The 144,179-nt window shown below is 39.5% G+C and overlaps 2 protein-coding genes across 12 annotated transcripts; one reads left to right on the top strand and one right to left on the bottom strand.

Annotated features, from left to right (window-relative positions):
* The first annotated feature begins 43,786 nt into the window (after positions 1-43,786).
* On the top strand, positions 43,787-98,952 carry LOC131251222 (F-box protein At3g54460). 2 transcript variants are annotated; one of them, XR_009173670.1, is made up of 10 exons: positions 43,787-44,425; positions 47,737-50,358; positions 50,441-50,654; positions 50,769-51,059; positions 51,159-51,218; positions 51,288-51,418; positions 66,516-66,630; positions 90,177-90,326; positions 96,977-97,096; positions 98,657-98,952. XR_009173670.1 is itself a non-coding variant. In XM_058251820.1 (9 exons), the coding sequence occupies exons 1-8, from the start codon at positions 43,893-43,895 to the stop codon at positions 90,315-90,317; spliced, it is 4,107 nt and encodes a 1,368-aa protein (XP_058107803.1). In that variant the 5' UTR covers positions 43,787-43,892; the 3' UTR covers positions 90,318-90,326; positions 98,657-98,952. The 2 variants fall into 2 exon arrangements, 1 of the variants encoding a protein (XP_058107803.1); XM_058251820.1 differs by lacking the exon at positions 96,977-97,096.
* A 2,293-nt stretch (positions 98,953-101,245) lies between these two features.
* Positions 101,246-130,750, bottom strand: LOC131251223 (uncharacterized). Of its 10 annotated transcripts, none has more exons than XR_009173671.1 (9): positions 130,510-130,747; positions 127,930-128,187; positions 126,515-126,620; positions 117,470-117,652; positions 115,729-116,184; positions 115,559-115,630; positions 115,408-115,488; positions 113,656-113,731; positions 101,246-101,654 (listed from the first exon to the last, which is right to left on the bottom strand). XR_009173671.1 is itself a non-coding variant. In XM_058251823.1 (8 exons), the coding sequence occupies exons 1-7, from the start codon at positions 130,537-130,539 to the stop codon at positions 115,424-115,426; spliced, it is 1,170 nt and encodes a 389-aa protein (XP_058107806.1). In that variant the 5' UTR covers positions 130,540-130,747; the 3' UTR covers positions 101,246-101,654; positions 115,378-115,423. The 10 variants fall into 10 exon arrangements, 7 of the variants coding, with proteins under 7 accessions (XP_058107806.1, XP_058107805.1, XP_058107804.1 ...); XR_009173672.1 differs by having other exon boundaries at positions 101,246-101,644; XR_009173673.1 differs by having other exon boundaries at positions 115,408-115,485; positions 130,510-130,746.
* Between the last annotated feature and the right edge of the window lie 13,429 nt (positions 130,751-144,179).

The raw sequence follows: 144,179 nt of genomic DNA, 5'->3' as shown, positions 1-144,179 counted from the left end.
GGCAAGGCCCAACTCATGGGGCCCACATTGATGTATGTGTATAATCCACGCCGCCCATCCTTTTTGCCTTGTCATTTTAAGGCTAGAGCCCAAATATCAGCTTGATCCAGAGCTCGTGTGGGCCACATAATAGAAAACAATGGTGACAATGACACCCATTGTTGAAACTTTTCAGGCTCACTGTGATGTTTGTTAGAAGTGGACATTGCCCAAGTCAGGACTTTTTGGACCCACGATGAGTTGGACGACAAGGTGGATAGAACAGTTCGCCCCCATTGTTGGCTTTATGCTATGATACCAATGGCTCGCCTTTCATTTTGTAGTAAAGGAAATGATCATATGACAATTCCGACCCTTAACACATAACAACCCCGACCCAACAAAAAATAGATCAAAGATGGATTAAATCTGTAGTGAAAGAATGTTTTAGTCAGTAGCCATTGGTACCATGGTTGTAATGTGATAAGTGTCGAGGTTGTCATGTTATATGGGTCGAGGTCATCAAGTTATACAGGTCGAGGTCACGGTGGTATGTTATAAGGGTCGAGGTCGTAGTTGTAATGTTGTAAGGTTCGAGGTTGTCATGTTATAAGGGTCGAGGTCATGACTATCATGTTATATGGGTCATGGTTGTGATGTAGTAAGGGTCGAGGTTATCATGTTATATGGGTCGTGGTCGTCATGTTATATGAGTCGTGGTTTTCATGTTATATGGGTCATGGTTGTCGTGGGTCAAGGTCGTCATGTTATATGAGTCATAGTTGTCATGGGTCATGGTTGTGATGTTAGATGGGTCGTGGTTGTCATGTTAGATGGGTCGATGTTGTCATGTGATTTGTCGAGGTCATGGTTAATTGTAACGTTGTAATGGTCGAGGTTAAGAGTTGTAGGTTCTGTCGTGATTTATGTGTCAAATCCAATCCGCCTATTGGATTTAGAATTTAATTTAACGTTATGGGCTAAAAAATGAGTTACATCCAAAAAAAATTTATGGCCCCCGAAAGGTTTTTAATGGTAAGTTTTCGATTTCACTGCTTTATATGGTGTGGTCCATATGAGCCTTTGATATGCCTCATTTTTGGGTTTATTCCCTAAAATGATATTTCAAAATGAATGGATAGCGATGATAAAATATATACATCACAGTGGGCCCAATAAGACCAACCATCTCTACATAGGTCCAGTTACCCTACCCACGTCACATCACATTACATTGACGTTGTTTGAGGGGAAAAGATTTTTCTAGGTGGTTTATACCACCATAAGCTATGTTGGGCCCACCGTGATATTTGTGGAAAATCCATTCAATCCATTCATTTTGGAAGATAATTTTCAGACATGAGACAAAAAAGTCGACAGATTTGAAACTCAGGTGGACCACATGACTAGAAATAGTTGAAAGAAATTGCCTACCATTTAAACTTTTCAAGGCTCCACTGTGATGTTTATATGCAATCTAAACTATTCATAAAGTGGCCCAAATGCTCATAAACTCATTACCATGAGGATGAACTAGTTGTAACGTGGTAAGGGTCGTAGTTATAACGCGGTAAGGGTTGTGGTTGTAATGTGGTAAGGGTCATGGTTATAATGTAGTAAGGGTCATGGTTGTCATGTTCATGTAATTAATAAATTGATTATTTTTAAATAATAGAAGCTGAGGCCCACAATGGGGTGGTCCGTTTCGTCCACCTTGTTGGCCAACTCGTCGTGGGATCAAAAAGTCCTAACTTGGGCAGTGTCCACTTTTAACATACATCACAGTGAGCTTGAAAAGTTTCAACAGTGGGTGCCATTGTCGCCATTATTTTCCATTATGTGACCCACACAAGGTCTAGATCAGGCTGATATTTGGGCCCTAGCCCTAAAATGGCACGACAAAAAGGATGGTCGATGTGGATTATACACATATATCAATGTGGTCCCCACGATTGGACCTTGCCCCTACCCAAAAAAGGCTTCCGTCCAGATCACTTTCTCAGCATGAAATACGACGTAACTTCTTATTCAGTCAAAAATGTACAACTATTGAACCAAGGACAAGGGAAATTTGGTATAAAAAACTTCTCAAGACCTGTCAGGAGGCCACCCTTGGAATATTTGGAAGGTGGAATCTCTTTCGAGAATTTGACCATACAACGATGCCAGTACGGTCAAAATCCCATTTTTATACTCTAAATAGTAAAAAGTCAAACATACTCGGGAATAAATTTTGAGAAACTCATCCAATATATTCCACTTGACTAACTTCACTTGATGTCATTGGAATCAAGATTGTAAGAATTTAACTTATGGCATACGTGGACATGACAAACATGGACAAAGGTTGATTAATCCAAGAAAAGCTTCTCCAAACAAACTCCAAATCTCATAAAACTGACCTTAAATTAAGAAACCTAGGAATGTAAGAAGTATGAGCCACACGTGATATTATCAATGTAGGCATATTTAAATTGGGATTTAGGTGAATCCCACAGGCATGGTGCACACAGCCTAGGATTACACCGTAGGTAATTAAGTGTTTAAGCTACTCTCTCTCTCTCTCTCTCTCTCTCTCTCTCTCTCTCTCTCACTCACTCTCTCAATCCCCGATTGTACTCATATGAATAGTTTTCCTATTAAAGAACGAGTATGCAATCCTTCATTCTAACAAGCACCACTACACGCGTTAATGGCATATACCTAGGTATGCTTCCTAGTTTTCCTTTGTGATTTAGAGCACAACAGTTTGATAAATAACTTGTAGTATTATGGTGGGATTATGCACCAATCATAAAGAAGATTGAGTTGGGTTTTCTGTGATTAATATTTATAAATGATCTCAAAATGAATAACTTGGGATAGCACAACAATGGCAGATAACGTGACACTATCGACAATGGTGACAATGAAAGTCACTGCTTAGAATAGAATAAAAGAGAGAGAGAGAGAGTGTGTGTGTGTGCGCGCGCGCTCGCGCATTTATGATAGATGGTGCTTCAAGCCTCATCCATGGTGGCCAATGGTGGTGATATTCGGTTCGAGATGAAGACCCTTTAAATGCGCCTAATTACTAGTAGAGCTAGACACGAACCTAGCTAGCTTGGTTAACTCGCTTAATTCAGCTCGGAAAAGCTCGACTTGGCTCGGCTCGAAACTAGGTTTGGGTCGAGTCAAACTGTTTTATTGAGCTCGAAAAAATTTCAAGCCGAGTCTGAGATGGCCGGAGCTTAACTTGACTCAGCTCGAAGCTTGGCTTGAATCAACGCAGTTCAGTTTAGCTCGACTCAACTCAAAATATAACTTAATTATATTTATTTATATTATATATGATATAAAAAATGCCCAACCCCCTTTAGTTTATTTTTTCCCTAATCGACCTGAGCACTCCCATCTCGAGCCCCCTTTTTGCCCTAATCGACCCGAGCAGTCCCGAGCCCCCTTCTCTCCATCCAACAATCCTTGTCCAAGTAACGGAGCAACCGAGCTGTAACAACGCTCTAAAATTTTGCCAACTTGGGAATTTGATGTCATTGGGCATTACTTTTGATTTCTCGATTCGATTGTAGGTTTTGTGCATGTATTCGCACGTGTTTAGTACCCAAAGTAGTGATATTGGGTCCACTAAAACTATCCAACTAAGTGGAAGTTTGAATTTTGCAAAGAGTGGATAGCATTTCATGGTGTCATTGTGTATTCTATAATGGCACCGTAAGAAAAAAAAAAAGAGGAAGTTTTTGGACAGACCCAGAAGGTGCCACTATTAGCCCGATGATGCCACCGTTAAAATCTGAATAGTAGTCAATGGTGCCATCGTTGCATCCATGGTGCCACCGTCACCGCTTTTCAAAAGTGAACAATGATGTTCAACAATTGACAGTTTTAGTACCCTAAATTTAACAATATATATATATATATATATATATATATATATATATATATATATATCTCCTTCAATGCAACTCTAATTTAGATGATTTAAAAGCCAACTTGAATCGTGAGGAGTGTAGTTTTATAAAATAAAATAAAAACAAAAATTAAAATAAAATTAAAATGAGGTTTATTTAGGATATTTTGAAAAATATATAGAAAATCATTGATTTTAGGCAGTTGGTATTTCTAAAAATTTAAGAATTTTTTTCGAATGAGAAATGGAATGAAATTTGGTGGGGATAAAGTAGACTTGATGATGAATAACTTTAAAAATTATAAAAATAATTCAGTAACTAAAAGTGTCCAAAAAAATTACAAGAAAAGCTTATTGAAACTTAAAATTATTGCAATTGTATGTCACCGATGGGTCGTGCATATAATTTTCATCTTAGAGTTTTTGTATTCGATGTCTTCTTAAGAATTGCTTCTAATAATTTTAGGAATCATCATATATGATTAAATTATAATTTTCTATTTTTAGCATATTTTACTAATTCAGTTAGTTTCAATTATAGTCAAATTATGGTTCTTAATTAGCATGATTAGAGAGCCAAATCATCATTTCTGCTAATTAAAAATAGGTTTTGTTATGAAATTAACTAATCCAAACTCGAATCACCTAATATGAGAAATCTTGTTGCTTAAACTATTCCAAAAATGCCCAAATTAATCAAACTAGCTCTAAACTGCTCGTTAATGGTCCATTAAACCTGAAACTCTAAAAAGAAATTTATCTAGAATGACGTCTATTATGGATATTTGGCTGAGACAGCATGCAGAATTGCACAATTTAGAGTCAAATGGTAGCATGTGTTGTGTGATGCTGGTCTGAAATTAATAGAAACTTAAGTTAATTGTTCACAATTGATCTTTACCAAAGTTGTGGCTTTTTTAGGCCATTAGATCGTAACCAAACTTAGGAAGCTAACCAAGAGTAATATTCTATACATATTCGTATAGTTGTGGCCCCGATCGACGATCAGCAACTGTCAAACTGACTTTTGATCATAACCATTGATCGGTGTATTTGATTTGTAGAGCGATCAAAGACTGACTTACATTACCACTTAGAGCAACTATCCCACAGCTTAAATTGACTCACACATCTCTTAGTGGACCTAAACAATTAGAAATAACCTCCCATATAGTTAGTATACCTAACCCTTGGCCATTAGGGCCATTTACACCACTTTTGTGATACAAAAGGGCCAAGAGGGGTAGCCCCTTGCCCCCATTAAAATTTATACCTTAAGCAGAGATATAAGAGATGAGAGAGAGAGAGAGAGATAATAAGAGTGAATGTGGGTGTGGATTGTGAGGGTTTGTGTACCCTTTATTTTTTTCCCCTTGATTGATGTCTTAGCCACTCCCAGATCTTTTCATAGATCCCTTGTGTCAGTTATTGGAGGTAAGAGTTAGATCTCACTGCCTAATATTGGTCTTTCTAGGTTCAATTTTATGAATCTCACAATAATTTTAATGTTTCTATAGGAATTTGTGATTTTCTATAAAACCCTAACCCTTGAGTTTGTTCATGCTAGGACTTGGGGTCCTGACGATCGGTTACGAGTGGCTCACACTATTGTAGAAGCTGTATTTAGGCATGGCTTTCTATCGATGTCGTTATAAGCCAATTCTTGGCCCCTACTCCTTGAATTGAATTGGGGTTTGCTCAAATTAAGTTAGTAAAATCTTTAACCCTTGATTAAAGTCTAATTATATTAAAATTTAAGTTACTAATAATAAGATTGCCAATGAATTAGGGTTTAGTGCATTTTTCTCAAAATTTTGACACTCGGGCCACATCCGAATCTAAAACTTTCAACTCTAACGTGAAAATCTACCCTCAAGCTTCTACTTAACATTTTAGATGATTAAATGTGTCCATTTTCTATTTAGTTAATAACATTCTTGATGAAATGCTTGAGTGATATAAAATTCATAATATTACAACTCTTCGATGTTGAATGTTAAGAAATGTTAATATAATTGAATTGTGTCGATGTAAATTAAATTATACTGAATTGTATATGTGTTCAATTGTTAGGTGTTAATATAGGTCAGATTGTGTTGGTGTTGGTTAGATTACACTAATTCATATATGTGTTCAATTACCATACCTTGGCATGGTATTGAATTTTCTTGTAATGATGCTTACATGGGTTGTTAAATCTGAATTGTTATGGTGGTTGATCGAGCTTCATAAATTATTTAAATAAGCAAATGACCTGCTTTGCGATGGTTATTCCAGATTTATACGACTGATTGAAGTTGAACACGAACGATCGACAGTAGTTGGAACTATACTGGATGTCTTACACCCAATGCATGTTTGCTTGTGGTCCTTCGTAGTCGATCGCATCAGTTTAATATAAGGTTCGATTATTCCTATGCTTGGTGATTGTATTACATACATTCGATAGAATTCGAGATACCACTACTACTATTTATTTAAGTCTACTCATAACCATTAATACATTACAATCGTACAAATATTCATAAGTCGGGCATGATAATATGAACACCGTGTTCGAGATGTCAATCTATGCAGGGGTGATGAGCCTTCCTATAGTGACCAGTGAGCATTAATAGAGGTAAGAGATTTTTGTTCGAATGGTCCCTATTAAAGACACGGTCGATGATTTCATGTCAGATTACCGTTCAAACGATCCGGCCATGAATGGAATTGGGTGACAAGCTCTTTTCTCTATATTGATTTAGTTTTGAGTGATAAGCCTATACCTCTGAATTGATTATTCATACTCGGCACTTTGGTGACGACCCTTACCATGTTGATTTGCATACTATTGGCATCATGTCGTACCTTTGGAATTATTGATTTATGATATATAATGGGTGATGGCTTAATTTATCAAGGAAAGTTGGTGAGGAGCCTTTACGTGCTATAACGAGTGACCTAATGCAGATAATGACTCGTGATATAATGACGATATTCTAGCTTCACCAACATGTTGTATGAACTGGGATTAATAATCACTTAGTTAATCATACATATCCTAGGATAAGTAGTTGTGAAAGGTATTGGAGTCGCTTGTTAATGGAGTGTTGACATTTTGCTAAATAGTGAAGTTGCTTATTGAGGGAGTATTAGATTATGAGCATCATGCATCATCCCATCGTAGCATTAATGCACTTAACAACTAGATTAGGAAATTGGTTGTTTGTTATGCTATCATTTCACACTCTTGATTTTGTTGATAACATGTGTAACTTGTTTAGTATCTTGCACTAAAGGTAACATTCTTAAGAGTATTACATGTAGGAATATATATTTATCATGAATATGTTTATCACTAAAATGTTCCAAGTATAATATTGTACATATTTCTTCACTATGTTGGCGTTTGATGCCTTTTATTTAATATATAAAGATGACTCAGGAATGGACTAGTTGGTAGCGTGCTTGTGGCGCCCTAGTAAATTTTCTAACTTCTTTTTGCTTGGTAGTTATATTTTTCATTCATGTTACTTTTATTGTGATTTGTATAATTTCATATTGGTGGACATCACACTTATAATTGTATCTTTGTATATTAACCCTATATTTTTTAGTTTCATAATCTCTACATTGCTTTGGATCTACTAAGTTGAAATGCATTACTCTGATTATTTGTGTATGGAATGAATGTGAACCTGAATGAGAACACACATACATTTCTTTTAAGCTCATACCCAAGAACTTAGGACCAGAGTCTTCGTACTCAAGTGTCAAATTTTGAGGCATGACACGAGCACCCTCGTCTAGTTGACCCAAGCCTCTTCCTCTCTCCCTCTCGGATGTAGACACGCTAAGCACCCCATCTGGGCGACTTGAGTCTCTTTCTCTCTCTCTCTCTCTCTCTCTCTCATAAGACACTGGGTAACCCTCTATATCTCTCTCTGCCTCTCTCTCTCATCTTGGGTAAACAACCACTGTCCATGGCAGCCCAGCTGCTGTTAATGGCTGCACAGCCAGTAGTCGCTGACCATGAGAGCCCGGTCGCCCCTGTCCTCCATCATATTCTCTTCAGGGCCCTTTTTGGATCTTGGATTTAGAATGCAATGGAATCTAAATCACAATTACATTGGAGTCAAGATGATTTTTTAAATCCTCATTTGTGTTTGGTTGAAATGCGTTGAATCCTCATTTGTGTTTGGTTAAAATGCATTGGAATCCAAATCTTTTATTTGGGAGCTCGAACTTGAACTCTGCTCGAGCTAGCTTGAGCTGCTGATTGAACCGAGACAAGTTGTGTCAAGCTCCAATCAATTCGGCTCGGTGTCCAGCTCTAATTACTGGGCTTGTAGGAACAATTATCGACTTTAAAAATCCTTAACATTGTCTTATTTATTTATTTATTTATTTTGCAAATAGTCACAATGGCGGCGATTCTGAGAGCCACTGTTACAAACATAGTAGCAACATTGAAATCTACTATTACCACAACCGATAACCATGGTGGAGGACAATGTGCTTTTGGTTTTCTGAAAATCCTCATCATTTTAGGCTCCTTCAACTACTGGTCGTTAGAACCATAAGAATAACGTGTCTCATGATGATGATGGTGTATGATGGAGTTTAAAGAGAGGTATTAGAACTAATTAACCCTTTTGGGCTCTACTGGGGGCCTGTGTTAGATAGATGGACTTTATAATTCATGGCCAGTTTGTGGGCCTAGCCCATTTTCTTATGACGAGTTGTTCATCATAACAAACATGTTAAATGAGCCAATAATATATGATAGTTGGTGGCCACCATTGATTTAAAGTCATAATTTGTAACTTAGCCCAGATTTTGAATGTGAAGCCCAATAACTACATTCAACATGTATGATTTCAGCTAGATTTTTTTACTTTAATCATGGTCAAATTATAAATTCAAGTAGACAACGAAGATGGGGGCCCAAAATCATGGCTAAATAGTCTATACGTTGGAATAATAAATATTACATTTATAAGTGACAATCACCCATTGACATGATTCAACAAATACCCACAATAGAGAAACATGCTCCACTCCATTAATAAATGTTGTGACATTATTATAAACCTACATAACAATGATGTCTTTTGTTATGTGTCTTAATTTGTCATCTTAACATGTGCCCTATACATGAGACACTACAGCAATACTACAATATTAATCAACAATGACTTGATAAGTGGCCATTTGTTTACAGAGTTGTGACATTTTGATAGGAGAAGGGCATTAGAAAGGTTAATTCAGTCAAGTCTCATGGGATATTAAAAAAAAAAAAAAAAAAACACCCTTACTCATGGGTTGGGAATTAGGCCTACGTGATCCTCCTTAAGCCTCAAAACTTTGAATTGGACTAGAACAATTTATTGTTGTGGATAGAACACTTACTAGTGACCCATACATTGTAAACCTTTCACAGCAATAATAATTGCCCTACGAAGGTTACAAATAAGAATAGGCCCCTGGATTTTGATGTCAAGCCATCTGATAGTATTCACATGGCTTTCTCTAAGGACTCATCATGCACATGGCCTGCCTATGCGATACTTCTCTATATGCTTTATATTCTTTGATGCTACTTAATGATGACTATAAATGCACACAGTGTTTTGTTGGTTGTATGAGTGTTTTCTATAAATGTGTATATTATTGGTTATCAAGTATGCATCATGCACTTCTCTAGTTGAGGCATATAGGAATCATAATACTTATAATGATAGTGGACCAAACTGAGTCCATAACCAGTGGGCTTCTTTATGATCCGCAAAAGTTGTATTTGGCATACCTTTAAATCATGTGTATCATGGAGGCCATGTATAGTTCACCTAGGCCTAAGTACGCATTGTAGCCATAAGTAATGGACAAACTTATGGGTTTCATGCCTATTTGGATATTAAAGGTCCATGGCCAAATAAAGTGGTTAAACAAATTACAATACAATGACTTTGTAACACCTTAGCCCTCTGATACTCAGGTATCGGATGTCCTTGGGTGTTTCCTAGAAAATTTTTAAATAATCACATGTAAGACCCATACCCTAAACCGTACTATTCCGTAGACTTTCGCGGTCCTCCCAGTCGAATTCCATCAACCCATGACCTATAATCAGCGTTTGCGCACGACCCTAAATCGCATTCTGTATATTTATGTTGACTCGAATAGAAACTTATACCCTAGTGACCGCGCCGTCGCCGCGGTTCCAACACCGCGTATCGCGCGCCAATGCGACACCCTCGCCAGGAGTTGTGGGCTCACATTTTTTTCAAGGAAAACGCCGCGCAAGAGAATCTCTACCAAATATCAAATCAATCAATCAAATCATGTTAAGTACACATCTCATCTCAACCCATCACTCTATCCCATCCCCAAGTACACAACCCATCCCTAAAGTCAAATCTCTCTCTCTCTCTCCACCTATCCCTTCCTTAAACCCATCACCCATCACTCTCTCTCTCATTTTCTCTCTTCGCTCCCAAGCAAATAAGAGAGCAGTCGTCCAAGGGAGAGGAGAAGCTAGGTGTGGCTCACTTTCTACCCCTCTCATCTCTCATTCTAGCCCTTCAATCTCTATCATCCTCCATCAAAGTTAAAGCTTAGGAGCTAAGGAAGCCAAGAGACCAAGAAGAAGGCCAATCAGTGGGTGATCTTGGGATTTCTATCGTTGATTTCCATTTGTGGGCCCACTTGTGGTGGGACCCACTCAATATGTGCATCGTATAGGGAGGGCCCATAGTGGCAGGGTCCCTCCCCTTCACACCTTTCTTTCTCTCTCTCTCTCTATCTCTCTTTCCCATCTTGTGGCCCACCTCTGATGTATATGCCATCCTCACTGTCCGTGGATAGTGGGACCCACGTGAGGTATGTGTTGTATTCCACACTATCCATCTAGAGATGAGGCAGATGTAAATCTCTGGTGGAGCTCTTGACGGTGGGACTGCACTTGATGTATATGTTCTATCCCCACCGTCCATTGCTTGGACGTGAGGCCACCTTGAAGTGTGTACCGGGTCCACACCGTCCATGGAAACCTACCGTGGTATATGTGTTGCATGCACACCTTACATCCAGGGAGCCCATGTGATGTATATATTTTATATATTCACACTGTCCACACACATGAACCCTACCTTGATGTGTGTATCCGATTCACACCGTCCATTCAATCTCCCAGCTCATTTTAGGCGTTGAGCCGAAAAATGAAGCTCATATAAACCTCTAGTGGGCCACATCACAGAAAATAGTGACATGTAATGTTTAAATTGTTAGGGCCCACTGTGATGTTCCTATAGTCAAAACATATCAAATATTGGGCTTGTTAGACCTGTCACGAGCCCAAGAACCCAATGGGCGGAGTAGATTCTCTGGATGTGGGCCCCACCCATGAAAAACTTAAGAAAAACAAAAAAGGGGGGGGGGGGGGGCGCTGGACGCTACTTGCTGACAACGTCCAAAGGACGTTGCAGCAAGTATCGTCTTACTGCTTGAACGCTGGCAGGAAGGTGGGCCCCACCTCAGGCCCTACTATGATGTATGTTGCACATCAATACCGTGCATTTGATGGGTCCCCTCTTAAAGATGGGGTACGCTAAAAATTAGCCGTACATGGAACTCAGGTGGTCCACACTATAAGAAGTAGCGAGAGATTGAACGTCTACCATTGAACCCTCTTTGGGTCACAGAAGTTTTGGATTTATATGAAATTTATTTTTTTTATCTTAATTCAGGTCTTGTGACCTTATGAACTGATGGGATGGAAGATAAACATTATGGCGGGCCCCACGTGGGACCCTCCTGTGATGATGATTGGCTGGTGTACGCATACACCAGCTATATATATAGTTGTTGTATTGACATCCCAAGTTCTGTGGGTCCCTCCATGATGTATACGTTGATCCACACCATCCCTGTGTGGGGCCCACCTTATGATGTATGTGTTATACATTCGCACCATCCATTCACGTGGCCCCCACATGATATATGTGTCTTATCTATACCATCCAACCACCTATAGAGATCATTATATGACATTACAAAGGGAAGGAGATAGATCTAAACTTCAAGTAGGACCCACCAGTATGTATGTTATCCACGTTGTCCAGCAGTCGTTGGTGCCAACATGATGTATGTGTTATAGATCCGCACTGATGGTGGGACTTACCATGATGCATGTGTTTCATATCCACATCATCCATCCATTTTGATGGTCCTAGGGCTCACCTGTTGTGCAAGCCCCACCTGCCGTATGTACAAGGCCCGTTGTGTTGTATAAGGCCCACTTGATGTATATTAGGCCCATGAGATATGGCCCATTTGATGTATATGAAGCCCATGTATTGCGGCCCATTATGGTGTATTCGGGGCCTATTGTTGTGGCCCATCTTGATGTATATGAGGCCCATTGGTGCGGCCCATTGTTGTGGTCCATCTTGATGTATATGAGGCCCATTGTTGCGGCCTATCTTAATATATATGAGGCCCATTGGTGCGGCCCGATGTGGCCCACTTGATGTATATGAGGCCCAATGTGATGTATGTGCGGCCCATGAGTGAGGTCTGATGTGATGTATTTATAGCCCATGTGCCGAGGCCCACTATGATTCATCTGAGGCCCATTGTTGTGGCCCATTGTGATGTATATGAGGCCTTGAGATGTGGCCCATTGTGATATATATGCGGCCCACGAGTGAAGCCCGATGTGATGTAATTATGGCCCATATGCCGAGGCCCACTATGATTCATTTGAGGCTCATTGTTGTGGCCCATTACGATATATATGAGGCCCTGAGATGTGGCCCATTGTGATGTATATGCGGCCCACGAGTGAGGCCCCGATGTGATGTAATTATGGCCCATGTGACGAGGCTCATTGTGATGTATATGCAGCCCATGAGTGAGGCCCATAGTGATGTGTATTAGGTCCTTGTGTGAGGTCATGGGCCTAAGATACATTTGACTCTATATGGGCCACTCCTTGGGAGCAATGATGGTTAAATGTCCACATTGATGGGCAATGATAGTTAAATGTCCACATTGTGACCTTCCCTTAGGCCCTTTGTTAAGGTAATTGCCGATTCTGATTATCGACGCTGATTTCGATTGTCGATGCCGATTCCGATTGCTGAGACCGATTGTCGAGGTCAATTATAAGGCCGATTATCGGTGTCGATTGTCGATACGGATTACAAGTATGTGATAGCATAGCATCTTGATACATGCCCATACGCATCATCTGCATGTTTATTATGAGATGTGGTTGACCATCGCATATGTCATTAGGTAGGTTGTTATGAGACTCCCTGATAGGCGGAGATTGTCTCACATGAGCGCACGGTATGCGCATGATTGATGCATGACTGGATTGTATAACTCATACATCTTATATTGTGTGTTGTGATTACTGTACGCCCTAGCGATATCAGTGTCGTAGCCTCCACAGGCATGTTGTGAAGGCTAGATGAGACACCGAAAATGTTTGGTTCGAGCATCTGGGTACTTTGGATGTCCGTGAGTGAAAGTCACTAAACCTCCGTGGCCAAGAGACGCCCCAACGTCTAAACCGAGTGGATATATGAGCGCCCAAGTGCCGAATACCAGTAGGCCGCATCTCCCACTGTGTCGTGGTCGGTTGGGAGGGGGTGTAGCCTTATCCACCTGAGTGAGGGGGCTGTAAGCTAGGCTGAGTTTGACCAGCTTCTAAATGGGTCCGTTATCGATGAGCCGGGTAGGCATTGGTATACTGCTGGCAGGCGGGTAATGAGGTCTTTTCCACTCGCTGGGCTGCACGGCTGGTCGGGGCGGTAGCCAGCTTGGAGTGTACTAGACCCCGGTAATGATCCTAGAGATGTATAGTATTAATATGTGGACTTATTGAGCAGGAGTTGTATACTTAGCATTTTAACCATTCATTCATTCATTCACTATCCACTCGAGCTAGTGGTGCACAACTAATTGTTATGTGTACCATCGCAATGGTCAGGATTTCGGTTGGGGCGCGTGACTAACCTAAGATAAGGAGTTTACCACATTGAGTCTGACTATCCAAATTTAGGTATGAGACTAGTTTGGATAGAAGTCTCTTGTGATGGACCTCATAGCTTGCGATACTATATACTATCATTATGACTTCACACTCCAACTTGGTCATTTCATTCTCACCACATATTGCATTACATCCGCGGCATATGGTATTTTGGGTTGCTATATTTATGCATTTATATGGCCTATATGAGGCTGATGGTATTCGCAGCTCTTTAGAATTAAATATTGTATTGTATCCTCGGTATCTGATTTTGGCTCATTATGTCTCCATATTGCATAGTCAACCTACATTACTTTCTCAGTATATGTCATTGACTTATTATGTCTTTGCATCGCATATCCCGAATAAGGTTGATGATATTTTATGGACTTGTTAGTATTTTCACTTGCTTTGATACATTGTGTGCTTGGCACTTATCTTACGTACACACTTACACCACCCTTTAAGCTCTCTAGAAGCTTATACACTATAGATATGTGCGGGTGGCGTTAGGTTGCAGCAGCGTTGAGCTTGGAGCGCAGCGCAGCGGTCTTCTGGAGCTTTGATTTTTGATACATGTATTTCCTTTTCAGCACTGTATTCAAATGTTTATATTAGTGAATATGTGATGATGATGTTGCCTTTGTGATTTGGGTAAACTTGTGGTTATGCTTATTACGAATTAAACGTACATTGGAAAATCCTCCTTGTAGGATCCCAGGATCGAAATCTGGCATATGGACGCTGGGAGCCGAGAATGGGGTACTACGGAGGCTGTCGGCACCGGATTCGGCGATCGAAAATTTTGTGAGCCTGGTTTCTGAGTTTAGGGCTTGACATCATGCATCCGCACATGCACACACACGTGTGAAACTTAAAACTTATAAACCATTAGTGAACCCTATGTCTAGAAACTAGAGGCTTAATAAACTTCACGCACAAAAGGATCACAATGTACAACATTGATTGTGGGACCCAGATCATTGGATCTGCAGTATATTAGATCATTAATGTGTGGTCAAATAAAATTCTCACTAAAATGCACCAAACTAAATGTTCAATTCAAAGGTCAAATAATAGAGTCTATAAATCAATCCTCAGCACCGAAGAATAGTGAAAATGAGCCTTTGTATGACAAATTTTTCCTGTGTTGGTTTGACCTATAGACTTGTCAATCCAACTGACTGTGGATAAGTAAGAAATTTGTAAGATCTGTGCTCTATCGGTCCGACCGATAGAGCTGTCGATTCCTATTGGTTCTACCAACGACAACTGTCGGTCCAACCAATAGACCACCTAAAGTTACAGAATGTTATTTTAAGATTATATTAAAATTTCATCAACGAAAAAATTACTTAAATTAAATATAGAAAATAAATGGACATGAATTAAAGTACCAAAATTGTAAAGATGTTATGAATGCAATATTTTTCATGAATTCTTATAATAATAAATTAAACAAATATCGTCTCTTACAACACCATACATAGTCAATGGTTACGTTGGATTAATGCCCACACATCAGTGATTCATGGTAAGGGACCCATTCATACGTTAGCTAGTTAGATTATTGCTCCAGCTATACCTCTAGCGCGTGTCCACATGTATGCTTGCACTTATACGTCATATACAAAGGAGACGCCAAAGGATCTAACGGTTCTACGATATTTCACCCAAAGGACATAATTGTCCTATTTGCTTGAATATTTTAAGGACATAACAGGGCAATGTTCACATATAAGTATTCATAGGACATTCCCAGGGCAGTGTGTTTGTATAAACATTTTAGGAATTTTCCCAGAGCAGCATGCCCATATAAACATTTTAAAGGCATTCCCTAGGCAGTGTGCCCGTGAGCTTTTAGGAACAATACAAGACAACGCACCTAGGAGCTTTTAACAACAATCGATAGCACGCCCATGAGCTTTTAAGAATAAACCAAGGCGTCGCTTGTGAGCTTTTAGGAATAATTTAAGGTAAAGCACCTGCATAAGTACCACAATCCTATAAATAACTTAAGATACATGCATGTAATGAATTATTATTTCATAATTATCAACTCTAATTAGAAATATAAAACGTACACTAAGTTAAATTATAAACTACACAGGGCATTATTAGTACACTTTTATTACTTTTAAAATTATTAACAATTGATGAATAACCTTAAATCAATAATAGTTATAATTAAATAAGTAATTAACATAAAACTCTATTTTCAATGGTATTATATAATAATACTATAATTGTTCCTCATTAAAAAAATATAATTAAATTGAGATTTAGCTATAGGACTAATTTTATATTTTAGTTTGGAAGTTAATAGTGATCCAAAATTAATATTTATTTATTTTTAACTAATAGTTTTGGAGATAATTCAAATTAAATTACTATATTAAAATCACAATTAAACTAAATTTTGAATTACGATAGAAATTAAGAGATTTAGTATTGAATTTGATCATGTTTAGGGACACCTAAAGTATTTAAGAATTTATGTTAGAATTTAAATTTAATGAGTTAGATAAATATCTAAATTTACAATAAACAAGTTTAATTCAAATAATTATAATTTTTAATGCTAAGAAATAAATTCAAAGGATAAAAATAAAAATAAATTAAATTAAATAAAAAATTTCAAATCGAGTAAGGATTTACCACATAATAATTTCAGAGGTTAAATAACTTCTAAATTTTATAAATTTTAAATTTTAATTTGGCCTAAATTCGAATTAAGGAATTTAATAGAAGAATTTTAATTTAATAATATACAAAAATGCTTAAAATAATTCAGAAATAATCTAAATTACAAAACTAATTTAACAATTAAAATCTACTCTAAAGTATATTACAATATTTTAAAATTTTTAAAAATTAATCTAATCAATTAATTTCAAAGTTAAAAAACAAAATAAAACAATAACCAAAATATTTCAACTTGGGTTAAGATCACCCGCCTGAGAATTTTCAAAGGGAATTTCTTCTTCTTCTTCTTCTTCTTCTTCTTCTTCTCTCTCTCTCTCTCTCTCTCTCTCTCTCTAATACGTTCCAATTCTCACAATAAACTCATGTGGATTCTAAATTACCCTTCTTACAATAAACTCATGTGGATTCTAAATTACCCTACATTATCTCATTTACTAAGACTCACGCTTTTATACAAGAGAACCTAATGCACACCCTATCTAGATGACATCACCAGATATTTCCCTCTCTCATGTCTCACCCTAACACATCCCATCTATGATTTTCACAACAGCTCATATCCTTATAAATAAAAGAGGTTCCATTGCCCAATGCCTCACATGAGTGAGTGCGTGCGTATAGGGCTAGTCCTCACATTAGCATACCCTCGTGTGAAGAGCTCTCGCCACAACACCCAACCTACACCTAAGTGATGTAATTAAAGAGGGAAACATCACTCATGGTCTCTATCTTCTCTTGCTTACGTTCTATTATTATATCCAATGAAATGCTCACCTATGCACCAGTTCTCACGGATAACTTGTGAGAACTTTCTGAGAACTCATCTCACGTGATATGAGCACAAAATCTGAAACGTCCATGTAATGCAACACCCCATAAAACCCCTAGGGCCTGTTTGGCCCGTCAAATCCCGTGGGAATTGAAGGGATGGGATTACAAATTGCATTTATTATTGTTTGTCAAAGACTTGTCTGAGAGTGGTATAAACGAGCAAATTCACCAATGGAGTTTGGAATGAACCAATGTTCCACCTGACATCCTTGGTAATACCGGCAATAATGTTTGGATTGCATTGTAGATGAAAGAATCCCATGGAATTTAGGCAACTCACGTTTGGCATGTGATGTATTGAATGGTTTGTGGGTTTGTGGATAAGTAATACGTATGATAAAACGTGTATAGACCAGCAAGTCCACCTGCAACAAGCCTGGTGGTGGTGGTCGGTGCACTGTGGGCCCCACCATGATATATGTGTTTCATCCATTCCGTTCAGATCATTTTAATATATCAATTTAGGGTATGAGACCGCAAATGAGAGGTATATAAATCGCAGGTGCAGCCAAATTACAGGAAAACTTTATAGATTAGAGATCCATCATTAAAATTGTCCAAAGGCCCACTGTCCTGTTTATTTGACATCCAAATCCAATCCGTTGATTAGGTCTTACTGATTTAGATAAAAGGAAAAAACAAAGGCAATATTAAAACGAATGTGGACAGCACCACAGATGTATAGGTGACTATCTTAAGTATATCCATAGAAATTTTCACTCTATGTATATAAAGAAAATGATAATAAACAGGTAGAGAGATTACGAAACAACAAGGACATGATGAACAACCATTGCTTTGCGGTCTGTACACATGCAAAGTACATGTGACTAATCAACCAAATATGAAAGAGCCATCTACATATAGTGAATAACATGAAAAATAGGTCATCAATTGAAATATGAAATGTAAGTCTTCCTAAACCAGCTTCTTTTTCTACCAAACATACACTCCATATTTCATGAAAAAGAGGGGATCAACTTTGAGGAAATCGTAACCCTACATTAAACGTAAACAATAACAACATTAGACATGTAAGCTGAGCACACTTGAAAAGAGGGGATCGCGGGTGTTTTGTTTCAATGTCGAACGAGGATTGTATAGAAAGCACACTTGAGAAGGATCCCAACATGAAAAATCAGCTGCCAAGCTCTACATGCAGTTACGATCAACCTAACTGTGAGACCCATATCTTAGCCTGTACCGTTCCGTAAGCTTCTGCGGTCCTCCCGGTCGAATTACGGCGACCCGTGATCTGTTATCGATGTTTGCGTGTGATCCTGCGTCGTGTCCCGCATATTAGAATCGGCTCGATTCGAAACTTGTATTCTTGTGACCGCACCATCGCCGTGGTTTTGACGCCGCGTCTCATGAGCAAGGCGATACTCGGGCCAGGAGATGTGGGCCCGCGTTCAGTTCAAGAAAAAACATCACGCATTGCAAATTCCAAGAGAATGTCCCATCAATCACATCTCATGTCAAGTACACATCATCTCACACCCCATCCCTAAGTACAACCACCCCTCTCCTAAAGTCAACTCTCTCTTACAACCAAGTACACCTATCCATCACTCACCATCCCTCTCTCCCATCACTTCTCTCCCATCATCTCTCTCTTTCTCATTCTCTCTCTCATTCTCCCAAGCAACCCCAAGGAGAAGAATCGTCCATGGCTTCCCAAAGAGAGGAGAAGCTAGTGTGGCCCACCTTCGTACCACCCAATCCCACCATCCAAGCTTCATCTCCACCGTTAAAACTCTTTCCTTGGAACTCTAGATCACATTGGCGGAAGAAGGAAGAAGAGATTAAAAGTGGGTGATTTATTATTTGATTTGTGATTTAAGGGCCCACATAGGTGGGACCCATCTTGATGTATGTGTTGTATCAAGAGGGACCCATAGTGGCGGGGTCCCTCCGCTACTCCGATCTCCATCTCTCTCTCCCTCTCTCCCTCTCTCTATATCTCTCTCTTTTGTGATGGCCTGTGGCCCACCTAATATTTGATCCAGACCATCTACCTGTGGATCCCACCTTGCTGGTATCCAGTGGTTGGTTGGATGGTCCAGCACTGCTGGTACCGTCCAGCAGCCCTGGACGAAAGGAAAACACAAATTGCAGCTTGATCCAACGTGGGGCCCACCATCTTGGCGTGTTGCATTAACATGTGGGACCCACTAGCCTGGAAGTGGATTGGCTAGTGCACCACACGCAGCTACAGCTACTGACGCTATGACATCAGCAAGTTTTGTGAAGCCCACCGATGTATGCTTTGTCCACACTGCCCACACATGGACAGTGTGGCCCACATGAGGATGAGTTGTATCCAACAGTCCAACAAGCTAGACGTGGCCCCACCCATCGTATGCATTGCATATCCACCACCATCCATTTAGATGGTGGGACCCACATGACGTCAGCAAGGGTTGGGTCAGATCACCAACCGTCCATTGGTTTTGGATGGTGGGCCCACCTTACGATGTTTGTATATTTGAGCCGTCCAGTAGCTCATGCTGGCTCATGCTGTTGTTGATGTCAGCAGATGTGGGCTGACCTTGATGCATGTGTACTATCTGGATCAACCATCTGCTGGACGGTCAGCAGCCTCAGCTGCTATATCATGTCAGCAATTCCATGGGTCATCTAGACTATCCAGGTCATGGTCCCACATGATATGCGTATTGTACCCATCCCTGTCCGTCCATCTCTGTGGGGCCTACCATGTGGATGTGTTGTATCCACCGTCCAATCACTGGACGGTGGTAAGCAGCTTGGTTGGAGTACCTCACACCAACTAGGTAGTTCTATATCAATGTCAGCAGGTCCGTGGGACCCACCTTAGAGTATGTATTGTATATCCACTCTGTCCATCTGTCCAGTTGGGACGTGGATGCCCCACAGTAATGTATGGGTTGTATCCCACCATCCAAAGGCAAGGACGGTGGGTAGCTGTGATGTATGTGTTTTATTCATGCTGCGTAGCAGCTGTTGGACCCACGCACGTGTGGAATCCACATGATGCATGTGTTTATCAATGTCATCCACCTGTTTTGCATCCACCGTCCAGATGACTGGATGGTGGTGCATACCGTGATGTATGTGCTTTATTCCAACCATCCAGATGCCTGGACGGTGGACATCACCCTGATGTATTTATTCCATCCATACCGTCCAGATGGTGCTGGACGGTGTTGGACAGTGTTTGGACGGTACTGTCCAATGTTTAGATGGTGCTGATTTACATGGAAAGTGTTTAGATGGTGCTAATTTACCTGGACAATGTTTAGGCGGTGCTGTTCATCATTAGGGTGTCATGTGCCCCATAGAATGATGTGTACAGTGATACACATGTTACACCTGCAACTATTGAAATGATTTTAGATGTAATTCAAGCCCCCATCTGTGAGGCCCACCTTGATGTATTTGGGGCCCATTAGTGCGGCCCATTGATGCAGCCTACTTAATGCATATGAAGCCCATTATTGAGGCCCATGGGATGCGGCCCACTTAATGAATTTGTGGCCCATTTGTGCGAGGCTTGTTGGTGCAACCCATGTAATGCGGCCCATTTGATGTATATGAGGCCCATGTTTGAGGCCCAATATGATTATACCCGGCCCATGTGTTGGGGCCCGATGTGATTTATTTATGGCCTATGTGCCGAGGCCCATTGTGATGTATATGTAGTCTATGAGTAAGGCTCATGGTGTTGTATATTAGGCCCTTGTGGGAGCTTATGGGCCCACTATATATTTGGCTCGATGTGGGCCACTCCTTAGGAGCAATGATGGTTAAATGTCCACATTGATGGGCAATAATGGTTAAATGTCCACATCGTGATCTGCCCTTAAGTCCTTTATTAGGCCGATTTCAATTATCGAGGCCGAGTCCGATTGTTGAGGCCGATTTCGATTGTCGAGGCCGATTGTATAGGCTAATTCGATTGTCAAATCCGATTGTTGAGGCTGATTTTGATTATCAAGGCTGATTCTAATTGTCGAGGCCGATTATATAGGTAGACTCCGATTGTCGAGGCCGATTCCGATTGTCGAGGTTAATTTCGATTGTCGAGGCCGATTTCAATTGTCAAGGCCGATTTCGATTGTCAAGGCCGATTCTGATTGTCGAGACTAATTCCGATTGTCGAGGCCGATTTCGATTGTTAAGGTCGATTCCGATTGTTGAGGCTGATTGTATAGGCTGTGTAACGCCCTGAAATTCGGGGGTCGAGCATAACTCAGCTCCCGAGTTCCAAAACATCACTTATGCAACATATTTAATGAAGGATGTATGTTGACTGTATTAGTGCATAAAACATGGAATAGATTAAGCCAAAACACAGATATGATTCAGGGATAAGTGAATAAAGCAAGCGGAAGACTTATAGTAAAATATGTGTACAAGTGTAAACCCCTGAATTACATATACAAGCTAGATCGTATGAAAGTGTTATTTAACAAAATTATAAGTATCAAGTCACATCATTTAAGTTTCCAAAAATAATCCCAGAGATCCCGCACATCAGACCGAGGCTCGCTAGAACCCGTCTGAAAACTGCATATAAGAGAAGGCAGCCTCATCATCATCCAGCTCCCGCTCTGCCTCAGAAGTCGCATCCACATCTGCAACATCAGATCCTAAGACAGAGTCTGGTGGGTGTTTAACACCGCCCCAGAAACGTGGGAGTGAGTGATCAACTCAGTGGAATAATAAGGCACTGGTTAACATGTTATCAGTTCAATCAAACAGTAATGATAAAGCAGGACAATTAAATAAATCCTAAGTACTCTTGTTAATGCAAAGATGTATGCAAAATGATACGTGCCCTCACGCGTACACCCTCAGCGTCTTCATCTTACGTTACGCATGACATCGTCTCAAAGTGTGCCACATCTACAAAGCACATGCAAATGTGGTGCATGGATATGATTACCAAGTTGTTATTAGTCCATTTCATACAGTAGGATTGGGAAGCTAAGATACCTTCCTCATATCACCATCCAAACAGTGATCCATACTAGGGTCGTCAATCCTAGACATCTCATACGATCATATGTTTGAGGTCGTAACAAAGGGCTCGTCACCAATCAATGCACGCCTTTCATGCCCTTACTACCACAGTTCGGCTCGTCACCTCCTTGCGGTATCCAGGTATGCTCGAGGTCACTACAAAGGGCTCGTCACCAATCAATGTAGGCCAACAACACGAATATAGTGTCCCATACCACCATAATCGGCTCACGAGTTTAGTTGCTCACTGGTCACTATGGGGAGGCTCGTCACCCCAGCGTAGGCCGACAGCTCGACCACGGTTTCCCATACCACCATGTCCGGCTCATGAGTCTTAGCGGATCAAGTACCACAGTTAATAGGATTTCACTGGTAAGTTCGGTACCCTAGATTCAAGCAATAGCGTCCATACACGGTGAACACACATCAGACAATCGGGTTACTTGACGAATTCGACTAGCACGAGCGCACGTTGAATTGAACGACATAGAGTGCGCAAACACTCCGCGTGGCCAAACCACTGCCGACAACTCTAATACGGCTCGGGTTCGTCTCATACGTTCTACGTGGCGAAAGCAATCTCAGCCACGAACATAGGGTCAATTACCGATTTCCTGGACTAATGCATAGTCCCACACATATTACACTACTACAGGTATTCATATGGAATGTAAAACAGTAATGGAACAACAACTCAAATCATGGTACATAAGCACTTGAGGAATATCAACTCAACATAAATGTAAGCATAAGAGATGCTTGAATTTAAAGAACTTGGAATGTAACTTAAATAAAAGAAATCATGCGCATCAATAGGAGTGTTGAGAATCACTTCTCAACGCCCGCAATTAGTGTAATAAGTTACACTTTAGATCATTCATGCATTTCTACAAACATTTAGCATACATGGAACAACATACATGACGTATGTTGGAATACATGCATTTAGACAATTCCTTTTACCAAGGAGTCGTCATACATGCATCTATCATACATACATGACAAATAATCATGGCAAACATAAGTGCATATTTTATACGTATACGGTACTTTATAAATACACATAGAATACACAAATCTCAATATAGCACATGCATATCAGGAAAGCAATGTAAACGCAACATTTGGCATGCTGAATCTCATCCATAACAAGAATAAATCATTCACTGGCGTTGAAAGCCTTGAAAACCATAACCTATACACTTAAAGTCCGCACCTTAAGCAAAGAAAGAACCACCGAACTGATTTAGACAAGTTGTCTTTGTCAACGGCGATAGAATACCCTAAAACAAGGATAGGAATGAGATACAACAACATCAAAACTAATCTAAGCTCTAACACAGGTTAGGGTTAGATTAACTTACCCCAAAAGAACTCAGAACCGTCAGAAGAACGATTCAAAGTGAAGGTTCAAAGATGAAGAAGAACAAAGAAGAATCCAAGATGATTCTCCAACTTATCTCTCTCACTTTCTCTCTCTTTTCCACTCTTTCCAAGCTAGGGTTAGAGAAAAATCGTATGGAAAAGAGAGCTAGGGTTTAAGGACTATAAATAGGCCTATTCTTGATGAAAATAACCCCAGGGTCAAGGTATACTTAGGTTATAACCAAAGTAAGCCTTTCTCGATCCAACGAAGCACTTCTGGTGGGCCTATAACCACGAAAGGTCGGACTTAAGCTCCTTGACCATGGATCTAGGTCAAGCTAAGTTTTCATACCGACCGGCTCTTCAGATCAGCCGTGGCGGACCACACTCAATTCAACGGTCATGGAATCTCGATCAGGTCCATAAGCACTAAGATATGCCTGGGCCAAATACCTTGATCAGAGGGTGAAATTGGGTCAGAATCCAACGGTCAGATAGTTTAAAATCGTCGTGCAAGCGACACGACTCAGATTTCATAAAAACTTATTAAATTCCAACCGTTCTCACACTCTTCACTCCGAGCTCAAGCAAATCGACCCAGAACATTAGATGGACTTGATTTTCGAGGTGATGGTCAAGCCCAACTCGGTGACCGCAACAACCTAAGATCATCGCTATTGGACTTTCGACGCGCGGTCCAGGTCCGATCCAGATCTTCCAAAAATTCCCCAGAACAACTGGATTTAGCGATGGATCTCAGGTTTCAGAGTAACGTAGCGCTAACTAATCTACAAGTTTAGAGCCATGCAGATACAATTTAAAGTGATTGATGCGAATTTCACAAGCAATCGAGTATAGCGCTAATTACCCCAAAAACAACTACTTAAAGAAAGATTATCACAAAATTTCCAAGGTCGTTACAATCTACCCCCCTTAAAGAAAATTTCGTCCTCGAAATTCATACCTTCATATAAGCCTCAAGGATCAGAGGGTAGGTCTTCCTGACCTCAGCTTCAGATTCCCAAGTAGCCTCTTCCACACCATGATGCGTCCATAGCACCTTCACAAGAGGGATAACCTTGTTACGCAATACCTGCTCCTTCCTGTCGAGAATACGCGTCGGTCGCAGTACATAAGTGGCATCCTCACTCAACTGCACTTGCTCCCAACTGATAATATGCGAAGGATCAGGAACGTACTTCTTCAGCATAGAAACATGAAATACGTTATGCATGCCCGCAAGAGGTGTGGGCAAAGCAAGGCGGTATGCTACCGCTCCCACTCGATCCAGAACTTGAAATGGACCAATAAATCTCGGTGTTAGCTTCCCCTTCTTACCGAACCGCAGAACTCCCTTCATAGGAGAGACCTTTAGAAAAACATGGTCTCCCACCTCAAACTCAAGCGGTCGACGCCTCGTATCAGCATAACTCTTCTGCCTGCTCTGCGCTGTCAGAAGTCGACGTCGAATGATGTCAACCTTCTCTGAAGTCACCTGCACCAACTCCGGGCCAAGCAAACTACGCTCACCAATTTCTGCCCAACAATGTGGTGCTCTGCACGGGCGACCATACAACGCCTCATAGGGAGCCATGCCGATACTCGCCTGGAAACTATTATTATACGCGAACTCTGCATACTGAAGACAATCATCCCAACTGTCTTTGAAATCCAAAACACAAGCTCGCAACATATCTTCCAGGACTTGATTCACGCGCTCCGTCTGCCCATCTGTTTGCGGATGAAATGCGGTGCTGAACTTCAGTTTCACACCCATTGCTTCTTGGAAACGAGTCCAGAAGATAGATGTAAAACGCGTGTCTCTATCAGACACAATCTCCAGGGGAACTCCATGCAGACGCACTATCTCCTTGATATACAACCTAGCCAACTCGTCTGCAGAGTAAGTGACTCTGATCGGTAAGAAATGCGCCAACTTCGTTAATCGATCGACGATCACCCAAATAGAGTCAAATCCCTTTCTCGTCCTCGGCAACCCATAAATAAAATTCATAGAGATGAAATCCCACTTCCATTCAGCTATGGGCATGGACTGCAACAACCCAGGAGGTCGGCGATGCTCTGCTTTGACCTGCTGGCACGTGAGACAATGAGAAACAAATTCAGCAATCTGGACCTTCATATTGTCCCACCAATAAGACCTCTTCATATCCTGATACATCTTCATGCTACCTGAATGCATCGCAAGTTTAGAACTATGGGCTAACTTGAGAACCTCACGTCTCAAGTCAGGGATGTCAGGAACACATAACCGGCCACGAAAGCTTAGGCCCCCATCAAAATTAACACTCCAGTCGGAGTTCTCATCTGTGCCAACCCGCTGCCTCATCTTCACCAAAAGCTCATCACCTGCCTGAGCTGCAACGATCCTCTCGTCGATAACGGGCTGTACACGAATGTGTGCGATAACCTCATACGGCTCAACCACCGTAAGCTTCTGCTCAAAATCGCGCACAAACTCCAACATATCCTACTCTGCTATCATCAGCGAAGCCGCAAACTCAATAGCCTTCTTGCGACTCAACGCATCTGCCACAAGGTTCACCTTACCAGGATGGTAAGAAACATCGAACTTAAAGTCCTTCAATGTTTCCATCCATCTGCGCTGCCTCATATTCAAATCACGCTACGTGAAAATATACTTAAGGATCTTATGGTCGCAAAAGAGCTCGAACTCCTCACCATAGAGGTAATGTCTCCAAAGCTTTAATGCGAATATGACAGCTGCTAATTACAGGTCATGCGTAGGGTAATTCTCTTCATGTTTCCTTAACTGACGCGAAGCATAAGCAATCACCCTGTCCTTCTGCATAAGGACACAACCCAGGCCAACGCGAGAGGCGTCAGTATATATAATATACTTAACCCCTTGCTCTGGTAATACTAGCACAGGGGCGGACGTCAACTTGTCCTTCAGCTCCTGAAAAGCTAACTCCGCTGCTCATTCCAAGCAAACTTCAAATCTTTCCGTGTCAGTTACGACAATGGTCTGGTAATCTTCGAGAAGTCCTGAATAAAGTGTCGATAATAGCCTGCAAGACCCAGAAAACTCCTTACCTCAGTAACTGAACCAGGCTACTTCCAGTCCTGCACTGCAGCTACTTTGGCAAGGTCGACGGCTATTCCTTCCTTGGACACCACATGTCCCAGGAACTTGACTTCCTCTTTCCAGAAATCACACTTCTTGAACTGTGCGAAAAGCTGATGCTCCCTAAGAGTATCCAAAACCGCTCTTAAGTGCTCCTCGTGCTCTGCCCGGCTCGCCGAATAAACCAATATGTCATCGATAAAGACAATGACGAATCGGAACAGGAATGGCCGAAACACCCTGTTCATCAGATCCATGAACACGGCCGGTGCGTTCGTTAGACCGAACGACATCATAAGGAACTCATAATAACCGAAGCTGGTCTTAAAAGCGGTCTTCTGTACGTCCCCATACTTGACGCGCAACTGATGATACCCTGACTGCAGATCAACCTTCGAAAAGTACCGTGCCCCCTTCAACTGATCAAACAGATCATCAATCCTGGGCAAAGGGTACTTATTCTTCACAGTTATCAGATTCAGCCTGCGATAATCAATACACAATCGCAAGGAACCATCCTTCTTCTTCACAAACAAAACAGGTGCTCCCCAAGGAGACACACTGGGCCGAATAAAACAATTCCAGCAAACCATCTATCTGCTTCCTCAACTCCTCCATTTCACTCGGAGGCATACGATAGGTGGGTAAAGAAATGGGCGCCGCACCAGGCATAAGATCGATAGCAAAATCAATCTCACGCTGAGGAGGTAATCCAGGAATCGACTCAAACACATCTTCAAACTCCTGAACTACCGGCGTACTAACCAACGCCGATTCGGCCGAACTCTCCAACAGAGAAGAATAAAAATCAATACGAAGAGGGTAACTGACCTGAACTGGAAAAGTAACAGTCTCGCCCTCAGGTCCATGGATCGTCACTGATCTAGCTTCACAATCAATCTCAGCCCGTATCCTCGTGAGCCAATCCATACTCATAATAACATCGTAGTGATAAAGCAGTGCGCCAAAGAAATCAACATGTATTCCATTAACCAAAATCGTCGCAATACAAGTAGTGCAGTAATACATGAATTACGACTAGGAAAGCATGTAAACAACAACATCTACAACTTCAAACAACCACAGCAACTACAACAACCACAAACAACTACCACAACTACAATACTACAACACTCCAACTACAAGCCAACAACGGCTACACACAGAAAGAAAACACCAAACAAAGCAAAGACGGCCACGACGACAGCTATTCGTCGGAATCAGGAGATGGAGGCGGAGCACCCTTATCCTGCAAGCAACAGAGGATATACTTCAGAGTTCGAGACACCTTCTTAAACTTATGTTTAACAAGGGCTCTAAGATCAACCATATCCTGGCGTAAAACAGCCTGCCCTTCTTCAAGCCGTGAAAGACGGGCATCTCTGGCAGTCTGCTCTGCGCCCTGCTCTGGCACCACAGGAGGAGAGCTATCACTCGAATCCTGTGCCTCAATCTCTTCCTCGTCTTGCTCTGTTTCTTCTCCAGACTTCGTACCACCTTCAGCATAACTCTCTTCATCACCGCTCTCAGACTCGGCCTCACCCTCTGAGGCAAGCCGACCAGAACCAACCTCCATCAGCTTAAGAGTCCTCAGATTGATATAACGAACAGGAACCGGCTTCTCAGCTCCCAGCCTATAGCCAAACTCATGTGCAATCCTGCAAATGAGGTGGCCAAAGGGAAGCGACTCGGTCCTTCTACTCGAACGAGCGATGAGAATAATCTGGCGTAGGACATACGTCGGCACACACAACTTCGCTTCCTGCCCTACCTGATACAGAAAATCCACCATCAGGCGCGTACACTCGCTGCGGTTGCTCCACCTTAGATATACATTGAATGTAAAGATGTGGTGAAGCAAACGGAAGTCGTCTGTCATGAAGGAAGCCAGAAGACTCCTATTCGGCTGCCATTCAACCAGACGACCACACAAGGATCGGGTGCGACGATTCCTCTCGCGCACACTGTCCACATTCTTCTCACTAGCATGCACTTCACCAAGTGACACTCTCAGGAGGCGGGATATCAAAGCAACATCGACGATACCCACACGACCGCTACCACAAGGAATCTTGAACTGCAGAGGCTCCAGCGAAGGCTCCAGAATGTTGGCATAAAAGGCCCGAACAGTGCTAGCATTCGCGTGATACTCGCCTTCGAACAAGGGACCCCAACCAGCCCCTTCTAGGCGCTCCAACAAGAAAAACTCATCAAAGAGCTGTGGATCAACATGAGCCTCAAAAAGGACTCTACAGCCTTCATAGACTCCATGCGACAATTCCGCCAACAAAGTCCTACTAATAGGAGCTCGAGGATCGAGGTCCCGCTTCGTCTGGAATTCACGCGTGGCGGACGTGCTCGCGGCGGCTCCTCTCGGCCTCCGTGCACGGGTTGGGAGGCTTGGCCCGGCTTCATCCACGGGCGCTCTCTTCTTCCCCATCAAGGAAAGAAGGGAAGAAATGGAAAAGATGGCCGTCACAATCTCAAAGAGCTAGGGCTATGAGAAATGAGAGAAAGAGAGAAATAGGAAGATGGTGAAGCTTCCACACAACTAGGAGACAAAAAAGGGGATGCAAGAGCTCAAATGAGAAAGAAAGAAAAAGAAATCAGCAATGAGAAGGAAGATTTGGAGATGGGGTGATGGGTTTGCATGAAAAATGGAAGAAGAAGAAGATTTGGGAGAGATTTGAGAGGATTTGGAGAGGGTTTTGAAGAAAAGGAGAGCTTGGGAGTGGGTTTTGTGAAGGAAATAAATAAAAAAAAAAGATATAAAGGTGAAACCATGGAGGGGTGGACCACACAAGGCCTATGGAGCGTCGGCCCGCTGCGGCCCGCCCGGCCAGGCCCGCTGACCGGCGATCCCTCGCCGAACCGGCAATGACATCGCTGGTCTCTGGACATCCCGGCGATGCCTCACCGTTTTGGTGAGGCCCTCCTGGTCCCCCATGGTCTAAAACATGTGGTCCCCCCTGGGTCCCACAGAAAATGCCCCGATTGGCCCCTTGCGTAGTTTGACGCCTATCGGGTCATTCTGACAGAAATCTGATTCAAATAGAGATTTCTTGAAGGTTTAAAGGTGAAAAAGGGAAGATAGACCGTCTAAACTCCTTAATAGAGGGTCTAGGAAAGGTTTCGGGTCGCTGTGTGTGATCAGGTAGGAGTACAGACTCGATCTCGGCGAAGGTTTTCAGGAAACTTTCGCCGATAGAAACTACGGAGCACAAACACCAAATCTATGACAGACCCGCACCCCAATACACTAAAGTGGTGACAACGTGCGGTGTGTGACCATAACCTAAGTCCGGTTTAATCCAGATCATGCTCTGATACCAACTTGTAACGCCCTGAAATTCAGGGGTCGAGCATAACTCAGCTCCCGAGTTCCAAAACATCACTTATGCAACATATTTAATGAAGGATGTATGTTGACTGTATTAGTACATAAAACATGGAATAGATTAAGCCAAAACACAGATATGATTCAGGGATAAGTGAATAAAGCAAGCGAAAGACTTATAGTAAAATATGTGTACAAGTGTTAACCCCTGAATTACATATACAAGCCAGATCGTATGAAAGTGTTATTTAACAAAATTATAAGTATCAAGTTACATCATTTAAGTTCCCAAAAATAATCCCAGAGATCCTGCACATCAAACCGAGGCTCGCTAGAACCCGTCTGAAAACTGCATATAAGAGAAGGCAGCCTCATCATCATCCAGCTCCCGCTCTGCCTCGGAAGTCGCATCCACATCTGCAACATCAGAGCCTAAGACAGAGTCTGGTGGGTGTTTAACACCGCCCCAGAAATGTGGGAGTGAGTGATCAACTCAGTGGAACAATAAGGCACTGGTTAACATGTTATCAGTTCAATCAAACAGTAATGATAAAGCAGGACAATTAAATAAATCCTAAGTACTCTTGTTAATGCAAAGATGTATGCAAAATGATGCGTGCCCTCACGCGTACACCCTCAGCGTCTTCATCTTACGTTACGCATGACATCGCCTCAAAGTACGCCACATCTACAAAGCACATGCAAATGCGGTGCATGGATATGATTACCAAGTTGTTATTAGTCCATTTCATACAGTAGGATTGGGAAGCTAAGATACCTTCCTCATATCACCATCCAAACAGTGATCCATACTAGGGTCGTCAATCCTAGACATCTCATACGATCATATGTTTGAGGTCGTAACAAAGGGCTCGTCACCAATCAATGCACGTCTTTCATGCCCTTACTACCACAGTTCGGCTCGTCACCTCCTTGCGGTATCCAGGTATGCTCGAGGTCGCTACAAAGGGCTCGTCACCAATCAATGTAGGCCGACAGCACGAATATAGTGTCCATACCACCATAATCGGCTCACAAGTTTAGTTGCTCATTGGTCACTACGGGGAGGCTCGTCACCCCAGCGTAAGCCGACAGCTAGACCACGGTGTCCCATACCACCATGTCCGGCTCATGAGTCTTAGTGGATCAAGTACCACAGTTAATAGGATTTCACTGGTAAGTTCGGTACCCTAGATTTAAGCAATAGCGTCCATACACGGTGAACACACATCGGACAATCGGGTTACTTGACGAATTCGACTAGCACGAGCGCACGTTGAATTGAACGACATAGAGTACGCAAACACTCCGCGTGGCCAAACCACTGCCGACAACTCTAATACGGCTCGGGTTCGTCTCATACATCCTACGTGGCGAAAGCAATTTCAGCCACGAACATAGGGTCAATTACCGATTTCCTGGACTAATGCATAATCCCACACACATTACACTACTACAGGTATTCATATGGAATGTAAAACAGTAATGGAACAACAACTCAAATCATGGTACATAAGCACTTGAGAAATATCAACTCAACATAAATGTAAGCATAGGAGATGCTTGAATTTAAAGAACTTGGAATGTAACTTGCATAAAAGAAATCATGCGCATCAATAGGAGTATTGAGAATCACTTCTTAATGCCCGCAATTAGTGTAATAAGTTACACTTTAGATCATTCATGCATTTCTACAAACACTTAGCATACATGGAACAACATACATGACGTATGTTGGAATACATGCACTTAGACAATTCCTTTTACCAAGGAGTCGTCATACATGCATCTAGCATACATACATGACAAATAATCTTGGCAAACATAAGTGCATATTTTATACGTATACGGTACTTTATAAATACACATAGAATACACAAATCTCAATATAGCACATGCATATCAGGAAAGCAATGTAAACGCAACATTTAGCATGCAGAATCTCATCCATAACAAGAATAAATCATTCACTGGCGTTGAAAGCCTTGAAAACTATAACCTATACACTTAAAGTCTATACCTTAAGCAAAGAAAGAACCACCGAACTGATTTAGACGAGTTGTCTTCGTCAACGGCGATAGAATACCCTAAAACAAGGATAGGAATGAGATACAACAACATCAAAACTAATCTAAGCTCTAACACAGGTTAGGGTTAGATTAACTTACCTCAAAAAAACTCAGAACCGTCAGAAGAACGATTCAAAGTGAAGGTTCAAAGATGAAGAAGAACAAAGAAGAATCCAAGATGATTCACCAACTTATCTCTCTCACTTTCTCTCTCTTTTCCACTCTCTTTCCAAGCTAGGGTTAGAGAAAAATCGTATGAAAAAGAGAGCTAGGGTTTAAGGACTATAAATAGGCCTATTCTTGATGAAAATAACCCCAGGGTCAAGGTATACTTAGGTTATAACCAAAGTAAGCCTTTCTCGATCCAACGAAGCACTTCTGGTGGGCCTATAATCACAAAAGGTCGGACTTAAGCTCCTTGACCATGGATCTAGGTCAAGCTGAGTTTTCATACCGACCGGCTCTTCAGATCAGCCGTGGCGGACCACACTCAATTCAACGGTCACGGAATCTAGATCAGGTCCACAAGCACTAGGATATGCCTGAGCTAACTACCCTGATCAGAGGGTGAAATTGGGTCAGAATCCAACGGTCAGATAGCTTAAAATCGTCGCGCAAGCGACACGACTCAGATTTCATAAAAACTTATTAAATTCCAACCGTTCTCACACTCTTCACTCCGAGGTCAAGCAAATCGACCCAGAACATCAGATGGACTTGATTTTCGAGGTGATGGTCAAGCCCAACTTGGTGACCGCAACAGCTTAAGATCATCGCCATCAGACTTTCGACGCGCGGTCCAGGTCCGATCCAGATCTTCCAAAAATTCTCCAGAACAACTGGATTTAGCGATGGATCCCAGGTTTCAGAGTAACGTAGCGCTAACTAATCTACAAGTTTAGAGCCATGCAGATACAATTTAAAGTGATTGATGTGAATTTCACAAGCAATCGAGTATATCGCTAATTACCCAAAAAACAACTACTTAAGGAAAGATTAGCACAAAATTTCCAAGGTCGTTACAGGCTGATTCCGATTGTTGAGGGCGATTGCTAAGGCCGATTATCGAGAACCATATGATGTATATGCGGCCGTAGTTGAGACCCATTGTGATGTGTATTCGTCCCGTGTTTGAGGCCTAATGTGATGTATATGAGGCCCGTATTTGAGGCCCATTGGGATGTGTATTCAGCCCGTGTTTAAGGCCTAATGTGATGAATATGAAGTGTATGTGATGAGACCCATTGTGATGCATTTGAGGGCCAGACGATGGAGCCCATTGTGATGTATATTAGACTCATGTGAGAGGCCCATCGTGATGTGTATTAAGCTCTTGAGTAAGGCCCATGGTATTGTATATTAGGCCCTTGTGCAAGGCCATGGGTCCACTATATGTTAGGCTCTATGTGGGTCATTCCTTGGGGGCAATGTTGGTTAAATGTCCACATTGTCAAGGCCGATTGTTGATGCTGGTTATTGATACTGATAATGAGTATGTGATAGCATAGCATCATGATACATGACCATACACATCATCTGCATGTTTATTATGAGATGTGGTTGACCATCGCATATGTTATTGGGTAGGTTGTTATGGGACTCCCTGATAGGTAGAGTTATCCCACATGAGCGCACGGTATGCGCAGGATTGATGCATGACTGGATTGTATGACTCATGCATCTCGCATTATGTTGTGATCATTGTACGCCCTAATGACATCAGGGCCGTAGCCTCCACATGCATTTCGTGGATGGCTAGATGGGACACCAGAAATGTTTGGTTCGAGCATCTAGGTACATTGAATGTCCATGGGTGAAAGTCCCTAAACCTCTGTGGCCAGGAGATGCCTTAACGTCGAGACCGAGTAGATACATGAGTGCCCGAATACCGAATACTAGGAGGCCGCGTCTCCCACTATGTCATGGTCAGTTGGGAGGGGGCATAACCTTACCCGCCCGAGGGTGAGGGGCATATCTAGGTTGAATTTGACCAACTCGTGATTGGGTCCGCCATCGACGTGCTGGGTAGATATTAGCTGACTACTGGCCAGGCGGATGGTGAGGTCTCTTCCACTTATATGGTCGCGCGTCAGTGGGCGACGATTGCATGTAGAGTGTACTAGACCCTGGTGATGATCCCAGAGATGTACAATACTGATTTGTAGAGCAGGAGTTGCATACTCATTCATTCATTCACTATCTACTCGGGCTAGTGGTGCGCAACTATTCGTTACGTGTACCGTCACAATGGCTAGAATTTCGGTTGGAGCGCACGACTAACCTGAGATCAGGAGCTTACCATATTGAGTCTATCTATCCAAATTTAGGTATGGGACTGGTTTGGATAGAAGTCCTTTGTAATAGGCCCCATAGCCTGCGATACCACGTATTATCATCCCGACTTCATACTGCAGTTTGGTCATTTCATTCGCACTACAAATTGCATATTGCATTACATCCTCGGTATATGGCATTCTAGGTTGTTATGTTTCTGCATTTATATGACCTAAATGAGGTTGATGGTATTCGTAGCTTTTCCGAATTGCATATTGTATTGCATCCTCGATATCTGATATCTGGTCCATTATGTTTCTACATTACTTATCCGATTTACATTACTTTCTCAGCATATGACATTGGCTTGCTATGTCTTTTCATCGTATATCCTGGATGAGGTTGATGATATCTTTATGGACTTGTTAGTATTTCTGCTTTCTTTGATATCGTATGATTCATGATCTTACCAGTATTTTCGATTATATATGATTATGACATTATATTGAATACTTGACACTTACCATGTCCACACACTTACACCACCCTCTAAGCTTTTTATAAGCTTATGCACGATAGATGCGTGCAGGTGATGTTAGCTTGTAACATCGTGGAGCTTGGAGCATGTAGCTGACTTCTGGAGCTTGATTTTGACATATATATTTCCCTTTCAACATTGTATTCAAATGTTTATATTAGTGGATATATGATGATGATGTTGCCTTTGTGATTTGGGTAAACTTGTAGTTATGCTTCTTACGAGATAAATGTACGTTGAAAAATCCTCCTTGTAGGATTCCAGGATCGGAACCTAACATATGGGCGCTAGGAGCCAAGAATGGGGTACTATGAAGGTTGTCGGCATCGGGTTCGGCGATCGAGATTCCTGTGAATCCGATTTCTGGGTTTGGGGCGTGACACTAACGGTTGTTATCATCAATGAATCTTCTTAAATAAGGGTATAAAGACGATAACCCCTGTTTCGATACCCCAAATAAGCTACCCTAACGCTCAAATACACATGTCAGATGAGTCTCATGAATCTCCAAGGACCCGGCATGAGGGTATCGATTGTGTTATAGGAAGATCTCAGAGATTGGACAAAAATCATTAAATCAACACACGTAATTATAACGCACATATCTTTCCTTGCCAATCTCTCTGAATATGCAACGAACCCCTTACCTACTCCAGTACACAAACACACCCGGAAGAAGGAGACAATGTCAGCTCTATATAGGTGATCGTCTACCATTTTTCAGTCCCTATGCTTTGATGGAGGGCCTGTAGACGACGAGACTGGACGCTATTTGTCTTCATCAGGTAAGGATGGCGCCGACAGTGGGATGGGATTCGTTGGGATATGAAAATTGCCTCAAATCCCTCCTTGGATTGCAAGGATGGGCTCGAGGAAGAGGGATGGAACGCAGACGCAATCCCAGTGTCTCACCATTAAAACCCTCTTTAACCCATGAGTTATGGCAGTTTGGCTAGAACATTCATTCCAAACGCGTGCGTGGGATTACTCAATGGGATAGCGTGATCCCATCCCACCTACAACCATCCAATCCATTCGTCCAAATAGGCCCCTAGGGTCCAACTTTCACCCTGATCCAAAACACTAGTGGGCTATGGCAAAAGGAAATAGTTTCCTCCCTTGATTTCTCCTCTTTCTTTGATATAGCCTACTAGAGTTTTGGATCAGGGTGAAAGTTGGGCCCCATAGGTTTCATGGGGTGCTGCATCACATGGACCATTTAGATTTTGTGCCTAGGACGTGTAAAACGGTGCACACAAGTGCGCAAGTAAAAAGGTGCACAAGTGAGCATGTGTGTGTGTGTGTGTGTGTGTATGTGTGTGTGTGTGTGTGTGTGTGTAACAGGGAAATGGTATTATGAGGTCGACTTCATGGGAACTTTCCATAAGGTTGAGCTGTGTGAGCCCCACCATGATGTGTGTCGAACATTAACACTGTGCATTTGTTGGGTCCCCATTAGGTTATAGAATATCCCAAAAATTAGCTATTTACATAACTTAGGTGTGCCATACCATCTAAAATAATGTGAAAACATGCCCAAAACATATATAAGCACTTGGTGGGGCCCACTTGAGTTTTGGATGTGGTTGAAACTTGGTCTGACCCCTCATCCAAGTAGGACGCACACAATGGATGGGCTGGATTAGTGAACCACATCTCAGTGGGTCCAATAAATGATTATGAAGGTTTTAATGAGAGGGTAACCCCTCTCAAATGTTGTATGTGGTGTGGCCCACCCAAGTCATGGATTGACTTGATTTTTAAGCCCGTGGCCCACCATGGAATGGTGTATCTAATTGATGGGGTAGTTTGACACACATCACGGCAAGGCCCACGCAGCTCGACCTCATGGAAAGTTACCATGAGGTCAAAAACACACACGCAAATACACACACACACACACAAGATATCCCACATCCATCTCCCATACATAAGCCTCTCTCACCATTTAACACTCCGACCCTTTACACATCTCTATCTCTCTCTTCGTCTTCCCACTTAGACTCAATGTCCAGTGCCTACACTCCGACCCTTTACACCTCTCTCTCTCTCTCTCTCTCTCTATGTCCAGTGCCTACACTCCGACCCTTTACACCTCTCTCTCTCTCTCTCTCTCTCTCTCTTCTTATTCCCACTAGGCTTCAATGTCCAGTGCCTCATGCACTGCCCCTTGCTCCCATATTGTACATGTGGCATGTGATGAATGGATGGGTGGATGGCTATATGGAGAAGAGGTTGGATAGCTTGGATTTATGGATGGATGATTATGATAATGAATGAATGATGGACGGTTAGAATGATACAATCGTAGATGGTTTAGATTTGGTGGGTGAGTGGATATGTTATTGGACTGATGGACCAAATGAATAAATAAGAGTCTTTTACGATTGGATCGGTGGACGGGTTGGATGTTCATTTACGGACGATTGGGAAGGTGGGTCACATGGATGGATCAATGTATATATGCCCCTTTTTTATAAAAGCTTAATAGTTGAAGCGTCGTACTTTTCTTTCTCCATGACTTTACATAGCAAATGCAATCTAATATTGCATCATTCCTCTCTAAATAAAGTAATAAGAAATTAAAACAATAACTCACACAGTCTCCTAACACGATACATCTTCTATGCTTTTTAAAAGAATGGTGACATGTTGCCTTTTGCCTTTGTACATGTGTGGATTTTGGTGTGATGCAAGATTATGCATCACTCATATGGTTCATGTTTAGGTGGTCTTGATGATCGATGGTTTGGATCATCCGATAAGACAATCCTAAGTATGTATTTTTATATGAATGGTTAGATGAATTTGTTCTTAAAACGGATGGTCATGAGATTTTGTAATGAAGAATGAGTGGTCCATAAGATTTGTTGATGGGGAGGGAGGTTAGTGTACAGTTAGTTTTGCAAATTGATTGTAACATTGTAATATACAAGATGGCAGATGTTGGTTTGTGTTCAGATGAATGCATAGACCATTCTTCTCCTTTAAAAGTTATGGACCTAAAGATTTCTGATAGGTTCGTTAGGAAAAATGTCAGGATCGTGATGGTGGTTTTTGTTTGATTTTCGGGTGGACCATTTGGTGGATGTGATAAAAAGTTTAAATAGATGGTTAGATTTTGTGATATTAGTGGGAAGATTTGGGATGTACGATTCAAATAAATGGAGTGTCTATTGATAAAAAATTTATCATGTTTGGACATGTAAAAATGTTACAATATGAAATACTTCGATGAACAGTAGATATTATCTATAGCCATTTAAATGAGAATTTAAAGGTGAAAAATGTTTATTAATAAACAAGGAGTGGGGTGAATGGTTTAAAATCATGAATTGATTGGCACTAAGAGGAGTGCAGATGATTAAGATCAAAACATATATGCCTTAAAATACATTATGATCACTAAAATAGAAATATCTTAAGATGTGTGATTCAGGATTTTAATAGTACGAAGAACTTTGGTAAGATTTAAGGGCAATGTGATTGATTTAGTTTATCGAGTGGTCAGATGTATGAATGGATTTGATGCTTCAATGGTTAGATTACCATGACGAAGTAGCCCACTAAATGATATGACCGAAAATATTTTTCAAGATCCAAGGTTATTAAGTAATTTTTATGGTCAAATTGGTGAAAGAGCAAGTCTACATGATATAATTGGCGAACATATTTATTTAGGTTATCTAGAAAAAAAGATATACTAAAATACTAAAATTTCAAAATAAATCTTATTTGTTTGTAGATTCACGAATATTTAAGTTAAACATTGAGATTCAATCTACAAATCACATATAATTAATAAACCCGGAAGATAATATATATCCCGAGGTGTTACAAGAAGTTCAAGTGGTGATAAGTAAAGCGGTGGCCACATAAACTCCCATGAAAAATTGACTTTAATTTGTACATCAATCTCTCAAGCTCACAATACGACATGAGTTAAAAAATCAGGTAGATCAAGAACTTAGGCAGTCCTTGCCATAAGAAATAGCAGGGATTGGATGCCCACCATCATTGAAAACTTTGTAGTGGTCACAAAAGTTTTGGAGCAAGATGATATTTGTGCCTATAGTTTATCCCAATGGTAATAACCTTATGAACAATTTGGATGGCTTATAAACATCAGGAAGGTTTCAAATGAAAGCATTTCTACTGCAATCATTTCCTATAGTTTAGCCCACCTAAGTCTTGGATAAGCCTGATTTTGGAGTCCTATCCTATTGTGAGCTTCGGAAACTAATGGACTGAGTGGATTTTCCAGGGGAGTCTCTCTAGGCCTCACATAGCTTCCCACCACATGAAGTTCTAGTGGGCCAAGGTACAAGTAATTCTTGTCCTAATCCAACTAGTTGAAATCTTCCTAAGGTCCACCTTGATGTTTATTTGTCATCTAACCTGTTGATTAGGTCACACATACCTGGATGAAGGGAAAACACAAATATTAGCTTTATCTAAAACTTTTGTGTCCCTTAGAAGTATTCAAGGGTAGGCATTCAATCCCCACCGTTTCTCGTGGTGTCATCCACTTGAGCTTTAAATGTGCATATATATTTTTGAGCTCATGCCCTAAAATGAGTTAAAATGGATTGACGATGTGGATAGAACACATACATCATGATAGGCCTCACAAAGTCATGCCACTAGGGATATTGGTGGTGGTAGGTGTTGCAAGCAATATGCTTTCATGCATAATCAACTAAAAATAAAAATATTGGACACAAATGAAGTGGTGACCTTGCCCCCACCTACTTTCATGGACTCCATGGAGCCTATTGTGATGTATTTGTTTTATCCATACTATCCATCTATTTTTCTAGCTCATTTTAGGCCATGAGCCTAAAATTGAAGCATATCCAAAGCTCAAGTGGACTACACCACATGAAAATAGTGGAGACTAAACACATTTTGTTGGAAATTTCCTAAGGCCTATCGTGATGTTTATTTGTCATCCAACCTGTTTATAAGGTAACATGTGCCAGGACAAGGAAAATATAAATATAAGCTTGATCCAAAATTTGTGACCCCAGGAAGTTTTCATCCATACATCACGGTGATCCCCATTAATTCTTGCCACCATGCAAGGAGGTTGGTAGGGCAGATGTAATCTACATCCCAAAATATTGGCTTGATGCAACACATGTACCCATATCAGCCAACATGGTGCAGTGCTAACTGTGAGGCGTACCTTGATTATGTGCAATATTTCAGGCCATTCATCGATTTTGCCCACTCATTTTAGGGCATGAGCCCAAAAATAAAGTAGATACAAATCTCAGGTCATCCACACTATAGGAACTAGTGGTGATTGAATCCTCGCCATTAAGAACTTTTCAAGGCTCATGATGATGACATATATTTGCTATCCAACCTGTTGATAAGGTCAGACCCAGGTGAAGTAATAAAATAAATATCATCTTAATTCAATACTTCTGTGACACAAGTTTTTAATAATTATCATTGTTTCATATAGTGTGGTCCACCAAGGTTTGTATCTGCTTCATTTTTGGTCTCATATCTTAAAATGACATGCCAAATAAATGTACGGCATGAATATACCACATGTTCATGAGGAGGCGCCACGATCCGGGCTGCACCCTATTGGGTGGGGCCGGGGCAACACTTACTGCTACCTCTCTCTAACACCATCTATGAAAATAAATGTGGCTTGCCCGTACTCACTGGTTCATTTTAGGACATGGCCCCAACCATGATGGAGGTTAAAAAGCCATCAGAAGCAACAGCCCTTACCCTTAGAACCTTCTTGATATTTATATGCCATCAAACACCTTCACAAGGTGATTCTCAACTGGATAAAGGGCAAAGACAAATTTCAACTTGGTACTACATTTCTTTAGACATCTAAGAAGATTTCAATGGTGGGTGTTCAATTCTCTTTGTTTCCTGTGGTGTGCCCCAACTTAAGTTTTACATCGGGTGAAGGTCAAGGACCGATTTGGATATAAGTCATACCGCTGTGCCTCTTAAGGTTGGACTTTTAGAGGGCAGGTTAGGTGCGGCCCGACCTCAGCGAAGATGGTGTGGCCCTTACCATGAGGGCCACCTTGATATATGTAATCTATATCTATGCTGTTTATCCATTTTGCAAGATTATTTTAAAGCCTGAGCTCAAATTGAAGTAGATTCAAATCTCAGGTCGACCATGCTATATCAAACAGCAGTGATTGAGCACCATGCCATTAAAACTTCCTATGGCCCACATAAACCTGGATGAAAGAAATTGAAAAAAACAAAAATAAGCTTGATTCAAAACTTTTGTGGTCTATTAATGGTCAATCACCACTATTTCATATGTTAAGATCCACTTGAGAATTGGATGTACTTTAATTTTAGGCTCATGATATAAAATGATATTGCAAAATCGATGGACAACATGGATATACAATACGTTCATCAAGGTGGGCCACAGGGTAAGGGCACACGTACGGTCTTGGGTGAGGCCGTGTTGCACCTAATCCGCTTCCGGTTAGACTCCTGCAGTGGCTGCAGGCTGGTCGCGCGCGTCCATATGAAACCGAGAAAATCTTTGAAACTCGGTGGACCGAGACCATGCAGCAGTTTCTTAGAAATTGTATAACTTTCATTCAAGTAATTTAAATTAAACCGTTCAAATTATGTATACCAAATCAGATGTATTGCCTAAAGGAAAGTAAGCTTATTTGATCACTTCATTATCAGATTAGTGGACATTTGTTGGACGGTTCAGAATAAAATATCCAATGATCTTATCTCAGCAATCAAATATCCATTAATCAGAGGTTAGGATTTCGAAAACAATCTGACTTTTAGAATATAAATTGGTGACAGTGGGTTTCACAATTTATCTGGTTTAACTTCAAAATGTATTGCACGTGCACCATTTTGAAGTGCCAGCGTATCAAGCATGATGGGCTGCCGGAGTATCAAATAGCTCCCTTGTGACAAGCTACGTGGATTCCCTAGTAAACTCTTTGGTGGTCCAGCGTGATGTATATGTCTTATCCACGCCGTCCATCCATCTTAACATCTCATTTTAGAACATGATCCCAAAATTGAAACATATACAAATCTCAAGTGGGCCACAACACATGAACGTAGGAATAATGATGTCCACCCTTGAAATCTTTCAAATGTCCGCAGTGAGTTTATTTTTATTTTTTTTCTGTCATCCTGCCAGTTCATAAGGTAAAAATGGACGAAGGGAAAATATAAATATCATTAATCTAAAACTTTTGTGGGCCCAAGAAATTTTCAATACTAGCTGTTCAATTCCTGTTGTTTCCAGTGGTGTGGTCCACTTAAAGTCTAGATATTCTTGAAACTAGGTTTCATGCCTTAAAAGGATCTGATAAAAAGATAGACGGCGTGGATAACACAAATACATTACGGTAGGCCTTACAGAGTTTACTAAGTACCCAATAGCTCACTGAGTTTCTCGTTACGCAGTCCGCTTCCTTGAGACCGGAAACGGATTGGCTACTCCCCGCCACCAGCCCGGTGGCTGGTGCTCTGTGGGCCCCGACATAATGTATGTGTTTCATTCATTCCGTTCATCAATTTTATAAATCCTTTTAGGCTCAGCATAAAACAATTATAGGGATATAAACCTCCGGTGGAATATACCATAGGAAAACAATAGCGATTGGATATCCATCATTAAAATCCTCCTAAGTCCCACTGTACTTTTTATTTGACATCCAATATGTTGATTAGGTTATACAGACCCAGATGAAAGTAAAATACAAAGATCAGATTATCCAAAACTTTTATGGCCCCCAAAAAGTTTTAATGGTCAGCGTCCATTCAACACTGTTTCCTGAAATGTGGTCCACTTGAAATTGGAATATATATCATTTTTGGTCTCACACTATAAAATGATCTAAAAAAATAAATTGACGGCATGGATGAAACAAATACATCATGGTGGGGCCCACAGAGCGCCGACCATCAGCCAGTGGCAGGTGGCAGGGGAGTAGCCAATCCGTATCCCCTGAGACCATGGGAATCAACCTTTTCCGTACTTTCAACTTCACTTTTAACAATGATGGTAAGAATTTCCAATAGTTAGATTCGAGGTCGTGGATTCGGTGCGGCCCAGGTCTCATTCTAGACGGTGCGGCCCTAACCGTGGGGCTTACCTTGATGTATGTATTCTACATCCACGCTGTCCATCCGTTTTTCAAGATCATTTTAGGCTATCAGCATTAAAATGAAGCAGATAAAAAGTTCAGATGGACCGTGATATAAAAAACAATGGTGATTGAATGATCTACCGTTAAAAAATTTCTAGGGTCCATCATACTGTTTACGTAATAGTTATTTTCCATCCAACCTACTGTAAGGTGACACAAAACTGGATGAATGGTAAAAAAGTATAAGCTTATCGAAAACGTTTTTGGCCCCCAAGAAGTCTTTTTTTATTGGTCAATCATTATTTTTTTCTATGATGTGGTCGAACTAAGATTTGGATGTGCTTGATTTTTGGGCTATTTCACTGAAATGATCCGTAAAAACGAATGGACAGCGTGGATTTAGAATAAATGAATCAATGTGGGCCCCACAGTAAGGGCCGCACCGTCTTGGGTGAGGCCGGGTTATATCATCACGTGCTGACCAGATGGGTAGAGTCTCAGGATTTCTCCTCGTACTACCCTCTCTCTCTCTCTCTGCAAAGTTCCCCTCTTCCTCTCATTCTCCCCATGGTTGGATAATTCAAATCCAAAACCCTAATCCCCAATCCCCTGCAATGCAGGGCCCACCGTCGGTGGACCACAAGCTCTGCGGCTTCTTCTGCACCGTTCTTTCCGTAGAGACCCCCGACGCCTCCATAACTCTCTCTCCCGGAAACCAATGCTCTCTCTTCTCCTCCGGCTCGGATGTCGTCGGCTTCCGTACCGAATCCGGCGTCCTCCTCTTGCCAATTGCGGCCTGCAATAATCGAACGGCGGAGATTGATCCGGAAGAGGCTGTTGCTGGAGAGACGAAGGGCCTTCCTGGGGAATGCCGCAGCGGTTCTTCGTCACGGAAGAGAAGGCGGGGGGCGGTGCCTGGGCAGGGGAGTTTGAGTGTGGTAGATCAGGTGCATGCATTGGTGGGCCACAAGTGCTTGGAGATTGTTGCATGTGTGGTTAGGGTTTCGTTGAGGGCGGATGGTGATGATGGAGGTGGGTCTGCGAGGGCAGTGGTGATGGTTGATGTGTATTTACCGATTGCGGCGTGGTCAGGTTGGCAGTTTCCGAAATCAAGGATAGCAGCTGCTTCTTTGTTTACGCATTTGAGGTATCGTGCTATTTCATCTCTCTTTTCTAAAATGTTTTTAATTTTAAAGATTTTATTTATTTATTTGTTTATTTATTTATTTTCTTTTTATGGATGAGGAATTTAGAGAAGTCTTGATAATATGGTAAACTGCATTTGCATGCATGCATCTGCGTTTTGGTTTGGCAAGTATCACTACATTTAGAGGGCGTATTTGGTGATCTAGACTGTCTGTTTGGCGGGCCTCACCATCGATGGGCTGTGGTGTGAAGAATGTGTGCATCTGTTGATCCTAGTCATCCTATTGTCAGCATCCAAATGGATGTTTAAAGTATAGGCAACGGTCCAGATGCAATAGGATAAGAAGTCCAATCGTTTGGATGGCTGGCATTGTTTAGAATCCATTGATTGTCCACAATGGGTCTGCCAGATTTATGGTCTGGATCACTGTTCAGTGGGCCCCACATTTATCGAATGCTGGCCCAAACATGTACACATCTGGTTCACCAAACGTTGTACGGAACTGTTTTAGTTAAGTTGTTGAGATATTAGGCAAATGTTTTCTATGCTCTGTCACAGATTAATCTTCTTCAGGTTATTTGGTAGATATTTGATGCCAGGAGATGGAGATCTTGTAAATAGGTGCTCTTTGGTACTCTGACAGAGTGCCAAAGTAGATAATCTGCATTCTTCAAGTCTCGGTGGTGGAGAAATGAGCACTGCCTTTGTTCTGTTGGAGACCATGAAGTAGGTGCATCCTGAGTAACTAATTCCACACTTTGTTGCAATACCTCCTTTTCCCTGATAAAGGAGCCAGTGCTGTTTGCCACAAATACTTCTATGAGGGTGAATAGAATGAAACTTTCTAAAAGGATGGACCTAAGATTTGGACCAGCCTCATTTTTTTGGTCCATGCCCTGAAATAAGTTGGCAAAAAGGATGGACCACATGGATATACAAAAAATGCATTGACGTGGTCCCCACTTTTAAAGGCATGCTCACTAGTGGTCCACTGAAGATTCAGATCTACCTGAATTTTTGGACCATGCCTTAAAATGAGTTGGCAAAACGGATTGACGGCATGGATATACAAATACATTGAGGTGGTCCGCCTGGCCCACCAGTGGTCCACTTGAGATCTGGATTTACCTCCTTTTTTTTCCAATACCCTTAAATGAGTTGACAAAACGGATGGATGACATGTATATATAATACATAATTGAGTGGATCCCACGTACATGGCCCTAAAAATTTATACATGAGGTATATATCAACTCAAAATTAACCAATTAAAATTTGGGACCATTGTTGCTAAGTCACAATCCTAAAATTAAATTGTTTGAACAATTTTCACTATTAGTTTGCAGACACTTGTTTTTTGAAATAGGACCATTTGATATTTTTCATTTTTCACTGTCCAATAAATGTCCACCAATCCATTAGTGGGATAAGTGCCAATAGATTGCATTAATTTGAGGCTAGTTTAGGGCATCAAATGGTCCCCTAATCAGCCCCGAATTGACAACACTATTTACCCCAATTTAATTTTAATTTTCTTTAAAGATTTATTGAGGAAAATGATATCAAATTGTTAGGTATATGAATTACATAATAGGATACAAAAGTCTCTAAACTCTATATATTGAAATGGAATGTATGTGAGTCACGAAGTATGCAATGCACTAGCACTATAAATAAAAGGAAAATGTAAAAATATAAGATGTTTTGGTATTACATTTATTATATTAAATTTATATAGATATTATATAGTTAGAAAACTAAATATAAAAGGTTTGCAGTTAATTCCAGGTTGTTAGGTTCATAAATCCATCAGACAACTCGATATAACATTCTCACCAAAGAGTGGACCGTTACACCACCATAAACATGTTCCAAATTATAAATGAATGCATATTTGGAATATTTAGAATATTCTGGATTTAATGGATATTTTTCCATATTTTTTTGACTTAAATTTTTTTTGACCATTTTTTTTTTTTTTTTTTTGCACCATTACACACCTCGTATTGGCCGATATGGGGCGTTTCCGTATCGGTAATGGTGGGCACCGCCCACTAATACCGCAACGGAACCTTGCCTTTGGTGGAGATCGATGAGGAGGAAGATCCTGTAGGCAGTATTCAAAATATCGGTATTGCGCAATGTATTGCACCCTTGGGATACAGATACGTATTGGTTATCGCACGGGATATATCGTTTGTATCACGTAATTTATCACACTTTTTGGGAAACATCGGGAAAATTGTTGAATTTTTCAATGAAACTTCAGGGATTATTTAAAAAGACCCTAATACACACTTTTAAATCATAAAATCTCAAAAAAAAAAAGTGGACATAATAGGTTTCCTTTGTATAAGGTCCTAAGCTATGCGCTGTTATAACATGGTGGATGAGCATTACCAAAAAATTATAGTTATAAAATGATCCCATCTGTTCAATAATGTCTCCTCTACTATTCATTTTACATGTTCTGCTTCCTGCATCACATGCATTATCACTTGTTCTTTTTTTATGCTACCAACAAGATTAAAAAGAAAAGAAAAGAAAAGAAAAAGATTAACATGATATCACAAGTAATGCAGTTGATGGAGAACTGGTGATTGCTTTAATTAAAGTTGATTTTGTTGTTGCATGTGAAATCTATACTTGAGGGTCTGGTTGCATGGTGGGGTGAATCCTTTTTCAGAAATTTCAATTAAAAGGATTTAAATCTAGAAAAAATAAAATAGTGTTTGGTTTCTCCAAATCTTCCAGGTAGGAAGCGGAAAAGTACCTAAAAAGGCACCCTTTTCCGATCCTTTCCCTCTGTCTCCTGCTCAAAATGAAATGGAGAGGGGCTAGCCTATCTAAATCTATTGGAGCTGCCCCCACAGAAGAAGTTGTAAATTTGATGTAGATTTGTAATGCACGGGCATTTTCACACTGGGCTCGAGTGGGTTAGCCCGTGGGATGCGGAGACACACTCGGAGTGGGTGACCCATGTGATTTGGGGCCCACAAGGGAGATCTCATGTTCGAGACTCCTCATCGGGGGTGATTAATGCGTATTTCACGCTGGGCCTGAGTGGGGTAGCCCGTGGGATGCGAGGACATACTCGGGGTGGGCGGCCCATGTGATTTGGGGCTCAGGAAGAGGGTTCGACCGAGGTCTTAACCCATGCGACGTGGGGCCTGGGCTATGAGATAAATGGATTAATTCGCCATACTCTAACGGTTCGAGCTTTTAGAGCAAGTGGTTAATTGTCCTGCATCAATTTGGTACACAATCATTTTTCTTTCTTGCTAACGAAATTTGTGAACATCTGTGTGCAGTTGTAACTGGGACAAGAGGAATTCATTGCTTGCTTGTGATCACAATCATTGCAAATATGGTCCTGGAGATGAGTCAATGTGGAATCACTCGGACTGTCATGTTCTTGGCTGTAAAATGCATTCAAGTGTATCTGGTTCTTCTAAAAGAAGGCTATTTGAGCTTCACGAAATTTTTAAGAGTTTACCTGCTGTTTGGAAGGAGGAACAATTATATTCCACAAAAGTAAAACCTGCAAATGCTTCTCTTAGTTCTGGCATATGGGATGTATCTGATGATGTTTTGGTTAGTGTCCTGACCTCTCTTGGCCCTAAGGACCTTGTTAGGGTTGCATCCACTTGCCGTCATCTGAGGTCGTTGGCTGTATCAATCATGCCATGCATGAAACTGAAACTTTTCCCTCATCAGCAGGCAGCTGTTGAGTGGATGTTACAAAGAGAACGCAACGTGGAGCTTCTGCCACATCCTCTGTATTTGGATTTCTCAACTGAGGATGGTTTCCATTTTTATATAAATGCCTTGTCTGGGGAAATATTAACTGGAGTGGCTCCCACTGTTATGGATTTCCGTGGAGGAATGTTTTGTGATGAGCCAGGCCTAGGAAAGACCATAACTGCACTATCACTTATTCTGAAGACACAAGGAACACTGGCGGATCCACCACAAGGAGCAGAAGTCATATGGTGTATGCATAATCCCGACCAAAAATGTGGATACTATGAACTTAATTCTGAGAACTCTACCCCTGATAAATTCATGTCGCCGTGGAAAAGATTCATGGGTCAGAATGCACGAAGGGGAAGGATTTGTCCTGATAAGTTCTCACCAGAATTTAGTTCTGTGGGGAACCCAAAATCATCCTCATCATCAAAACGGGCAAGATTAGCAGGTTCTGAAGCATGTGCGCGATCTGCAGATTCCTCCTGCAGTAAATTAGGCGTAAAGCCCGCAACACGTCTACTTCGATGCACCAGGAGTTTGAGTCGTGTGAAAAGAAACCTTTTTGATTCGTTTGATGGAAATTCTGCCCGTGTCAACAAGGTCAGGAAAAATTCTATTGGCAGGAGACGCATTTCATATGGTTCGGCAGGTGAGTCTTTGGCAATGGAATTCAAGATTCCAGCAAGCTTGACCAATAGTTACAGGAAGCCTAAGAAGGTAGATACTGGATGCTCTGAAATCAATGAAACCTGGGTTCAGTGTGATGCTTGTAGCAAATGGCGGAAGCTTTCTGAGAGAGGTATACCTGATATTACAGGAGCATGGTTCTGCAGTATGAACAGTGATAGCTTCCGCCAAAGCTGTGCCATTCCAGAGGAGTCTTGGGACCACAGGCGGTCAATAACATACTTACCAGGATTTTACACCAAAGGAACCACCCCAGCAAGGGAACAAAATGTATCATTCTTCACAAATGTGCTTAAGGAGCATTGTACACTAATAGATTATGAAACAAAGAAGGCATTGACTTGGTTGGCTAACCTTTCAGATGATAGACTTGTTGATATGGAAACAATTGGTCTAAGGCGTCCAGTTGTAGATACACAAATTGTTTCAGGAAAAGACGAAGATGAATACCATAAAATATTTCAAGCATTTGGCCTCGTAGGAAGGGTTGAAAGGGGTACTAGTAGGTGGTATTATCCGCGCAACCTTGACAATCTGGCATTTGATTTAGCTGCACTGAGAGTTGCTCTAACTAAGCCATTAGACTCACATAGGTTATATTTGTCAAGAGCAACTCTTATTGTGGTCCCTGCAAATTTAGTTGATCACTGGAAAACTCAGATAAGGAAGCATGTCCGTCCTGGGCAGCTGCGTGTTTATTTCTGGACTGATCAGAAAAAACTACGTGCCCACAATCTTGCATGGGACTATGACATTGTCATTACCACCTTCAACCGTTTAAGTGCTGAATGGGGCCCCCGTAAGAGGAGTGTGTTGATGCAAGTGCACTGGCTAAGGGTAATGTTAGATGAGGGGCACACACTTGGTTCGAGTCTCAATTTGACAAACAAATTGCAGATAGCTGTGTCATTGGTGGCTTCAAATCGTTGGGTACTAACTGGAACGCCAACCCCAAACACACCAACCAGCCAAGTGGCTCATCTTCAACCCATGCTGAAGTTTCTTCATGAGGAAGTCTACGGACAGGATCAGAAATCATGGGAAGCTGGCATCCTTAGACCATTCGAAGCAGAGACGGAAGAGGGACGGTCACGTCTCCTACAGCTACTAAAGAGGTGCATGATCAGTGCAAGAAAAGTAGATCTGCAAACCATTCCGCCCTGCATCAAGAAAGTGACGGCTGTTGATTTCACTGAGGAACATGCTAGGAGTTATAATGAACTGGTTGTGACTGTTCGCCGCAATATTCTAATGGCTGATTGGAACGATCCTTCTCATGTTGAATCTCTTCTGAACCCAAAACAATGGAAGCTTCGAAGTAACACAATTAGGAATGTTAGGCTATCATGCTGTGTGGCTGGACACATTAAAGTAACAGATGCTGGTCAGGATATTCAGGAAACAATGGATATACTTGTGGAGCAAGGTCTGGATTCTCTTTCAGAAGAGTATGCTTTTATAAAATATTCTCTCCTGAATGGAGGGGACTGTTTCAGGTAAGAGATGCTTGTTGAGATTTTATGTTGTGTGTGTTCTTCAGTCTGCCAGATTTATTCAAGTTGTTTATGCTGTTTTCAGGTGCAAAGAATGGTGCCGTTTACCTGTTATCACACCATGTAGGCATCTTCTATGCCTTGATTGTGTTGCTCTAGACAGCGAGAGATGTACATTTCCTGGCTGTGGAAACCCTTACGAGATGCAAAGTCCTGAGATATTAACGCGTCCAGAAAATCCTAATCCAAAATGGCCTGTTCCCAAAGATCTGATTGAGTTGCAACCTTCATATAAGCAGGCATGCATTGTTTTTTCTTAGATGTTCAGTTCTCTGTGTGCATGTCTGCATGCAAGCATGTATGTATGTGTATGTCTCCTTCAGTTAACTTTTAGTTGTTCTGATTTTATGCAGGATGACTGGGATCCTGATTGGCAGTCAACATCAAGCAGCAAAGTTGCTTACCTGGTGGAAAGGCTGAAGGCCTTGCAAGATGTGAATAGAAATATGGGTTACCGTATGGATGAAAATGATGACGTCAATCTTTTCAGTGATGTGTTTTTGTCTATGCATAAACGTCAATGGAATAAGTTAATACATCATATTGCCAGCACTGGGTCACATGATAAGTCCCATAAGGCACTGCCTGAGAAAGTGATTATATTTTCTCAGTTTCTTGAGCATATACATGTCATTGAACAGCAGGTAGCTACAAGTTCCTCTAGTAATGGCTTTATTACAATTTCTATCACCTTTAACAAATGGAAGGCTAAGAGCCTATGATTCCAATTTACTTTTCCACAGTTAACTGGTGCTGGAATCAAATACGCTGGAATGTACAGTCCAATGCCTTCTAGTAACAAGGTGTGTATCAATTTACTTATTTTCTCTCTATTTAATTTCTTTGGGACTAATAACTATTTGCTCTCTCAGATGAAATCTTTGATGATCTTCCAACACGATGTGAATTGCATGGCCCTTCTAATGGATGGGAGTGCAGCTTTAGGTCTCGATTTGAGCTTTGTTACTCATGTATTTTTGATGGAACCTATCTGGGATAGAAGGTAACCCTTTTTCCATCTTGGATAAATTAACCAAAGCGCTTCATATGTATGTATAGTGCACTAGTATCACCATGTGTCCAGTGTTTCTGTAGTGAAGATGCTATCTTGGTTTTTTCTTCTTAATACCTGCTCCTAGCCGCAGGAATGTGTGCATTTGAACTTTATCTTTCCTTTTCTTTTTTTTCTTCCTTTTTCTTTTTGGAAAATGAAGAGGATTTTTTTAAGAAAGAAGGAAGAAAATCAAGATAAAGGGAGCATTCCCCATGCAATTAGCTGATTGGAAAACACCATATTTAGCTAAAACCATGGTTATTTGGGTAATGCGTCGCTTCGATACCTGGTATGGAATGTGTATGCATGCGCTTCTTCCTCCAACATGTGGGTATGCCAGGGATAGGATCATGTGGGTCACTCCAATACATACACTGGGTATATACAATATAGTTTTATATTCGAATTGATTTCTAATTTTATAAATGAATCGATGAATATTACTATTGTGGAGGCATTGTAATGCAGGGGCATTTTCACACCGGGCTCGAGTGAGGTTGCCTGTGGCATGTAGGAGCACACTTGAGGCGGGTGGCTTGTATGAGGCGGTACCTAGGGGATGTGGGGCCCGAGCTATGATATAAATGGATTAATTCGCCATGCTCTATCAGTTTGAGCTTTTAGAGCAAGTGGCTAATTGTCCTGCATCAAAGTGGTATCAGAGCAGGAGGTCTCGTGTTCGAGACTTTTTACCGGGGGTGATTAATGCAGGGACATTTTCACACCGGGCTCGAGTGGGGTTGCTTTTGGGATGCAGGGGCATACTCGGGGTGGGTGGCCCGTGTGAGGCGGGTGGCTCGTGTGAGGTGGTACCCATGTGATGTGGGGCTCACGAGGGTGGTTCGACTGAGGTCCTAACTCATGGGATGTGGGGCCTGGGCTATGAGATAAAGGAATTAATTCATCATGCTCTATCAGTTCGAGCTTTTAGAGCAAATGACTAATTATCCTGCATCACATTGTGTGCTTCTTTTATCTCATTTTCTCTTCTTCCTTCCCTACTTGTAATAGTTTCTCTCTCTTCACACGCTTTCACATGGTATTAGAGCACGGTTGAATGTAATTTGGGCCCCAAATCTCCTCTTTTCAATCCCTAGTTTCTAGATCAAGATTGGACGATCCCTAAACCCTTGTGCGCTGATTGGACCTCAAGGAATGAGTGTTCCTCTTCTTTTTTGTGCAGAAAACAACATGTTTTCTGTGTTTTTTGTCAAGTAAATGAAATTGCTTGCAAAAGCGAGCCTAGGAGCTTCAACTTGAAGATGAAGGCGTGCTGATTTTTTCTGTTAAAGTGGTGCTTAAGTTGTTTTCTTTCTTTACTTTGTATTAGCAGCAGTGTTTTTTTTTTTGGTAGTTCCGTCTATCCGTCGCATTGTGTGAGATATATGAATGATGTTGAAGTGGGTTCTTGTTGATGAAGGCTGAAATTTTGTGTGATATTGTTGAGAGGTTTAGTCATGCATGAATATGATTATAGATCAGCATTTTTTGTGTTTAAGTTGAAGTAAATCAGTTCGAAAGTTGCTAAGGAGCTGAAAAGTGTGGTTAGTGGTCTCTCATTGCTAGGAGAAGTGTTTGAACTTTCGTTTGATGCATCCATAACATCCTTGAAATTGAATGGGAAGAATTATTTTCTCTGGGCTAAATCTGTTGAACTATTTCTCTTAGCTTGGGAAAAAGATTAATTGCCGGAATCTAAAATGGAGAAATTTGATCCTAGATATAGATAGTGGATGCGTGATGATCAAGGTATTCAAAATCGGTTACGTATCAGCCGTAACAACTGATACGTAATGGTAATAGTTGATACTGTTACATGATATGGCCCCAAAACGGGGCACGTCTATTTTTTGGGTTTGTAACGACCGTTACGGTACTGTAACAATTGTTACGGGTCATAACCCTAAAGAAAATGAGAAAAAATGAAAAAAGAAAAACCTTTTTTTCTTTCTTTTCTTCTTCTTCTTCTTTTTGGGCTGCTGCGGCTGCGGCGATGCTGCAGTTGCGACACTGTTGGGGCTGTGGTGGCAATAGTTCCTACTGCCCTTCTTCTTTCTTCTTGTTCCTCTCTTTCTCTCTCTCTCTCTCTCTCTCTCTCTCTCTCTCTCTCTCTTCTTTTCATTTTCGGTCTTGGAAAAAATGAATGGACTGTGTGGCTGTGAATTGTTTCACAGCCACACAATTTTTTTTTAAATACTCTGCAGTGCGCGCATTATGTGGGGCCCACCTTGATTTACGTGTAGTATATCCATGCCGTCCATCATTTTTTAGGTTCATTTTAGGGCACGATCCTTGAAATGAAGGGATCCAAATCTCAATTGGACCACATAGTTGGGATTGAATGCCATTGTTGAAATCTTCCTAGGGCCCACTTTAATGTTTATTTTCCGTCGAACCTGTTGATAAGGTTACATAGACCTTGACCTTGATGAAGGGAGAACACAAATAACAACTTGATCCCCCCAAAAAAGTCTTGAGAATTTTTTAATGGTGAGAATTAAATCCTTATTTTGTGGTCCACCTAAGATTTGGATTAGCCTCATTTTTTGGACCATGCCCTAAAGTAAGTTGGCAAAAAGGATGGACCACATGGATAGACAACAAATGCATTGAGGTGGGCCCCATTTTTAAAGGGATACTCATTAGTGGTCCACTGAAGATTTAGATCTACCTGATTTTTAAGACCATGTCTTAAAATGAGTTGGCAAAACGGATTGAGGGCATGGATATACAAATACATCGAGGTGGTCTGCTTGGCCCACTAGTGGTCCACTTGAGATCTGGATTTACCTTATTTTTTTCAATGCCCGTAAATGAGTTGCCAAAACGGACGGATGACATGGATATATAATACATGATCGAGTGGACCCTAGTACATGGCCCTAAAAAAATTATACATGAGGTACATATCAATTCAAAAATAAGGTGTTCCGTAACGGTAATGGTGGCCGTAACGACCACCACCATTACCTTTACGATATGGGGCATAACGGCTGTTACAGTCCCGTAACGGCCGTTACACTCTTTTTTATTTTTATTTATTTATTGAAAAAACCCTCAAAAAACCTATATCTACCACGTAATGTTGATTAAAAAGTATGAAAAACCTATATATGTCTCGTAATAGATCATTACGGGGCTATTTTGGCTTTTATAAGGGATGTAACATTCTGTTAACGGCAATTACGGGTCATTATTTTCCATAACGGCTGTTACGGCCGTTATGACCCCGTAACGTGTAATGGTTGCCACCGTTACCTTTATGTAACGGCCTTTACGGCCCCGTAATGACCTTTACGGCACACCATGAAATTAACCAATTAAATTGTGGGACCATTGTTGCTAAGTCATAATCCCAAAATTAAATTGTTTGAACAATTTTCACTATTAGTTTGGAGACGCTTGTTTTTTGAAGTAGTACCATTTGATATTTTTCATTTTTCACTGTCCAATAAATGTCCACCAATCCATTAGTGGGATAAGCGCCAATAGATTGCATTAATTTGAGGCTAGTTTGGGGCATCAAATGGTCCCCAAATCAGCCTCGAATCGACAACACTATTTACCCCAATTTAATTTTAATTTTTTTAAAGATCTATGGGGGAAAATGATATCAAATTGTTAGGTATATGAATTACATAATTGGATACAAAAGTCCCTAAACTCTATATATTGAAATAAAATGTATGTGAGTCACGAAGCATGCAATGCATTAGCACTATAAATAAAAGGAAAACTTGAAAATATAAGATGTTTTGGTATTACATTCATCATAGTAAATTTATATAGATATTATATGGTTAGAAAACTAAATATAAAAGGTTTGCAGGTAATTCCAGGTTGTCAAGTTCATAAATCCATCAGATAACCCGATATAGCATTCTCACCAAAGATTGGACTGTTACACCCCCCATAAACATGTTCAAAGTTATAAATGAATGTATATTTGGAATATTTAGAATATTTCGGATTTAATGAATATTTTTTCATATTTTTTTGGCAAAAAAATTTTCGACCGTTACACACCCCATATCGGCCGTTACGGCCTCGTATAGGCCGATACGGGGTGTATCCGTATCGGTAACAGTGGGGACCGTTACGCCTACGTTACCGCAACAGAACACCTTGATGATGATGCCCGGGTTAGATCTTGGTTATGGAATAGCATGGAACCCGAAGTGAGTTCTTATTGAGTGTCTTGAACACTGTGAAAGATGTTTGGGATACCGTGAAAAAAGTTATATGCAGAGCCAAGGTATTCCGTAACAGTAACGGTGGCCGTAATGGACACCACCGTTACCTTTACGATACGAGTCGTAACGCCAATTACAGTCTCTCTCTCTCTCTCTCTCTCTCTCTTAATTGAAAAAAATCCCTGAAAAACTTGTACCAGCCCTATAATGGACCGTTATGGGGTTGTTACGACCAATACATGGACTGTAATGGCCTTCACGAGTCATTTTTTCCATAACGGTCGTTACAGCCTTTACGACCCCGTAACATGTAACGGTTGCCACCGTTACCTTTACGTAACGACCTTGACGACCCCATAATGAGCTTTACGACACCATGCTCAGCAGAACATCTCTCGAATCGATTAGTTCTACAAGGGGATTTTCTTGTTCCAAAGGGGGGTAAGTATCTTGATGAGTATTTTAAGAAACAAACTGGCATGTGGGAAGAACTCTCAATATATTATCCTATTACTTCAGAATATTACTCTTATGAAGAAACAATTGGAGGATATGAAAGTAGTGAAACTTTTGTTTGGTTTGCCAAAAGAATATCAATCAACTAAAGATAAAATTTTAAGTGGTGTATCAATCCCTTTGATTATGGAAATTATGCTAGGCTTCAGAGTGTCTTTCTTACAAATGTGTTAATGCTTCTGATGAAGCTGCATTGGCCACTTCATTTGGTTACACTAGATTTTGTGGAGGTCATGATGGTCACATAGGTCGTAGCATGTACCGTGGTGGCAGAGGTGGTAGGTAGCTAAGGGGAGGTAGAGGTGGCTATGGGGGTAGAGGGGATCACATATGCACCCACTGTGGTCTAACGAATCACATTGTGGATTGTTGTTGGGATCTCCATAGAAAGGCTCTGAAGGCTAATCAAGCTGTTGTGATGAACGATGTTTCTACTAATGGTAGACCTACTACTTTTACCTCGTTGAATGTCAATGGTGATCAGATTAGTGTCACACTATCACGGAAAGAATATGCACTGTTCATTTCTTCTAGTGGCTCTACGTCCAACAATGTTTCTTCCACTTCTACAACCACTCTTTTCTTTCACTTCTATAGCCATTCTAATTAGTCAGATAAAGTGTGCCTCTTGTCATCTCATTCAATTTCTTGGATCATCGATTCTAGGGCGTTAGATCATATCTTTGGTAATTGCAACTTTTTTTTTTTCTTCTTTTGATCTATCTCATCAAATATGTCCATTACTTTAGTTGATGGCACTTTGTCCACTATTGTTGGACTTGGTACCGCTTAACGCTACTTGTTCGTGCCCTTATTTTTTTGTCTTGTATGCCCAAAATGTTATTTTAGTCTTTTATTTGTACGTAAATTAGCAAAATCTCTACATTTCTATCTCCTTCTGTCCTACTTGTTGTTTTTTTTAGGACCTCAAGATGGGCAAGACGATTGACGAAGGTTATGAGAGGTATTGTTTGTATTTTTTTTTTTTTTAGAGGGAATCAGTAGGTGTTGTAGTGCTTCCTGAGGGTTCAATAATTCAGTGGCATCATCATTGCAGTCATCCATCTCTCTAGAAATTACAGGCTCTCGTTTCATCCCTCCTAAAAATGTCAAATTTAGAGTGTGAAACGTTCCAGCTGAGTAAATATCATACAACTCATTTCCATATAGAGTTGATACTAGGATTGATGTTCCATTTAAATTAGTTCATTTTAATGTGTGTGGACCAGCTCAAGTTCCCAACTTATTAGGTTTTAAGTACTTTGTTCTCTTTATTGATGATTTTTTCTGGAATGATGTGGTTATATATCAAATGAGACATAGAAGTTGTTCATGTATTTAAGGATTTTCATAATGAAATAAAAATTCAGTTTGATGCAAATTTGTGTATGTTTAGATATGATAGTGCATTGAAATTTATTTCTCGGGATTTTCAAACCTATGTACAAAGTCAGGATATTTTTCTAATTTTCTGATATTGTAGTGAAAGCCCTAATATAACTAAAGAGAGGAGGGACGTGTGGAGGCGTTGTATGTGCAACCATCACACTCTCCTTTTCTCTGTCTCTTCTTCCTTTCTCTTCCTTTCTCCTTTTCTTGCATGTTTTTAGTAGTTTCTCTTCACACGTTTTCACCACAATTGTAGGTCCCACATGCATAATATCAATAATGTGCATGCTGTTGCATAAATCAAAAGTATAAATCTCTATGTTTTGAAGGCGTATGACCATGTAGATTGGGTCGTCCTCGAATCTCGACTATATGCTAGGAAGATTGGGTTTCTATCAAAGCTAGAGGTGCATGAAGGAGTGCATAAATTTGGCAAGGTTTCCAGTGTTGGTAGATGGCTCTTCTAAAGTTTCGTTCCAAGCTGATGGGGACATCACACGCACACGCGCACGCACGCCGCCCCTTACGCACGTACGCAAAGAGAGAGAGGCCCCCATCGTTGATCTGGCTCGATGAAGACGTCCCGGGAGGGCCTCCTAGTTAGAAGACGAAGTTTTGGTTCCTTAGATTGGGCTCGATAATCATGTAAAGCCCATCGTGGGATCTCATGATCGGGGCCCACTAGTTGGATCGATTTCATATTTTAGGTTTTGATTATTTATATTATTTAGAACATCATGAACACTTTAGATTTCTTTGATTGGTTTTTATTGTAGTTTACTTCATCGCCAAGTAATAGGTTGCACACATGGCGCGGGTTTTGGCGTATAGGGTTTTTTTATAAATAGGCACCCCTTGTAGTTTTTTGGATTCATTGGAGTTTAATAAAAAAATTTTGCAAGTTTTTTCTACTCTCTGAGTTTTTGAGTTGTGAAAAAATTCAAGTAGGTGTGAAGCCCTTCTTTTTCAAAGGGCTAACTACCGTGGCGCGAAGCCACATCTATCCTCATTCGCCCCTACCCTCTTCTATCCATATCTCTCACTTTCTATAATCATCCTTGCTTTGAATCCACCAGTTTTTGCAGCCGTTCTTCCTCCTACAGCCAGTTTCCAGACTCTGGCCTTGCAGGAGGGCCGAAACTTCGACGGAGCATGGCACACAAATCATACGTCGGATCGCCACGAAACTTGGAGGTTTTGAAGACCCCCCTTGGCCGACCAGAGCCAAGGAGTCTGTTTCGGAAATCGGGCCCCGCTCGCACTTGCAGCCAGGCTCGTGCGCACGTGTCCCTGCCATTGTCCGCACGCGTGGACTTTCTTCGGTTTAGGTTTTTTTTCCTTTTTTTTTTCCCTCTTTTCATATCTATTTTCATAAACCCTAATCGTAGATTGCATTATCCTTAACTTATTTGCCCCTTTTCTCATCCTAGGGTTCCTTGAGTTGAAATTGGTGAATCTCTTGGATTAGGGACTGATTGCTGTGCATGTGTGGATGAATATTACTTATCTTTGAGTATCGTTTGGTTTATAAATTTTATTGATCCAACCCTAACATGTGTAGGCCTGGACCCGCATAGATTCCCCTTACTTGAATGTTTGATCTCTTATGTGGGATGTGGAATTATTATGTGATCGTTCTACATTAGTTTGATCTACGCCTGAATTCTTTCATATCATATTTCAATTTCATGTCTTGCATCAAATTTGGTATTAGAGCTTAGGGTTCTTATAGGGGAATACATTACATGTTAGGGTTAGTTTGTTTGAGTCCTTCATGCATCCAGTTCATCACATATAGCTGTTAGAAGTCCGTAGTCCCTAATATTAGTTGCTGAAATTTCTATTAGCAGGAAGTTAGCAATTCACATTGCTGTAACCTTCTGTTATTCCCTTATTTCGACAACTATATTGCTGGATTTTAGTAGCACTGCGTAGTTTCCCTCATATAGAGTCTCATAGGATCATTTAGTCCTATTTAGTTGCATATAGTTGTCATAAAAAGTCCTTAGGTGGAGTTAGCAATTGTATGCCCACACTTACGGGTCGTGGTTTTGGCTTGCACCCTACACTAAACATGGAGCAACTGCTAGAATCATTAAACAAATTGTCCCAGTGGATCGAGTCTTTGGGTAAGCGCTGGGAACAACATATAGACTAGCGCTTTGATCAATTTGATGTACGCATTACTCAACTAAAGGCCTCCGCCGGGACAAACCCCACCATTGGGGTGGATGTCCAATCTCAGGCAGGTGGTCAGGAGGATAGACTAATGAATGGAGTTGGCCAAGGAATCAGTTATGGGCGTGCACCCGTGCACCCACCCCATGAGGGACATCAAGACCACTATTTTGAGGGGTACAACATGTGCGGCCTTGTGGCTGAAGAGAGTGCACTAGAGGCTAGTGTAGAGTTACCCACTGAGACCATTCCGGTAGTGGATGAATTTCGTGATCTTTATCCTGATGATCTACCGGATGAGTCTCTCCCTAAGAGGGATATAGAGCACACCAGAACATGGGACACCGTAATACCTACAGCCGAGTTTGTGTTTAATAGTTCTGTCGATAGATCCACAGGTCCACATGTTTCAGTTATGGGCGTGCACCCGTGCACCCACCCCATGAGGGACATCAAGACCACTATTTTAAGGGGTACAACATGTGCGGCCTTGTGGCTGAAGAGAGTGCACCGGAGGCTAGTGTAGAGTTACCCACTGAGACTATTCCGGTAGTGGATGAGTTTCGTGATCTTTGTCCTGATGATCTACCGGATGAGTCTCCCTCTAAGAGGGATATAGAGCACACCAGAACATGGGACACCGTAATACCTACAACTGAGTTTGTGTTTAATAGTTCTGTCAATAGGTCCACAGGTTTCAGTCCTTATGAAGTCGTTACTGGTTATAAACCTGAGAAACCTATTGATCTTGTCCTTATGTAATTGTCCCATAGGCTGTCAGAACCTGGAAAGTCTTTTGCGCATCATATTCATTCATGGCATCAAGAAATCAGGTAGAAGATCACTACTAGTAATGAGTATTACAAGTTTTTTGCAGACCAATATAAATGTTTTAAGGAATTCAGTGTAAGGGACTCTGTGATGATCCGCATCAGGCCAGAGCAGTACCATCAGGGACCGTTCGAAAATTATACACGCATAGCACTGGACCATTCAAAATTATAAAACGAAACGGTTTCAATGCGTATGTGGCAAATCTTCCACCCTCCATGAGAATTAGTTCCACATTCAATGTGGAGGATGTAGTTGCGTTTCAAGGGACCATTGATGCATTGTCCAGCCTTTCGGCTAACTATCCTGATTCTCCAGACCTTTCCCTTGATCCATGGCCCCCTCCTGACCCATTTTCTCAGCCCCTACGTATCATACCTACCTGTGTCAACCCATTTTCCCAGCCTCTATCTCCCATACCTACTCTTCCTGACCTTTCTTCTCAGCCTCTACCTCCCATACCTACCCTTCCCGACCCATTTTCCCAGCCTTTACGTCCCATACCTACCCGTCCCGGCCCATTTTCCCAGCCTCTACCCTATACCTACTCTTCCCGACCTTTCTTCCTAGCTTTTACCTCCCATACCTAGCCTTCACACACACAGAGAGGAAATACAGGATATCCTGGACCATCAGATAATTTCAACGTTGGACGACGGGTTTTAGACGTACCTGGTTAAATGGAAGTCACGGCCAGCTTCAGATAGCACGTGACTCACTGAGGAGGAGCTTCAGAGACTTGATCTTGACATCTTGGAGCGGTTCAGGAGTTTTATTTCACCAGTGGCGAAATCTTCACAGCTGGGGAGAATTGATGAGGACATTACGCGCACACGCGCACGCACGCCGCCCCCTATGCACATACGCAAGGAGAGGGAGGGCCCCACCGTCGATTTGGCTCGATGACGACATCCCGGGAGGGCCTCCTAGTTAGAAGACAGTGTTTTGGTTCATTAAAGTGGGCCTGATAATCAAGTAAAGCCCATCATGGGATTTCATGATCGGGGCCCACTAGTTGGATTGATTTCAATTTTAGGTTTTGATTATTTATATTATTTAGAACATCATGAACACTTTATATTTCTTTGATTGGTTTTTATTTTAGTTTACTTCATCGCTAAGTAATAAGTTGCGCACATGGCGCGAGTTTTAGGGTATAGGGTTTTCTTATAAATAGGCACCCCTTGTAGTTCTTTGGATTCATTGGAGTTTAATAAAAAATTCCTGCAAGTTTTTTCTACTCTCTGAGTTTCTGAGTTGTGGAAAAATTCAAGTACGTGCGAAGCCCTCCCTTTTCGAAGGGCTAACTACCGCGTTGGAAGCCACGTTTATCTCCATCCACCCCTACCCTCTTTCATCCATATCTCTTACTTTTTACAATCATCCTTGCTTCGAATCCACCAGTTTTTGCAACCGTTTTTCTTCCTACAGCCAGTTTCCAGAATCTAGCCTTGCAGGAGGGCCGAAACTTCGACGGAGCACGGCGCACAGACCGTACATCGGATCACCACGAAACTTGGAGGTTTTGAAGACCCCCCCTGGCCGACGAAAGCCAAGGAGTCTGTTTCGGAAATCGGGCCCTGCTCGCACATGCGCCTGGCCCTGCCGCTGTTCGCATGCGTGGACTTTCTTCAGTTCAAGTTTTTTTTTTTTTCCTTATTTTCCCTCTTTTCATACCTATATTTATAAACCCTAACCCTATATTGCATTATCCTTAATTTATTTGCACCTTTTCTCACCCTAGGGTTCCTTGAGTCGAAATTGGTGAATCCCATGGATTAGGGACTAATTGCTATGCCTGTGTAGATGCATATTACTTATCTTTGAGTATCGTTTGATTCATAATTTTTATTGATGCAGCCCTAACATGTGTAGGCCTGGACCCGTATAGATACCCTTTACTTGAATGTTTGATCTCTTATGTGGGATGTAGAATTATTATGTGATCGTTTTGCATTAGTTTGATCTACGCTTGAATTCTTGCATATCATATTTCAATTTCATGTCCTGCATCACAAGTATTGAGAGGTCTTAGGCAAGGGGACCCACTTTATCCACCACTCTTTGTAGTGGTGGCCAAAGTGCTAAGAAAAATGTTGGACAAAGAACAATTAGTCGGGTTGATTAGAGGCTTTAGGATGGGGGGTGCCTCACTCCTGCTATCTCATCTTTAGTTTGCCAACGACACCATTCTCTTCTGCAACGCAGAAGTTGAGATGGTGGATAACCTAAGAAGTTGGTGATATGCGTTGAAGTGGTATTAGGTCTAAAAATCAACATCCCGAAGAGCAAAATGTTAAGTTTTTGCTCTTCTAGCAAAGAGGTGTTTGCTTTGGTAAAGGTTTTTGGGTGCAAGGCTAGATCACTTTCGTCGATGTATCTCAGGCTCCTCTTCTGTATTGGTAAGCCTAGGTAGAAGAGCATGCATTTGTCATTTGGGGGTAGATTGATACTGATCAAAGCCGCCATGTTGAACCTCCCAACATACTTCATGTCACTATTCAAATGCCTGCTTTTGTGTTGTATAGGTTGGACAAACTTGGAAGAAAGTTCTTGTGGCAAGGTGCCGAGGAGAAGCATAAGTTCCACCTTTTCAAATGGGAGGAGGTATGCAAGCCATATAGGATGGGAGGGGAGCTAGATTAAGAAGCTCGAAGCAGGCGAATCAAGCATTACTAGGCGAATGGTCGTGGAGGTTTGGGTCGGAGTGAGGAAGGTTGTGGAGAGAGGTTATTACTTGCAAATATGGAGTTCGGGAAGGGAGATGGCGGGTATCTTTATACAAGGCATTGGGGTTGTGGAGGGGTTTTGAAGCTTGTGGATAAGTTTAAAGAGGGGATCTGTTTCTCGTCGAGTGATGGGAAAATGATTCAATTTTAAGAGGGTTTTGTGGATCAGGGAGAGCACTGTTCTATCTAAATTCCCGAGGTTAGCCAAGGTTGCCACAAACTTGGAGGTGACCATTGACCAATGATTTTTGCTCGTTAGTGACATAGTAGTTTGGGCTCCTCCTTGCTGAAGAAATCTACGGGACGAAACCAAAGGACTTTCATTGCCTCAAACCATCTAAGGGCAAGATGGATTGGATGGTGTGGGCTTTGGGTGCTCCTTCCAAAGTGGCTGTGGTTGCTTGGCTAGTGGGTAGAAATGGAATCCTCACTATCAATAACCTTTAGAACCGCTCATTAGAGATCCCTAATTATTGTTTGTTGTACTTGAGGGGGGACGAAGAGTGTGAATCACTTATTCATGCATATTGCCCGTTCATTTGGAAGGTGTGGGAATAATCCTTGCATTTTTTCGAAGGCCTTGGGTGAAGCTGGGGTTTGTCATGAGCCTCTTTCTAGCTTGGAATGGGGGAGTAGGGGAAAAAGAGGAGGTCATGTGGAAGCTTGTGTTAATGGCAGTTATTTGGGCTACTTGGAGTGGTAGAAACTGCAGTTCTTTCAAAACAAGAGCGGAACAGAGGTGGATGTATAGAAGAGAGCTAAATCGGATGTTTTAGGATGGGTACCTCGTCTCAAGAATTTTGACCAATCTGAGTGGACTTTCCTTTCCAAGGTGTGGTTGCTTGTTGTAATTTTGAGCCTTTTGTGCTCGCTATCAATAAGATCTTCATCACCTTTCCTAAAAAATAAAAAAACATAATACAAATAAAAAGCTCTTATGTTTTGAATAGAGGTTGTCATTTCAAGTTAATCCACCCTACAAGTATGGAACCGTAATTTGTGAATCAGTCAAAATACCAACTGGGATGAAAAACAAAATCCGGACCATATGATCCGGATTGTGGGTTTTGGAATGGACAACGTGTTTTTTTGGGGGGGGGGGGGGGAGATGTTGGGGATGATTTCTTCCCAATGCTTGGAGTGCTGAGAAGAAGCCTAAACTTCCAATGCATGGAATGCTCAAAAGAATCCCAGGTAATAACACTCAAGGATTCCCTTCCTCAGTTAAAGTGCCACAATGTCTATATGGATGTTTCTCAACCCTTGAACTGATAAACAGACCAGCGGATCCTGACAATGTACAAATTGAAACTCTCCTGTTGACATATTGAACTTGACACGAAAATCAGGGTGAATGTCTCAAGTCTCAACATTCAAGGAGAAAATTACAGATTCAACAAAAGATTTGGCATAAGGAAAAGTGCAGCAGAAGCAACGTGCTCTATAGTGAATTCCAACACAAGTCGTGCTGTCCTACACATTGGATATATCATTTACTACTGCCAAAGAGGAAGAAGATGCGATACAACAGGGAATCATGGCAATGTACTGCCACAAAATCAGAACACGAGGGCTAGTGGGAAATTTATGCAAACAGTTCCTGCCGTCAAATCTCAAATCAACAGATATGACCCATAATTTTTATGGATGACAAAAGAGGCTGTCCGATGCATACACTGTCTGTCTGATCAAATAAGTGGGATCCACAGGTGACTTGATTAAATCGGTGAGCCGCTTGCGTTTGATTGCATGTGTGCACTGTTCACATGTTTGTACTATTCATATACTAATTTTCTACATTTTGCTAGTAAGCTTCCTCTTTTAGCATAAAACTTTGTTAGAAAGCAAAGAGTTGGAGTTCTAGTTTAGGCATGGAAGTTTGTCAACAAAATGGCTATAACTTGCCCATTAAAAAAGCTATAAATTCATAGCCATACTCACGGTTTGAGACGTAGTCTTTTAATGATTGAAAACTCATTTTCTAAAATCCTGTGATGGGTAAGAATAGTGGAGTGTGATGCTTTTCATAAACTAGTGTGCATGTGTGTGCCTGCGTGCATGGGGGTGGGTGGGTGGGTGGGTGGGTGGTGTGTGTTGGTGGGGAGCGTCCGTGTGCCTGTGTGTGCGTGGGAATGGGTGGGTAGCATTGGTGTACCTGCGTGTGTTGGGGGTGTTTCCAATCCTATACTTAATGTTGATTCCCTAGAAACTATTGAATCTTGTTCAAGTTGGACAGCCCTTTTTTCTTCTTAGCCTTTAGTGAATATCTACATGTTTGGCTTTGGGGATATCAATATTGAGTCACAAATCTGGGGGTGCAATTTCCACAGTCTTATGACAGAGCTACACTTCTCATCTCTAAGGGAGTGGCAGTGCCACGAAACCCTGCTTTCCTTGAGGAAATATGTCGTCTACACAGATCAAGATCCCAGATCTGCAATTTGGTTGCATCATGATTCTAGTCTAGACATTTTGCCTGTCGATTTGGGAAGAGAGGTGAATGATTAGTCTGGTGATACAATCCAGTTATGAGTCAGTGAGCATTTCAATCTGAATTTCTAGAATAGATGAAGTAAACACACCACACAAGACCATTTGAATAAGGATAAAAAACTTATTGAAATTTGAATCTCTTTAACAGTTGCAAGCACTTGAGTAATAACCTCATACAACTCAGAGAAATGTGGTGCTCGTGACCTCATAGAATAATGCCTTCTGACCCTAAGGACGCAACTGGACTTCCCCAACTCTTAGTTGATTTCAAACCAATCTAATATATCCAAATAAGATACCAAGTAGCAAGTTAGCAACGACCATTTCTACGGAGATTCAGAGAAATTGTAAGCGTAGAATGTATAGATCCAGAAAACCATCCCCCTAAAATCATCAGACAATTAACATAATTGGCAACTACAATCTTTCAAAAATAGTTACTGCTGTCTCAGAAATTCAGCTGTCAAAATCGGCAGCAAACAGAAATAATTTAGCACATGGTGGCCGTTGGGTGAGCCTTAGGCCTACATTAACCTGTTACCTTGGATGTGTTAATGGACAACCTTTCTATTGGAGATTCATCCCCATTTATAAAGTTGTGACTTGTAGAAAAGGTAAAAAGGTATTGTCTATGATGTTATCTCTTTTTTAGTGCCGCTATACACCACAAAGTCATTTATATTTGAACCAACTTTTTGCATTTGTTTATATAATCAGCATGGAGGAACAAGTAATCAGTCGTGCTCATCGTATGGGTGCTACTCGTCCTGTTCATGTGGAAACTTTGGCAATGCGGGGTACAATTGAAGAGCAAATGTTGGAATTTTTACAGGTTTGGATCATCATTACTTTACATTTCTTGAATATGTTTTAACCATTTACCAGTCGATAACTTAGATCTTCTATTACATTGATAAGAATACTTCTGTGCAGAAAATTATCTAGATCCAAAAGTGTGACAATGCCAGTGACAATCCTTTGCAGTGATGACATAAATCTTAGTTTCATTATTTGTATAAGTATCATGTCTAATGACACATCTTGATCTGAACTCCTTTTCAATTTAAAAGAGACGTTGCCTGTTCATTTATTTGGTACCTAGCCTCCTTCAGAAACAGATAATGAGAATCTTCTTCTAGATTACATTCCTTGCAATAAACAAATGCAATTGCAATATGGCGTTTAGTTCTCTCTCCATATCAAAGTTGTTTTTGTCAAAATTATATCTCTATATCAAGTGTTTAACAACAGATGGAAGCTCCAACATACCCACTACATCAGATGAGACATGTTCATAGGCATAATTAATTGGACAGCCACACTATAATTACCATGTACACGTGATCAAACCATCACCAATATTTCATACTTACACTTAGATTTCCTATTACCAAAATAATATAACTATTAACTTTGTTAGTCTGAAAGCCCTAGATACCCAGTTGGCGGTGTAGAGGCGATCATGATCAAACTGGTAACTAGTATAACTCGTGCGTGCTTAAGGAATTAAGGAAGTTAATGTAAGATCCAACTCATGTAGTTGGTGACTCCCGTCATCTGTCTTGCTCAAAATCGGATGGTTCGATGTCAGCATTTTGCTAACGTTCCAAGCACGTGCTTGATTTCTTGCTTGTGTTTTGGAAGAGACGGAGAAGAAACCAATCCTTGAACCTTTGACCTATGTCGTTGTTTTCCAAGAAGCAACCACTAAGAGAAAGTGAATGCCAAATCTTGTTGGGCACTGGTTGTTTAACTGTTTGGTTTATTCCAGCAGTGCTTTCAAGTTTATCTTCAAGCAATTGACCTGCTGTTAGGTGATTTTTGGGCACATATTGCTGTGAGTTTTTTCTTATGGTATTTTGTTGCATCAGCTTTGGCATCAAAGCAAGTTCAGATCCCCTCAACATCATCCACATAATCATAAAGCTAAGGGTCAGACCAATATTTCATACTGTTAGGATAATGGGCCTTGTAATAAGACTAGTTGGACTGATTACTCTAATATAGGATTAACTTGTGGAACAATTAGCTTTATAAGGTTGGCCCTGATTTTTGAACAGATTAATCTATGGGCCCCACTAGGAAAACTAGTGTTAATTGGATGTGGCACAGGCGGCAACCATCAAAGTGCCTTAAAGTGTCCAACATGGCAAGCTCAAAATTTAGGCATGAGAAGGTTTTTATACATTATTTTTTCACTAAATAAATTGATGAATAAAATTTAAAATTAAAGAAAATAATGCAAACTAAAAAACAAAGGAAATTTGAAAAGAACATTTATGTAGAGTTCCAATAAAAATGGATTACTTGTAGCTTGAATTAACAAATAACTGATTGAGAGAACGTCTTAAGAAATAATAATTTGTATAATGTAATAAATTATACATTATACAAATTAACAAATAAAGTATACATTATACAAAATATACCTTATACATTATAAAAATGGGTTTATGAAAGGGATTGTTCTTGCATGCTAAAGACACTAATTTCGCTGATTTTTCTGGAAATTTTTTTTTTTTTCTTTTATGAGGTGCAGGATTCCGTATAGGTGGGGTGAACAGAGATGGGTGCTCACAGAGATGAGCTTTGGTGTGAGGGAAGAGCAGAGTTGCAGAGGGAGAGGAGAACGAAGCCTCAAAGCAAGAGGGAGGAGCTATGGCCTGGATCTCCATTGAGTTTTGAGATTTAGAAGGCGGGATGAGCAGAGTTTCAAAGGCAAGAGGGAGAGGTAGAATTCACAATGAAAGCGATGGCTAGGAGTGGAGAGGTTGAAGCATCTTGAAGAGGAGGTGGAGGTAAGGGGAGTGCGGTGAGGGGAGTTCTTGTGAGTCAAAGTGTGGGAGTCGTGGGCGGCGGTAGAGGTAGGCATAGGGTAGTGGAGGAAAGAATCATGGGTGGTTAGGTGGGGGGTATTGGCTGGGGTAATGTAAAGGGGCAAGGAAGGAGGGGTCTTGTCAAGGTATCCCGTATCGGTATCGGTTGGCGTAACGGTGCCCTCCGATATCGATACAAATACGGGGGCGTAACGGCTCGTAACGGTGCAAATTTTTTATTTTTTATACCAAAAAATACGAAAAAATATGGATTAAATCCGAAATATTCTAAGCATTCCAAATATGCATTCATTTGTAAATTGGAACATGTTTATGGTGGTGTAACGGTCCACTCTTTGGTGAGAAGTTGTATCGGATTGTCTAATGAATTTATGAACTAGATAACCTGAATTTGACTACAAAATTCATATATTTAATTTTCTAACTATCTACTATCAGTGATAGATATATTAGAATGAATGTAATATGAAAATATCTTACATTAGGTGTTTACAATTATTTTTGAAGAATTTCTCGAACATACCTATGGATGTGACTGTGATTCCTGTCTATGACCTGTCATACTCAAAAAAAAAAAAAGTTAGTAGTGTCTGATATACTCCCCTGCAACTTGATTAAGGATTACTTGATTGGTTGTCAGGGGAGCTATTTTAAATACAAGTTCGGCAGTGTCAAGTGTGTGCTTGGCTTCTTGCAATAATACTGCTGTGAGCTGTCTACTGCAAATACTTACCTTAATACAAATATATACTTACAATCACAAGTTACCACCAAAATGAAAATCTGCTTTTTTGTGGTTGCTCGACTTCCACATCATCGTCATCGTCACCTTCATTATCAGGCTGAGGTTGTCCAATAGGTGTAGGTGCTGCATATCAATAATATCCAGTGCCATAAGGAAATACTAGATCAACGAAACCAGAGGATGACTGATCCTGACTAGGTAACGACTCCGACCCCGAGTAGGGATATCCACCAGTGCTCGTCGAATAGCCATACTAGTGCCCGTACTCAGGCTGTTGAGAATCTTGAGATTGAGAGTGCGTTTGCTGTGATGAGTAACTTAGATTTGGATATGGATATTTATAATTATATGGATATTGATCGGGAGGACTACTCCAACATGAATGTGATGGAACAGGCTCAGTATAACCACCATAATTATAATCCAATTGACCATAAGAATATCCATCATAATAACCAAGACCATGAGCCTGCTGATGCTCCGGACCTCCCGGACCCGGTGCACCACTAGACGTACCCTCCTGCTGGCTGTATCGTGACTCGGTACACTCATAAGTTCGACCTCGTGTACTATCTCGTCGATGTTCATCGGCATCGCGATCTGTAGACGACTGTATAGGGTGCTGAGCAACACCAGAAGTGCCGGCATCAGGGGCAGGGGGGTCATCATCACCATCATCTGACACGGTCATGCTACCACTGCTCGTACTCTTTTGTTGATCTTGAGCCGTACCCGTATTTGGCAAAAACGCTGCCCCTCTTACTGGGTCCAATACAACTGCACGACTCTCTTGTTGCGTTGTGTATTTCTGGGTCATTAATTTCCAATTCTTCACTATCCTTTTCAATTTGCTTTTCCTCTGTTTCTAGCCAAGGTAGCAGCGGGTTATCCTCATCATAAATATTGTCTACGTTTATTGGACAGTAGTCTGCGTCATCGCCGGCTATAATGCTCCTATGATGTCGTCGCATTCTTAGTTTTATATTGTAGTGCATGAAGACAAGTCTATCTAATGTCCTAGTTTGCAATCTATTCTTATTCTTTAAATGACTAAGCACAAAACAACTCCAATTCCTTTCACAGCTAGAGGAAGATGTTGTCTGGCTCAAAACTTTTACTGCAATTTTTTGGAGAGCCTTCGTACTCTCTCCGAAATTAATCCATCATTCGGCCGGTTGCAATCTAGATACTGCATGCTATGCAGGAGCATCTCCAAAGCTACCCAGGCGGTTTCCAAATATATCTAATTCATTCAACACCTTTATTTGCATATCCAAGTCAGGCTCTAATCTCTTTATTACATTCTTTAGCCTGATACAAATTTCATCATCTGCAACAAATGATTGGGCATATCTGTACCTAGGATTTAGGTAGTAACCTGCTGCATGTAGATCGTGATGGAGTTGTCTTTTCCATCTTTTGTCCATCATCCTCTAATAAGACTCTCAGCTTCTACAATCACGTTGAATTGCCAACTATGCCTTATCCATGGCATCGTATAAGAAGCCCATGGTAGGTGCTTCGTCGGTTTCAACAAGACGGAGTACCCTCATTAGTGGCTCCATCACCTTTAGAATCGACTTGACTCTTTTTCAATATTTATTGTCCCGTATGGTGTTTGCAACTTCAACTGGTGTCCCTGATGTCTTTTGCCCATGTTTTGTGTTGAGTTATTCTCGGGCACATGGTGACCAAAAAAGATGTTTTCTCTTATTCATCAACCTATGTCCTGCAAGCTTATATGATGCTTCATTATCTGTTACAATCTACACTACATTCTCCTCTCCAATCTCTTCCACAACTTTATCCATTAGTCCAGTAATAGAAGTAGAATCTTTTGTTACCTCTGAGGCATTAATTGACTTGTGGTATATAATTCCTAAGTGACAGTACACTATGAAGTTGTTCATGCTGTGTCTGGTTGGGCCAGTCCAACCATCGCACATGATCGTGCATCCTTTGGCTTGTCATACAGGTTTAAAGGTAGCCACGTATGCTTTCACATTCGCATACTCTGCATGTCTATTTTCCCATAATCTCCTTAGCCGTGGCAGCTTTTATTCCTTCACCTGCTTCTGCTACTGCATCAATTATCACTTGCCAATATGGAGAATTGGCCGCATTAGGAGGTATGTTGGCATGTATAAATAACTTTGCTGCTACTCTACCTATCTTCTCAACGGAAGTTCTAATCCACATTTGTTTTATCTTCTTTTGTTTAGTTGATTCTTTCCTAAATTGGATTGGATTAATAGAGGGTCTCATAGGCTCATCTACTTCTTCATTCAAATGTATAGGGGCATCATGTGAAGATGTCTATCGTCCGCTCTCAAACACACGTCGTAAACCACCAACCCCCCCTGCAGAAGCAGTTGCAGTCCTAGTCCCATTGCCCACCCTGTCATACGGCGACGTTCTTCCTCTTCACGAGCTAGACGCAAGCTCTCTCCTAGCTATAGTTAATTCCCAATCTAAATCTTCGTCAGAATCAATAATATCTTCATTACGAATGCCCATATATTTAGGACCAAACACCTCCTGTCGAGCTGCATCCAAAATCTCATCTTTCTTCTTTTGTACAGCAGCACGTTTACCCTTCAACTCATCCAGACTAGCTTGCATTAAAATCTTTATCTCTTTCGATACTCTAGTACATCCCGCAACTTGACCCTTTCGATGTGCCAAATGTTGTTTAAGACGGGCAATTCCACCAATCACTAGTCTATCGCAATAGTTGCACTTAATTTGGTGCATAGTACCACCAGCCCTCTGACAATGTTGCCATACAATATCCTCACTTGTTGGCCAGACCCAGACATTTCTTTAGGTTTAGGTAGATACTAGATAATTAGATATAGATTAGATATGAGTATGAGTGTATGACTTATGTCTATGTGAGATTGTGAGTCTAGTCTACTCGACACTCACTATTCTAAATTTATAATATTATATACAATTTCTGAATCTAATCAATAAAGATGATTTTATGTTATAAACTCTAAGAAGCTCCAAAACCTGTCCAATATAAGAAAATAAAAACATAAAGTCACTAATTCGAAAATAGAAAAATATTAAAAAAAAATATAAAATGACAACAACAATCTGTAAAATGCACATTAACATGTTCTACTATGATTAACACATCATATTCTACCATTAAAACAACAAAACATTCAATAAAAAATGATAATTCGAATTTTCAAAAAAGGGCTGAAAATAGTGCGTAAATAGAAAAAAAAAAGGGAAAAAAAAGAAAATGACGTCAAGAATTTGTAAAATGCATATTAACATGTTCCATTACGATTAACACATCATATTCTATCATTAAAACAACAAAACATTCAATAAAAAATGATTTTTCGAATTTTCAAAAAAAGGGCCGAAAATAGTGCGTAAATAGAAAAAAATTTAAAAAATAGAAAATGATATCAAGAATCTGTAAAATGCACAATAACATGTTTCACTATGATTAACACATCATATTCTATCATTAAAATAGCAAAACATTCAATAAAAAATGATTTTTCGAATTTTTAAAGAAAGGGCCGAAAATAGTGCGTAAATAGAATAAAATAAAAAAATAGAATGTGACATCAAGAATCTGTAAAATGCACATTAATATGTTCCACTATGATTAACACATCATATTCTATCATTAAAACATCAAAACATTCAATAAAAAATGATTTTTCGAATTTTCAAAACAAGGGCCAAAAATAGTGCGTAAATAGAAAATTTTTTTAAAAAATAGAATATGACATCAAGAATCTGTAAAATGCACATTAACATGTTCCACTATGATTTACACATCATATTCTATCATTAAAACAACAAAACATTCAATAAAAAATGAATTTTTGAATTTTCAAAAAAAGGGCTGAAAATAGTGCGTAAATAGAAAAAAAAAAAGAAAATAACATCAAGAATCTGTAAAATGCACATTAACATGTTCCACTCTAATTAACACATCATACTCTATCATTAAAACAATAAAACATTTAATAAAAAATGATTTTTTGAATTTTCAAAAAAAGGGCAAAAAATGGTGCGTAAATAGAAAAAAAAATGACATCAAGAATCTGTAAAATACACATTAACATGTTCTACTATGATTAACACATCATATTCTACCATTAAAACAATAAAACATTCAATAAAAAGTATAAATACCTATTTTTGAGGAATTTCTGGAAAATGGCCCACGGAGCTTCGAATCAAGAAAATCCTTAAATTTAAGTTGTTTTTCTCTAAAATATGAAGCTAAGATTGGTCGAAAATAGTAATAGATTGATTAGGAAGTGTTTGGAAGAAAGTAATTTGAAAAAAAGTGAAAAAATGGACCTTAAAAAGCCAAAAAACAAGTTACCGTTTTCTGACCGTTACGCCCTGGCCGTTACGGGGCAGTAACGGCCGTTACACCCCATAACAGCCGTTATGGCTACAAAATCGGCCGGGTGCCCGTTACGGCCCCGTATCACGTAACGACATTGGCCGTAACCAATACGTAACGGCCGATATTCCCGTATCGTAACCGATACGGGACACCTTGGGTCTTGTAGGGAGGGAGCCAAGTGAAGGTGGGACCGGGGTGGGGTTGGACAATTTTCAATAAGAGGAGAAGAGTTGGTTCAAGAGACAAGGGAGGTAATGCAGGTGCCTTTTTGCTGAAGTTGTTGACGTTATTTGTGATAAACTTCCTAGAGCATTGGATGGAGTTGCAATTCTTGGTGGTATTTGGGGAAAATAGGGCGGTGAAAGAGGTGGTGCAGCCACGATTTTGGGGGTCTTTGAAACTCCAAGGGTTTGCATTCTTGAGGATGGCTTGTGTCTAAGAGCAATGAGTAATGTTGCAGCAGCTCTGAATGGGAGGAACTCTAGTGGAAGGAGACTCAATTTGAAAAGCTCAGTCTAGCCTTAGAGTGGTGAATAGTGCGAATCGTAGGAAGGCATACATAAGTGAAGATGGGGAATCAAGGAAGAGAGAGGAGGAGGCTCGAGAGGATGTCAAGACGATTAGCACTAACAACGCTTCTAAAGCTGACGGTACTTGCTCTTATCAGGATTTAATGACCGAGAAACAACCAAAGGAGAAGGTGGCAACGATGCCATAGGTTTGTGGAAAAACCACCTTTGAAAGTGGATAGGTGGGTTTGGAAGGAGATGGAAAGTGAGGAATTGGTGGTGGGAGTTCACCCAGGAGTGGTGGATCATGCATGGAAGGCTCTTTATTGGAGTCTGGTGGTGTCCTTAAAGAAGGTTGCTCGATGGTTGACCTCAATGTCTGGCTCTCCTCCTACTATGGTTTATAGGAAGAAGATTGGATTCTCAGACCTCTATGGTTGAGCAAGGTCTGGTTATCTTTGAAGCCGATCAAGAATCTGGATATGATTATCATTACAGGGGCCTGGTCTAGGATGGGCCGATGGCATCCATTAGAAGGTGGCCCGATTGGTCAGTGTATGGGATGGGGGAGGTTTGGATTCAATTGTGGGAGTTTCCACTTGAGCTTTGGTCCCTGGAAGTTTTCGTAGAATTGAAATCTTGCTTTAGGGAGGTTGTTGCTATTGATTAGGCGATGGAGACTTGGTTAGAGCTAAGGGCGGCCAAGATCTATGTAAGGGAGAAGATGGTAACAATCCTTTCTTGGATTCTATTGTTGTTGGGGAGGTGAGTCTCTGTGAGGGTGGCGAGGAAGGCTTATGGAAGTGAGCGGGGGTGGTAAGAGGCCCGTCGGAGTTGCAATGACGAGGTTGGAGTAGTGACCGACTGTAAACAAGCAACGAAGATGGATGATGATGCATGTGAACATGCTCCAATAGACCATTGGAAGTAAGTACATCCACATGGTCGAGAGTGGATAGTGCAGGGGTGCAATGTGGCGATGTGGCCTTTGAGATGGTGACACAGTGAAACGGCTCCGGGTGGTGGTACAAGTGGCGAGAGTGAGGCGATTGCCTCTTCTCGCAGTCTGATAGACTACCTAAGGGACGATTGGTTTGCAAAGGTGATTCCATGTGTCTTGGGGTGTAACAGGTTCAGAGCTGGATGCCAGCCAGGTTAGGACCAGTGTTTGAAGTATCGGTATCGCTACAAAATCTCATTGGTCGAGGATACGGAAACAATATCGTTATCGTCAATAATATCACCAATTTCCGAAAATGCAGGGAAACATGGGGAAAAAAAACAAAGGAGTTTTTCAGTGAAACTCAAGGAGATGCTAAAATACACATATTTGCATATTTAGGAATAAAAGAAAATTGCAAAAGGAATGCATACATAATAGGTTACTATTTAAAGGGGCCTAAAAGTAGGTTCACTGAAAATATGAGTTTTTTTCACCTTGAAAAAAGTATGTGTTGTTGTAAGAAATCAATCTAATAGTAACACAGCAATCACTTTGATCTCATTAAACCAATTAACAAGTAAATAAATATGTATAATGCATTTATACATTGCACATCCATGCATAAATAAGCATATCATCACAATACACATGCATGATAATCCAACCATCCAACAATCCATCCATCCATTCATCCAACCATCCATCCAAACATCCATCCCTTCCATCTATCCATCAAACATTTTTTAGTAAATTTTTTTTTGCGATATTGATGCATTGGTGATATTATCAAAATATTGTCGATACGCTGGCAATATAAGTGATACTCAAATTTACACAGTTGAAAATATTGGTGATATCAATACATTGGCGATACTTAGCGATATATCACCGATACTTGGAATTTTTGACACTACCAGTGTTATCAGTACTACCTAGCTAGAGATACAGATGATATTAGGGATATTATTGTAATATCAAGGATACTCTAAGCAATGGTCAAGACAACATTTTGGTTTGGGGGGGGGGGGAGGATTGGGACTTGTGAGGAGGGCTAGAGGCTCTAGAGGGGAGGGTGGTCTCTTGTTAGGAGCTCTAATGTATGATGATCTTCTGCTTTCGAAGGAGGTAGGAGACCCTTTATCCATGGTTCGGGGCATGAGGTGGATTAAGGAAGTGATTGGCCATGTTCGTGTTAGAATGTTGGTGGGGGTGTCGTTTACGGACAACAATGAAGACTTTATCCTGTTATTCCAGTTCGTGGAGGAAAGAGGAGCCCAAAAAGGGTCTAACAATATGAGGAAGATCCGAATATCTTCTAAAGAGAGTAAGGAGTTGGACTGCCTTCGTTCCTTAATTAATTACTATGCTGGGTCCAGTGATAGAGGTATGAGGAAGAGCAAAAGGGTTTGTACGGTGCATCAATGAAGGCTCTCAACTGCAACATGAGGGGTTTGCGGTGTAGGGAGAAAATACTCCAAATAAGGGACGTGTGTTCTCACTTCAAGGCCCAGTTAGTCATGCTACAAGAGAAGTTGCAAGGTGTAGATCAATGTTTTAAATATCGTTATCTCGTAATGTATCGCACCCATGGGATACAAATACATATTGGTTATCGCATGGGATATATCGGTTGTATCGCGTAATATATCGTTGTTGTTGGGAACATGGAAACATTGGGAATTTGGTCGAGTTTTTCAATGAAACTTCAGAGATTGTTGAAAAAGACATCAATACACACTTACAAATCAAAACGTTACAAAATATGTGCACATAATAGGGGTTTCCTTTGTATGGGGTCCTAATATACGCATTGTTCAACTGAACTGATGCAAGTATATTCAAAATCTTTTCATATAATTTATAAATGTAAGAAGACATTTATGGAAACACAAGTAATACTGATGCAGGACACATGATTTAATGCTAGCATGCAACGTGGAGATTATGAAAGAGTCTATGAAGTAATTCAATCAACAAAAGATACTAACCCACCAAGTAATAAAAAGTACAGAATAGGAAATAAAATTTGATTTAACTTAAATCACATGCCTGCATGCAAGAAATCACATAAATCAATTAAAACTAGGCTTTCTGGAAGAATAAAACTTCCAATTTAACATAGGCACATTCGACACTCAAGGGACAAATTTGTAGGTTTTATGATTAGGTTTAGGAAAGGGAAAATCTGAAATTTGAAAAATTAGGCTTCATGGAAATTGAGGATTTTGGAATTAAGATTTTTACAAATTGGAAAAAAGAAGAAGAGGAAAATGGGGATCTAGGGTTTAGGGAGGGTTATGGATGTGGAATCAAGGGGTTTTGATGGGGAAAGAAAGGGGAAATCAAAGGATTGAGCGTTTGTCCATACGGTTAGCCTAAGGGCTCACACGTGTGGGTTGTTGGCTAGGGTTTTTGGGTCTTTAATTGTTGATTTCAGTTGAGGTTGAAGTTGGATGATGAAAAGTTGAAAAAAAAAAAGAAAATGATTTGGATGGTCTTAGATAGGAAGGGAAGAAGAGAGACGACTTTTTTTTTGAAAAATACCTCTTTTGAATAGAAAGGAAGAGAGGAGAAAGATGATGGATGGAAGCCTCACACATCTATTGAATGGGGAATGGAATCACACAACACCTAGGCTCCAAATCACATGGAATATTTTTCAAATCACATGAAGAAGAGAAAACACAAAGGCTTTTTTTTTTTTTTTTTTTAATTATTTCAAAATAATGGCATTAGGGCTTCACACACCCATCTTTCTCTTTTATAGTCTCAGAAAAGACCTTTTACAAAAAGATGATCTCAGATAAGATTCTTAACATAAAGACGCTTATTAAATTAAAAGTTATTCCGAACTCCCTAATATCAACACAAATATAAGAAATACAAAAAATAATGAAGCATGTAAATAATCTAAATAACTATACTATTTTGTAGCCCATGGGGGTCCACGACCAAGATGTCCGATGATGATGATCCAACGATTCGATCATCGTGTCCACCCAATCCAATGGTCTGATGTGTCCATTAAGCTCTTATATGCAACCCACGTGCATCTTTCCAGTGTAGGATCTTCAAAGATGCATGAACATGCACATGGGGTCTTCAATGTGGTTAGGAATATGAATTGGGCTAAGTGGGGCCCTATGTAATGGTCGTATAGCTATAAGGAGACTGGCTCAACCCTCCTCTGGTATGGTGCTTGGATGTCCTCATCAAATACATTTAAAAGTAAAAGAAGTATCACTAGATTAGGTTACATACATGTTTGATTTTGTATTTGGATACAAATATTGCAGCTGATTTGAGAGAAATTTCAATTTTTCCTATTTTTTCACAACTTGGCCCATCTACCCCAAATCTCGAAATTGAAGTTTCAAATCCATAATTTTTCATAGAAAACATGAAGAATCATATATTTGTAACCATTTGACACTGATTTAATGTGATTTACAACCATTGTGTCTCGTAAAGGCCGTTACGTAAAGATAATGGTGGCAACCGTTACATGTTACGGGGTCGTAAAGGCAGTCAAGTAAAGGCTGTCACAGCCCACGTAATGACCCATTACACCACCCGTAAGGGTTGTAACAGCCCGTAACAGCCCATTACTAGGCCGATACAGTTTTTTCAGATTTTTTTTTTTTTTTTTTTGTCAATAAAAAAGAGGTCGTAACGGCCGTTACACCTCGTATCATAAAGGTAATGGCGGTGGCCATTACGAACACCATTAATGTTACAAAATACCTTGTTTGCAGCAAAAAAATGGATCGAAAATACAAAATGCTCATTGGATTGACTAGGTGGGATATATCCGTACTACCTATGCGTTTCATATTGCACAAGTGGGATACAAGATATATCGTGGGATATATCGGCCGATATCGTCAATATTTAAAACATTGGTGTAGATAAGATGGATGCCTTTATTTGGGGTGGAAAGTAGAAGGATTAAGTGGTCCTCAATGCCATTGGTTTTGTTGGGTGGATTTTGGTCATTTGAAACTCTTTTCAATGGAAGGAATGGTGGTGTGGGTCCTTTGTTTCTGTGTAGCGTAAGGAGGTGCCCCGTTGGACTTCAAATGTGTCTTCATTGTTGTCTATGAGCCAATTTTGGCTTTGCTGCATGTATTTTTGGGAGAGTTGGATGCTATCTGGTGAAGGTGGCAACACCATGGTATGTGGGGGGTGATTCATCGTGATCAGATTTATATATGAGATGCCGGGTGGTGGTTGAATCATGCGAAGCATGTGGGACTTCTTGAAGTGGGTGGTCAGGAATGAGATGGTGGACAACCCTATGGTCGATGTATTCACTTGGTCGAATAGGCAAGAAAGGGTAATCATGTCTAAGTTGGATCAATTCCTAGTTTCTTGCGAATGGATAGAGAATATCATCCCCTTGGTGCGGTAAAGAGGTCTCTTGAGGTTGGTCTTTAACCACCCCCCAATTCTGTTTGAGGTGACAAAGAAGAATTAGGGCCCTAACTTGTTCCGATTTGAATTGATGTGGCTCCAAGTGGATGGTTTCTCAGAGTTAGTAAAGGAGTGGTCAAACTCTTTTGAGGTTAAAGTTTTTCCTGGGTTCAAATTGTTTCATAAACTTAAGCTATGGAATGGAAAGATTAGTGTACAGAGAAGAGAGTTGCTAAGGGGAAGGGAAACTTAAGTGGAGGCTATTCTTTGGGAAATTCAAGGCATTTACTTGAAGGAGTGCAAGGAGGCTACAAAGGATGCGAAGCATGGTATCCCAAAAAAAAAAAAAAGAACTTACCTTTTTTTTCCTTTCTTTTCTTCTTCTTCTTCTTCTTCTTCTCGAGCAGCTGCGCCTGGCTGCGGCTGCGCCCTGTTGCGGCTACGGATGCGGCTGCGGCTACACCCTGCTGCGGCTTCTTCCTGTTCTGCTTCTTCTTCTTCCTATCTCTCTCACACACTCTCTCTCTCAATCTCTTCTTTCCCCCTTTCCCTCTTTTTTCCTTTTCTCTTCTTTCCCTCTTTTTTTCTTTTCGTTTCCCTCTCTCTCCATTTTTTAAAAAAATTTGCAGCAGCTAGTTGCTGACTGCTGTAGGTACGTGTCACGCAAAGACGAGCGCTGACACTCCTCGAGCTCCGAGTTGTACGAACGGTTCAAAGGAGATCAAAGTTATATGGGCTCCACAGTGATGTATTTATTACATCTACACCGTTCATCTATTTTCAGAGATCATTTTAGAGCACCACCCAAAAAATGAATTATATCCAGAGATCATCTGGACCACACTAAAAATAGCAACAGAGATAATGATTTTCACGGTTAAATAACTCGTAGGGTGCACGGTAACGTTTATTTTCCATCCAATCTGATCAGACCCGAGTGGGCCCCACTATGATGTATATTTTTTATCCATATCGTCCATCCATTTTGCCACGTCATTTTAGGTCAGGATTCAAAAAATTAGTAATATCCAAATCTCAGGTGGACCACACCATAGGAAATAGTGGTTATAGAATGCTCACCATTAAAATTTTCTTAAAGTCTACTGTAATGTTTATTTTCAATCTAACCAATTAATTGGGTCACATTGACATGGATGAAGGGAAAACACACATGTCAGCTTGATCTAAAACTTTTCTAGCCCCCAATAAATTTTTAACGGTGAACATTTAATTATTGTTGTTTTTTATGGTGCAATCCACCTGAGCTTTGGATGTGCCTCATTTTTGGGCTCATGCCCTAAAATTATTTGGCAAAATGGATGGACGGTGTGGATATAACACATTCATCACGGGTGGGGCCCAAAAAACTTTGACACGTGTGCTGCACTTTACATTTGAGTCCCTCCTAATTCAAGCCTTAAAAAATTGTGCACGAGACATATATTAACTTAAAATTTGACAATTAAATTATGGACTGCAATTGCTAACTCACAATGCCAAAATCAAATTATTTGAATAGTTTTAATTGTTAATTTGTGAGCTTTGATTTTTTAAAATAGGGCCTTTTGATTTTTATTTTTATTTTTAATTATGATTCACTATCCAATAAATGTCCACCAATTTATAAGTGGGATAATGACAATAAATGACATGAATTTGAGGCTGATTTGGAGAATAGATTGGTCCTCCAAGTCAGCCCCAAATTGGCAACGCCATCTACCTGAATTTAATTTCATTTTTTTTAAAAGAACTATTGGGAGAAATGATATCAAGTTGTTAAAGTATATAAATTACATATTTAAAAAAATTAAATATATGAATTTTGTAGTCAAATTCAAGTTACCTGGTTAAAAAATTAATCAGACAGTCAAATACAACTTCTCACCAAAGAGTGAACCGTTACACCACCATAAACATGTTCCAATTTATAAATGAATGCATATTTGGAATGCTTAGAATATTCCGGATTTAATCCATATTTTTTCATATTTTTTTGACAAAAAAAAATAATTTGCGCCGTTACGCCCCCGTATCCGTATCGGTTTCAGAGGGCACTGTTATGCCAACCGATACCGATACGGGACACCTTGATGCGAAGGCAACATGCATCTTAAGGAGGAAGAGATAAAATGGAGGCAATGCTCTTGTGCAACGTGGCTAAAAGAAGGGGATAAAAATACAAAGGTTTTTCACAGAATTGTGAGTGCTCGGGTTAGGAATGACATGATCCATAGTGTGATGGTGGAAGGTAGAAGGTTTGAAGAAAAGTGTTAGGTTTGTGATTCCATTATGAAGTTTTACAAGGAGCTGCCTTTAATCGGAGGATTGGGCATGTTCTAGGATGGACGATCTCCCCTTTAACTAGCAGTCATTGGTGGAAGTTGATGGCTTAGAGAAGTCATTTTTCGTGGAGGAGATTAAAGTTGCGGTGGACTCACTGGGAGGGAACAAGGCTCCAAGTCCAGATGGGTTTCCTTTTGCATTCTTCCAAGTCTAATGGGAGAGGTCGAATTTCATCAAAGCTGGGTGCGTCATTCATTGCTATCATCTCCAAAGTCAAAGGAATTGAATGTTTGCGGGATTTTAGGCCTATCAACCTCACAGGGGCCCTTATAAGATGGTAAACAAAATCTTAGCTTTTAGATTTTGGGTGGTGCTAGGTAGAGTGTAATATCTGAGCTGTAAGGTGCGTTTGTGGTTGGAAGGCAGATTTTGGACAACACTCTAATCGTCCATGAGTGTGTGAAAAGACGGCACAAGGAAAGGGAAAAGGGCGTCATTTGTAAGCTGAATATTTTGAGAAAGCTTACGACCGTGTGAATGTGGGCTTTTTGGACTACATGATAGGGAGGATGGGGTGTGGTCAGAAGTGAAGATGTTGGATCCTTGAGTGCTTGCACTTGACTAGGTAATCTATACTTGTCAGCAGTTCTCTTAAGGGTTGATTAGTGGTGGTGACCCGAGCATTGAGCAAGATGTTTGAAAGAAGTTAATCCGTTGGGTTGATTAGTGGCTTCAGGGTGGAGAACGACAACTTTCAGATCTCACATCTTCATTTCATCGACAACATGATCCTCTTTTGTGATGCAGATGTTGGGATGGTGGACAATCTAAGGAAAATAGTAAGGTGCTTCGAAGTGGTGTCCGGCTTAAAAGGTGAATACTCTCAAGAGTGAGTTGTTATGGATCCACACCTCTAAAAAAGAGAGGCTGGTGGAGGTGTTTGAGTGTTGGGGGTATCAGGCTAGGTCCCCCCTATTGTCATATTTTGGGCTCCTCTTATGCATTGACAAGCCTACTAAACATTTGTTGGATAGGGTAATTGAGAGGATGAGAGAAAATTATCTAGGTGTGAAAGTCGTCATCTCTCCTTGGGGGAAAGGCTTATGCTAATCAAAGCGGCAATGATGAATGTGTCAATCTATTATCTCTCTTTAAGTGCCCAGTTGCGGTGTTGGAAAGGTTGGATAGGTTGAGACGCGATTTCGTCTGGCAAGATGCTAATGCAAAGACAATTTTTCATCTTTTAAGGGGGGACGAGGAGTATAAGCTGTACCGGAAAGGGAGGTGGTGATAAGGAATCTGGTGCAGATGAATCCTACATTGCTTGGAAAATGGCTGTGGAGGTTTGGGCTGGAAGGAGGATGTGGAGAGGGAAATTACTAGTGGATACAATAATACTGGAAGGGGGTTCGTAGGTGAAGGAAATGTCTTATTACATGGCTTTCAGGATGTGGAAGGTGGTTGGCAAGGTGACGATTAAATCGGAGGGTGTCAGGTTTGCTTGTGGTGATGGACAAAGGAATTGGAGGGTGTCATGTTTGCTCGTGGTGATGGACAAAGTATTTACTTTTGGCAAGATCTGTGGATTGGTGAGAAACCCCTCTAGGAGTTCCTGATGATTGCTAACCTTGACCCGGTTTTGGATGTTTCTGTTGCACTTTGTTGCCTTTAGCAACACTATTGTTTGGAATCCTCCTTAGAGGAGGAAGATGACGGATGAGGAAGCGGAGGATTTTTTCTGGCTATTGGAGAGGCTTTATCGAGCTAAACAGTCCATGGGCGAGAGGGATTCGATGGTGTGGTCGAAGGGCAAGTCTAGTCGGTTCTGGGTTTGACCTTTTTACAGCTTGTTGACCAATAACTCTTTCAGTGAAACGTGTGATCATACATACCATGTATTGTCCTATGAGGCCACTCCCAAGGTGGCGGTGTTCACTTCACTAGTGGGAAGTAATATAATAGATAACTTGCAGAAGAGGTTGTTGCCTATCCTTGCATCATGTGTATGATGGATGCAGAGTTGGTGAATCATGCGTTCATCCACCGTGCATTTGCTTGAAGGGTGTGGGAGAGGTTCCTTGCTATCTTTAAGATGTTTTGGGTGATGCCAGGGTCTATTAATAAACTTTTCCTTGTGTAGCAAAACGAAGGATTCGGGAGCAAAGGGTGGGTGGCATGGAGGTTAGTTTTATTGGCAGTAATTTGCTCTTTGTGGTGGGAAAGGAAAATCCTTTCGAGATATGCGGGTCAGAAGCGGATGTATTTGAGAAGGCAAAGTTAGACGTCATATCTTGGGTCAATTGCATTAATGCCTCCCACCATAGTGATTGGCTATGCTTGTAGGAATGTAGATGTATTTTGGCTTTTTGCAATTAATAAGTGTTCTTTATTTTTCAATATTATATATAATGCAGGGATTTTAATTTTTCAGTAGTTACTATTATCCCTCTTTACTTTGAGACATTCATATGGTGTTTGCTTCTGTCAATTCTAGCATTTCGGACATCAAATTCTTTTTCATTCTAACTGAGTTGCGCCAATGGGGTTCACCTCTTCAATCCCTCTTGCGAATCATCGTAGCATTTCTGATGCAGGACCGATGCATGAACTAAGTAACATGTGAAATCAAATTACCAAATTAAGATATTTAACAAAAAAACACAAACGTTGCTATATTCATCACAAATATCATGAAAATCAAAAGAAAATCATGCATAATCCTGACTTAAGATACCAACATCGTAACACAAGATCATTAAATAAAAAAGAAACCAGGATCTAATGGATGTAGGGACATCTAATTAGCATAGGATATAGTATATTTCAAAATAGGAAACCTAATACAACATAGGGTGAAAATTAGGGTTTGGGTAATTTGGGAAACTAGGAAAATTGGGAATTTTAGGTTTATGGTTAGGGTTCAATTGTGGATAGGTATGGGAAGGTTGGGTTTAAAAGGATGAAGATTTGGGATGAGAGAATTAAGAATCCGAAGAAAATACCTAGATGAGGAAGAAAAGAGAAGATGGTGTAGGGATAGATGGAGACCTCGCATCTATGTTGATGAAGATTAGCTTCGCACCAATCTTCCTTCTAAATCGATGAAAGTATTTTCAAATCACATGAAGATGGGAGAAGAAAGCAAGAGCTTCTCTCTCTCTCTCTCTCTCTCTCTCTCTTTAAATCACGAAATTCAATGGGAGAGAGGTCACACGCCTCCCCCCTCTTTTTATAGATCCAAGAAGTTTCAAAAATTACAAAAATCCCTATCTTGTGAATTTTAACGAAAATAGCCATAGTCTAAATAAAATCAACTAAAACACTCATAATGTGTCCAAATATAAAAAATCAAAAATTAAATCCTAAAATATGATAAAGTCTAAAACTGATGTGGACGATCAACGATCAATGGCCCGATCATGTGATTCATGCGATCCAATGGTCTGGATCACTCCATAAAGTAGCTCATGTGCATCTTCTCAGTGCGGGGTTTTCCAGATGCTCGCACATGCACATGGGATTTTCAGCACGATCACGGATACTCACCTAGCCACAGAAATCGGCGCGGCCCGCCTCCTGTGATACGTATGTAAGGGTGTACGTGACATAATGTCCTCATCAACTCTCCTCGGCTGAGAAGAGTTCACCTCTGGCGAACTAAAACTCCTGTAACGCTCCAAAATGTCTGGATCTAAATGTTGTAGCTTGTCTTCTGTAATTCACATACTGTTGGAGATTGGCCCGTGCTTCCACTTGACAAGGAATTTCCGAAATCCTCCACGTCAAGTGGAAATTGCTTGTGTATCTAATATGTCTTCTATCAGTTCGTTTCGAGCAGGCAATGAAGGTAAATGTGGTAATGGCTCGGACGATTTGGGACTAGGTCATGGTCCATGGGAGGGTCTATGGATGGATCAAAAGGTGAAGTAGCAGGACCCTTATATTGTACTAGATCTTCTACATTAAAGGTAGAACTAATTCCCATGGTAGGTGGAAGGTCTACTACATACGCATTAGGACCCAGTTTTCGCATTATTTTATATGGTCCTGCGCTACGCGCTTATAACTTTTTAATGGCCCCATGTGGGAACCGTTCAGGCCTCATGCGAACCATGACATAATCTCCTACTTGGAATTCATGAAACCTACAATGAGAATCAATAAACGTTTTGTATTTTTCATTACTTACATTAATTCGCTCTTTGACCTCACTATACAACTCATGTATGTGACGTGCAAACTCATGTGCGAGCTCAGACGGCCTATGAGACACATAGGTGTGAGATCTATAGGTTTCCCAGGTTTGTAGCTATGCACAACCTCAAATGGACTCATGCATATGGACCTATTGATGGAACTATTGTATGCTAACTCGGCTATAGGCAAAACGGTATCCAAAGTTCGGACATGATCACCCACAAGACATTGAAGAAGCGTTGTCCCCATCATGTGCCATAGTGTCTTCCAAAAATAGTCATAAAGCGTACATCACGATCAGATACTGTGGTCTTAGATAGACCCTGTAAATGCACTACCTCCCCAAAGAAAAGCTTAGCCACATTGGAGGCATCAGACGTTTTTTAGCACGGAATGAAATGGGCCATTTTAGAAAAACGGTCCACAACCACAAATACAAAATTGTGTTTCTTAATGGTTTGCGGTAAGCCTAACACGAAATCCATACTAATATCCTGCCACGGAGCATGGGGTACTGGCAAAGGCGTATATAATCCTGTATTTTGCTTCATCTGCTTTGTCAGTTGACAAGTCCTGCACTGCCCAACAATCTTGGCTACATCTTGCTTGAGACTTGGCTAATAAAATCTATTCTCCACAAGGGCAATGGTCTTGTCCCTTCCCAAATGACCAACTACCCCTCTTGCATGAAGTTCCCAAAGTAGGAAATCATGGAGAGAGGTATGAAGAATGCAGAGTTTGTCACCTTTAAATAGGAACTCATCGAAGATGACAACCCAGCGATTGTCGGTCGACTAACCGTCTCGCAGTGACGCATACAACTCACGAAAGTGTGGGTATGTAGGATACTCTTCTTTCAACTGATCAAACCCAGTCACTTCCACTCTCATACTTTGGAGAAGTGCCACATGGCGACTAAGGGCATCAACAGGTTTGTTCTTGACCCCAGCCTTATGTTTAAGAACGAAAGAGTATTCCTAAAGAAATTGGACCCATTCACCATGCCTAGGGTTTAGTTTCTTCTGGGAATTGAGATAATGTAAGGCCTCATCGTCAAAGAACAAGACAAATTCTTGCAGTAATAAATAATGTCGTCAATGGCGCAAGGATTGGACGACTGCATAGAACTCTTTGTCATAGGTAGAATATCATTGTTTTGCCTCATTCAACTTCTCACTAAAGTAAGCAACGGGGTGCCCTTCCTGATCCTGACTTAGCACACCACCTATACCCACCCCAAATGCGTCACATGCGACCTCAAAGACTTTAGAAAAGTCTGGAAGGCGCATGACATGGGCTATGCTCATCTTGCCCTTGATCTCCTTAAAAGTTTTAGAGGCAGCTTTAGTCCATACAAACTCCACTTTCTTGATGCAATTTGTGATGAGAGCCATAATGGAGCTAAATCCTCTAATGAACCGCCTATAAAAAGTTGTCAAGCCATGAAAGCTTCACACCTCATGAATATTGCACGGTTCAAGCCATTCAACTATGGCACGGACTTTCTCGGGGTCCGCCCTCATGCCCTCAGATGATACGATGAACCCTAAGAAGATAATGCTCTTTGACATAAATGTACACTTCTTAGGGTTAGCATACAACTTTTCAGTTTTGATGACCCCACAAACTTGCCTCAGATGGTGGAGGTGTTGTTCCTTTGATGTATACTATAGATAAGAATGTCATCAAAATACACCATAAGCAACTTACCATAAAGGGTCTCAACACCTGGGTTATCACTCTCATAAATATGCTTGGGGCGTTAGTCAAGCCAAAGGGCATGACTAACCAGTCGTATAGCCCATCCTTCGTCTTGAAGGCTGTCTTCCACTTATCTCTTGTGCGTATACATATTTGGTGATACCCGCTCTTGAGGTCAATCTCTGAAAAGATCATGGCACCCGCCATCATGTCTAACATATCATCAAGACACGGTATGGGAAACCAGTACTTGATCGTGATTTTATTGATGGCTCGACTGTCCACACATATGCACCACGTGCCATCTTTCTTGGGCGTGAGAAGTGCCGGCACGACACACGGACTCATGCTTTCTTGAATAAATCCCTTTTTGAGGAGCTCATCTACTTGCCTCTTCAACTCCGTATGCTCCTTAGGATTCATTCGATAATGAGGAAGGTTTCGTAGAGTTGACCCAGGGACAAGATCAATGGTATGCTGGATGTCCCTCATGGGTGGAAGCTCATCTAGTAAGTCCTTTGGAAATACATCGTGAAACTCATCCATAATTGGCTTCACCTTAGGGGGCCCCTCTACACTAACCTCGAGTGTAATTTCTCTTGCCACTAAGGCGTACACCATGGAAGCCACCGTAATCTCTCTCTCAAACTCCTTGGCGTTGATTACATGGAGAGACTTAGGTTGGGATTTCCTTGTATCCCTTGGGTTACCCGACTTCCCCTCAGTTTTCTTCTCTGCATTGCTCTTTGGTGGGAGAGGAACTAAAGATAATTTTTTGCCTTGATGAATGAACATACATTTGAGCAGCCCTATATCGTCACATCGTGGTCAAATAGCCAAGGCCGTCCCAAAATGATGTGTCCAACATCAATAGGTAAGACATCGCACCACATTGAATCTGAATAAGATCCAAAATTAACGTGCACAAGACATTGCTAGGTAACAGGCATGGAAGATGCATCCACCCATGACACTCTATAGGGCCGAGGGTGCGGTTCAGGTTTCAACCCCAAACAGGACAAAGTACTATTGGAGACCACATTGGTACAACTGCCACTATTGACGATCACCTTGCAATTCTTCTTTCCACATTTAGAATATGTGTAAAATATCGTAGTCCGACACCAATCATCATTCTCCTTAGCATTGGTCAAGGCGCACCTGACTACTGCAGGTGGTGTGGTCTCTTCTCCTTCTACTTATTCAATTTCTCTATTTTAATTGTAGGTTTTTTAGACATTTTTAGGTGACACACCCAGTGTATTCAATCGTCAGGAGATCCCATGTGGCATTACATATGTCATTTGCTATGTCACATAGGATTGTTATATCTTGGCTTATGGCATGTTTTGCATACCTAGCCAATTGTACCATCTACGGATGTCGTGGTACAACCATTTCAAACATAATTAGTGATGATCCTCAACTGAATCTCAAACCATTGTTGTTGCAGTATAGCCATTTCAAACATAACCAGTTTGGATCCTCAACTGAATCTCAAACCATTTTCTTGGTATTTATGTTGTGGATTGGTCACATCTGAGAACCCCCACCCCCCGGATCTCTGTCTCTCTCTCTTCTCACCAACCTCATACCTCCCATCACTGGACCTCTTTTGTAGATGAACCTTGGAAGTCAGCCTTTGCTTCCCATGCTTCTTAGAAGAGATACTTGTGTTGTTTATGTACCTTCATTCTTTGGTTCCCATGCTTCTCAGAAGAGATACTTGTGTTGTTTCTATTTGATAAAAGTTACAGTTTTATACTCTGCTTTCTCATTTTAATCTCATTATCTTATACCTTCTTCCAACACTTTGCTGTTCACCTTGAAATGGTGATTGAGAGTTCTAGAAAGAGCTGCTTAGTGAACATCAACCTTTCCTCTCTATCCATGCTCATGGAACTAACCATGGATGAGGTTCACATTGACACCACGTACGTGCCAGCATGGTTCTGCCTCAGCAATCAAAGTAGGGTCATGGAAGGCAATTGCTAGGCAAACTGCTAAGCATGGGCACCAATGCATGTAGGTTCATGTTTGTATGGTTGCACAAAATGGTCAGGTACTGATTTTCACACGAATAAGTTCCCTCACACTTGGTAATAAGCACAGGCACCTATCTTGTCACAGAGGCACAAAAAAGTGCCAACATCAAGGCAAAAGTGGAATCAACACACTCAAGTAGTTGGCTGCAATAAATAGGAAGGAACCCACTGATACATGTTTACTGAATGCCACTAACATGCCAACACAATCATGCCCAACACTGAACTTTAGCATAATTATCAAGCATTAACCTTTCCATATTCGTTGTTTGGCAAAAGATTTTCTGACTATTGTTTCATTGTTTTGAACAGGATGCTGATGAATATAGAAGAACCTTAAAACAAGGTGTTTGTAAGTCTGATCGTGAAGGGGCACGTACTCACCGTACGTTGCATGATTTTGCTGAAAGCAATTACTTGGCTCGGCTTAGCTTTGTACGGACAAAAGGTTAATGTATGAAGGTAATGGTTTTCCATTTGGATACTTAGATTTGTCCCTTATTTATTTATTTTAATATTAAAAACTAAATAAGTAAACATGATTAATAACTAATAAGAAAAGAAAATGATATAATTAATTTGAGCTTGATTTTTTCTTTGAAACTTACATTGAATTTTGCTGGGGAAAATCACGCTAACACTTGCCACAAAATGTTTAATTTTGATATCTTTCACTGTTGTAATTTATGCCTTTTGAATTAACAGGTGATTTTTTTTTTTTTTTTCACACCACCAAACCATGGTTTTAAATGTCAGTATGCCTTCATATGCCAGCCCAAAAACCAATATTAATAGATAGGTGCTAGTGTAAAATTCTCTTTAAAGTTAAAAAAAGAAAAAACAAAAAACATGAATAATATCATCGTCGTTGTCGTTGTCATCTAAGCCTTATCCTAATTAATTGGGGTCAGCTACATAAATCTTGTTCTGCCATTCCACCCTATCAAGGGCCATACATTCAGTTAGACCGTAGGTCATCAATTCTTTTCTTACTACATCTGCATCCTTTTAGGCCTTCCCCTTGCCCTGTTAGAGGCCTCAACTTGTACCAACTCACTCCTGACCGACGCGGTTCTTAGCCTTCATTGCACATGAGCAAACCATCTAAAGTCTACTTTCCCTCATCTTATTACCTATTAGCGCTAAGTTCCCTCGAATGCATTCATTTCTAATTCTATCCGTCCTCATTTTACCACTTATCCATCTCAACATCCTCATTTTAGCTACACATTCTATGAACATGTTGTTCCTTAATTGCTGAGCCTTCTATCCCATAAAGCATTTTTGGTCTTATAGCTATCCCATAGAATTTCCCTTTTAATTTAAGTGGTATACGACGATCACGTAAAACTCCAGAGGCACATTTCCATTTCTTCCACCCAACTTGAAATCTATGGGCAACGTCCTTATTAATCTCTCTGCTCTCATGAATTACCGACCCAAGATATTGAAGTGGCCATTTTGAGAAACATCCTCTTCAGCAATCTTAGGGGCTGTTTGGCTTTGCTATTTTATTTATTTATTTATTATTATTATTATTATTTTTGGTGATTTTGATTATGGAAATTACTTTTTTAGGATTTAAGTGTGTTTGGTTAGCTACTTAAATTAATCAATTTTGAGAAAAAACAATTTTCCAAATTTGTGCTTTTCTCCACAATGCCTAGCCCCCGTTTCCTAAAGTTGTTTCCGCTTCTACAAACTTGCGCTGATCTCTCTCTCTCTCTCTCTCTCTCTCTCTCTCTCTCAAGTGTAGAGTCGTACACATCCACACATTTGCCATCATGGCACATAGGTCTGAGATCAAATCCATCCATGACCATATGTTCCCTTGAATTAATTTGGTCCACTTAGGTGGGCCCAATATTGGAAACAGGTGGATGGGTTAGAAAACTTCAGCCAAGTGTTTTAGAGTTCTACATGTGTTTTGTAAACTGTGGCCCACCTGGCTAGTGGATCAACCCAATTAATGGTCTAGGGCATCAATCAAGGTGTCCCGTATCGGTATCGGTTGGCGTAACGGTGACCTCCAAAATCGATACGGATACGGGGGCGTAACGGCCCGTAATGGTGCAAAATTTTTTTTTGTCAAAAAAATATGAAAAAATATGGATTAAATCCGGAATATTTTAAGCATTCCAAATATGCATTCATTTATAAATTGGAACATGTTTATGGTGGTGTAACGGTCCACTCTTTGGTGAGAAGTTGTATCGGACTGTCTGATGAATTTATGAACCAGATAACCTGAATTTGACTACAAAATTCATATATTTAATTTTCTAACTATCTACTATCAATGATAGATATATTAGAATGAATGTAATATGAAAATATCTTACATTTAGGTGTTTGCAATTATTTTTGAGGGCCAAAATTCATGTGTAAATAGAAAAAAATATAAAAAAAATATAAAATGGCACCCCAAATCTGTAAAATGCATATTAACATGTTCTACTATGATTAACACATCATATGGCATCATTAAAACAGCAAAAGAATCATTAAAAAATAATTTTTCGAATTTTCAAAAAAAGGGCCAAAATAAATGCGTAAATAGAAAAAAATATAAAAAATATATAAAATGGCACCCCAAATCTATAAAATGCACATTAACATGTTCTACTATGATTAACACATCATATGATGTCATTAAAACAGCAAAAGAATCATTAAAAAATGATTTTTCGAATTTTCAAAAAAAGGGCCAAAATAAATGCGTAAATAGAAAAAAATATTAAAAAAATATAAAATGGCACCCCAAATCTGTAAAATGCACATTAACATGTTCTACTATGATTAACACATCAAATGGCATGATTAAAACAGCAAAACAACCATTAAAATTTGATTTTTCGAATTTTAAAAAAAGGGGCCAAAATTCATGCGTAAATAGAAAAAAATATTAAAAAATTATTAAATGGCACCCCAAATCTGTAAAATGTACATTAACATGTTCTACTATGATTAACACATCATATGACATGATTAAAACAGCAAAACATATTAAAAAAAAGTATAAATACCTATTTTTGACGAATTTCTGAAAAATGGCCCACCGAGCTTTGATTCAAAAAAATCTGTGATATAATGTGTTTTTATCTCAAATACCTAGCTAAGGTTGGTCGAAATTAGTAGTAGAAGGAGTGAAAAACAGTTTGGAAGCAAGAGGTTTAAAAAAAACAGCAAAAAATAAGCTAAAAATGAAAAAAAAAAAAGTTACCGTTACGGCCGTTACACCCCGTAACGGGCCCGTATCGGCCGATACGGGTACAAAAAATCGTATCGGCCGATACGGCCCCGAAACGGGTAACGGTTCTCACCGTTACCGTTACGTATCGGCCGATACGGCCGATACGTAACCGATTTGGCACACCCTGGCATCAATATAGTGGTGCCTTTCCCATGGATGGATTGGATCTCATTCCTATATTGCATGATGGAAAATTTGTGGTGTGTACATTATTGTATTGCACATGCATGTGGGCATAGCAAATCTCAGCTCTGAAGAAGCCAGAAAGATGCGACTCTCCTATGACCCCGTTTTGCAACGTTATGGGGTTCATTGTGATAATTGTGCGACATCCACTCCATCCATCCGTTTCACCATATCATATTACGGTTTGACTCCAAAAATGAGGTAGATCCAAGACTTAAAGTGGACCATGCCATAAGAAACAATGGGGATTCAACCTCACCATTGAAACCTTCATGGGGATATTGTTTTTCTTATACATGTTTATCAAACATGCCCTTTTTTCCATTTCATGTTTTTTCCCCCTTTTTGAAGAAACTATATTGAAGTGGCGCCTAGATGGAGCAACAAGTTACAGGCTAAGCAAATTAACTAAATTACAATCTTCTTGAGGACTTTATGCCAAGGCTTATTCCAATACGAAAGACCTAGCCTTCGAGAACACCACCGCCTTACAAGAACCATTGTGAAAGCATCTCCCATTCATTTCCCCCCAAATCGCCCACCAGATGGCAAGCATAGCCAAAACGTGCACTTTTTGTTCACATAAGCAATTGTCAGAAGACTCTTTCTTGAGAATCAATTCTGCAGTTGCTAGAACTATGCCAAACAGGCCCTTAACTAATTCCTCATTTTCATTCCTATTGATACAACAATTTCACTCCATATACTTTTTTTAGTCCCACTAACTTTAAATCCTTCAGATTCTAAAGCACCTGTCATAAATCTACCTTTGTATTTACACCCTCCCCGTCTTGTCAATCAAAAGTTTGTCATTTGCAAACAGCATACACCATGGGATCTCTTCCTACAAATGCCATGTTAGCTTGGCCATAACAAATATGAAAAGGTACAAGATCAATGCCGACCCCTGGTGCAAGACTACAATAATTGGGAATTCACTTGTCTCTCCACTAGTAGTCCTCGAAGTTGTTAGTGCTCCCTCATACATATCATTAATCATGCCCTCTTGAAACTCCTTTCTTTCCCAACAACACCCACCAATTTGAAATCCCTTTTATTTATCTGATATGATTAATGTCAGATTATTATTATTAAAAAAAAAAAAAACCAGAAAAGTTGCGTATTTTTGGTATTTATTCTCTGTTTTCAGTATTTTTGTTTGTTTGTGTTAGTCTGGTCTGGTTCTCATCACTTTCCACCATCGAACTGTTAATTGCGCTGCATGTTTCTGTGAATCACCCGACTCCCCATACTTTCTATAAATGGCCTCTGCAGTGAGTTTCCAATTCCACTCCAAACCACCACCCTCATTTGCTATAGAGAGATCAATTTCTCTACCTAACTATTCGGACACCCATGCCCCTCGCTTTTCGACATTTGCACAACTCCCTAGTGATAATCTTTAGAGGAGATCCTTAGTCTTCCTTAATATTTGTTTGATGTGTATAGCAAACAAGGAATCGATTGACCATCTTTTCATCCATTGCCCTTTTGTTTCGCAAGTTTGAGATCATCCCCTTAGCTCGATGCAAGTTAATTGGGTGATGCCGAAATCGTCGGAACGAGTGTTCAGGTGTCAAAGATGTTATTAGTAAAGTCAAATTTTTAGTGTCGGGTTGGGTGGTCTATGTGAAGCACACCTCGGGCGGCCTTCCTCTCTGTTTATACTTTTCCATTTCGTTTTTGTTGGTTGTATTCTTTGACCATGTTTTGCAGCTTTCTAATAAAGTGTTGTTGCATTTCAATACACACACACACACACATATAACTTGTGCCTCATCTCTTTGTCACAGACTCGTCACAAAGACGTGCCTAATTTTCTGAACCCAGTCGCTCAATTGGCAACTTGGATCGGTACTTTGGTGAGACCTGGGTTGACCACCTTAGTTTGTGAAGTATTGTGTGGAAAACCTGGTAAACTGTTTTTGATATTTTGATACTCGTAGGGCCACGGAAATTTGTTGTCAATGTTGATTGTTCCCAAGTTTGATCCCTCTCTTCTAGCCTATACATGATATATGCATATCATCATCTTCGTTGTTGTTATCATCATCATCCTCATAGCCTTGTTTGACTTATTTGAGGTTGGCTTTACAAATCTTGTTTCACCAATCATTCCTATCATAGGCCCTATCCTCGGTAAGTGAACAAGCCTTCATATCCCTTCTCAAATCCTCGATATAGGTCCTTTTATGCCTTACTCTCATCCTCATTTCAGGTCCTACCCCAATCAATGTTCCCTGTGTATGGGAGCCATCTCTGGTCTTTTTTGCACATGATCGAAATGATCTGACTTTACCATTCATCATCTTATCTCTATGGGGGGACTATGAGTTTTGCTAAGCACACGCGCGTGCAATTAAGCCCATGTATGGGTTTTGCTAATGCTCCCACCTTGATGCTAGCAATGTCCCCAAACCTTTTTAATGACACGTGTGATGCCCAATTGTGAATTTGAACCATCCATTTTTTTCATACAACTATGGACAAGCCATGGTGCAAAAATCACACTAAGTGAATGATCCTAAGCGTCTGATCAATGGCATGGTAAATTGACAGCCAGGATTGAGTGGATAAATGAAATAGGTCCAATCATCATCTTGAAGCATCTGTTTCATGGATCCCATTTTGTGTTACTTATGATTCCAAATTGGCACTTTGGTTTGATGATTCTAACCGTGCATCATGGCTAATAAATTGGCCTAATCATTAAAATAGACAATTGTAATAAATTGGCCTAATTATCCTTCAAAAAAGAGAAAAAAATTTGGCCCAATTTATAGGGCTATGATAATTTGATCAGCATGATTCTTGCACTGTGGCTTGCTCCCAATGATACCATTGAATGAACTGTCTCAATTGATGATTGGGTCTCCCTTGTGTCATTAAAAAGGTTTGGGGACAAAGTTGGGACCGTTAGCAAAACCCTACACACAATGTATCCAAACTTTCTAAATCACGCTTGGGACACCCAATTTGTGGAATTGAACTTTTCATTCATCCATGCAACTAGGAGCAAGTCATGGCGCAAAAATCACGCCAATCAGATGATCCTAAACATCCATCAATAGCATGGAAATGGATAGTTGAGATTGAGTAGATAAACAAAATAGGTCCCATTATCATTTGGAAACATCTATTGGTCCCACTTTGCATGGCTTATGATTCAAAAATAACACTTTGATTTGGTGAATCTAACCATGCAATCTATGGCTCGTAAACAGTAGATGGTTATAACAAATTGGCCCCATTCAAAGGGTTGGGATAATTAGGTAGGCCTGATTTTGCATTATGGCTTGCTCCCATTGGTACTATTGAATGAACTGTTCTTATTGACGATTGAGCATCCCACGTGTAATATATAAAGGTTTGGGGGCCTTGCTAACATCCTCATAAAGGTGGGGACCTTATATATTTATAGGGGCATTAGCAATGTCCCCAAACCTTTTGAATGGATATGTGGGACACACAATTATCAATCGGGATCTTTCATTCTATAGTACCATTGGGAGCAAGCCAATGTGCAAGAATCATGCCGATCCTAACCCCTAGGATCATCCGATTGGCGTGATTTTTGCACCATGGCTTGGTCCCACTGGTACTATCGAATGAAAGGTCCCGATTGGTCTGCTCCTAGTTGTATGAATGAATGAACAGTGGAAATCAACAACAGGATATCATGTGTCACTTAAAAGCTTTAGGGATGTTGCTAACATCCCCATGGAGACATGCATGCCCACAGATGCGCGCGCACACGAGAGATGCTCTGAAAGGTCTTTCACCTGCTTACAAGGTTCGTACTTGATTAATGCTCTATGTCTTTCACCAGCTTACAAGGTTCCTACTTGATTAACGGACTGAATTTCTTACCCGTGTGGTGCATCGACTGAATGCATCACACATGTACAACTCTCATTAGCCCCTTTTCAAACAAGCTCTCTCTCTCTCTCTCTCTCTCTCTCTCTCTCCAATTAGCATACCCTTGATTTTTTATGGGATCCACCATGATGTGAATGGGAGAATCCACTCCAACCATTAGATGTGTAATCCTATGCTAGGCCCGAAGCCAAAAAATCAGGATGACCCGTGATTTAGGTGGGCCACACAAAGAGAAATAGTTGGGAGAGACGTCCACGCCTGAATATTACAGGCTCTGTTGTGATGAGTACGTGAAATCCACTCCAACCATTAGATGCCACACCAAAAGCTAGGCCTAGGGCCCAAATGTTTGGCCCATACGTGATTCAAATGGGGCCACACCAAAGGAAACAATTTGGTGGGTGAGCTTTTCCTTGTACACTGTTTCCAATCTTGTGGTCCACCTGAACTACGAATGGTGCTGATTTTCAAGCTGTCTCATGTGGGACCTGATGGTCGGGGTGGATTTCACATGAACACCATGGGGGGACAACCCGAGCCACTACCCCTTTTCCAAAGTGACAAGTAATAACTCTGTGAACACTTATTTAATTAATTCCTATCTTAGGCAACTAGTTGGACGTACAAGTAGCATGTGAGCATTTTTCATATGTATATCTTTTGCATCCAACAAGAGAAGTGCCATGGGTATGCAATCAAGGAAGAAGCTCATCGGATCACCATTAATTGAATCTCCTTTTATAATTGAAGGAACATGCAAATCAATAAGCTCATGCATGCCCTGCTATGGGGTGCTAAACTCCGTCTGGTTAGAATCACTCCCTCTTTAAGATCTGAAACCAAAATTCCATGTTTCCAAAAGCTTTTGCAGACTTTCTGCCACCCACAAAGCAACCCCGTCCTGTGTATCATGAACGTGTGCTCAAACAAAGGAAAATGGCACTTCAGACTGATATTCATATGGTTGTTTATACTATCACAGATAATTAATTTACAGGTCATTTGGTTAACAATCTCAATGGTGTTCCTGTCAGGGAAAATCTGATGTTAGTCCCACATTTCTGAATACACTCTTATCCTAGTGCATATGGCTTGGATACAAGATTCAGACTCTCATCTGTACCCAGAAATGTTGGACTATCCTAGCTGCAGATTGAAGGGACTTTCAAGAATTATGAATAGACAGTTGTCCAAATAATAATCCAGTTATGACATGCCCATGGTAGGACCTAGCAGATGAATGGTTCAGATGTTGTACAGGTGTGCCATGTGTATGTAGCGTGGGTGTTCAGATCCTCTCTCTTCTTGGAGGGTAAAATTTCCTTATCTGAGATATTGCTTGAGATCTAACTCAGATATATGGTTCTAACACCACATTGTTTCCCTTCTTGTAGGGGGTATAATATTTAATTTTCTCTAGCTTATGCTTTTTCATTCATAAAAAAGTTCACATCTGGCATGTATTTTCTTGCAGGAATCTGATTGTCCTTGTAAATATTACTTGGTCTCTCTGCCATTTTGTACCACTACATTGTTTTCCGTCGATTTGTGTGGTTGGCTCGGCTTGAAACTGAGTATCACCGAAAGGGAAAGCAGGAATCCATTTTTGGAAGGCCATTGAAAAACTGATCCATTCATTGCGTATCTGAGAAACGCATTTCAATTTCATATGAAATACAGATTCATTGGAGATTGTATTTACTTGCAACGGACACTTTTTTTTCACTCATTTTCATTGCTTAGTGGCCGATGCTAATCCGTGTTGTTTTACTTCTTTGGCAAATTGGTGAATATACACTATAGCGTTAATGAAACAGGTAGCAGTGTGGAATCTCCCTTGCCCTAACTACTACTTGAAGGGGATACAAAGACAGGTAATCTGCACACTTGTGAACCTCATTGAATTTATCGAAAATGAACAAGAATGAAAACCCTTGTATTGCAGAGGATGGCTCTAAAATCTACTGTTTCAAGGGATTAGTGGATTTCCGTTGCTAATGTGTTTCATAGGTCTAAACAACTACTTAGAAATGCTCAAGTCAGTGCCTAATTCTTCATGGGAACGGAATATGTGATGCAGATGGGTCTCAAGGTAAGGATGTTTGGACCTCAGGAATAAGGAAAATAAACTGTTTGGTTATTTATTTATTTATTTATTTATTTATTTTTTTTAAATATGAACTGCCCATCCTAGTCAGTGCTCCCCTATCCTAACTTTTCTTTCTTTCTTCTTCTTTTTTTTTTTTCTTTTCAAAAAATAAAAATAAAAATTATTTTCTTAATTTAATGCATGCCATTAGATCGCTGCTGTATTTAATTGAGTGAAAAGAATGTGCCTTGCAGGAAAACCCGCATTCAAATATGTTTCCTTGACCATCTGTCCCCCCCATCCATGAAACGCATGGAACTGTCGCCCTCAGAAATATAGGTAACCACAGAAGTTGGGTCTGGCAGGGGGGTTGCAATCAAGCATCCATGTGGAACTGTCCGTTGATGGGGCAATGAGGATGGACATGATTGAGGCACCTAGTAATAGCAGTGACCTCTGTTGCTTTTTGTCCGTCGTTTGGAGCCATTGCACCCATAGTATTCACGTTGACAGCCAAAATGCACACAATAACTGATTCGATATCAGCCCCATCCTCAGGTAAGTCCCAAGGGCTGTCCCAAATAAAAGTACCAATATTTCAGTAAAAGATGGAAGGCAGGTGTCCAATATTTCAGTATTAAGATCCAATTTGAAGGCAACTTTCGCAAAACCTTTTTCATTGACTACAACTGTTAAAGGGCCGAAAACCAATCAGATAGATATTCAGTGAGTGACCTGTTTTAGTGCTGATTTTGTTGCATGGTTTACTAGGAAGCATTTGTGAATGTGCATCCCAACATAGTAGCCAAACTGGGGTTTCGCTCAAAATGATGTTTCAGCGACAAATAAACCCTTCTGTGTGTCCAAATGTATTAAGGCCAAACAATACAACTCTGCTAATAAACGTGCATTTCCATTCAAGGATTGGAAAGATACTAGGGGTATTCGCTTTCTTGAGGCAGTGCATGTGCCTTGGTTCTCTTGAGGCAGTGCATGTACCTTGGGGTTCCATATGAGTATGAGAGAGAGAGAGAGAGAGAGAGAGAGAGAGAGAGAGAGAGAGAGAGATGATCAATACTAAATTTGTACGCATTAGGGTTTGCAATCATGCGGTTCCTAAACCAAAAATTACACATTGCGTTTCCTAACTGGGCTATTGGCGGATATCTAGTTAACAGCCAAGTAAAGAAGTATTGTCCTAATCCATTAGAACAACAAATGCTCATTTACCAGAGGTTATAATGGTTCAATCAGTCATCCCAGACCACCTCCACCTCTGCATGTTGGACAACTTTTGATTTGGAAAAATGTTCACATACAAATGTACAACATTTTTGCTGATGTGACACTTCAGTGGGAACATCCCCAACCTCTCACAAGTCTGTGCCATACCATGAAAATCATCTGGAGCGAAAATTGGAACAACCTACTTATCAGGTTGAGCTAGAGCATTAGCTCTCCATTTTATTCCGACAGTGTATCCTGTCTGGTAGATGAGACGACCGATTTAGATTTCAGCTGTGGTAGATGAGACGACCATTCTGGTTTTCAGCTGTATGCTATACACAATTGACACATCAGCTTTAAAATAATTATTAAAAAAATCAATGCTTGTTGACATATGTTGATGCGCGTAGCGGCTGTTTCTCTTTGGGTTAATGCATGCCACTAGTACAACTACAATTTCAAAGTGCATGCATACCAACATCACCCTCTGCAGGAGTATTACAAATCCAATTAATGAGACATTCCCTAATGATACAATGACGGAGCAGACTTTTGGGCCACGTAGTGTGCACAACCCATGTGGAAGATGCTCACTACACAAGCATGTATGTTTGCAAGCAAGTAGTATTTAGAAGCCTTCTTGTGCAAGTATGCCACACATCTCTTGCTGGAATTATCATGGGTAGAGATGGCTATGGTGACAAAAGCAACTGTGATGAACTTTCTAAGTAATGAAATGCTTGGGAATTAAAAAGCAAAAAATGCTAATTACCACTTGCTGCCTAAAGGAGAAACATCAATGTAAAATATCCATATTTTTGACACAAATCAACCTAACTCCCTGCACGAAACCGCAACAAGATGTGAATTGTCCATTTTCATAATCAACTTCGAATTAAGATTGACCTGTATTCTATCACACATTCCCCAAATAAGAACCCTTGATGACTCCCTTGGCCACAGAAACAGCTGCTGCATAGACTTTAGCTTTTTCTCAAGCAAACTTTGTCAGTACATCATGACGGCCGCCCAAATGGTTTCTCATGTTAGCAAAAGTCTAAGAAAGGACAGCATAGATTCTTTTCAAGGACTCCGGGTCCTGCCCATTCTAAATGTGCTATGTACAAATGCTTGTCCTGCTAGTATCTAGTCACACCTTGCAGACACCGAAAGCATGAGATAAAATAAGTAGTGTCATAACCAAACACACTTGCATGAACGGTTCCATATTAATCATCAGGAGAGAAAAAATAAAAAAGAAAAATAAATAAATAAATGGATTCGTTATCTGTCTGGGAACATACATCTCTCATACATAGATGATAATCTATTGAATTTAAACATGCATAGTAAATGTTACAATCTATACTATGGATCATGATTGCTTGTATTATGAATTTACATTATGAATCACATGACGGACAGAAGTCCAAGCACACCCCCATATGCACACATGCACATGCAAACACAACCATATGCCATAAGCGCTTATCAGTATACCTATTCTTCCCTTTCTACTTCTTATCATCAAGTATGCAACGAGAGCAAGTGTATGATATCCAGATACTTGCAGACACTCGACATGCCTCACAAGTTACATGATATGGTACCAAGAACTTTGTTAAGGCCCCGCGTGTGGGCAATAAAGCTTATGTATATGCCACACACATGCCATCGTGGCACAATAGATCTGAGATCCAATCCATCCATCAGAACAGAAATGCTATATTGATACCGTAGCTCAAGAATCAGGATGATCCACTGATCAGATATGCCACAATTTGCAAAACAAATGTACAACTCTGAAAAACTTGGCTGAAGTTTTCTAACACATCCAGCTGTTTCCAATATTGGGGTCCACATGCTGATGGACTAGATTTTATTTTTGGGAAAGCATATACATGGTGGGACCAACTTCATGGATGGATTAGATCTCACACGAATGAGCCATGCTGGCACATTTGTAGCACGTACACGAGCTTCGTTAGCAAAGCTCTTGTACCAATAACGGTTCTAGATGTTCATAGGATACTTGCATGATATGCATTAATAGAATAATCTTCCTAAAATGATGTGTTAATGTGAGGATGTGAGGTATACAACTGCACAGCCCACATAATAGATGTGGAAATGGGTTGTCCCACCATATGGTCCACCTAACTTCTTTCTCCTTTATATTTAGTGTTTATATTAGATTAGAACATTTGGAATATGAACATTATTAGTGAGAATATTTTTATACTTTCTGATTTTTATTATTAATATAAAGGGGAAGAGTGAGAGGACGTAGAGCCGTAATTCTTTTTCCTCTCCTCCCTACTTCCTCCTCTTTCTTTTCTTCACATCTCTCTTTAATCTATGATTCTATATGGTATCAAACCATCTTTGTTACTAAACTAATCGACCTTTCTCCCTTCCATCCTATAATTATTTTTTTGGTCTCTATCATCTTTCTTATGCTGAAATTCTTTTAAGAAACCTAGGTTTTCTTTTCTTTTTGCTGTGTAATGGTCTGTGCTTAAGAAGGGGATGAAGTGTTCATGATCATCATGCTTGTAATTGGTTAGAACATGTGGATGTATAAGCTAGTTATTCTCTTCAGGTGTAATGTGCATATTATGCGAAGCGTACAAGTTGGGTATTCGTTGGTTGCAAAAGGTTAGCCCATGTTCATATAAGCATGCGGTTATTGTTCGAATGATCTCCGATATTATCTTTATCTCCAGCTCAGCAATACTGATAGCATTGATAGCGACATCGATAACGCTGGTAGTATCAGAAATTCCAAGTATTAGCAATGTATCTCCAACGTATCAATATTGCTAATGTTATCATCAATATTTTCAACTATGTAAATTCTAGGTGTCGCTTGTATTGCCAATGCATCAATATCGCCAATGTATCGCCAATATTTTGGACTATGTAAATTCTAAGTAATGCTTGTATCATAAGTGTATCGATGATATTTCAATAATATTGACAATGTATTCATATCATCAAAATTTTTATTTCATGGGCACATGGTTGTATGTAGTGTACAATTTGTCATTAATAATATTGATAATATCTCGATATTATCGATATCGCAATATACGATATATTGAGACCACAATCTTTCATTTCATTTCCAATTGTTGATGATTTCTTGGTGAAATATCATGTGTTGTTGATATTTTGCAATATTGATGGATGTTTAGATGGTTAAATAGGCCGGAGGGGATGATTGAACTGATTTTTTTACAACATCACACGCTTTTACGGCCCCATTAAATGGAAACTTGTTATGTATGCATTCATTTTGCAAATTTTTTATTTCTATAAATATGCAAATATGTACATTTTAACATATCCTGAAGTTTCATTGAAAATTACACCCTCTTTTCCTATGTTTCCCTGCATTTTCGGTCATCAGCCATATTATCGACGATATCGATATTGTTTCTGTATCCTTGGCCAGCGAAACTTGTAGCAATACTGATACTTTGAACACTGCATGCGGTACATATTCTAGTTCCTTCTCACAGATGGAAGAGAAAAATAATTCAATAATTAGATTCATAAATCCATTTAATTTTTTAGGAGTCCAAAAATCTCTATTAAATTAAATAGAATGAACTGGTTTTAGAGGTCCAAATCTATCCAAGTGTTATTTTAACTACCAAGGGAAAATTAAAATACTTGACCACTGAAAAGCCTGATGAGAGTGCCGGTACATAGAATCAATGGATACAAGAGAATGTGATGCAACACGGAATGCATTAGAAGAGATTTTTTAAAGATGTATTCATCCGATAAAAACAATTCTCAGAAGCATCAGTTATTTAAGGAAATATTTGAGCTTCAACAAGGAGATAAATCACTAGGTGAATATTATTCAAAACTTAAAGGAATATGGGAGGAGTTGAATGTGTATCAACCTCTTACTATTGATTTGGAGAAGCGACATCAACAACGAGAGGAATTTCGTGTGGCAAAGTTTGTGTTCAGCTTAAAATGTGAATATGAACTAATTCATGCAAAATTTTGGGTGTCAAGGATGTGTTATCTCTGAATGAAGTGTATGTTTGCCTCTGGCATGTATCTCTTGGCTCTACAAGTGGAGCCAATGCCAACTCTGCTTTAACATCCTTTACTAGTCGAGGTCGAGGTTATACAGGCGATCGATGTGGTCGTGGTGAAGTAGGGAGAAGTCATAGACCTCGGAAATGCACCCATCATGGGTTTACAAATCACTATGTTAAAAATGTTGGTATCTTCATGGAAAGCCAACATGAGAAAATAAGGCATCTCACATTGGAGAGAGCAATGGGTCTTATTCAGCTAGTTCTACGTCTATGCCTCAACAGTCACGAATGTCTAAGGAGATGGTTATGCTTACTCAAGAAGAGTATTACAAGTTGTTGAAAATCTGTAGGATTAATCTATTCTACTACTTTTGCATCTACTTCTACTCCTACAGCTACATCTGTGACCTTAGGTACGCCATATTTAGGATCTAAGTTCCCTGCTCTATGGGTCATTGATGTAGGATGGGTGGCTTAGCCTAAAATGATGCAATGAAATCATCAACGGATTAACTAGAACAATTTAAAACACAAAAAATGCTAATCAATCACAAGCTTAATGAATTCAAGTATTTAACTATGCTCATATTTAAGACTAAATCACAACCCGTTAGTTAGATCTTATAAAACATGATTAGATAGGACCTATGGAAGGTATGACTTCCATCTAGCATAAAAATTGATCTAATTCTAAAGGTTTTTTGTTGAAGGTTTGAAGAACTAGGGTTTTGAAATTTGGGGATTTTGGATTTTAGGGTTTTGAGATTTTAGATATTTTGGGTTAGGATTTTAGGAAACTAGGTTTGGGATTTGACATTTTGAGATTTTGAGATTTAGGACGATTTAGTTTTAGGGTTTAAGATTAGGGCTTTGGGAAATCTAGGTTATAAGATTGGACTTGAGGGTTTTAGGCTCAGGGTTAATGATTTTAAAGAGAAATGAGCAAGGATTAAAGAGGGAAATGGGGAGGAGATGGGCTGGCCGTATAGATGGCCGTACAGACTTGTCTGTACTGTCATATGGCCACAGGTGGAGGTTCGCATAGAGGTACAGTGTAAGTAGGCTTAGGTTTAAATGGGTTTTGGAGGAGATTGGGGATGAATTTTACAGAAAATAAAGAAAATAAAGGAGTAGAGAAGGATTGATAGAGATTGAGGAAAGTAGAAGGAGAGAATTGAAAAGAAAATTTTAGATACTACCCTGGAAGAAGAAGATAAGAGAGATAGTTAAGATGGAATCACTCCATGGCTTCACACCACTCCAATCACAGGAGGTTTTGCTTCATCACAAAGTAAAGAGAAAGATATTTAAAAAATAAAAATAAAAAATTTCATATGTAATAATCGGCTAGGGTGTGGACGTCTAATCCTTATATATAGTCTTACAAAAGACTTTTTACAAAAAGTCTTCTGTAAAAAGTTTCACATAAAGACTCAATAAAAATAAAATAAAATTGTTTCCAACTCTCTAAACTCAGCAAAAATATAAGCTAAAAAAACATATAAATAGGTAAATAAACTAAACTATTTCATGGCCCATGGGGTACACAATCAAGATGTCCAATGATGATGATCCAACGGCCAGAATGGTCCGATCCAACAGTCTGAATGGTCCAACTAAGTAACCCACATTCATATTCCTAGTGTGGGGTCTTCAAAGATTTATAATCATACATGTGGGGTCTTCAATGGGCTAGGCACTCGAATTGGGCCCACGGGGCCCTGTGTATGCTTCACCTAGCCTTAAAGAAATGGGAGCTCTCCTCCTCCTCTAGTATATTCTAACTGGTGCTCAGATGTCCTCATCAGTCATTGACTCTAGAGTATCTGACCATATGATGGGTGAGTCCATTGTGTTTTTCTCTGTTAATGGGTTCATATGTCACTTTAACAGATGGTACCGAGTCCAAAGTATGTAGAAGGGGCATTGTTTCAAGTTCTTCCATTTCATTATCATATGTTCTTTATGTCCGTAAATCCCTTGAAATTCTTCTATCTGTCAACAAGCTCACCAAATCTCTTAACTACTTTGTGACTTTTTATCATTCACATTGTGTTTTATATGATCTAAAGATAAAAAAATAATTATGGAGGACATGAACATGATGGGTTGTACTATCTTAACTGTGATGTTATTGGCATAACAACACAAAAGAACATTTCTTCGTATCAGTGGCACTATCATCTTGATAATCAATACTTGAAGATTCTCAAAGGGTGTTATTCCTTCTCAAAGGGTGTTATTCCTTCTATGTTATCTGTGTCAATTCTAGAGTGTGAAGTGCATGAGTTAAGCAAACATTATCGTGTTAGTTTTCCACCGTGTGTGGAAAAGTATAGTTCATTCATTTCTCTTTAGTTTATTTAGATGTTTGGGGATCAGTTAAAATTTTCAATAGGTAAGGGTGTAAGTATTTTGTTACATTTGTTGATGATTTTTCATGAATGTCTTAGATTTATTTATGAATTATTGTCTATTATCAAGCCTTTTCACATAGAATTACAAAATCAATTTAATCAGTATTTTTTCGAAACATGTTCTTAAATCAAACATCATGAGCCCACACCTCATAACAAAAAAAGTGTTGCAGAATAGAAAAATTGTCACCTACTTGAGGTGACTCGTGCCATATTAATTCACATGAATGTTTTCAAAAGTTTTCGGAGTGATGTTGTACTTCACGGCGCGTTTTCTGATAAATCGAATGCCCTCAACTATTATAATAGGTCAATCGCCTCATGAAAATTTACTTCCAAATACTACGTTGTTTCTTTGCCTCCCAAAGTGTTTAAATCTGTACACTTTTTCACCAATTGAAGTCAGACTATGATTAGAGTTGGACACTGAGTCAAGCTAGGCTCAGGTCGGCTCGGCTTGATTAGCTGCCACCCCCAGCTCGTGTTCGGCTCGGCTCGGTGACCGAGCCTATTTGGCCAGCTCAACCCGGCTTGGTTAGCAGCTCGGGCCAGATCGAGCCGAGTTCGAGTTGAGTTTTCGAGATAAATTCGAGGTCGAGCTTTTTAGTTAAGGTTGTACTTGTACATAACATTTAATCAATAGCACAGTAAAACTAAAGATAAAAAACAACTTACAAACTGAAAGGTCAAAATATTCTAATTACAAATTTGTAAATTTACAACAACATTATATGCATTTTTTACTGTCGTTATTTACTAATTACTACTGCAGAGGAGATTCGTTTGCCGAGATTAAGCTGCTATCTAATTCTTCATATACGTACTCATTCAGCTCTCCTGAATTAGAAGGTGGAGAAAGCTTTTCATTGTGTTCTTGTATAGTTTGAATTAGATTATTAAAACTTTCTTTGTGAGCAGATTTATATGTAGTTCCCAACATACTATAAAAATGCACCAAGACTGGAGAGAAATTTGGATGGTTTGTTACTTTTCTTCTTTTTATTCGTACAGCTTGATCCTGCTTCGGCAACATGTTGTCTTGGAGGACATCATTGATGTCTAGAAGCCTTTTACATACTACATTTCAAGGCGAGTTGGAATTGTTCTTCTTCCCATGCTAAGAATCTAGCTTGTTCATCTACCTTAGAAAGTTTGGATGGGGGAGTGGAATGGTTTTTATTCGAATCAATAAGGGTTTAAAAAAGAAGTTGGACTTCCTTTGGGGCTTTAGGACACAATTTTGCATATCCACCCAGACATGATAAGTATAACTTGAGCCGATTAGTTTTGTTAACAAAACTGGCCCCACACAAATGACACAAAATCTTCAATTTTCCAAACTTTGAAGAGTGGAATAGGGAACCATAGTCCCAAACGTCGGTTAATGGTTCAGTTGAAGACATATTTACACTTTATGTTAAAGAAATTAGTATTTTGACAATAATGAAATAGAAAAAACAAAAGAAAAAAATGAAATATGATAAATAAAAGCAATAATGAAATATGAATATAACATAGATAAAAGCATGATATGAAAATGAAATAAAAGTCATTAATGCATTGCACTTATAACCTCCATCAACATTACATAAAAGTACATATTATATTAGTTTCAAGTTTCAACAAATTAACAATAATTTTTAACCTAACCTCATTCACGTTGTTGTTGTTGCATGTGCAGTCTCGTCTTGAGACTCGTTCTTCTCCTCATCCTCATCCTTAATATCAAAACTATTACCTTCTCAAATCGGACACAACCAATCTTGTGCACAAATTAATGCTTCAACTATTTTTTGCAAAAGAGAGCTTCGATGCTTGCTCACGACTCTACTCACTGTATTAAAAGCATATTCTGATGCTACCATTGAAATTGGAATTGACAATATGTCTCGTGTCATTGCCGATAGTGTAAGGTATTTTGCTTCAATAGCTCTCAACTTCCACCACTCCAAAACATCGAAGTTTGAATCCCGACCTTACAATTGACTTTTTGAAATATAAGTCTAACTCTTATTCTTTTGTCTCATTATTTGTATCTTCTTGTGTTAAGGAAGATGTGTATTCATCGTCTAGGATATTGTCATCGCTTGTAAAAACAGTATGAGCTCTAACTTCTTTATCACTTGATGTATTTGTGTACACGGTGTACAATTCTTCAATTGCATTATGAACCTTAGAGGTTTCGATTATCACCCTTTGATCATAATAAATCTTCATAAAAATAAACTTAACATAACTCATCTTGCATTGAGGATCAAGAACAACCGCTAAGGCTATTAACAAATGACATTCATCCCATTACTTATTGAACTTCATTTGCATACCAAGTGTCATAAGTTGTAGAAAATCTGAATCGTCACTGGCACTTTTTCTTAGGGCTTCCTTGATCTTCTAAACAGATGGAAGAAACATATTTGTCATGGGATATTTATTTTCAGAAAATATCTCCGTGCAGTCATAAAAAACCTTGAGAAACTTGTGAACTTCTTTTGCTTTACTCCAATCATCTTCAGTATGCAACCAGGAACACATTCTATTGCGTGCCACATATTCAAGAAATGCAAGTTCCAATTTCACGGCCGAATCCAACATTTCAAAAGTCGAATTCTAACGTGTGTATACATCTAACTTCAACATTTTTTTATTCTTCAAATTCAAACATTGGACCATATCACTCCATATGCTCAATCTTGAAGGCGACCCCGTTATGTATTTTACACTCCCTTATGTTATCTATAGTGGGGTCAATTGTTTTCAACCATTCTTATACAATTAGGTTTAGTATATGGGTACAACACCAAACCTGAAATATTTTTTCCTCAAAAAATAAATTACCGATTGCCTTGAACTGGTTATGTAATAATGATATTACACTATCATTTATTGAAGTATTATCTAAAGTAATTAAAGAAATTTTATTTTCAATGCCCTAATCTCGTAGACAGTAGTTATAAAGCAATCTGAAAAACCAAAACAGTATGAGGAGGAAGGTGGCAGAAGTTCAAAATTCTCTTGCAAAGTTATCAATCTTCATTAACATAGTGTGCGGTCAATGAAATGTATCTATTTGTTTGATTAGACATCGTTCATAAATCAGAAGTCAAACTTATTCTTGAGACTGATGCCAAAACTGCTTTCAATTTTATTTTCTTACTTGTGTACATCTTCATGCACTCCCTCTTCACAATAGCGCGAGAGGCTTTCTCAACCCGAGGAATAAGAAATTTACTGTATCCCATGAAAACTTTGTTCTTTATTATTCTAAATATTTTTTCATCAACGATCACAAGTCTTGCATACCATTCTTTCAGCTTCTCTTTTTCAAACTTATGAGTGGAAAGTTTACCTTGAGACTCGTCTCCTTCAGACTTGCTAAATGAAAGCAACTGTTGGCCTGAAATTGAGATTTTTGGTCTTTTTGAACAATTTTGCCTATGTCTATTTAAACGAATAGTTGCCCCCCTAGGATTTTTGTTGTATAATGATTTGTAGTGCATACATCTAATTTTCAGCACATCATTAACTATAACTTCTTCAAAGTCATCTCATACAACTGATCTTTCCTTTCCTTTGGTTGTAGTTGCAGTTAAAGACCCCTTCTCCCTCAATAATAAGAGGAGATGTGGCCGACGCACTGGCACCAGGGGTAGTTGGGACTTCGTCACTAGCCATTTATAAATATAAAGATAGGAAACTAACTTTTAGATGCCTATCAATACAAGTGGTGTCTATTTAAATGTCCTCTAAATTTTTTAGAATTTCCTGTCTAAATCAGTCACCTATTTAATGTTGAATAAATTATAATGCTTTCATTTTTCAATTTAAATGCCACGCCAAAATTTTGGCAGCATCTCCCCTTATTTCTCCAGATATATTTATCTTGTATTTGATTCCCATGTCAACTATCTACACGAAGTGTGGATATTTGATGACGGAAACAAATGCAAGAAATATATCTAGAGAGAAGAGGAGAGACGGACCGAAATAGACATATGCATTTAAATTAAAACAAATGAAAACATTCTTATTTATCCAACATTGAATTGTCCAAAAAGGGACAATTTGATAATTTTCATGCCTCCAAAAACACACTGAATTTATGTCTGGCAACATAGAAATCCTCGAATGGGCAACTGATTATCCTTTATTACAACATTAAAATATTAAAAAAATGTAACTCATTGAAAAATAAGAAATTAAAATTAAAAAATAAGAAATTAAAAATAACAATAACATTAATTTAACATTAACATTGACATTAACAATAACAATTAACAATAACAAAAAAATAACATTGATTTAACAATATAACATTTAAAATCACATAATTGATAAATGATAACAATAACATTAAGTCATTTACATTCTAAATTCTAACATTAACATATGTGAATCACTTACTAATCTAATATTAATATATATAATAATATTAATATATTATAATATATTTATTATAAGATATGCATCATCCATACATCCATCCATGCATCCAACCATCTCTATAAGGGTTTTAGGGTTTTTAATACACACACACATATATTATTTATATAATAGATAATATAGGGTTTAGGGTTTTTATTTAATAAGTAATATATAATATATTCTTATATATTATAATATATAATATATACAATATAACAATATAAATATATAAATATAATATATAATAACAATGCACTGACCGACGACCGGCAATTGGGGATCGGGTTGCCAAGCATGGACAGCGGGCGGCCGAGTTTGATTTTTCAATAGATATAATAATAATAATAATATGATATATATATATATATATATATATATATATATATATATATATATATATATATAAATATATATATATATATATATATATATATATATATATATATATATATATATCGAGTATATCCCTGAACGCCCGAAAATCAAGACTCACGAGTCACAACAACAAAAGGGAGGGATAGGGTTTGATTGTTTACCGGACGAACGAGCAGGACGAACAAGCAAGGCAGGGGCGAGCAGAGCAGTTACAGCAAGTAGGAACAGACTGACAAGGCATGGGCGATAGGTGAGCAGACAGATGAACGGACGAGCAGAGACTGATGGACACAGGAGGGCCATACGAGTGGCTCAACTGCATGGGCAGAGAGAGAGAGAGAGAGAGAGAGAGAGAGAGAGAGAGAGAGGGGGGGGGGGGTTTTTTTTTAAATTTTTTTAAGTGGGTATTTATATCAAATGTACTGAGCCGTGCTGAGTCAAACCGATTCGAAATGAGTTCGAGTTATGTACCGATCCAAGTTGAGTTGAGCTCGGGCCAGCTCGAACTTGGCTCAAAAATTTTTCGAGCTCAAAAAATCAACTCGACTCGGCTCGAACTCAGTTTCGAACGGAGTCGAATCGAGCTTTTTCAAGTCAAGTCGAGCAAGTTAACCAAGCTAACTCATTTCACGTATAGTCCTAACTATGATAACTTAGATCTTAGAACCATTAAATATATTTTTCTTGGGTTATCTTTGTTAGTCCTTCACTTTAAAAACAATGTGTGTGCAAATGTTATATTTTTTTAATCCACTCTCTTTTTTCTCAAAAGACAGTAAATCTCTGAATGTGGAAGTTGTGCATGTACTTGTTTTCATTCAAGAAGTTACCATCCAAGCTCCTCCCGTTGTTAACTCCTCTATTCCCACTGTGCCTCAGTTGAAAGTTTTTTTTTTAAACACACCACCACACACTCACACCTTAGTGGGATTTCAACTATGCCTTAGTTGAAAGTTTTCTCACAACAAAAAATGGGAAAGTGCAACCAATTGTAATGTGCCATCCACCACATATTCCAAGCTTAATAATACAATTAAGTTTTCCAGATAAGTCTGATGTTCCTATTACCTTGAGAAAAGGTAAGTATGTGTGTATTAATCCAATAAGTTTTCCAGTGAACATGTTGTTAGGTTCAGATAGGTGTACACCATTAATTTTCATCCTGACGGTATGGTTGAACGTTTGAACATTCACTTGGTTACTAAAGGATATACTTAGACACCTGGCATTAATTATACTAGGGCCTTTTCTCCCGTTGCCAAGTTGAACTATGTTAGTGTTATCCTTTCCATGGCCATTAAGACACACCATTGACAAGACATCACCTAAAACTCACCATCAATTGAAGATTGAAACACTATGAATAATGGCCATTTTTTTTTTTTTTTTTTGTTGCAATTAAACCATTCACTACGTTTCATTGATCGTCCAATAAATGACCAACTTATTGTAACTATTAGGTTAAGTGTCATCCAAATAGAGACTAAGCACATGGACAATTAAATTCAAGTTAAACCATGCTTTGTGTGCATTTCTCTGGCATCATGTATATCAAACTTCATAATCTACCAAAGTAATTTACTTTTTCAATTGGGGGTTGCTGTCATCTAACGGATGTGATGGTTTGGGGATTTTTATATGATGGGCAAATACAGAAGGTGCTATTTACAAATATGGAAAAATAAGGGTGTTTTTTCTTGTATAGACAAAAGGGGGGAATGTCTACCAAACAGGCTCATAGTTGTTTCATTAGATCATGTTATAAAGACAAAAAACAAATATTTTTAAGTAAAATTAAAAATAATCAAATGTTTAACTGCTTCTAGGTACACAAACTTCAATATGAATAAAAGGAATAAGTTATGACCAAGGTTCCTACATCTATTTCAGTGTCATTAGTTTTGGAAGTGGGGGAGTCATATTTATGATTCAGGCCTCTGTGCATGTATCAGTATCTGCACATGCACAAATATATAACCATGTCAAAGAATGCGTTACTTTTTACGATTACAAACATTTGAGAAATGCTACCTTGTGAACTATAGCATAGGGGAGTGTCATGCAATCAAAATCGGGTGGGCCCCACCATGATGTGTGATGATAGCCACTCTGACCATCAGATGCATCACCTCATGCTAGGCCTAGGGCCTCAAAAAATAGTGATGACGGTGGGCCACACCAAGCGAAATTGGGAGGGGGACGCCCAACCTTGATTTTATACAGGGCCCTCCATGTTATGTATGTGGAATCCAAACCATTCAGCCCCTTTCATCTACCCTGGATGAAGGGGCTTACGAAAAAATCAGGCCATTCTGCATAGCAAGGGGGCCCTCTATAAAATCAACAGTGGGTGTTCCCAGTCATCTGTCCACCTAAGTGTTGGATCAGACTGATTTTTGGGCCCTGGGACTAATATGAGGTGATGCATCCAATGGTCGAAGTGGATGTCATTAACACATCACGATGCACAACCGCGTCCCCCACTGTGGGCCCACTTGATTTTTGCTTTGATGAGACTCATTTCTCTACAACAGGTCATAAATGCATGAGATATAGAAAGTGACCCATGAACTCAATATTGACTATAACCATGTAATATTTATATAAATCCTGCTAAAAACTTGAAAAAAAGAAAGATGAACTGAAAGATATTTATGTTGAAGGGTGCTTGAAATGCTTCAGTCAGGATATTTTTATTTTTATTTTTATACAAAATAGTTTCCTTGTTGCATGGATCCAAGCGAAGACATCTCGAAAAGCAATATAAGGCCTAGTTCCCAAGCAATGAGTTCAACTTTGAAGGTAGCTTTATATAGATGTTACACAACAGGCCCAGCTAGAAACTCTAAGGGATCCGCTAGTGGATTCCCATAGTTCGATAACTGGCTAAAACACTACAATCATGGAAATCATTCTGACATTTGCACAACAGGACTGACACAGGCTGTTTCATGCAAACAACCCAGTCTTTCGACAGAAACTCAACAAGATATCACCATCGTGTGCCTAGAGGAATCCTGCAAGTGAGATGGTGAAGGAGCATTTCCATGCACATGTATAGATCCAGATCATCCAATAGGTAGGGAATACTATGAACAAGCCCTTGTCCAAAATCAGGACAGCTCACTGGCCATAGTTTTTATGAGAATAATGTGAGGAAAGAATGATCAATGGTCCAGATTCAACATAAACTTGTAGCCTAACTAATGGTGGTCCAACTATCTACACGTGGGCCATGTTAGCATGTTTGGCAACTTGTTACTCACGTTAGTCCCGGTTGCATTACTGCAGGCAACCAACAGTTTTGCATGGGGTTCTATGGCAGTTTCTTCACATGCATAAATACGAGGGGCCAATTTGGATGCAACTTTTGTAAAAGGGGTTTTCCAGCAAAAGCAAGTCTGTATTAACTTTGTCTGTCGATTTTCCAATTCTACTGCCTATTTCAATGAGTGGGGAATCAAACTCCAAAATGGAGTTTTGGCGTCAAACAACCCCTTTGAGGGTGAGTCCAAACCATCCCTAAGGATTGGCTCATGTCATAAAAATAAAAAAAATTAAAAAAAATTAAAAAAGAAAAAAGAAAAAAGAAAATCCTCACCTTTGCATCGGTAGTTAAACCATAACTTACCAGTTAGAACATCCGATCAATCACCACAGTATTCTTCGTAGCTCGTGCCTTCTGATAAGGTGTCAAGTCGTTTGTTTTCTGCTGTTGCACCAAGAGATGTTAGACTTGGAACAGTTAGGGCGACAAATCCACAAAACTGAAGAAACCTCACCTTGGCATTCTCTTCCAGGTGAATCTTGGAACTTATCTGTATGTGTCGCTAGGAAGGGACTCCCTATTATATCTTTCAACAACATTGAAAGTGAATTATTAGTACTAAGAATTATAAAGCACGCACACACACACACACACACACACACACACACAACAAAGAGTGCTCACCAGAGTGCATAAAATCCATTGAAAAATCAGAAAGGCTGAAAACTTCAATATCAGAATCCAAGAATGGTTCGTTCAAGGGTTGCACGTTAGACTCTGCACTGCTAAAAGACGCAACGGGTGTGTCTTTTCTGATTGTTGAGTGTGGATCCAGGACATTGTTATCAACACTGAATGCAAAAGCTGAAGTGTTTGAATAGCCATCGGGTTCTGATTTGATTTCCATCCCATTCATTCCTTGTAGCATTCCCATCTGTGAATTCTGAGTCAAGAGCATGTTTGGTTCGATGTTCATCCTCCCAGCATGGGTAGAGGCATAATCAGCAGTATGCATGTTTAGGTGCATTGATGGCCCACCATTTATGAGGACATTTGATAGATCTGTTGGTTGGTTCATATGGTCTAGTCTTGAAGGAATTGTTGTATGACCCGCAGCATAATATGACAGATTTTGGTGCACTGTCATAATGAAAGGCATTAACAAGAAACATGAGATCAATTTGACTCTTTAAAGGTAAAAAATCAGACACTATGCCCCATGTGACAAAGCATGAAATGTAACTACTTTTATGATGAATGACTGTGAATTACATGGATATAAATGGTTGGAAAAGCAGGCAGCTCATGTTGTCCAAATCCCTCCTTCCCTCCCTCAGGATTTTTTTAATTGGGGAGGGCCTTTTACATGTTTTAAAAGCAGAAGAGTAAAAAATAAGACGAAAAAAAAATCATAAAAATGGAAAAAATGATTTTTTATATATGTAAATTTGGGCACCATTTACGCAATCCACATTTATCTCAAGATTCACACAAACAATTTGATACAGATTGGTTGCAAATTCATATCTTGTTGCGTGCGAAATGATATGAACCATATGGTTCATATTGCATATCGCATGTTTTTTGACAACATTGGTCACATGACACCCTAAGGGAGAGGCCCAATTTCATTGGCTTGGAGGTATGGTGGACGGCGATGATGAACCCAAACAGATCTTAGCAGCCATATCTTAGTATCTTCCAGTGAAGGTATTTTTGCAGCAAAATGATCAACTGTGTGATTGACGTTGACTCAAATTTGGCCTCCAAGGCTTGAAGCATTTACTAGGATCCCCTCAAAATCTATCAAGATAATTACTAGTCAGGATCAGTGTTGTCAAAATCCTACGATTTACGATATACAATTTGAATCTTAAGCAAAACGATTTGAATCTCAACTTGAATCCCTTTCTTATATGAATCCTATGATTCTATGATTTGAATCCTACGATTTAGATTCCAATCCTGATTACAATTCAAATTATACTTGTTCTCTTCTATTTTAAGCTTCTCTTGGCTTTCATTTTTTTTTTTTTTTAAATTGGTGAGGGCTTTAAGAATTGTTCCGAAAAGGTTAATTATTCTATTTGTTTTTCATAATAGATTAAGTGATAAATATTCCCTTCAACGTTAAATCATGGAGCCTTTTTTGTGATTTCTTACTTAACTAGTCAAATACCAAATTGTCGTCAATCAACATGTGCTTTAAAGGAATGCAAGAAACATTATGTTTTTATCCTTTTCGAAGCTTCATTAATAAAATATGAACAATTTTTCTCGAATAGACAACCAATATAATAACTGCATAACAAGGAAACTAGAAGATCCAAAGTTCAAGAGGAGGGCTAAAAGCTAAAACCTAAAAATGAAAGAAATGAAAAATCCAATATAATGAAAAGTACTGCATAGAAAAGGGAGTTTATACATGGCAAGCTATGGGATCCATTGGAAATGGGTAAAGAAGCAACTCCAGTTGGGCATCTCTTATGCATGAGCTCAGCCTGTTTCTCTAGCAACTTATTGAACATCATTATCTGGCGCTTAACCATTAGTCGAACATGGTATGCCTTGAAAAACTCTCGGTTCTCTTCTTCAAGCTTTTGCCAGACTGTTAAGTAAGAAACACAACAAATGAAGAAATAAGTAAATACTATATGAATTCTTCAACATTTTAGAAAAAAAATTTTCCAAAATTATCTTCCAAATGCATAATCCAGTACGAACTTTCTTCTTCTTTTCAATTTTTTCAAATAATCCTGTAGGAACTTTGCTGGACAATTTACCCCAACTTATTGTTTATTCTAAAATTATAGGACAATTTTTTCAACTCATTGTCCTATAACACGAGTTATGAGTGTTCCTTTTTTGAAGAGAAAACGTATTTATTAATAGAAACGAGAAGGAATGAATTCCCAATATAAAGAGCCAGTCAGTTCATAACATTGCCCTAGCATGTGAGTGTTCTGGTTCAAATACAGCTGTTTGACAATGAGTATGTGCTAGGGTATATATTCTGCTCTTGGATAAATAAAATCAATAGAAAATCTGAAAGGGAGCTGATTTTATACTTCCAAGGCAGCTCCCTTTCAATACTTCCTTCTGTAGGGATTCAACAGGAAACTACCTTCATGTGCCACTCAAGTTTGCAGTCTGTTATACAGCCATATGAATCAGGAATCAATTTAATTAAGCAGGTAAAGCACAAGGTCTCAAATGAACATTAAATCCTAACAACTTACATCCATAAGTTGTACCTATTTTTAGGTATTGCGCATTATGGTAAATTTTACATACTCAATATAGAGGCCCAATAATATTGAAATCAATTAATAGGCCCTTTACTTTTAGCTAGAAAAGTTCTAATTCATAAATCAAAAATCAATTCGAATATGTTTTCTAACATTTTTTGTTAGGTGATGCTTTGAATGTCACGCCTTTTCAGTTTCCCATATATAAGGTTGATCAACTTAAGGAATCTAGTAAATTTGGATAACTTTTCCCGAATGGGAATATTAAAGGTAGTCTTTCTTTCTAACACAGCTAAATTCCTAGAAGAATTCTAATACTTAATGTTTGGACTAACACAATTCAAAATAAATTATTAGACAGGTTCTCAAAGTTTAAGATCTCTAATATTTAGTATAATACATCTACAGTGTGCATAAATGGGAAAAAAAACATCCAGATTCTGCATATAAACTATTTGTCTTTTAAGTACTTGGCTCTGAAACTTCAATGCAACAGAGGTATGCCATGGGGTGTAGTATGGATATGATGTGGAGAACGTAAAACCGAACCACCTGTCATCATGACTTTTGTATTTGAGCATTCTTTATGAAATATAAAGAGGAACGCATGAACAAGGGAGGTTATAGTGCTAGTCTTTATGGAAACAGAGTCATTTGACCTTCCATAAATTTGAAGTAATAGACATGTTAGGTATTTTGCAAGGAAAGGGAAGAGAGAGACTAGTAATTACATGACACAACAAGTCTTTAGAGGGAAGAGGGGAGTGATTTCCATTGACTAAATGTGATAGGTATTTAGAGAGGAGAAAGGAGAGATTGACATTTCGAAATCGATAGCTTAGTTAGAGGGTTCTTGACATCCTAGAGTCACCAAAACAATCATGGTAGTATCTTGGAAGAGGCTGATTTTTTTGGGGCATTGATAGATGTTACGACTTACCAGTTTAGTTATTTTTTTGGAAATCCAAGATATTCTCGAGTTGAAAGAAATACTAGAAGACAAGAAAAGTAAAATAAGTTTCTACGAAACCCAAGGACGTCCTACTTTGGTTGAAAGTTGAAACAAGTCCAACTGATCAAAGAGCAGCAATAGAGAGAAGCTCCTTTCAGCAGCAAGTGGTAGTGTTGCATCTGGTTCTCGATTTCACTACTTCAAAGAGTAGGAAGACCAAACCCAAGGTGAACCACTGATCAACAAAACCTTAACCAAGGAAGCAGTGGAAAGGAATATGGAATGGTGAATAGTCCGCAAGGAGGATGTTTTAAATGCTTTAGTGTGGAGAACTGGCAACCAATCCTTTAATTGGTTACAACAACTTCTTTAACAATAAATAAACATTATTGAACAAGCCTGAGGATGGGGAGTAGGATTGGGGGCATTGGAGGCTACTGGGATGGAATGTTGGAAATATTGAAGGCGATTGGAAGCACAAAGTGATAATCGATGCTAGTGATATCTATTCTTGAGAGTGATAACGATGCAAAAAGTCAAGGAGAAAAACCATTGACTGGGGAATAACATCATACTAGCTCATTAGCCATATATAGGAGAAAGTTTCAACAATGTTATTTTATTTTGGAGCACAAGTTTCAAATTATTATCAGTGATGAGTTGCTAGCACATCATCCCAAAAGAGATGGTTGACAAGTTGACTTGAAGATGGTGAAGAACTGGTGTAAGGAAAGAGGAGAAGAATCCTTGCAATGGATTCCACAACCCTAGAACAATCATCACACTAAACCAAAAGGAGATATTGATAGATTACAGGAAAAAGAACTCAAAAGAATTCAATAATAGTTAAATATCATCTTAATATTCACGAGTCTCCTTGGGGCCATATTTATAACACCACATAAACAACTCAAAAGCCATACTTCGTAAGCCTAGAAAACTCCCAACTCAACTTACAATCATACTAGGATTTTCTAAATCCTTTTCCATCCTTCTCTCTCTCTCTCTCTCTGAAGGGTTAGTGAAAGTTTTATCAAAGCAAAAGGGAAGTACAGATACTAAAAGGACGATTAGAGTTCATACAATCAATACAACAAGGACAATTCCCCCAAACTACCTTGAAAACCCTCCACCGGGATCCTGAAAAAAGCATTAGTGGCCCTTACCACTCCACAGCTAACCACTTAGCCTTGGGGAAAGCATGAGCAGAATTTGATGCCGAGTCACTGAAAGTACGACTGTTGCACTCTAGCAAATCACTTACATAATAGCCACAAGTCCATGACCAAGTGCCAGATAATCCTTTTCTTCCTTCCTCATCAAGCAAAATGCCACATGATGAATAGACCCCATATCTATTGAGACATGAACTAGTTAACTTTCAAAAGCGCAAAGTAGTCCCAAATTTTGCGCATGAATGAGCGATGCAAAAAAAATAAAATTGGTCCACAGATGCCTTGTCATGTAGGTATAAGATGCACCATTGGGTAAGATCATCTGGCTTCTTTTTTTTTTTTTCATGATATCTAACATGCAGCCAGATAAAAGCCACCACCTTATGACCTAGATACCTCCAAATATGATGAATGGTGTCCTTGGTATGAGGGACAGGGAGACCTTAGAGCACCAAATATGACTTCACTGTAAAAGCCTCAGACTTGCTTGGTTCCAAACCCACCTATCCCCTTCTGAAGAAATATTTCCTTGGTTATGAAGCATCTCCATGAGGCTAACAAACTCATTGAACTCTCACCAAGAAGATCCGTTATGAATATGGGATTCAACACCAATTGCTCCCCTGCCCTCGCAACACACTGAGAAATGAGAGATTTCCCTAGCCTATAAATGAGAACAGGTGAGGCTGAAAGGCCTATACCCGCACAATCTGTCCTCCCAAAATTGGATCCCATCTCCTGAATGTAGGAAATTTCCTCTCTGAAAGAGTTCGCCACTTTAAGGAATACCTTCCACAATCCCAAAGCCCTATATTGCAATGTGGGAGCAGTGAAACACCACCCACTATCCTCACCATAGTTTCAAGAAACCACCAGTCCAAAGACTGCCTTTTCCTCCCCAAATCTCCACAACTACTTGGCAAGAAGGGCCAACTTGAATAATTTCAGTGATTTAATAGCATGGCCCCCATCTCCTTCGGTTTACATACGTCACCCCAATTAACCAATGGAATTTCTCCTCCACTCCCCTCCAAAGAAACCCTCTTTGAATTCTAAAATTATTCAACTAGACTTCAGATTTGCATAAAACTTGTCTACAGCAAAAGTGCATCAATAATTTCATAAAAGAAACTTAATCCTCTTTAGAGACCCTAGATTTAACTTTGGAAACAATTTTCCATAACCAACTTTGACTAACTTTTACTGACCTAACAACAAACCCAACCATGACGAGTTTCTAACACTAGGACCTAACAAGAGTCAAGTTGCCATAACCAATCATTTCTAGGGCCCATCATGGGGCTCACTTTCACTTAAGCTTCCCCTTTTTGTCCTATTCTTAGATCACGAATGGGACTGATTTTGGAGTTGCATCATGCACCCTCAGCCATTGAAAATAACATGGTTAAAGAAAGGTAAGTAGTTTGTTGTTACTTGGTTCCATTTTCCATTGGAAAAGTTTATTCGGATTTCATATGTTGGAGGTGGTTCCAAAGGATGCATGCCACACTTTGCTTGGATGCACAAAGATATCATCGTACAAACATGCAATACCTTGAAAAATACCTACATTTTTTTGGAAGGATAATGTTAAGATTAGTGTCTTTTAAAGAAGATCAACATCCAATAGTTCTATTAAATAACACTGTGCTAGCCTTCTCATGATGCCTTAGCTCATCATGGAATGAAAGAGGATGGCATTAGGTTAGGTTTGGTTTGGTTGGATGAACAACACATGATTAGTGATGTTGATAATGCAGTAATACTAGTAAGCCCATCATGATGATTATGCTTATGAAGGAAAGCAAAAACACCTTTACATTTGCTTTGGTAAAGAACAAGGCAGATGTTCCTCTAACTCTGAAAAAGTGGAGCCTATCTGAGCAGAACTCGAGAATTCAAAGCAACATATGGTGAAAACCCATATTTTCCAGCCCCTCATTGAGCAATCTTTCAAGGAATGTTTGGATTGCGAATCACATCAATAATGTACTCTAAAAGCACCACCATTGTGATTTTACAACGATTGTTTAAGCACACGATTTGGCAGTAAAATTACGGATGTATTAGGAGGCAGGTATTGTAATTCGTAATCATTACAATATTACATTGCATTACAATGGAAATCTCATATCCAAACACACACATCAGTGTATTTTTCTCTAAGATTTGACATTGAAGTAAAGGCACCATCATTACAATTTTACTATGACAAACCAAACACAGGAATCACTAGTCAAATTACCTGTTTTCAGAAGACAGGTATTGCAATTTGTACTCATTACATGAATTACAGTATATTACTGATGTAATTTGCAATCCAAACAGGCCCTAAGTTTCTCATCAGTGGTTGCTTTCTTTTATTGTCTATGAATTCCCAGAGTTTCTTTCCATGAATATATTGTTAAAGGGTTCCATGGTGGACAGATTTTCAGGCCATTTTGGTTGAGCAAAGACAAATGCCTTAGTTGAAGAGAAGTATTACTGGCAAGCTAAAGCATCAAATGATTGGACAAGAGTTGGAGCCCAATATGATAGGTGGCCAAGCCATGCCAACTTTAAAGCATGATCCATTACCCATCCTACTGCATTATTGCTTGACATCAAAGTGGATTTTGTTCTGGATTTCCAAGGACAAGGAGAGAATCATATCCCACTTTTTGTGTTGGTTGGTCATTTCTCTAAAATGGTTTATTATACCCCATGTATGAAAAACTTTTGATGTCCAGCTAACATTTACTTTAATGAACGATTTGATGGTTCTTAGAATATTTTAATGAGTTTGCATGAGATTCTCGGTAGTACTTATTTCTTCCCCAACCAAGTTTGTGTATAATATAGTATGCTGAACCAGTTCACAAGGTGAAGTCCAACACTCTTCTGGCGAGTCTAGGATGAGTTAGCAATGATGTTTATGTATAAGCTGATCATATTCTGGAGACTACAAACAAGTAGTGGATACATGAAACGTCCAGATGAAAGTAGCTAATGGAGGGTAGTAGAGGAAGGTGACATGGTGATGGTCTACCAACGACTAAAATATTTCCTGCTTGGAATGTGATGTAGATTAAAGCTGAAGAAGATCATGTTGAGCTGGATATTGAAGATGTTGGGGAAAGAATCCTATCATAAGGATCTTCTTGAAGACCTGCCAACTTCTCTCACCTTTTATATATTAGATCACTACAAGTGTCATGGGCAATGTTTTCAATATCGATAGTATCAGCCGAGTATCAATGTTGGCCAATATGAAACAGCCCAAAAGTTGGACTTCTAGTATCGCACGAAATATTGTCAAATACCACATTGTATCGGTTATATGTCGATACAATGCGATATTTTCAAAATATTGCCTATTATATACTACTTGGTAGTTGGTACCGATGACACATTCAATAATATCATTGATACTTCTCCAATTGACAGATCCTTTTTGTTTTTCTCAAAAAAAAAAAAAAAAAAAACCCAAGAACCCTACAAAATCCCACTTTTCCTCAAATCTTTTGCTTGTAATACATTCTTGAGGTATTCCGACTAACCCTCTTCCACTTTTTTGGAGAAACAACCAGAATTTCATGCAGAAATTGAGATTGGACAGCGACTAGGTTCAATTTCAAATGGTGAGAAATTTTTCGACTTTAATCCATTTTTTTTTTTTTTTTTTGTTGTAATTTTTAAATCACTAGAACTAATATGGAAATCCATGATTTTGCATGTTTTGAATACTCAAATATGAAATTTAACCTCTAATTTGGGATTTGTGGAAAATTGGAAATTTTGAGAAAAATCCAAAATTTTTCCCATTTCACTCTTTTCAACTGCAATTAGAGTATGAAAAAATCATATTGGACATGTTGGAGGCCGATCTACAAATTGAAAGAGATTTTTGGATTTTATAAAATATTTTTAATTAAAAATATCAAAAAATAATAAAATAAAATATATATTTTTTCAAAAAGTCCATATTGATCAGCGGTTATTTAGCCTTAATTTGAAAGTGCTTATGAGTGTTGGCTAATCTTAAAATCAGTTACACTTTAATTTTCATATTACAAAAATTTTGAAAAAAAAAAGGGGGGAAATCCAAAATTTCCTCCCCTCACCCATTTAAATTGCAATTAGAGTATGGAAAAGTTATATTAGACATGTTGGAGGCTGATCTATAAACTAGTAGAAGTTTTTGGATTTTTTGCAAAAAGAAATATCTTTAAATTAAAAAATATCACAGGTATATTTCTACTTTGGCTTTTGAATGTATTGCTTGTGTGTTCAATGATATGAACTGATTTTTTTTTTTTTTTTTTTACTATAGTTCCATCGCTTCTGTCAGATAACTAACGCATGGTTTAGGACCTCTTACAAAGGAAACTTATTATCTGCATTTATTTTTTGTGATCTTTTGATGCCTAAGTGTGTAATGATGCCTTCTTTTAACATCCCTTGAAGTTCCATTGAAAAATTCGACCAATTTCCCAATGTTTTCCAAAAGACATTTCCCATGCAATACCCAATATGTTTTTGTATCCCAAGGGTATGAATATATCTGTCAATGTTTATACTAAAAACATTGGTCATGGGTACAGAGTACTCAAGTCAAGGGAACAAAATTAAACGTTGATGAAGTAGGTCTAGAGTTACAACTCAGGTTCGCGTTGACTCGACCTGAATTCAGTTAGGGGTTTGGTTGTTAGGGTCCTTGGGTTTAGTTAGGGGTGGGAAACTACAGCCAGATTTGAAATCAGGTTGGGTTCATTTTGAGCAAATTTGGGTTAGGTTAGGTCAGGCTAAGAATAACCGTATGTATTTGGGTCAAGTCTGTTCGAGTTTGGGTTGGGTTGCTTTAGGGTTGAGTATAGATGAAATTGTGTTGGGTTCAGGTTTGAATTCAGGTCGGGTCGTGTTTCCAAATATGTGCTCTTGAGGTTTGTGGAACTATAAATCACATGGAAGCAGCTTGACAGAAGTCATAAAATGACTTGTTGGGTCGAGTTCCTTCCAATATGGGGGGAATGATGCAGGGCAAGTTGAACTATGCCAGAACGAAGCCACAAGTCATACAAGGAGTAATGCATCTTTTCTTTATCTTGCACATGGAATGTGTTTATTCCTTAGCCTTCTTGCACATGCAACGTTTTTTTTTTTTAAATTTTTTAATTATTATTATTATTTTTTAATTTTTAATTTTTTTAATCAAACAAGATTTAAGAGGGGGAAAAAAGAATGACATGATGTCCATTAAGGCAACAGATAGGACAATCCAATACAAATAAAAGAAAAAAAAAAGAAAAGAAAAAAGAACTTGAGACGCCTTAGCAAATCGAATCTGCCAAGAAAAGAGTTTAGCAATTTATCATGTTATGTAGGAATTAGAGGAGTGGTATTTATGTATTGTGAGTTCTCCTTTAAATTAGGGTTTGAACGAGATATAAATGACAATGTGAGTCATTAGGCAGGTTTGTTGGGACTTGAGAGAGAAGTTTGAGAGCTTCACTCTTGGCATTGGATCTCAACCATTTTCCTTGTTTCCAATTTCAATCTAAGTTCCCTTTTGCTATCTTCTTTATGTGGTTGGATTTTTACTCCCTCTATTTAATTGTTTGTGCCTATGAGTTTATTTCAATCTACCCTAATCCCAACAAGCCAATTTATCTTTCTCCATTAAGTGAGAAATGATCCTCAATTTGATTTATCCAAAGTAATGATTCATACTATCATGGTCATATTGCCTACAAAGCTAAAACTTCGAATATCGGCCAAAACCAAGAAATAATAGGAGGGGAGCTATAAAAAATAAAATAAAAAATCAATGAGATATTGATTCCTTTAAAAAAAAAGGTCCAAAATCCGGGGAGATGACGTGTAAGGGAAGAAGGATCTTTACAACTCTTAAACTAAAGCACAACATGCATCAATAATATAAAAACGGTAGAAAATTATATATAAAAAATCAATGTGATATTGATTCCTTTAAAAAAAGGTCCAAAATCCGGGGAGATGACGTGTAAGGGAAGAAGGATCTTTACAACTCTTAAACTAAAGCACGACAGGCATCAATAATATAAAAATGATAGAAAATTATAATGAATGACGACTACCAAGTTCAGTAAAACCAGGCTCTATTTTTAAATGAATCGAAAGTGCTTCGACAACTTCTTTCTGGTTCATGTATCGTTGAAGACATCCTTCTATAAAATTTTGAACCTGCAACCAGGAAATGGGACATTTACATTAAGTGGGATGGTAGAAACTCAATTTTTGAATAGGAAGCAACTACATGCTCACAAACAAATTTCCCAAAGTAAACCAACTAAAATTATGTACTAAAAAAATAAAAAGATAGTGAATATAAAACCAGAGAGCTTTGCGGGGGCAATAAAGCTTGTGGACATGCTGCACATGTGCCAGCATGGCACATATGTGTGAGATCTAATCCATCCATTAGGTTGTCCATCCTTGTACATGTTTTCCCATAACTAAATCTGGTCCAATCGGCACGTGGGCCCCAACATTGGAAACAGGTGGATGGGTTAATAAAACTTCAGCCAAGATTTTCAGAGCCGAACATCTGTTTTGCAAACTGTGGCCCACCTGACAAGTGGATCAACCTGATTCTTGAGATAGGGCATCAATATAGTGGTCTTGTTCTGATGGATGGATAGGATCTCAGACCTATCCTGCCATGCAGGCACATGTGCAGTGAGTACTCAAGCTTGATTTCATGCATGTGAGCTTAGCAAAGCTCAACAACATCAGCTGCAGACAGCAGATGATGTTTGAGAAAACCTCAATAATTATATTCATATTATTTGAAATCAAATAAAAAATTAATGATACATAATTGATGATTAATATGATAATGTCCTAATGCTATGAACTAATCAAGCAATTATACTTATCAATTAAGTTTTATATACTACCATATGCCACATGTGGGTGAATCACCACCATTGAAGAAATGGTGGAAAACACAACCGTGTGTAATAAAGCTCATGTACATGGCACACATGTGCCAGCATGGCACATATGTGCAATATCCAATCCAACCATCAGGCTTATCTCACCTTCTACATGTTTTCCCAAAAATAAATCCGTTCCACTACAAATGTGGGCCCAATATTCAAAACAGGTGGATGGTTTAGAAAACTTCATCCAAGTTTTTCAGAACCATACATGTCTTGCAAAATGAGGCCCAACTGACCAGCGGATCAACCTGATTCTTGGGCTAGGGAATCAATATCATGGTGCCTTTCAGATGGATGTACTGGATCTCGGACCTATTGTCCCATGCTCTCACATCTATGTGTTTGCAAAGCTCCAAATAAAAATATATTATGCTGCTAACAACTAGAGATAGATTCTATGTTTCTTCAACATAAGAGGAATTCCAGGCCCACCTCCAATGTTTTCATGGCACATATCAAGACATCAGTAGGTCAAGAGCACATCAGCAAGATAACCACAACATGTACTTCACTAACAAACAACAACAAAAGTTCAGGAAGTTCCTTACCATCTGAATATCTTGCCGCGAGACCCTTCTGCCCTCTCCACTAGACATCTTTTCAGGTTCCACAGATAAACTGGAATTTGCATGTGAACTGTCAGGAACACTGTGGTTCTGCCTCAATCCATGATGCAGAGGGGCTTCAAAAGACTGTTCTTGGTATTGTTGATGATCTTGTCTCACAAGGTGATGAGGATATTCAGCTAATTGGTTTGCCTGTTGATGACGAAGATCTAAAGAAGGTGCCAGCGGATGACCTGATATCTACATACATCACAATAAATGTCAGAAAAACAAGGTGCTTGAGATGCGCAAAGAATACGAGTTTTGTGAAAAAAGGGGATGGTGGTATTCTCTATGCTACTTGTCTAACCAAAAAAATTTCAAGCTGCAAGTCCATATGCACCATCAAATGAAATATACTTGTGAAGTTCCCTGGTTATTGAGGTGGGCCAGATTGAACTGGGCCATCACATTACAAAGAAATCTGAACTAAAGAGGCAGCAGACCTTAAGTGAGGGAAAATGCAATCCCACTCCTAGTAGGTGACGAACAGCCCAAAGAAAGGGCTTAAAACATGGTTAAAGACATTTAGGTTCTGAAAGACGCATGTACATATCATCAAAAAATTAAAAAACTACCCCACAGAAAAATAAAATAAAATAAAATAAAACTTAGGACCTGTTTGGTAGGCAGCTAAAAAATAAGTTGATCTCATTTTAGTCAATAGTAATTATGTATCAGATATATTGGTCTTTAATACATGATAAGTTCACGTTAAAAGTGATTATGCATTAGAGATCAAGATCTCCAAGACATGATTACTGTTAGCTAAAAGAGAGTAGATTCCATGGCTCTAGAGGCACGGCATTTTTCATGCCACCATGTCATTCTGAATATATCACACACATGGATCTGATCAAAACCGTCCATCTACTGTTTCCAATATTGATTGGACCATGGTCCAAAAATCAGAGTGTTTAGACAGTTCTAGCCCCATTACCTGGTGGCATACAAATGAACACTAAAAGACAAAAACTAGCAATGGATCCTATTAAGTGAAAAGGTCCATTTATTAGATGCTTAAGATAATCAACTCAAATAAAAATTTGGTAAATGGTCACGGTCAATCTAGAGCTGATTCCACAGGATTTCTGATTCAGATCATCATACACATGTTCCATGTGTGCAGTGCACAATCTAGAGGCACGAAAATGGCTTGCCTCCAAAGGCAGGTAATCCATTCTCTAACTAAAATGAGATCAACTCATTTTTAGGCATCTACCAAACAGGGCCTTAACTAAAATATAATCAAAATGTTAAAAAGTGTATGACAGTACCTAAAAACTATTTGAATTCTAACGACATCGATCAGAGGTATTTAGCATGATGAAATCCAAGAGTTTAAACACAAGAACACTCTAGTATTTGTGACAAGGTAAAATGAGAAACAGCCTTAAATGCATGCGGATGCCCAAAACAGAACAAAAGAGGCCAAGTATGTCCAGCAAGCTAACTGATGCAGGACAGACCTGGCCATCAGATTGGGTCCCAGATGAACCCAAAAGCGGGCCGATTGAAGATCAAATTAGAAGAAACCATCCAATTGGACTGTGGGAATCACTAATCCAATCGTACCAAAAAGCAAGAACCGATTGGTTCAAATCAGCTGATAGTATACCCTATATATGAATACAGCAAAATAAAAGCCAAGCAGTTGTATTCCTATGAGGCTGACGCATGGCGACTTCAATTCTTTTATTTTCTGTCTCTAGTTCCCTTATTTAGATTACACTCTTTTATATCAATGCAAATGAATAAGAATTATGAAACAAGAACAAATCTGGAAATTTCTGGCTAGAATATTCTAGATGGTTTTGTATCCTTTATGAAGGAGCATGGAGCTGGACATATGATGGTACATTGAATATTTGATTGAATGAGATTCTTTACAGTAGCTTAACCTTGTTTCTTGCGATGCGATTCAAGTTCTAGTACTGTGACACCTCTAAATCCCTTTGGGTGCAACTCCACTGGCTCTTGTATCAGAAAGAGAATGAAAGAAAATTGCCTGATTTACATGCACTGATTCTAAAATCTTGGGGGCAAAAAACAAAGAAAAGAAAAGAAAACCCAAATGGAATTGCCAACAAAAACATTCAAGCTCCAACGACAAGAACTCTGCGAAATTCTGCAGTTCCTGAACAGAATCATCACATGGACATCTAACAATTCAAAAAGAATCTCCACAATCAAACTCCAATTCTATGTGAATTACTATAATAACTAAACATAGAAGGACACGAGCTGCAGCACTGATTGATAGCGGCACCCATGTCTTCATACCATGGAATAATCAAAAGAAGAAAGAGAGGGGTGTTTGTATCAATCAGGGGTGGGTGTAGACATCAATTCCATATTGAAAACGAAAAATACATGCAGTAATTCTCTTTCTTGGAAAGAGAAAAAGAAAAATAAACAAGACCCAAATGCTCAAATGCAAAGCTGAGAAGAACCAAATGATCAAACATCAAAACCCACAAAAGAAATCATCAAAAGAGAGATAGAGACAGAAAGAAGAAGAACCTGATCAAAGGCGGTTGAAGGATCCTTCATAAACAAGGAGAGAGATGACCGAGGAAGAGCGTGGAGATGAAGCGATGCGTGGGAGTGTGTCAGCTTTCCTTCTTTCGATCGAATTCTCTCTCTCTCTCTCTCTCTCTCTCTCTCTCTCTCTCTTCTTTGATTTTGATTTTCTTTTTTTACTCGATAGAAGATTATGATTATGATGATGATTAGAGCATAAGATATATAGATAGAGAGAGAGAGAGAGAGAACAAACATCTGAAAGCTGCTGTTGACAGGAGGACTCCTCGATTTTGTTTGGAAACTATTATCCAGTCCTGATGCATCACTAACTCAACACTGTCCTCCTTATTTCCCATGTTCTCAACATAGGCCCAACGGTTTACTGATCCATGCCGTTGATCTGATGGGCCCTTTCTTATATTGGGGATTTATCAAAAAATTTCAAATATAAGATTTCCGTTGTTAATTTCGATCAACATTCTACGTACATCAATGGTCAAATTCAAAGATCGGATGGATCAGATTCTTCAGTCTGGAATAATCTTGATTCGCCCCCATTTGAAGTGAATTCAAGAATATCAACGGTCTGGATCGACTATATCTGAGCTCCAATTCTACGCAATGACACGATGGGCCATCAGGAGACTATTTGCTCTATGGTGCATTAGGACTCCCAACAATGCTTAGTTAGTTGGTTTGACGAGTTGTTTGCGGAGCCGGTTCTTATACTTAGATATTGTATAATATGCCTATTCAACAAAGGTTAGACGTGGGTCCCACCATTTTTTTTCCTAGAATCCAACCGTTCAGAATGTTAGGCCCAATATAAAATTTCTATGGATCAAATATTAGGACGATCCAACGGTCATATATTACACCATTTGAACATGATGATTTTTGGGTTTTTTTTGCATTGTTTTCTCTTGTGTGGCCCACTTAATGACTTGATGTGAGTTTCTTTTGGCTCATTCCATAATCATGAAGGGCTCACTTAATTCACAGGTGTGATGGCGCAAAAACAACGGCGTGGATCCCACACAGGCAATAGTGTACAAGCAACTGAGTACTACTTGTTGAAGAAACGGATCTCGTTATTTGATACCCTGACAGAGTGTGATGCTCCATACGCATGCACCTAAAAACTAGCATATGCGTGGCTTGTTTATAAACTGTGGAAGGATTGGGTCCCACTGTGGAGTGGGAACATCTACTGGATAGAATGGATTAGAGTATCCTGACCACAGTTTGATGGAGATTTCTCTGTTGATTTTGGACGGTTGAGTATCTTCTGTTTTAACCACACATTACATGTCTGCCACTCATGTAGATCATTGTTCATCACTAGTCGGCCGATTCCTCTTAAAGCCAATCAGAATGAGATGCATGCAATCTGCATGGATTTACCTAGTATATTTGGATATTTTTGAGATATACAAAGAAGATTCTATTGTAAACAAAGAAGATTCTATTGTAATAAAATTCAAGTGCATCCAATAATACCACATCATTTAACAAGTGGTCAATGAAAAGTGTCGGTGCTGAAACAATTATATGCTAGGTAGCTAATCGAGAGTTACAACAACCGTGAGATTATGAGAAGTATATAGATCATTGGGTTAATGCTATAAATAGCAAAGAAATTCAGCAAAGCAAAATGTCTCATGACAACCCAATCGAATCAAATCCATCTTTTGGATATCTTTTCAATTATATGTCATTTACATTCCTTAGTGCAATCCTTATACTTTTGTCAGTCAATTACACTCCGTAGTGTAATCTTTTACTTTTACATGCTATTGAAATTCTTTACTGTAATTTGTAGTATTAATTAAGTAGTACTTAACTTTAGTTATAATTTGAGTCTACGCTCATATGCTGGATTCAATTCAAGCATCAATCAGAATTCTCCATCCAGAAAGGTGTTTTGCATTTGTTCTCCATGACCGACTATAAGAGTCCCTTTGCTGTTTCTCTTTTATCTACATCGAAAAGTTCTTTCGTATGAAAGGCAAAGGTGTAACCCATTATCAAAGGATGAACCCTACCTTCTGACTATCGTATAACCGTTTAACATATTATGTGAGTGGCTGATAAGGCAATCGATTTTACTTGATCTCGGTTACATACTACGTATCTGCCTATCTTGGTGCTTGGGGTCATAGTTGTTCAGTTTGAATTGAGCCGCACATTTAATTCTGGCACGACCGCATTTATTACATAGACGAATCTGTAAATTGAACCACAACAGATTTTTGGCATGCCCCAGTGGGACCCTCTCTTTAATTTATCAGCACAACATTGCCAATTGAAAATATAAATAAAATGAGTAATTGAATTACTGAGGTTGAGCCCTTCACACCGACCGCACTACCTCCGACTAAGGACATGTCAGTTTAAGCGGCCTGGAAATGTTAAATTTGAATAGTAGTCCGATACTTAGTACCAGAAATTAGGGGGGCCCTAACTTCTTGGACCATCTCTCCTGAAGAGATAACAGTCGCACTCCGAAACGTGTAACTGAGTATCTTGCACATTCAAGAATATGGAAGAGCTCAGGTGGAGTTGGTGCATACCCAGGTCGAGAAATTTCATATTCAAACTAAGAACGTTAACTGGTACATGGCTAGCCAGATCGAGGCCATGCATCGGTTGATGACCATGATCACTGAAAGAGTACATACGACAATGCAGTATAATGCTGGAGAAAGTTCTATCAGTAACGTGGTGCAGTCGCCACCTATGCCTCTCCTGCAGTAGAATCCACTGTCGATTCCAATCTAGGATGTACGAAATGTTTCGCTACTCATCGAGTTCAAGCGATCAGAGTGGGAGGTTAGGAATTTTGTTCCCAAGATTTGGAACTACGGTTTACAGGGAAGACAACATTTTCAGCAATTCCCTAGGAACCCATTGCTCCATGAGGGACAGAACCAAGTAGGTCCTGACCCACCTTTGATGGTTGAACCTCAACGAGTAGATCATGTCCAAATCATGCAGATGGTTCAAGAGGTAACATGGAAAGTCCTCGGTTGCAATATTATCCCAGTTTATCATAATCCATATCTTGAATGGATTGACCGACAACACCTGTTGCTAAGGAATTATCGATCGGATTTTGTCCTATTTTCAGGTAATCCTGGTCAATATACCATTGAGCACGTAGGTTGATTCACTATGCAATGTAGTGAACTGGCTAATAAGGACTATCGTAAACTTTAATTATTCAGTCATTCACTGATGGCGGCGACCTTTACATGGTATTCTAATTTATTTCCAAATTCAATTCATACCTAGTAAGAGATGGAATAAAAATTCCATGCTCAATTCATTTCTAAGGATAGGGAAATGACCATGTCCGTTCTCATACGTTTTCGACAATTACCAGGAAAATCTTGCGAGAGCTATATTGCCCAGTTCAAGAGAGCGAAGAGCCGGTGTAAGGTCGTCATGACCGAGGCCAAATTTTTGCAACTTGCACAAGATGACTTGGAAAATTAATTCTGTAAGAAAGTTATCAAAACAGAGTTCATGGATCTATATGACCTAACTAGGAAGGTCTCCATATATGAAGAACTTCTTCAGGAAAGAGTTAGGTAAAAGAATTCATCAATTTGTGACATATTATCATAACCTTAATTACGAGGTCGTGGTTACCAAAGTAATGGTAAAAAAATCACTCATATGCTCGGCGTTGGTCAAGGTAGAATTGATTGCGTTGGCTACATAAAAGGCTCAAAAAGTATATATTTTTTTATATTACTCAGCCTGATAAGATATTCAAAATTCTATTGGTCAAGAAGTTTATCAAGGTTACTATTAACCATATGATACATTTGATTGATTAATTGAAAAAGATTGAATATTGTAAATGGCACAGAACTTGTTCTCATTCAACTAACAAATATATTGTATTCAGGAACATTCTTTAGGATAACATCATGGGTTGTTGAAGTTTCCTGAAAAGGGTGAGAAAGCAATGTTGATCAATACTGATCCATTACGGCCTAACCTTAATGTCAATATGGCTACGAAAAATCTATGGAAGGTTGATGGAGTGCGACAAAGTGTTGATCTCGGTCCAAGTAACTATGATGGAGCATCGTGATAGCCTTGGTTGGAGCGATATTAGCCTCCCACATTGACCGTCACGCGACTGAATACCGCTTGATAAGACGATCGAGGTTCACAATTATGCGACCGATGTGCCAGAAGGACTATCCCAGGTTGGGGAGGCTACCTCGACCAGTGAGGCAAGTTTGACACGTAGCTCCGAGGATGGCTGAAAAAGGTGGTCCCCATTGACTGTAAGGAATGTTTCCACCACTTGATCGCCACCCTCAGGAGAGAGTGATAAGTCAAAGGATGGTCAAATCCCCATCAACTTAGAAGGGAGTTTGGAAACTAGTCATACATCCTAAATTCCCAGCTATTACCGAAGCGATGACTCGAACTCAGAAGTGTCGTTGGCAGTGGTGCGAAGCAGCTATGAAGAAGGAATGGTAGAGGTTACGGATGCATCTCGATTGAAAACCATGTAGCTACGACCAGTATGGAGAATCCCTTGGTCGGAGGAATAACTGACCGTGAACACAGTTATGACAGTTTTACAACTCGTGTTGTTCAATCAGTGCATGAAGGAGGACACACAGCCCAATGGATTAGTAAGACTAAGGGATAATGATGATTGTGATAATTTGTCTGATTATTCCAGTGATGAATGCTTCTCAGGAGACGATTAGCTGATAAACGGATTGGTAGCGACAGGTGAAGCATTATAGGTGTCTTCACCTACGGCCATGCAATCGGATACTACTACCGACGAGAACGTTAAGCGTAGTCATATGAATTCTAATACGCAAGATGGTTCAAAAACACTAGGGGCAATGTTTGGGTTTAGAGATTATGTTTGTGATATAACCACCCATGGTCTTTCATTACAATATGATGCTTATCTTACCCTCTAGTTTTCAGGCCAAGCTGGCCAAACCAAGTGAGATGGTCAACGATGTAGAAGAATTTAGTCCCCCTATGGTAATGCAACATGCCTCCTTTCCTTTGGAAGACACAATCAAAGGGGCACCAAGAGTGGGCAAAGCTCCACAAGTAAATACCATCACAGTAGAATCAAGAGCAACATCTGAAAGGGTGGTCATAGAGAGGCCTACCCACAACATGACATAACATATCAAACCGTTGCATATATTGGCTCATCTCGAAGGCTGCACAGTCACTAGGATTTTGGTCGACAATGGAGCTGCCATTAATCTTCTCCCATTAAGAATGATGTTAAAACTAGGGAAGACTATGGCCGATTTAATTCCATCTAAGGTAACAGTCAGCAACTTCGCTGGCCACGTTACAAATGCACACAGGGTTTTGCCGGTAGACTTGATTATGAGAACAAAAAGGGTGTTGCCTCCGTTCTTCGTGGTCGACACCTCATTTAGTTATAATGCTCTGCGTGGAAGGGATTGGATTCACTCGTTTGTGTGCATCCCATCATCCCTATATCAGTTTATAATCTTTTGGAACCAAGATAAAGTTGAACTAGTCCTGGCCGATAACAAACCCTTTCTTGCCACTTCAAATGCAAATGAGGCCTACAATTATAGGGACGTAGAGTTGATTTGGTTTACAAGGAGAAACAAGAACGACCCACTGATCGGGATATTGATCAAGAAGAATCCATATAACATCATGCAAGATATCATATAAATAATTTGTCCATTCGCTAACATGCTGAGGGATATTATTCCTTTTTAGTTGGTCACACGCTGCACCGTTAAAGAAATCCCATGATTGGTATGCCAAAAGATGAACAACGAATAGCTAACTTCATTGCCAAAATAAGAAGGCTTGAAGAAATCCTGAGGGATGTCGACGTTGGTTGTTTCGTAAATTTGGCTGACACATATGTCTCGGTCTATGAAGAAGAGGTGGAATTGAAGGAAGCACCTGATAAGTTGGAAGACTCTTAAGCCCAGGTTCATGACCCCTTGGTCAAGGTGAACATAGGAACCAAGAAATATCCTAAGCCGACTTTTATCAATGGGTTACTTAGGCTGCAAGATAAAGTTGAGCTTACCAATATGCTCATAGAGTTCGCCGATTTCTTTGCTTGAGACTATCATGAGATGCCAGGCTATATCGAAGTATACTCGAGCATAGATTACTAATAAAAGAAAGATATTGACTGCACAAGGAACCGCTTAGGTAGATGACAGATAAGTGACTCATAAAATAAATGAAGAAATCGAATGACTATTAAAGCCAGTTTCATCAAGCCAATTAAATATATTGAATGGATCTTGAATGTGGTTCCAGTCATAAAAAAACAAGAACGGTAAGCCACGGGTTTGTATTAGTTTTAGAAATTTAAATTTAGTCACACCAAAGGATGAGTATCTGATGCTTGTTGTCGATCAACTTATTGATAAAGCAGCTGGGAATCAGATGGTGTCCTTCATGGATGGTCATTCTAGGTATAATCAAATCTACATTACATTGGACAATGTGTCAAGTATGGCATTCAGATGCCCTGGCCCTTTGGGAACCATTACTTGGTGGTGATGTCATTCGGGCTCAAGAATGTAGGGGCTACATATTAAAGGCAATGAATGCTGTATTCCATGATATGATCGGCCAATTTATGGAAGTTTACATCGACGATATAGTAGTGAAGTTAGTCGACATGGGAGATCATTTTTCTCATTTATGCAAGTCATTTGAGCGAATGAGGCTTCATAAGCTGAAAATGAATCCTTTTAAATGTTCTTTTGGGGTGTCAGTCGATAATTTATTAGGATTCTTAGTACATCAGTGAGAGATCAAGGTAGACTAGAACAAAGATTGAGCAATCATAAATGCTCACCGGCCGAGGAACAAGTTAGAATTATAGCATTTCGTTAGTCAAGTTAATTTTATGCAAAGGTTTATATCTAATTGTGCAGGAAATACTAATATATTATGTCTTTTGATAAAACTGAAGTAGATGATTGAATTCAAGTAGGAGGTAGAACATCAATAAACTTTTGAAAAGATTAAAGAATGTCTGATGAAGCCACTAATGTTAATGCCACCAGTCAACGGTAGACCACTTAAGTTGTATGTAGCAGCATCGGCATAGTTAGTTGGAGCCCTTTCTAGCCCAAGATGATGATGCTCGGATAGAGCATGTAGTCCACTATCTGAGTTGGATGCTCCTTAATATCGAAAGAGTAAATTTGTGTTTAACGTTGTACTTTACGGTTACTAAATTAAAGCATTACTTGTTGGCCGAAAGAGTAAATATAATAACTTTGACCAATTTAGTAATTAAAATACATGTTAAATCGGCTTATTTTAAACGGTTGAATTGGCAAATGGGTTTTGACTTTGTCGAGTTTAATCTTTATTATTTTTTCCCAAAAGTAATAAAAAGTCCAGCTAGAGACAACTTTCTGAATGACCGTCCCTTTGACTTAGAAGGCCAGCTTTCCCTAAAGCTTTTGGATCTATATTGTATATACTTAACTCCATTGAAAATGGTTTCTTATGGTTCAAAAACCCATAAAGTTTCAGGGATTGGATTATCTTGATCGCACCGAATGGAAAAAAGTAGGAATTCACATTTCAATTGGAGTTTGAGTGTACTAATAATTAGGCTGAATATGAAGCCATGATAATCGGCCTAAAATTGCTAATGGAGCTAAGTGCATAAAATGTAACAATTGTAGGAGATTTGTAACTTGTGATAAATCAAATGGCAGGATTGTTCAAATACTCCAGCCCAACACTATTGCCATATTATGCCCAGGCTCCTAAATGTTGGATGGGTTTAATGAGGTAGAATTGTGAATTGTTCCATGCTGTTTGGGACCACAATATGGATGTTAATGAAATGACATAACTAGCCGTAGGGATGGATATACTAAAGGGATCGGCTGAGAGAATGGTCACCATGCAAAGAATGTCTTTGCCTTTAGTTTTCAAAAGAGAAGTAATCATGAAAGTATGCCAAGTAAAAATAGAAGAAGATGACTAGAGAACTCCTCTCATAGGCTATCTTCAAAATCCACAGATCAAAGCCAGTATGGATTTGAGGAGATTGATCATTAATTATTTTATGATCGATAGCGAATTATATCGAAAAAGAGTCGATGATGTACTACTAAGGTGCTTAGCCAAAAAGGAAGCCTTGATAACAATGGGTGAGGTTCAGGAAGGATTATATGGAGCTCACTAGGCTGGAAGTAAAATGAGGTCCATGCTTAGGTGTTATGGGTATTTCTGGCCAACAATGATGGCGATTGCATTTGATACACTAAAGGATGTGAGGAATGTCAAAAAAATGGGCCGAGTCAACACATGCCCGCGACCGAGATTCACTCAATTATCAAGCCGTGTGGCCCTTCGGGGGATGGGCAATCGATTTAATAGGTCAAATCCATCCATGCTCAGTGCACACCAATTTTTTTCATCATTGTGGCTACTGACTGCTTCACAAAGTGGGTATAAGCAAGACTCACGAAGGGAGTTGGTCACATAAATTTATTGAATTCATTGAGACTTATATCATATATATGTTCATAATTTTAGAATTGATCACTATGAACCAAAGTGCAACATTTTCAGCAAAGGAAGTGAAAGCTATGGCTAATAAATACAGAATAAAATTCTTCATTCGACGCCATATTATGCACAAGCTAATAGTCAGGTTGAGGCTAACAATAAAGTGATAAAGAATATCCTAAGGAAAAATGATAGAAGAAAATTCTCTTGAGTGGCATACAAAACTGTCTGAGGTGCTTTGGGCATATAGGAATTCGCCCCATACTATTACTGGAATGATTCCGTTTACATTAATATACAAACATGATACAGTGGTGCCTTTGGAAATTATTTTGTCATCATTGAAAGTCATGCATTAAGTCAAGCTAACTCCTCTTGAGTTCACAAAAGCTATGTTGGTCGAGTTTGAAACACTAGACAAAACTTGGATGAAGGCTTTAAATTCAATCATCACAAACAAAACTTCTATCGCCCTGGCGTATAATAAAAGGATAAAAGGAAATCCTTTGGAGAAGGAAATAAGGTCTAGAAAGTGGTAGTACCAATAGGGCATGCAGACTAGACTTTAGGTAAAAAAATGGTCACTTACTTAGGATTGACCCTATGTTTTCATCTAAGTCCTTAAGAGTAGAACCTATCTCTTGCACGATATAAATGGAAAATTTGTAAAGGCTCCAATCAACGACCCATTCTTAAAGGCCTACTATCTTTTCTTATGGGATATAGTGCAAGATTAGGTTAAGTAGTACGAAAAGACCGATAAATGCCTAACCACAAATTATAGAATGAATAAAAAGAATTTTTATTATTGTGGGAAGAGGGCCTTAAGTCATCGGTCGTTCAAAAATCAGGTACAAAAATGGAAATGTGTAAAAAAAAAAAAAAAAAAAAAAAAGTAAAGCCTGCCGATCGAGCAGTTCAACTATAAGCCACCCTGATTTCCTCAAACTCCTTTAAAGCAGACTCCTTAGCCTCCTTAGCCAGTGCTTACTTGCTGCTCAATGATGGATGCTCGGCCGTGGTTCGATGAAGGAAGTCTATCACCATGTTAAGACGATGACTGACTGTTTCAACCTCATTTTTTTGCTTCCTTCTTGCTAACGCTACTTTCTTATAATCAAGTCTGATAGAGTTCAATCTAAGACTCAATGAAATCAAGAGGCTCTTGAGAATCTGGCTGATCCCGTCTAGGATATAAACATGCGGCCTCTGAGATATAGACGACCAGATCATTAGGTTGGGCTTTGAGCGACTGCGACATCGTCTTGTCGAAATGATGCTAATGAATCCAATGCAATCGACGCTTCCAAGTAGCATTGTAGCAAGTTGAGAGAGTCTTGGATTCTTCACAAATGGTCGACTGCTCCTTTAATAGGCCAGTGTATCATTGAAGTTCCAAGTCAACTTTAGAATAAGTGTTTCTAAGACACTGTAGTTTTATGAGAACCTCCAAGATTTCTTCTAAAGGTTAATCAGTCTTAGATGCTTCAACGACATCCCTAGTGAAGGGATAAACATTGTGAAGGAGAGGGGACTTGGAGAAGTATTTGATTCCCTCAGTAAGGATTTCCTTCAAATAGGTCAGCGACTGTAAGTAGAAGGTTGCAGAAGCCATGAAGTTTGAAGTCTGTAATTAAAACGGAAGCAAAAGCGCAATGGAAATCTAGGGAGAAGTGATGGTTTTGTAAACATTGATGAGAGTAATTAATGCATGTATTGGATAAGGTGCGACTGTTGGAATGACCGAGTCAAGCGGTGTGACGCTGGTTCGGTTCCTAGAGGATTGGAACGCATAGCCGAATAAATGTGGATTCCTTGAAAAACGACGTATGAACCCCTTTCCATGTCGGTCTAGTTAGCAAACGGCTACAGCTAAAAGGAGAAAAGAAACTAAGTATTGGGCGTCCAAGCTTGGAGGAGGAAATCTGTTGATCTAATCGAGCAAGAATCACTAGCGACCCAGTTAACATCGTTTCTTTGCATATGGTCAGTTAGTGAGGTAACCATCCAATGAATTTGATAGTCCATATCCTTTTCTAAGTTCATTTTTATGATATGAGTAGCCAAAGTTTTTGGTCGGCCGAATACCATGAATATCTTGAGTAATGGCCAATTGTAGTAATGATACTATTATTTGATATTCTGAAATACTAATTCAATGGAAATCATGTTATTCTACATTAAGGAATAAAATGGATCATGGTAAACATCTGAACAATATGAAAATGAAATAAATACAAAGTTTATTGAAAGGAAGCAGGCCATCGACCACGTTACAAAACAGAAAAGGAAAAGTAAAGCAAGAATGTAAAGATGCCGAGTAGTGGAGGTGTTTAGGTATGTTTTGCCTTTATTTACTTGAACTCCTTGAGGAGATGCCATTTTTCAGTCTCGACGTCATCTTGCTGCAACTTCTAATTAGCCCCATCTTCTATGAAGATGTGAAAGAAGTGCAGGAGGTGGTCGACATGGTTGCCTTTCAATGAAACTCTACCCTCGGTATCTCTCTTCCCAGCAAGGCTCACACATGATCAAGCCTGGTAGTCTTACTATGCAATGGCTTGCCGTCTTAAGTGCTCAGCAAGCTTTTTATACTCGAATATGAGTTTAAAATATTGATTGTCGAGATAGTACATGTTCTCTAGCACCCTCACGATTTCTCCAAGCATGACGTCTGACTTAGCGGCTTCGGAGGCTTCTCTAGGGAAGAAATTAGTATCGAACAGAAATGAGGATTGGCCATAATTGAGAAGGTCCCAATTGAGGATCTCTTTCAGATATATCTTGACATTATTGAGGAAAGAGAGGGATCTTTAGTTAGATGCCATGTCTACATAGTAAAGGAATCTTCAGAGATTGTTTTGGTTTCAGTATAAGCTCAGAACGAGATTCAATGTGGTTTAAATAGGCAATTATGGATCCCATGTTTGATGTATCATGGGCAGTTATGTCATCCAAAGATGCTTTGGGTTCCTAAAAAATAGGAACGTGTAATCATCATGAAAACTATTTCGGCAAGTTATGCACGACTCCTCATTCTCTGCATACCATATCACCAGTTAGTTATTTGGGTTGTGAAAGAAGAAAAAAATACTAAGTAAAAACATCCGATAACAAAAGATGGATCGACAGCCAATTCCATTAATCAACAATAGAAGAGATACAAGAAAAAGAAAGAAAGCTACAACTTGAAAGTAGAAAATTATTGGATCACAACTTTCACTTTTTCCAATCACTTTTTCTTCGATAAGACGACCTTATGTTTCACAACCGCATGTTGAAGTTAGCTGATTGCTTCTATTTGAGCTTTGGTAGATGCGAATAGGTCTCTAAACGTTTTCCTTTTTTGGTCATGTTCTGAACTCTTCTCATTAAAATTTCTCTTCATCTTCATTAGTTGTGCTTCTAGAGCAACAATCTGTATGCTCATGTCATCTAACTTGGCCTCTAAGTTCTTTAATTTTTGTATGGTTGGCCGATAGTTTCTCATTAATGTCACTAGCTATAGCTACTTGGGATTCTGATGTTACGTGCTCAGATTCGAGGTGCTTGATCATGGTGTAGAGCTCATAATTTTCTCTAATGAAGTCCGAAAAATCCCCAAGTACTGATAGCTTGGCCAAGGGGTTCTAATCAGAATAAGGGAAAACTTGATATTGATCGATTAACTCAGTAAGCTAAGTAATTGTCTCGATCAATATAGTCTCCGATATCCTCGAGTGTATGAGGGTTTGGATTTCTTCCTTATGATGTTGTAACTCAGTGAAAGGTACAAGAGACTCAGCAATAATGACATCGCTACTAAGAGCTTGTTGGAAGGAAAATAGAATATCCTCAACCGGGAGCGCATATTCGGTCATCGCGGTAAAAGCTGAGGCATCGTTGGTCGGCATTGACGCTGATGTTGAAATTGGTGCCGAGAGAGAAAGAGAGATATCGATCGCTGGGACCTCCTCTGTTGCTTGGTCAGAGATGACGAACTTGTGCACTGTGATCAACTGAAGTGGCTCTTCAATTTCTTCAAGCAAAGATTCCACGATAGCGGGAAGGTGTTGAACTGATGAAAAGAATGGATCAAGAGGATGATCCTCTTCTAGAGCTTTGGGGAGTAACGGCCAGGGGGTGCTCATCTTTTTCTTCTTCCTCATCTTCTTAGTCGACAATAATGGTTGGCATTTGGGGAGAGTCGACCATATATTCGGACTTTGTATTGACAATTCTAGTCTCTAGAGAAGGATGAGAATGAAGGGCTTCATTGCTTATTATCCATTCGAAATCGATGGCTTGTACTTTAGTTATCTCGGTGATATCGATCGTTGGTTGCACTTGTTGAAACGGCTGCTCCTTAATGATTTGCTTCACTACAGCTAATACTTCCCAAGTAACCATAAAAAAGGATTGGATTAGCAAAAAGATAATATGAAGGACTTGGTGGAGGTATAAAGATGAAAGTAGCTTCCAACTAAATCAGAATAGACGATGGGGGTGACGAATCGACTGTCCACAGACTGAGGATTTCTTATGATTGTCGCCATTACTTGAGTAAAAGTTGAGAATGGTGGCGGATTGGAGTGATGTAGAGTGAGGTACTTCTCATCGAAGGAAATGTCAGAATTATTTAATCTTTCCCTATCCTACCACCGTTTATTACAGCATTTATTATAGTAAGCATCTTGGTGACATTTAAGGCCTTATTTAATTTCTTTATAATAGTCTTAAACAGAGAGCCCTCACCAATATTTAATTTTAAAATATTTTTTTGATGAGGATACAACCACAGTCAAGGAAGTATTTGATTGCCGTTGTCCTCTGGTTGAGATTGGTAGTGGTCGACTCATTGATGTTGGTTGTGGAGTCGAACCAGTGTGGGTGAAGACTAGAGTAGGAGGTTGTGGAGCTGGGCTAAGAGGAGCTCCTAGATCAAGGATCCTCTTAAGGGCTGATGGATACGGTCGAGGCATTGGAGATCTCAGGAGAACAGGTCATTTCCTCGTAATTTTTTAGCGTTTTGGTTGTGAGTTGTCTCGATTGCTAGATTTAGCAGGACATTAACAACGGCTGATTTGGTCTTTGGCTTATTTTCTTTTTGGCCGAAAGTCACAGCCGATTAAGGTGTT

The sequence above is a fragment of the Magnolia sinica genome, chromosome 7, assembly GCF_029962835.1.
Source record: "Magnolia sinica isolate HGM2019 chromosome 7, MsV1, whole genome shotgun sequence".
Classification (NCBI taxonomy): domain Eukaryota; kingdom Viridiplantae; phylum Streptophyta; class Magnoliopsida; order Magnoliales; family Magnoliaceae; genus Magnolia; species Magnolia sinica.
This window is presented reverse-complemented; position numbering and strand designations above follow the sequence as displayed.

What these genes read in the sequence shown, in the direction of transcription:
- LOC131251222 (XM_058251820.1), top strand. Translation starts at nt 43,893, where the DNA reads ATGCAGGGCCCACCGTCGGTGGACCACAAGCTCTGCGGCTTCTTCTGC. An exon ending in CAATGCCTTCTAGTAACAAG is followed by an intron (nt 51,219 to 51,287) that starts GTGTGTATCAAT and finishes TTGCTCTCTCAG; the next exon opens with ATGAAATCTTTGATGATCTT. An exon ending in GAACCTATCTGGGATAGAAG is followed by an intron (nt 51,419 to 66,515) that starts GTAACCCTTTTT and finishes TTATATAATCAG; the next exon opens with CATGGAGGAACAAGTAATCA.
- LOC131251223 (XM_058251823.1), bottom strand. Translation starts at nt 130,539, where the DNA reads ATGAAGGATCCTTCAACCGCCTTTGATCAG. An exon ending in CTTCAACCGCCTTTGATCAG is followed by an intron (nt 128,188 to 130,509) that starts GTTCTTCTTCTT and finishes TGATGTATGTAG; the next exon opens with ATATCAGGTCATCCGCTGGC. An exon ending in TGGATCCCATAGCTTGCCAT is followed by an intron (nt 116,185 to 117,469) that starts GTATAAACTCCC and finishes TCATTATGACAG; the next exon opens with TGCACCAAAATCTGTCATAT.